Source organism: Ixodes scapularis, unplaced genomic scaffold (genome assembly GCF_016920785.2).
Source record: "Ixodes scapularis isolate PalLabHiFi unplaced genomic scaffold, ASM1692078v2 PGA_scaffold2__306_contigs__length_199485367, whole genome shotgun sequence".
NCBI classification, from domain to species: domain Eukaryota; kingdom Metazoa; phylum Arthropoda; class Arachnida; order Ixodida; family Ixodidae; genus Ixodes; species Ixodes scapularis.
Genome location: NW_024609857.1, coordinates 92,579,175 through 92,719,169, shown reverse-complemented (window position 1 = coordinate 92,719,169; position 139,995 = coordinate 92,579,175). Strand labels below are relative to the sequence as shown.

The 139,995-nt window shown below is 45.9% G+C and overlaps 1 protein-coding gene across 1 annotated transcript; it reads right to left on the bottom strand.

The window, feature by feature from the left end:
• Positions 1-31,038: 31,038 nt before the first annotated feature.
• On the bottom strand, positions 31,039-107,181 carry LOC121836550. The gene is made up of 4 exons (XM_042291478.1): positions 105,028-107,181; positions 102,988-104,385; positions 31,256-31,308; positions 31,039-31,171 (listed from the first exon to the last, which is right to left on the bottom strand). The coding sequence occupies exons 1-4, from the start codon at positions 107,179-107,181 to the stop codon at positions 31,039-31,041; spliced, it is 3,738 nt and encodes a 1,245-aa protein (XP_042147412.1).
• Positions 107,182-139,995: the final 32,814 nt, after the last annotated feature.

Genomic DNA, 139,995 nt, shown 5'->3' with positions numbered 1-139,995 from the left:
GTGCTTTGGCTGTGCGAGCACCGAGCGGTACAAAAGGTAGATAGCTCGCGCTCAAGTCAGATATTGAACTGATCGTCCTATATTGCAACAGACTATATTGCATGAGTGCTTAGTGAAAAAGCAGGTCGATAACATAATTAACAGTCTGCTGTATCACCAAGAACAGATGAAATGACAAGTTTACTGTTCGATGTTTGGTATTCGTACACCAACCTTTTCTAACTTCGAGACTGGAAACGTCTTTTATAATGACTAGAAAAGTTTCATATAATCGCGTAGATCACATAAAAAAGTGATATTGTCTCGGCCTGTTTTATTTAAAGAAATTATGCGCTTGAGAAATATTTTGATAGTTCAGCCTAGGCTGACTAGAAAATTTCTTTAACTAAGGTACCCATTAACACATTTTCAAAATATTGGCCTTATGAAATAAGCTTTTTGTTATATTGACATTTGCTGACGACGTTCTCAAGGTATGAGAATGGCGAGATAAATGAATGCCAGACTTCAACTAAGGTCTGATATTCATTTCCCGTAAAATTTGCCAAATGAAATTGAAGAGCGCAAAGGAAATGATCTCCGATAAGTTTGGCTGAAGTCGAACGCCAGGCGCCACCGAATGGACCTGTGTAGAAAGCTGTTCACTGATTTGAAACGATACGCTTTGCACATTTTGACGTCGCCAGCTACTGAAAGTAACTCCCTATTCGCCGTCAACAACCGGCTGCACTCGGGGGATTTTCATGCAGAAGTATTCTTTTCGGCGTCACATTTCGTCAATCATAGGCACTATCAAGCTGTCTGTGACAGTTTCTAACGCGGGGAGTCAAAATATTTGTGTTGAAATAAATTAATTGAAACTGCATGATTATATTAAAAATGACTTAAGCAACTGAAAGACTATGAACCTGAGACCAAGCACGATATACAATTCCGTGGAATTCATAAATAAACCGATAAAGCGAATGCTTATATCTCACACGCAATTAAGAACGTAAAACCGACATAGGTGTGATATTGCGAACAAACAAGTTGCCTAATGTTAAGGTACCATTATTTCTAGCATAAAAATAATTCAAAATAAACGTTTGTTCCCGCGTCTTGTCCACAAGTTCCCTAGTGTGATCAAAAGAAACTGTTTTCGATCTTTTGAAACTACAAAACAACATGTTTTCAGGAAAAACACGTGGGTAATTACGCTGAATGTTTTTGTTTCCTTCCTTGCCACCAATGCGCACTCATATATATAATAACATTGGGCTTCCTATTCCAAATGTTCCGCCCTTATTAGTAACCAAACCTCAGTTCGCATAAGTTATTGGTATTTGAACCCTCGAGGCTTTCTTCGAGTCATATATGTATTCACTGTGCGCAAGTGCTAACGCTGATTCCTGTTCCTATAAAGCCTTTTCACACGTATCCTGCACGCCGACGGTAAAAAATATTCAAAACGTACGTGTTACAAAATTAACTACAGAAGTTGGCCGCAAAATGGTGTAATGCAATTGCATGGTAGGTATAAGTATCGGACGACACTTTACGGAGTAAGGCAAGAGACGCGGTGAAACGCGACGAAAAACACGCATTCAACGCATCCGCCAAGGCGCGGACGGGAGAGCGGAGCAAAAAGTTGAAGCAACCTAATGGCGGCCGCATCACGTGATTCCAAGATGGCAGCGCCCATGCGGCGGAGGGTGAAAAGGTCCATACGACGGCGGCATCTCAGCGATTGGTCCCGAACCCGACGACACCGAGCGTGTACGTCGATACAGTAATGGAGAGCGAGTCCTGCAACCAAACGCTGACGCAATGCTCGAGTCCAAGCTGCACTGCCGATGTAGCGGCCGACGGTCGAGCGCGGGCTCTCATGAGCCGCTCTGGACTCTGTGGCCAAGCCGCCAAGCGGCCAGGCCCGCACCGCCGCACTTCGCCGGGAAAGGGCTTCTCGGGTGGCGGTTTTTGGAAACACGCCGCACGAGAGCCAATGGCGGCCTCGCTCCTTGATGACGCACACCAGCGAATGGGAGCATAATCCATCAGGTATTCACTCCTTCGCTCCTTTTGGAGAGGTGAATTTAGCTGACGTTTTGCGTGACTTTTTGCCTGGCTTCAAAGCTGGGATGCTTCAGATCGCGGCTTCACTTGGCTCCTTTGGAATAAGGGAATTTAGCTGCCGTTTGCGCGGCCGATGACGTCGGCTCACTCCATGGGGCAGGTAATGCTTTCGCATTAGAACGCACAAATTTTGACGAATCTACCAACAATCTATCTTAGATGCGTACATATTAATTCACTACATAAAGCGGGAAATTAGTCACGCTCCGCAAAGAGCCGGACCTTTTTTCTTTTCTTTTTCTTTTCTACCACGGCTTTTGAAGTGTAATTATTTGAAGGCTACATTATAGCCCCTACAGGTATAGGTATACGCTCAGAGTATAGCGACAGTCATCTTGTCTCCCAAAATCGTTAAAACGATATCTAAAATCGCAGGAAACGCGTTTTCGTTCGCCAGAAAAGTTCGTATAGAGTCCGCGACAGAGAAAACGATATAGCCTGATGTGTGTATACCGTAACTTGTCTAATGTAAGAAAACACTTTTTTTTTGCTTAACTGTTAAATACATTAGGGCCACATTTTAAAACATGCTCCACTGCTGCTGTATTTCTGTGGGGCTTGGGACCAGTCAAGCTGTTTGTAAACAGCCTTTTTTCTTTGGTGTTTGCTAAAAAACAAAGGAAATTATTATTATTATTATTAGTAGTATTGTTGTTATTATTCCTGGTATACACCGTATCCAAATCAGGAAGTCGGATTTTCTAATCTTCTATCATTAATTGCACCCGCTTTGCACTGCATGGCAACACAATAGCGGCGTCCACGAGACAATTGATAAATGAGCTCTGTCGATACTCCAAGCGTATACATGCCTTGCGCGTGACGTCATATGGCAGGGGTGGCCAGGCTGACCCGGCCTAAGAGCCGCAAACAAAAGCACGAAACTTTCAAAAGCCGCGGGGGGGGGGGGGGGGGGTGCACCCTTTTGTCCAGAGCAACAAACGAAACTCGAACTACTTTCAACCTATCCAAGTCAAAAGCAGTCCAACTGTACGTAAGGTAGGACAAGACTACAAAACCGCAACCCGTCTTTCGATTTAAAACGCGTTCCATTTCTCTTTTTGGGGAAGTGCTTGTGTGACCGGGAAGGAGGCGGGGGAGGGGGGGAGGGAGCCGCGAGCCGCACTTCAACACGCGAAGAGCCGCATGCGGCTCGCGAGCCGCAGCTTGGCCACCCCTGTCATACGGCATCGTAGCAGCGTACCAGCCGCCATTGCTGCGTACCACGCACATGTGCCTGTACCTTCTGCAGCATACATTTCGCACAATCGAAGCTGTTATTCTCGGCAAGTCTAGTAGAGAAGAACAAATTCGATGGTGCGAAATATAAGCTGCAGAATGTTCGGGTACAGGAGCATGGTACGGAGGAATGGCGACTGATGTAGCGTCAATGCAAGCCATGTATAGTTTCTTTGATATCTCTAGGCCAGACTGGAAAGCAAGTCACGCTCCTGTCGTACCTGCACGTTCCAAGCGTGCGCTTCAAAAGTGCAAATACGGCGGTTCAAGGGAACTATGGCCCGTGAGTGGTCCGCAGTCGATACCGGTATGGTGCCTGGAGTGTTCGACTGGTGTGTTTAGCGTCCTATCCCAGCCATACATCAAAAGTGGTCCCAAAGTGGCAACAAATGACGTCACAGAAGCCGGAGTGTCATGCTGTTGCCTGTCACGATCCTGGCGGTTGGCCGTAGAAATGCTGGCGAAAAGCACGAGCGAACGCAAGTGTCGCTGTCGTCACGGCGTCCCAGTTCCGGCTGCTTTAACTTCCATGGACTGTCACAGTGGAGAGCGACCTACAGCAGAAGAGGCATCTGCCATATACACCACAACTGTTGAGACGCCGCCAGGATCGCGATTGGCGACAGCATGACACTTCTATGACGTTATCAGGCGGAAATCGAGGGACCACTTTTTTGGAGGCGGTAAACACACCAGTCGGAGACGCGTTCCAGGCACCAAAATACCGGTAGGCCAAACTCCTTCCAAATGCACAGCCCTCACTGCCAGCAGTGTGACGTGACGACGCACATAAGGCCGTGGTGCTCGATCGTTCACGTCACCAATCGGAGGCCAGCGCGAGTCGCAGACTGGCCACGAGCGCTGCGTCATCGTTCGGCCGGGACCCGCAGCGTCTCCTCTGATTGGACACGAGTCCGAGCCGATCGCTGACGTAACCCTCGTGTCCAATCTGCACCCCGCGTCACTGGCCTCCGCTAGGTGACGTAGAAACTTCATGAGTCTTCCTGCCTTGTTGTTTGTCGTCCGAACCCAGCGAAGAGAGAGTAGAAAGGGAAGGTTGGCGGTGGGGCACATCACATTGCGGTGACGAGGCCAGGGCTCGTGACACCGTGACGTCAGGGAAGACAGGTTGGTCCTTAGGGAGGCTGCCCTTACGGCATCGTTCTCACTGCGCTCACGTGACCCTCAGCGCGGACGTCCTCCAGGCCCTTTGCGCCTACGAGGAATTTAGAGAAACGAGCCTCGTTTGAGTACGCGCGCTCCCCGGGTATACGTGCTCAAAAGTAACGCAGTAAAGATCGCATGCAGCTCAGATGGTTACATTAACTTCTAGTTGAAAAAGACTGGCGTACGGGTTTTGGGCTAAATTTACAGTCGGTGACGGGTTAAGATTGCTCCTCCCACAAAGCCCTTCGCTCCTTCCACTTTTGCACAGTGAACGCTAGAGAGGATGCGAGGAGGGACTTGCCTCCTCTCCAACCTTCACTCTGTTTCAGTGGAATGAGTGGAGGGCTTTCAGGGAGGAGGTTGTTCCGCACTCTTAACCCGTCATCGACTATAGTCACCTTTCAGCTACACTTCGACATAGCCGCGATGAAATATATTTTCTATTTTAATTGAGCTTTGTCTGGGCACTAATCTATGAGAAATTGTTCGTTGGTATTTCTTATTTCTTTTTGTAAGACGACTTACTGCTCTTACTGTGGCAGAACAATCATTACTGACTCGTAAGGCTTTGAACTGCTCCGAGGATGATGTTTGATCTAGGGCGACTAACCTAGATTTCAAAAAAATATATTTTAAATGATGAGAAATTAGCTGTTGGAAATGCCTGCACTGGTCCGCGTAAGATATATGCGAGAATCTCGCTAAGGACAAACCTGTCTTCGTATCTGACACACAACTTGGCATGCAAATAGAAAACTTGACAATTGAATGCAATCAAAGACAAAATAAGTAAGAAACATATTTACTTTGACATCTATAGAACCTTGATCCTACGCTTAATCGACATAAAACTCGGCACAACATCACATTACAAATAACAAAACAGTACTTTTTTTTTTTGTGACCACAAACATTAAACACTGGGTTTGCTAAAATGCCAGCCTCCTTCGTCGATGTAGTCGACACGAGGCCCTTGTTGTGGAAATAACAGTTGATGATGCTAAAGCAGGTAGGAACACAGGCAAAAGCGGAAATCTTGTATGGGACACAAAATCGGCAACAAAAGCATCACGCCAAAACCGACAGTGAGCAACTCATCCACCAGATCAAGGCATCCTTAATCAAACTATACGCCACAATCCCGTTGAAAGGTCTACAATTGTTTGCACTTCGAGATACAAAAAAATGCTTTCGTGCGTCTTAATTTGAAGAGTTCTGGTCCATCGGCACCCGCAAATCTGGTTTCGATTTTCCCTTCTTTAAAGGTGAAGTAAGACTTGTTTGCACGCGGACGTGCATGTAAACGGCGCGTTGGTCTGAAGACCGACGTGTTCTTTCCAAACAAACGGCGCGTTGGTCTCAAGACTGACGCGTTCTTTGCAGACAAGTCGGCCTTTTTCCACACCAGGTTTGGGGCGCTGTGCTTGAGCAGAAACCAGATTGGCGTGAAGTGAAGTCTGCTTTAGGCCAACAGCAGCGGCAGCGCAGTAATGTCACGTCACTACCGTGCGTTGGGAGAAACCGAAACAACATCTTTTGTGCCGCAAAACCGCAACCCAAACCCCATCATGCACCTTGTCTCGTACAAAATGCATGCGGGCTCCGCTACAAAATAAAACACCAACACCCAACACACTAAAAAAAAAAAAAAAAAATGTCTGCAAGTACATTTCTTGTTGAAACACGGGGACAACCAATCACAGCGAACAAAAGAGGGATCCCATCGAATTACACGAAGCTCAAAATACACTTAGATTTGAACAAAAAGAGAAAACGATGCTCGCAAGAATAATGAGTAAGTGAAACGTGATAATCAAATTTTCCACGCACATCAAGTTTTTTTTTTTTTTTAGCGTTTAAGCGTGTTTTGAGCCTTACGTACATTTAAGCACCAAAACCAAGGACAGAGTGAAGGACGACGGCAATACATGGCGAGTTGTATTGTCGTCAGTCATCAATCTTTCGTTGCTTTTTTTTCACTTAAGTGTACGCAATGAATGAACTAACCCAACTCAACATTTTGTTGTGTTCAGTGGACCTCTTTCTAGTGTTCAATGGACCTCTTTCCAGTAAGCTTCTGCGCATGCGTAAACCCCGTCCCCTGGCCTTGCTTCCCGCTGTCGCCATTTTCGCCGGGGCAAAGTTCCGGTCATCTAACATATCTTTGCCCGTATTTCGTCTTTTTTTGTCGATTGTTGTTTTGAGCGTACGCTAGTATGTGGCATAAAAGGCAACGAAGATCAATAGAGCAGCACGACGCCAATGTATTCTGACGAGCGGAGGCAAGTTGGGCTGCCCTTCATTTGTAGTTTGAAGACCATCGTCCGCATGCAGACGGCGCTCGTTACTGGAAAAAGGTCCATTGCCCATCGTTTTGTTCGCCGTGATCGGCTGCACTCGTGTTCCGCAGGTAAGTCAACTCGCAGACTTTTGTATACGGTATACCCATACTTCGTTTCGGTCTCAGTCGGACCCCAGCTGACGCTGTATACGATCCCCAAGTAACCAATCAGGCAGCGCCAAAAAGTGCGTCGTCACCCGCTCGTTGTTTTTGTGGGTTTGCTATGCGGTGCGCAAGATCGCCTGCTTCTTTTGCTTGGGGGGGGGGGGGGGGGGGGAAGGGGGGGTTCTGGTGACGTCAGAAAGACGCCGAGCTCTGATTGGTTCTTATTGAAGGATAGCGCGTAGACCTTGAGGCAGCTTGTTTTGAAGTCTACCGCACTATCTTTCGATCGGAGCCAATCGGAGCTTGGCGTCGTTCTGACGTCAGAACAACCCCTGCGAAAGAAGCAGACGAGCTTGCTCTTCGCATGCACCAACACAGTGTTTACAAACAAGCCCGCTACGCCCACACCAGGTGTGGGCACTGCGCGTGCGCAGAAACCAAATTCGGGAGGAGGGAAGCGTCTGCGCACGCGCAGTACCGACAGCAGCGCCACCGCAGTGGCGTGACGTCAGTGAGTCGACTTGGTCTATAGACCTTTGCAAAAATCACCTTCTGCGCGCTGCCATCTTTGTCCGCTGGGCTGTGGAGCGCTTTCTGAGCATGCGCTGTTGTGCAAGATATCAGACGCTGCGCATGCGGCCACAGCTCAGTGACTCAGCATTTTTTGCCCAGATGATAAACGATGCAACGGTCGATCTACAGGATCACCGAGTGTGTCAATCCCGCAAAATGAATGCACCGTGAGCCTGCGCATTTTCCCGCGCGTGATTAGTTTAGCAGGCGACGGCGAGCTCACGAAGACAACGATCGAGCGCCGTGACGATGCACTTTTTTGAACGCAGCCCGATTGGTTCCATGGGGTCGTCGTTTGCGATCGGATTTCGAGCGAAAGGGAGTACAAGAGAGCCACGCACCGGCGAGCCTTCCGAAGGGTGACGCTGCCTGGACTCCCTGGATGGACGAGAGGCCGGACTCGACGCCCACCCAGGGGGTCACCTCGCCGCCCATGTAGGCGTACGAGCCGAGGCCGTTGGCGCGTCCCAGGTACGCCGAGGGGGCCTCCCGGCACGACGCGGGACCCACGCTGGACACGCCGGAGGCACCCTGCAAACCGGTGTTCACACGGCGCCAAGCATATAAGCACCGAACCACCCTGCGCTAAGTGTGCCTCTCTTCTTTTTTTTTTTTATTTGTTTGATTTTTTTTTTGTTTAGAAAGGAAGCAATGCATTTACTGTTTCTATTTTATTAGGGTAAAGTGTGGATGTAAGACCGTTGCACGCTTTTTAATTTTCAAAATGAGATTGTTCAAGGATGAATTTTTTCTTCGGACACTGTTGCCTTTCATAATTTCTCAAATTGACCCCCTTTTTTTTGTTGCTAATTTGTGTTTGATAGCAAAAGGCCAGTCAAGGAAAAAGTCTGAATTGGCAGAAAGACGTATAAGGCGAGAAAACTTCAAGAAATGCAGAACTGAAGAGACAGTGCTGTGCGCTGTCGGTGTGGTTTACAACATTAAATTGTCCTGTGGCAATGTTTACATCCAACACAACGGCAAATGTGTGAACGAGAGGTTAAGAAAGCATGCACTATCGGTTAGATAGTGCATGCTCTCCGAGCAGGCAACTTGGCAGTACACTGTGATAGGTTCGGTTGCAAATACGTTCTTGGTAAAACCAGTATTTTAGGACGACACAGTCAAGAGATGACTAGTGAAATTTTATAATTTTTTTTTATAATTCGAAGCGAAAAAATAGGTGCGTCAGTTCGCCTTCTATCGCATTATTTGACAAAAAGTTGGCATTCTTGAGCAGGTTTGACACCAGCCGATGGGTGGTGACTTCATGTCTTTTATGATCGTGAGGCTTGTCGATTTGTGTGTTTTATTTCAATAAATCAGTTAAGAGTCAACTCTCTGTTTGCACACTTCGTCTTCTTGTCCTCCGCATTTTTTTTGCGCTGTTTTCCTTTTTTTAAACATCAATTAACGAAGCGAAGCAAGCCAAAGCGATGGCAGTCGAAGAAATCAAAGAAAAGCAAAACTTGAAGTGAGGCAAAAATTATTAAATAATTTAAGATGAAAACGCAGTCCTGGAGCTGCTATATCAACTTGATAAAATAAGACAAAGTTGGCAACGAGACGCTTATTAGGCAAAGCTCAATTCTGAGAGAGTTAATTCTGACATTAAGTGTATAGTCAAAGATTAGATTTTGAAAGGTGAACTTTAGTAAGACAAAACTGTAGAGCTGAAGCCAAACACGTATGTACAAGTTACTCAAAAAGTACTTAAGTTAAGTTACTGAGTATCGGCCTCAAAAGCCATTCCAGTAGAGCAGAAATTACTCAAATTGAGTAAACTACTATTCGCCTCGAGATCGAACCGTGTCGCCACCGTGCGGCCGAAATTGGAAACGCGCGAAGGCGGGGATACCGCCGTGCGTCGTCTGCTACGGGCGCACGCTCAGAAGCATGGATCTCGACGACGCAAGCCCGTTTTAGGCTGAGCTTGACATTCCTTATTTAATGTTTTATGTTTTTGTTGCCGTTGCTTCTTACTAAAGGTTGTGTTGTATCGTTTCCCATGCGTAGAAATTCAGCAAAGCAATTATTATTAAGTCGGAAGCTTCCATAATCTTAGTGTGTTGGTTTGTATACAATCGCTGGGCCCACGTACCTTTGTCCTCTCGCACAAACCGTGGCTTTCATAAAGCATTGATTGTTGAGTGGGTCTGTGGTTTGATTAAAAAATTAACCCGACTAATCGCTATCATTTAATAGATTAATCAATCAATAAATCCGTATGTTGATTTTTCGCCGGTAATATTGCGTGAAAGGCGTTAAAACTACACATTTTTTTTACTGGTTTTACTATGTCATAAATGGCGTATTGCATTCCCATTCTAAACTTCACGCTGTGAGTCCTACATAAGTATGAACACGGGAAGCCTTTTAAAATGAAGTTTTTTTTTTAAAGTTATTATTTAAACAGCATAATCACCCTCGGTGAAATGACAAGCACGCTGAAGTGGTTTACCGTGCAAACCTGTGTCACAAAAGAAATAAAGACGTCAAAAATATTAAAGCAGCCATTTCTTACTCCTTGCTGACTTTCTCCAGCACAAGACTCCAATTAACCGACAAAAACAAATTGCAATTAAAGCATTACTTGAATAATCTGAAAGTTAATCGATAAACTGCCCAGTCCCGATATGTGTTAGGTGAGGGCGGAGCGTGATTGGAAAGTCTCGTGAAGGTCGCTAGCCTTCATCAGTAAAAGAGTATCACTGCTGGCGATGCTGTTTGTGTCCTGGTGCGCGTCGTTTGTTGGGGTTGCAGAGTCTACTGTGTTTGAATACAAGATTATTTAGCCAGAAATTTATAGTATTAGCCTCTTGACATCCGCGGCCCCCACCAAGAAAATTGAAGCGGGTGAACCCACACTACCGAGAAAAGCAAATTATAACTGGAACATTGCTACGTTGCTCGGTTACACTCGTTTATTACAGTCACGGCAGATATATTAGAACCGTTTGTTTTACTTGTTTCAGTTGTCCTGCCAACCGTGCAGTTTGCAGGGGGGCTATATTCGACAAATGTTTCGTTTCTCCTGAAAAGAAACGGAAGTGACGATAGCGCGTCTGATTGGTTAGAACAGGGGTGGCCAGGCTGACCCAGCCTAAAAGCCATAAACAAAACCAATTTCCAAGAGCCGGGGGGGGGGGGGGGGGGGGGGGGCAAACTTTTGTCGAGAGCAATAAACAAAACTTTAACTACTTTCAAACTATCCCAAGTCAAAAGAAGTCCAACTGTACGTAAGGTAGCAGTAGCACAAGACTACCAAACCGCAACCTGGCATTCGATTTAAAACGCGTTCCATTTCTCTTTTTGGGGAAGCGCTCGTATGACCGGGAAAGGGGGGGGGGGGGGGGGGGGCTAGGGGAGAGACACGCGAGCCGCACTTTAACACGCGAAGAGCCGCAGCTTGGCCACCTCTGGGTTAGAAGCTCAAATGACGAAAGAGGGAACTTTTTTTCCCCCTTTTTTTCCTCTTTTCCTGTCTCAGTCTCGGGCTAAGAACAACATGGTTAACATCCACCAGCTCGCCTGCGCACTCACTACATTATCAGGGAACTTTTGTCATTTGAGCCTCTAACCAATCAGACGCGATATCGTCACTTCTGTCACTTCCGTCTCTTTTTAGGAGAAACGAAACATTTGTCGAACATAGCCCCCCAGATCTTAACTAGAAGAGACACACCCTCCTCATCGCAACGCAGTAAATTTGTTCAGACCCCAAAAGACTTGCCCACACTATGGCACAATAAAAGGGCAGAGAAACTCAATAGCATGGTAATTTCCAATACAGCGCTAACTTATCTTCATTCTAAATATTTATATTACTGCAAAAGCAAGAAGTTAAAAAAAAGCATGGAAGCTGCGATTTCACAGCCCACAGTACCAGTATTATGTTTTCTGGGCTCGAATTTTTTTTTTTTTTTTTTTAAATTCATACGTTGATGAACCGATACACCCATTTTAAAAGAAACAAATATTTAACATAAATATTCCAGTTCAGCCGGAGACAGGCATCAGTCGTGGTGATCCATGCTTTCCAAAGTCTGCCTAGAGCAGACGACGCACCCACAGTAGCGATTATATAAATTTAGGCCGCACGCTGGCTACACGATTCGATCCTCGAACAGTACCGCATCATTTTCCGCAAGTATTGTTTTACCACCGATAGTAGGCGACGATATAAACGCAACAATCTACGCCGTCTCGCGCGTGAACGTGGAGAGCCTATGGGGCGGCCGTTCTCCTATCCCCACTTTGATGATGATGATAGCGCGACCGTAGCGCCACCTCTAGGTCGATCTCGAGGCCAATAGTCCGTTGCAACTCAAGAAGGTAGGGCGAGGGTAAGACAGGCCGGGGAGGGGGAAGCAGACAAAACGCTAACGAGAAAAGGAGGTTTTTCCCACTCTTCTCCAGCGTTCCGTCTGCTTCCTCCTTCCCGGCCTGTCTTAGCCTCGCCCTACCTTCTTGAGCGTAAAAAAGTAGCAGATAACTCGAAGTTACTTTTTGCATTATTTTTTTTAGGATAACAAGAAAATACACAGGTTTTGATCCGTTAGCGAAATTCCGCTAGCGAAATATATAGCCATTTTCTGGCTTGTGTTTTCACGGCAAATGTTTTAACAGCTGGCTTTGCTACTGCGTGCCTAATTGCTTTGTAATTCTGTGTCTTTTGGTCAATGATGTACTGCGGATGTATCATTTCTACTTCGAGGTTTCGCACTGCCTGAGCTTGATATCGCAGACAGTGTTTGATTGTTTATTATTTCTTTTGTGTAAAAGCATTGGGGGAATTACTAAAGGTTTCTCGAACAATTTTCGGCTTTTGGAAGACCTGCATATTCTGAGCTTTGGGGGGAGAGGCAACGCAAGAAGGTCACCTTTGCGTTACCCTTTACATCGCGTTTCTACAAGTACAGCACAAACAACGGGAGCTCCATATGAGCTTCAGAGCGGGTGTTGCATTTTTTTTTGCCTCCTTTGGGTGAGCATGCCGTGTGTAAAGGCAGCAGCTCTTGTAATAGGCGAGAGTTCTACGTTGGGGATGAGCGGGGACAAGCCCTTTTTTCAAACGCGTGCGCGCATGTCAGCTCGAGTTAATGGCCACAAAGAAACATCAGTCTTTGGCACACACCCCGCAGATACTCGGCCTCACTTGAAAACACAATCAAAATACACCTTCGCGTTTCTTTTTTTTTTTACGATTTTGTTTGTTATTGAGGAAGACGGAGAAGCGTGCAGAGCCATGAAAATATAGCTTTTCTTTGGTTTGTTTTGACTTATACTCTTCCCCTTCCTTGGGAATATCAGCTGATCTTCCGAGATCTTCTCCTTTTGTGCACGAATGTTTGTGGATAAGCAAACGTACCACTAAATTTCAAAAGTAATTTGTAACTTGAGTAGAAGTTAGTCGAAAAGAAGTAACTTCTACTAGTAACTAACTAGTAAGTAAACCACTAATTACCAAAATAAAAATGTAAAAGTGAACTACTAATTACCGAAATAAAAATGCCAATAAAAGTTACTAAACTACACAAAAGAGTACTTAACAGTAACTTGAATAGAGTAGATGAACTACTACGAATGTGGCTGAAACCAGACTCGAAGTCATCGTTTCAAAAAGTAATTAGGAGTCGATCATTATGGGCCAGTATGGCTGCTTTATGTCTGCTGTCTTCTTGGCTGCTTTGTGTCACCACGCGCCTCCACCCGCACGTAGCATGTGTCTAAATTATAATTTATGATTTTATTATTTTGTCGGTTGCTAACTTTGAGCTTTAATGATGGGATTAATGCGGCAAACACCCACTAAGTCAGATACAAGTTACGAAAGACGACGCTAGGGTCAAAAGGACGGACACTATAGAAAAGCTGAAGCGGAGAGGAGCGACATCCTTTTCACAACGGCTCCTTTCGTAAGCACCTTTTCCCCCCTCGCATTGTCTTTCTTACGTTGTGTCTGATAATAGCACATGTAGGTCTTTCGTTAAAATAAATTAGTACACACAGCCAGCGGCGGCGTAGACTTTCCATTTTCCCGGGGGGGAGGGGGGTGGGGGGGGGGGGAGGTGCCAGAACTGGAGATTGAAGCTAACGGAAACACGCTGGGATTCCATTTCCCATGTATTTTGTCAATAAACGCAACGCGGGCGTTATTTTGTTTACATGCCTCTACTACATGGCACGTAAACAGCGTCTCGGTAAAGATCATGGCCCGGGCCCGGAGGGGCGGGGGGAGAAGGGGGGGGGGGAGGACTCTGCCCCCCCCTGATTTCATTAGGAGGGGGCACGAGCCCCGATGCCCCCCCCCCCGCCCCCCATAGTCTACGCATATATGTACACAGATCACAGTGACATGCTGGTGGGCTAGCTGCCTCGAGCTTCCCCTTTACCGTGTTAACATTACGCCGTAAAAGTAATATCTTTAATATAATAAAAAGAAAACATTAAGTAGGAATAATCTAGCGTGTTCGCCCACGGATGTTGTGGGCAGGCGCAGAAACCAGTTTTCAGAAGTTGCTGGGCATTCATCGTTCCACGGGCGGCCTTGGCTTGAAACATGAATCGATGTATCAACTATACTTGGCATCAAAACAGCGAGGCCCAAGCCAGTTAAAGTTAGTCTAAGCCGCGTCTGCGCGTAAACACACGGCCTGGCAAAATGCCGCTTTTGATCAGACAAGGTTGCGAGATTTAGAACTTGTTGTTCCGTCATGAATAAAACATGTTGATATGAAAAAAAAGTTTTTTTTAAATTAACATGCGTGCTATGTGACGGACGCTATTGTAATTCTCGATAATTTTACGGTTTTGGATAATAATGGACAGACAATCAATATATTGCAAAGTATATGTCAGGCCTACACTCTCAAAAAAAAAAAAAAAAAGGGTATATTCTTATACCCTTTGTGCCACATAAGACACCCCAAAACTTAAGCTTGACGTACGGCGCACTCACGTCGAACCGACGGACTAACTTTCACGAGTGGCTTGATAGGCGTGTGTAAAAAAATAAACTAATAAAAATATTTTAAAAATATTAATCTGGGTTTTCTTGGCCCTATTGCAAAATCTCACTGTTTTCTTTATGTAGGCTTTATTACGTTCTTTAGCTGTTTATTAAGTTATATCGCACCGTTATCAAACCCCTCCTAAAATTTGGGGACGTGGTTCGACGTCAATGCGCTGTACGTCGAACTGAAGTTTTGGAGTGCTTTATGTGGGACAAAAGAGTGTAAGACGACACTTTTTTTTGTGTGTGAATAAAAATTTACATGTTCCTGAGGTTTTAAATAGTATAAACCAATATTGTATAATTGCAAACTAAAACTCTTTCTGTCAGTGTAACGATGCCTGCAGTTATTCGGCTGAAATCAGTTTTTTTACAACGTTTTTGTTGAGAACGACCACTAGAGGGCGCAAGTGACGAATATCCCCCAGAGCCGTTTATACTGAGAGAGTTTGGCCGATGGGCGGAGCTTGTTGGCCGCTAGAACCAGCGGATTTCGCGATAACACAATATGGCGTTACTTCTTTGTCTTGTTCATTCCTGTGAAATCGCGTAGAGTTCCTATGAGGCAGATCCACAATATGGCGGACGGAAGTAGTCATCCCCCGGTTGTCAGACTACGCTGCTGTGGTTGTCAGACTGCCAAAATCTCCTTAAGAAGGCCAAACTCTCTCAGTATAAACGGCTCTGATATCCCCGATAGAGAGCCTGTATTACAGAAAAGTTCCCCACTGCCGATCGGAGTCACGTGGTTTATTATGGGCTGTGTTTGCAATACGAGCCACGAGGAGGTGCCGAGAGCGTTGATCGTCTGCGAACGGCTCCGCCTTTCTGGCTTCTTCCCTCCTCGCCACGCGAAAACACAGCGCATGCGCACTTGCCCACCAATCTCCGCATGGAGCCGTCGGCCGCCAAATTGCAAACGCTCTCCCCGGTTTGAGTTGGACCTTCTCTTCGATCTAGGTAGGCTCTCTAGTCCTAGATAAACCCAGAATTTTGGGGACATTGTTAGAAGAGAACCATGTGGATCATAATTTTTGTTTGTAACTTCCTCACGCTCTCCATTTGGAGTTTGAATCGTGTGGTTTTACGTGTCGAACACGAATGGTGTCGTTTCCTCACGTGTTCCCAAAAGGCCCAAGCACACGCACTCCACGCAACATTGTAAGGCATGGTTCCCACATTTCCGTTAGACTGTGATCGAGTGCATTGTGATCTCTTGTAACCGCTTAATACACTGGCGACATCTGTCTGGTAGACATGGAACACTTCTGAAACGTAAACAACGTTGTACAATTTTTTTTACGCTTTGTTTTTTGGTAGTGAGCTTGAAATAATTCTGAAAATGTTATAAGCGACTAGATCACATAAGTATAGTGAGTAGATTTGATCTCGCGAATACTGCACAATGTTCGGTCTATTTATTAATGGGTTGAAAATGTTCCAGGTGTTAAACCTGACAGAGGACTCCAGAGTGTTTCAAGCGGTTACAAGAGATCACACTCGGTCACAGTTGAAGGCAAAGGTGGGAACCATGGTTCACATTTTTGGAGACATCTCTCCAAGGTGTGAACCATGGTTCACACCTTGGAGACATCTCTCCAGGCTGCAGCCTGGAGAGAGATGTCTCCACGCTGAGCCACATTGACAAACAGACAAACATCTACAGACATCTACAGAGACATTAAAACAAAAATCCAAGCAGACCCAGGAAACATCCAGACAGGCATGCACGCAGACATTCAAACAGACATCCAGGCAGACATCCACACATACATTCACGCAAGCATCCATATATCCACGCAGTCATCCAGACAGACATCCACACATATATTCAAAGAGACATTCGGTCAGAAATCCAGGCAGACATCCACACATACATCTACACATATATTTAAATAGACATCCACACAGATATCCAGACATACCTCGCAGACATTCTACAGACATCCGAAAGACATTTGGGCAGACATTCGACCGGTATCTACACAGACATCCACACAAACATTGAGAGAGAGATTCAGAAAGCATCCAGACAGACATTTAGAAGACATCTGAACAGGCATTCAGACGACATCCAGAGGACACCCAGACATCATCCAAAACAGACATTTGGAAAGACATTCCAACAGACATCCAGACAGATATTCTACAGACATCTAGACACACGTTAAGACAGACATTCAGATGAGATCCAGACAGAAATTCTACAGACATCTAGACACACGTTAAGACAGACATTCAGATGAGATCCAGACAGACATAATACAGACATCCAGACAGACATGCATACAGAACAGACATCCACGCATCCTCCTCCGGCGAATGCGGGGCAGTAAGGCGCACCTGGAAGGCGAACCTGGCGTGGTGCGCCAGGTGTCCGTGGGCGGGGGCGGGGCTCGAATACTGCGCCGAGGGCTCCTGGGCCGTCCGGACGGCCTGGCCCCAGACACCGCCCAGGTGTCCGCTGTGGGGCTGGGCCCCCTGCTGCGGGTGCGGGTGGTGATGGTGGCCCCGGGGACCTCCCGAGGGTGCAGAGCCGCCGCCGTGGCAAGCCGACGGTGTGACCGCCGCCGACGGCATGGCCACCGCCATCGAGGTGGCTGACGCCGACGCGGACGACGACGACGGTGGCGCCGACGTGGTGGCCGAGCCCATCGGGGACACCTGTAGAGGCGAGAAGGAGCGAGTCGTTGTGTTCATGAAACAGGAGAAGCTTCGAGCCCCGGACGCACTGCTCGTTCGTCGTACAAAAGGCTCGCTGCATGCATCAGACCGACAGAAGTATCTGCGGACAAACCTCAAGCATCTAGGCATTTTCTTTAGCGACCGCGGCTTTAGTGTGAAAGTCCGACTGGCCACTGATCTATACGTAGATAATCGGCCACCATGTTTTATGGACGTAAATGTTCTACGGCATAGACGTCCTATGAAGATAGGGGGATCTTATCGCCTAAGCAGCATGGATTCGGGAAGGAAATGTCCACCGTCACGCAACTCGTTATGTCTGTTCATGAATTTCTCGCGATACTCGATGATTCAGGGCAATCGGATGTTCCTTTTTTAGACTTCTGTCAGGCCTTGGATAAGGTGCCGCATGCAAAACTGCTTTATAAGCTCGAACGCATAGGACTTCCCTCTTAGATTATTCTTTGGATAACTGTCTACTTAAGAAACAGATCCCAATTCGTTGATGTTAACGTCCATGTTTCAAATGTTTTATCTGTCACTTCCGGCGTGTCTCAAGGAAGTGTGTTGGAACCATTACTATTTATTATTTATATAAATGATCTAACCGAAGTGGTTACTCCGTCTGTTTCCATAAGATTGTTTGTGGATGATTGCATTGTTTTTAAAGACATCAACACTGCTAACGACCATCTTTGCTCTTCAAGAATCTATTATCGAAATAGAGCACTGGTGTGAAGCTTGGGATATGGATTTGAATATTGAAAAAAACTGTCATTTGAGTATCACCTTCACAACATTGCCATTCCTGAGGTCACTAGCTATAAATATTTAGGTGTTTGCATTCCTAATGGTTTAATTTGGTCTGCACACAACTCAAATATTTCCTCTAAAGCTTTCGCTGAACTGTATTTTTTAAGGCGGAAGCTCAAACACGTCCCCAGTATAGTGTTAAGCTCCTCGCATACAATACGTTCATCAGGTCAAAACTTGAATATGCAACAGTCATTTGAGATCCCCACAATAGAAAGATATCCATCAGGTTGAATTTGTACAAAGAAAGGCAGTTAGGTTTATATTGCCGCGCCCAGGGCTGAGAAAGCAACGCTCAGTCACGGACCTCCAGAAAGTTCTCGTTTATTCATGTACCGCATGTAACTTCTATCATTTATTCCTGCTTTTGTTTTCTAGAAAGTGCGTGTTCATTCTCGCCCGATCACGCGACGCTCGAGCCGCTTTCGCCGAATCTTCGAGATAGCGACGCACTCTAGATAAGAGGCCGCCCGCGACCTTGTCGAGTCAGTTTCGCCTCAGCGTTCGACCTTGCTGCTTCGCCGCCTTCGACGCCCGCGACGCTCTGTTGTTATTTTTCTATTTCCTTTTATTTTTGGCACAAGTTCGCCACATTAAACGTCTATTTCTTTCTGTGTATTTATTGTTTCTTTTGGTCACCACCCGTGACATTTTGGTGGAGGTGCGGGGTACCGCATGCCCCTGCCGCGTACCCCTCCGAGGGCCCGCAGTCCAAGTCCGACGCCTAGCCCACGAAGAACCAACGAAAGCACTTCCGAGATCCGGTTCAGTCGTCGCACCCAAGGCCTACACCCGGAATTCGGACCTCTGCCGCCCAAGACTAAGCAGCCAACGAGACCAACGATGGACAGCCAGTCGTCGCAGAACCCGTCCACCGCCAGCGTCGTCGTCCTGCCCGTCGCACCCCGGACTCCGACGCCTTTCCATGGGGAGATCCACGAAGACATCGAAGACTGGCTGCGACACTACGAACGTGTAGCCCGCCACAACGGATGGACGACTGAGCAGTGCCTCCACAACCTTTACTTTTCGCTTGAAGGCACTGCGAGGCACTGGTTTGAAAACCACGAAGCCTCCTTCCCCACATGGGAGTCCTGCGTCGCCGAACTCAAACGAACATTCATTAACCACCATCGTCGCCAGCGAGCAGAGGACCTGCTTCAAACAAGGGTGCAGGGCCCCAATGAAAGCCTGACCAGCTTTGTAGAGGATGTTCTGCGTCTAAGTGCCCGAGCAGACCCGGAGGCCGCTGAGGAAAAGAAACTTCGAATCCTCATGCGAGGCGTCAAGGCAGAAATTTTTGGAGGCCTGGTTCGCAATCCCCCGACGACCGTCGATGCATTTGTGAGTGAAGCCACGAACATCGAGCGCGCACTGACGGCCCGAGCAAGCCACTACCACCGACTCGCCGGCGCGCCTACTTCTCCAACCGTCGCAGCTACACTTCCGGACCTGAGCACCACCGGTGTCGACAGCCTTCGGGATATCGTCCGGGATATCGTCCGGGAAGAGCTCCGGAAGATTCTACCTGCTGCAGATCGCCCAGCCTCACTCTCACTCGCCGACGTCGTCCGAGAGGAAGTTCACCGAGCTTTCCATCCCGAGGTTGCCGTCACCGCAGCAGCACAGCAGGAGCCAGCCGTAAGCTACGCCGAAATGCTCCGCCGAGCACCATCAGCACCGCGTCCGTACATGGCGCCTCCCCGACGTGTGCTTCCAGAGCCGCAGCATTCCCGACGCCAGGAAGATCGGGCACACGTTCGTCCAGAACAAGTTGCGCCAAGGAAGACCGACGTGTGGAGGACGGCTGATCGACGCCCGTTGTGCTACCACTGCGGGGAAGCCGACCATATCTACCGACGATGCCCCTACCGCCAGCTCGGCCTACGAGGGTTCGCGCCCAACGACCCTCGACCACGTCTTGGAGAGCGACCTCGGGACATCGAGGACTACCTCCGCCGCTCTTCAACTCCTGAGTCGTCTCCCCGCCGAGTATTCCGTTCGCCATCTCCCCGACGCTCGCCATCGCCCTTCCGCCGGTCTCGCCGAGACAGCCTGTCACCCATTGCGTCCCGTCGGGAAAACTAGGCGCGGCAATGCCGGGAGGTGGTGTTGCCGAAGACGAACGATGCCAAGATCCTCCAAGATCGTCGGAGCTCTCCCACTCTAACGCCGCAACGCCCCGAAACGACGTTTCTGTAACAGTGTCGAATAACCTCAACGTTATCATCGACGGCCACGACGCGACAGCACTCGTCGACACCGGAGCGGATTACTCCGTTTTGAGTGGGAGACTCTCTCGTCGCCTTCGGAAAGTTACGACGTCGTGGGATGGACCACAGATACGAACCGCCGGCGGACACCTCATCACGCCTGTCGGCAGGTGCACTGCTCGCGTTGAGATCCACGGTGAAACCTGCCCTGTCAAGTTCGTCGTTCTGCAAGACTGTTCGAGAGACGTCATTCTCGGAATGGACTTTTTGTGTGAATACGGCGCCATCATCGACCTTGGGGAGAACAAGCTGACGCTTCGGAAACCTGTTCCCTCGGCGGAAGATCCCAAAGCGACGTTAGCTGCAGTGCGAGTCCTTACCAGCCACGTAAACCTGCCGCCGCTGTCCAGTGTCTTTGTCCCCGTCGGGACCGACGAAGCCACCTGCGGGATAGCACTGTTGGAAGGAAGCGTCCAACTTCTCCTTGGACGAGGGATTGGTATTGCAAGAGGCGTAACCGAGCTCCAGGACGGGCGTACCGTAGCCCTTGTCACCAACTTCCGGCAAGAGTCGCAGCACCTTACAAAGGGTACAGCTGTGGGCTACGTCGAGGAAATTCAGGACTCGGCCGCCATCGCCGTGATCTCAGAAGACGCCTCTCCGACGCACCACAAGGGAACCACGCCGTCAAAGCTCGACATCGACCCATCCCTCCCAGGCCCACAACGATGACAGCTGACTGACGTTCTCGCTGAGTTCAGTGAGTGCTTCGCCACATCGTCAAGGCTACGCCAAACAGCGGTTGCGAAGCATCGAATTGTTACTGACGATGACGTGCCCCCTATTCATCAGTCGCCGTACCGAGTTTCGGTGAAGGAGAGGGAAACCATCCAGAAACAAGTTCAAGAAATGCTTGACGACGATATTATTCAGCCTTCAAGCAGTCCGTGGGCCTCTCCAGTCGTGCTGGTGAAGAAGAAAGACGGAACCCTTAGGTTCTGCGTGGACTACAGGCGGCTGAACGCTGTTACAAAGAAAGATGTCTATCCGCTTCCCCGCATAGATGACACCCTCGACCGTTTACGCCACACCCGGTACTTTTCGTCGATGGACTTGAAGAGTGGCTACTGGCAGATTGAGGTCGATGAACGGGACCGCGAGAAGACTGCCTTTGTCACGCCCGATGGACTTTACGAGTTCAAGGTGATGCCCTTCGGACTCTGTACGGCGCCGGCGACTTTCCAGCGGGTCATGGATACTGTACTAACGGGACTGAAGTGGCAGAGCTGCCTCGTTTACCTGGATGACGTCGTCGTTTTTTCGCACGACTTCGACGAGCACTTGAAACGGCTTAGGGCCGTGCTCCAAGCCATCAAGACCGCAGGGCTCACACTCAAGCCAACGAAGTGCCGCTTCGCCTACGCCGAACTTAAGTTCCTTGGTCATGTCGTTAGTAGCGAAGGAGTACGCCCTGACCCCGCGAAGACATCCGCCGTAGCCGAATTCCCTCGACCATCGGACAAGAAGGCCATCCGCAGATTCCTGGGGCTGTGCGCGTACTACAGGCGCTTCGTTCAAGATTTCGCAAAAATTTCGGCGCCCCTCACACATCTTACGAAAGACGCCGTGAAGTTTCAATGGGCAGAAGAACAAGAACGGGCGTTCGACGAACTGAAACAAAGACTTCAGACACCTCCGATCCTCGGACATTTCGACCAGCACGCCGAAACCGAAATTCACACGGACGCAAGTAACTCCGGCCTTGGTGCGGTATTGGTACAGCTACAGGAAGGCACGGAGCGAGTTATTGCCTACGCAAGTCGGACACTGTCAAAAGCGGAGAAAAATTACTCCACGACGGAAAAAGAATGTCTCGCGGTTGTATGGGCGATCACAAAGTTTCGTCCGTACATATACGGGAACCCGTTCCGGGTGGTCACAGACCACCACTCGCTCTGTTGGCTTGCAAACCTCAAAGACCCTTCAGGACGCCTGGCTCGATGGAGTCTTCGACTGCAAGAATTTGAGATGACTGTAGTCTACAAGTCAGGACGGAAACATAGCGACGCCGACTGCTTATCCAGAGCCCCCGTCGAAACGCCAGACTGTACCGACGTGGAGGATGACGAGTGTTTCCTAGGTGCCGTGGACACCAACGACATGGCAGGACTTCAACGAGACGATCCGGAGCTCCGCGCCCTGATTGAGCATCTAGAAGGACGAGGAAGTACCGTTTCTCGTGTCTTTTCACGAGTCCTGCCGACCTTCGCTATTCGAAGAAGTGTACTTTATAAGAAAAATTTTGGAACCAGTAATTCGTCGTGGCTTCTGGTAGTCCCCACCAGCCTTCGAGAAGAGATTCTTCAAGCCTGCCACGACGACCCAACTTCAGGACACCTCGGTTACAGCCGAACACTAGCCCGAATACGTGAAAAATACTACTGGCCCAAGCTGCCGAAAACCGTCCATCTCTACACGCGATCGTGCCATGAGTGCCAGCGACGCAAGAAACCGCCGTCAAAGCCAGCAGGTCGCCTTCAGCCGATTCCCCCTCCAACCAAACCGTTCCAGCAAATTGGAATGGATTTGCTGGGCCCTTTTCCACCGTCGACCCTCGGAAACCGCTGGATAATCGTCGCCACAGATTATCTTACGCGTTACGCCGAGGCGAAAGCCCTTCCTTCGGGGACTGCTGTCGAAGTCGCGAAGTTCTTCATCGAGTCCATCGTCCTCCGGCATGGCGCCCCCGAAGTCCTGATCACAGACCGAGGGTCATCGTTCATGGCGCAGTTAACCCAGGAGATCCTTCGTCTAAGCCAGACGGACCACCGTCGGACAACTGCATACCATCCGCAGACAAACGGTTTGACGGAGCGGCTCAACAAGACCATCGCCGACATGATCTCCATGTACGTCGACGTGGAGCACAAGACATGGGACGAGGTATTGCCATACGTCACATTTGCCTACAATACGGCCGTACAAGAGACCACAAGAGTGACGCCCTTCCAGCTGGTGTATGGCCGGAAGGTGACGACTATGCTAGACTCTATGTTGCCGCACGATCCAGTCGACGACGGAAGCGATGACGCCCAGGTGGTTGCTCAACGGGCAGAAGAGGTCCGCCAACTGGCAAGACTACGAATTCAAGACCAGCAACATGTCGACGCCGGCCGATACAATCTTCGCCGGCGTGACGCCCACTATCAACCCGGAGACCGGGTATGGGTGTGGACACCAATACGGCGCCGCGGTCTTAGCGAGAAGCTTCTCAAGCGCTACTTTGGACCCTACAAGGTGCTTCGCCGTCTCGGGGACTTAAACTACGAAGTCCTTCCCGACGGAACCCGCCCATCTGCAAGACGTCAGCCGCGACCCGAGGTAGTGCACGTCGTCCGGCTGAAGCCGTATTACGAACGATAGGACTCTCCACTCTCGTCGACGAGTGAACTGTGGACTGTGAACTCCGGCTAGCAATTCTGCTGTCCTTTTGTTTTTTTGTTTTCCGTTTTTGTGCTCCATCGGGACGATGCACTTTTAAAGGGGGGGATAATGCCGCGCCCAGGGCTGAGAAAGCAACGCTCAGTCACGGACCTCCAGAAAGTTCTCGTTTATTCATGTACCGCATGTAACTTCTATCATTTGTTCCTGCTTTTGTTTTCTAGAAAGTGCGTGTTCATTCTCGCCCGATCACGCGACGCTCGAGCTGCTTTCGCCGAATCTTCGAGATAGCGGCGCACTCTAGATAAGAGGCCGCCCGCGACCTTGTCGAGTCAGTTTCGCCTCAGCGTTCGACCTTGCTGCTTCGCCGCCTTCGACGCCCGCGACGCTCTGTTGTTATTTTTCTATTTCCTTTTATTTTTGGCACAAGTTCGCCACATTAAACGTCTATTTCTTTCTGTGTATTTATTGTTTCTTTTGGTCACCACCCGTGACAATATTTAGTAAATACAATAGATTGGACTTGCCCACTGAACTTATGAGGGATAACCAAATAACACCTCTCGATACACGTCGAAAAATCAGTGGTATTTTATTTCTTTACAACATCCTAACATCCAAAGTAAGCTTAAACACACTCCCATATCTCAATCAATTAAGTTCGAGAAAAACACTACACACTAGGGATCACGCACTACAGCCCATCTTCGCAAAAACAAATGCCTTTAAGCACAGTTTTTTTTTCTCGCACTATTTCGGACTGGAACTTGCTACCAGAAACCATTATCCAGTCAGCCTATTTCATTCAGGCATTAGAACGGTACTTAATTCGAATATTCTTTCCGCAGCAGTGGTCTTGTCTTCTTTTGTATTATTGTTTTTGTAATTTTTTTCATACGCACCCATATGTTGTATTTTTTGCCCCTCCTGCTTGGGCCAGAGAACTGGCCAGCAGTATTGTAAAATAAATAAATAAGTGTGTGAGCATCTTCGTTGGACATCAGTGCCGACAGATGGCACATAAGTCCTATGAACGTCCGCAGGACCTCCTTCATAGAACATTAGGACATCTTGAATACGTTTGCAGAAACAATTGTGCTGCCAGGGTGCCTCCTGGAGTAGGCGTCTTTGTAGGAGCCTATAAAAAGGCTCGAATAAATCTTTCATTTAAAGAAAAAAAAACTTGCAATGTTTCTTTTTGTTTTTGTGAAAATAATTTTTGTTTCAATTGCCAACGCATCCTGCTCTTAATATTTGTTGTGGCCCGCCCGTTTCGTGCGGTACTTGTGACAGTGCGTTTAAGAATACCGAAGAGTTCAGAAAACCTATAAAAGAACATGTGACCCCGTCGTAACAACGGGAACTAATATTAACGGTCAACTGTATTGCTGCTGTTCATAATTACGGATGAGTAGGTAATTATAAAAAGATCTGAGCTAGGATGAGGCCATTAACTTTAAGGAATCCGTTTGAAATAGTAGTTCTAAAACACGAGTGCGGATTAACTGAAGCAAAAGAATACGAAAGACGGGGTGAGAATCTATAGCGATTTAACTTTTTCTTTCTGGCGACGTGTATCATGATGGAATGGGTTTATCTTAGAACCATCGCATATTTGCGTCAAGAACATGCGCGACTCTTGATGATTAGAAAAGTCAGCTTTCTATGTTGAGGCGAGCGGTGTCCCCTGGTCGCCTCTTTGAGGGCTTTCGGCCATCGGAAATTCACCACAGGGGGCCTTTTATTTTTCTGCGCACACAGGGTGTCACAAAAAAATATTCCACATTCTTTTTCAGCACAAGAATGAACTGGGCATCGCCAAACGCTCATTCTCCGCCCAAAGGTAGCGCTAGAGGTTACAACTAAATGTCAAAGTGTCAGCCCGATGCGATACCTTATTCAAAAGTTATAAGTGATTTTCTGAAAAGTTGAATGGGAAAATGGAGCCCATTTTCGCCCGTTTTCGGTTTCTTGTGCCATAGAGATGCATGTATTCGAAAACTCCGTCGGCAGCCGTTTTCCCACTGAAATTTTCAGAAAATCACTTATAACTTTTGAATAAGTCATCGGATCGGGCTGAAACTTTGGCATCTGGTTGTGACTTCTAGCTCTACCTTTGGGCAGAGAGCGAGCGTTCGGCGGTGCCTAGTTAATTTTTGCGATAAAAAAGAATGTGTAAATTTTTTTTTTTGTGACACCCTGTACAATGACTTCTATTTCGTCGTTTACCCTGAGACTGGGTTTTTTTTTTTTTGAAGAGCCTGTCTGTTTTTTCTGTTACTTCTGCTCTTCAAAAAAAAAAAAAAAACCCAGTCTCAGGGTAAACGACGAAATGGTTGACTTCCGCCAGCTAGCCTGTACTTTGACTCTTTTCTCGTTAATTGTACAATGACGCACGCATATTTGTCTCCTGGGGTTCGTCAAGTACAACGCGTTCCCTTCTTAGCCACTGTGAACTGTTCGGTCGTGCACGAAGGTCACGGGGAAGCCTGGGAAGTCACCTGCGGCGCCACGGGTCATAAAAGATGTAGATGAGTCTAGCCGAGTCGAAGCTTTTATCTGTGTCCTCTGCGAGTGGAGGACCCTAACATCGTCTCGGTGACCTCGGTGCAGTGAGGCTGCGTTTCTTGAGGCGACCACGTAACAGTGACGACGATCGAGTGAGTGAGGGCTTTCTCCTACTTTGTATACCCATAAAGCGTGGCAGCTCGACGACGGAGCCATAGAGTGTCCGTTCACAGATTTGGAGCGCGAGGATCTGGTAGCGTACAGAGCATCAAAGAACCATTTCTCGGGGAACCTGGATGTGAGCGCGCAGCTTTTGCAGCGGCGAGGATCCGAAACACACTTGTTCGCTCGGGGGAAGTGTGTTTCGGCGTCTTGCCGCAGCAAGGCGCCAGTCACGTGGCTCTCCTCTTACCCGTTGTCTGCCACTACACCTTTTCCATTTTGGCGGCCGCTTCTCGTGGCCATCTTCCAGGCTTTGTCAGTATATAGGAGGCTATGGTATACCTTTTCTTTTTTTATTATTAAAGCTTTCACAGGGGTCTCTATACTCAATCTATCATAACTTAAACTTACCGTCATTAAAAAAAAACACAAAAAAATGTGCGAGTTTTTTTTTTTTTTTTTTTTTTGATGAATTTTTATGCGTATTATACGAAATCCCTAATCTAGTAAAGAATATAAAAGGGGCACGTAAGGTGAATCTCTCGGGCGTTAATTTGTAACTTTTAGAAACTTAAAGGGATACTTCAGAGAAATTTGAAATACACCCGTCGTGTTCATAGATAGGCTGAATATGATCCACGATATTCGTAAATGACAATCGCACGTTTGTATTTTTAGCCTGATGGCTGTATTTTTCGTCATAAACAGCCCTCTCTGGCAAGCGCTCAGAGAGGAGCCAAAGGAGAGCACGTCACATCCGGCTTCATCCGGCAAGAATCACGGGAGATTGTTCTTCACGTCGCCTTAAATAAAAAAAAAAAAAAAATATGTACTTTGTTTTGACATGATTTTTTAGGTAGCTCAACAATGCCCAGTAAATACACGAAGGCAAAGCAAAAGCTGGATTCTAAGGACCCTTTTTCCGAGCGCCATATTTGAGTCGCCATAGCTGACGTTATGTTGCCTTACAAAGATGCCTAGACACTAAAATGGGCAACGCTAAATTAATGCACACAAAGCCTGCGTTGAGGAAAAGCACACTTTGGTGTCTAAAAGGTAAAGAACCGGTCACGCAACCAAGGTGACAAGATGAAGCGAACAGAATGACAGCAAACAAAAAGCGAGGGTCAGTTATGGCTGCGCCCATGCACAGCTGCGGGAGGGCGCCCACACATAAGAAATAGATTGTCTGGTGCCACAGGAGAATAATACATTTTCAGTTATCGGCAACTCACACGAATAAACGACATTAAAAAAAAAAAAAAAAGGGGCGGGGGGGGGGGGGGGGGGGGGGCTTGGCGCTTCGAGTCAGTTACGGGTTAAAAACGTTTTCGAGGGAAAGGGCGGCTGGGGAGGGGGAGGCAAACGGAATGCTCGAGAGGCGAGGAGGAAACCTCCTGCTCTCTCCAGGGTTCCGTCTGCTTCCTCCTCCCCCATCCTCCCTTTCCCTCGAAATCTTTTCTTAACCTGTAACCAAAGTTTCTGAACTACTCAGTTGAGAAACTGCCATAGATCTTGCTCTGAAAAAGTGGCACCGATCTGTACTCAAGGACCGAGCTAATGGCGATCGCAACGCCGCCATTTTTCCCGCAGCGGCCACTCGAGGAACTGCATAGAGTTCAATAGCGTCCGCTGTGACTTCTATTTTGGCTTTATTCGGCTATTTTGGCACCGAAGCATATACGGTGGAAGGGATTTCAAGAGTGCCACCCCCGTCTCCCAAACGGACGTGCCGCGGATCACTACCGAAGTTAAAATGCGCCCAGGTCGGGACGCGCTACTTGAAATCACCGCTGAGACATACTTGCATAGAACCAATATTAATTGTACCGCAAAACCTTGCACTCTAAATATCTTGTAAAACATCTCGCGCCAGTCATTTTATACTAAACTCCAATAAAAGTTACTACAAAAAAAAAGTATTTTTTTTTTTCGTTTGCTTTTTCGAAAAAACAGGCTTTCTGAAAGCTCAAGGGGACCACAGTAAAGAAAAAAGATTAAGAGTGGCGCTGTTGTCGTATTGAGCTCGGTCTCCGTGGACGCCAGTGGCGCAGGTTTTAAGGGTGAGTTTTCCAACTGAGTGTTCTAGTAACGTTGCCTGTAACATAGCAAACATGCGCTGCATTGAGGCAAACGCCCGGTAGCGGCGCGTGCTTCTCAAACAGAGACGAGAGTAGCAGAGATCATATATGACGACAAGCAGGAACGAATGTTGGAAAGGAAGCAGAAACTTCCCAAGGGAGACAACAGATTTAATAGTGGTCGAGAAATTCAACAAGTGAAGAGACCTTACACGTCAGGAGATTCAACGAGTCAAGGGATCCAACGCGTCAAGAGATCCAGGTACAACTATAGTTAAGTGATCTAATATGGGTCATAAGATCAGCGATTATTCGACTCAGGAGATCCAGCGACTCAAATACTCAAACAAGTCAGGAGATATATGACTGGTTAAAACTGAACTCCACGGCAGTTGCAATTTACCTGAGAAAAGTTGACTATCAGATATGTGGGATGGGTAAGAGATTTATTTCCACTCAAGTTTATTTCACTTAGGATACTGCCTTAACGTTTGCGGTAAGACGTGTTTCAACTTCCCAAAAGGGTGTCGAACCGGAACCGAACCGAACCGAAAACCGGAACCGAACCGGTATTTTTTCCGGAACTGAACCCGAACCGTTATATTGTTATCGCGATGAACCCGAACCGGAACTGAACCAGAAAAAAATAACGGTTACCGGCTCATGTCAAAACGGTTCGGCCACGCGCTGTTGACAATGAATGTGCTATCAATGCCATTTGTCTTTTAAGTGCCGTCAACTGACGCACACCTCGCTTACATATTTTTCTTCTCCACTCAGTCTTAGCAATATAAACGCTGCATCCATGAATCTTGACATAGGAACCAGTATTGCGCTGGTCGCGGCTTGCACGGAAGAAAGAAAATTGAAAGGCTGTGCAAAAAAAAAAAAGTCGCGTCACGGGATTTTTTTTTTCTACAATCTCGTAAATCCTAAATGCTGCTGTGTGCTCATTTCATAACACGTTTCTAGAACGCGCGAGTTCTTGAAGCTTGCTTCCATCGGAATGAGAAAAGAAAAGGCTGTGAAGTTTGATAATAATGCATCCGGTTTCGTATAGGCACTTAGAAGCTAACATATTTGTGAGTCAGCAAACTCTTCTATTTTAATATTTATCCTATTACGTCCTTCTGGCGTTGCGTTCGGTGAAGTGTTTTTCATATTCCGTATCTTGTTTAATGAAAACTTCTTTAAGGGTCTAATTTGAGTTACCGAAGGCTAGTTCAAATAAAGAAAGCTGTATTTTCTCTCCACTGTTCTTTCAATTGCTTACACGCCGAGGTGGCGGGATAGTTAGCGAGTTCTTCTTGTAAGGGGGTTTGTAAGGAGGTCGCGGATTTTACAGCTACTGCGTCGGACCCAATTCGATGAAGTCCGAATGCGTAAACGTCGGTGAGGTAACCTTTGAGTGCACATAAAGAAACCATTCCTGGTAGAAATCCCTGAGCCGTACACTACGATGTATCCCGTTTCGTATGTGCTGATTTCAGATGTTTTATTTGTAATTTATTTTGATGTTGCAATTTGTCATTTATAATTTCCGAACCGGTTCGCGAACCGGTTCGCGGATCGAATTAATCGAACCGGAACTGAACGGGAACAAAATTAATTTACCTGAACCTGAACCGTAACCGAACCCGTATTTTTTTCGGTTCGACACACTGCTTCCCAAACACTTTTTTTTTTACTACAGCTCAGGTAACCGTTTAATCGTTTAAAACATTTTTTTAGGACATTGCAGTTTGTCATATTTTACACGAGGTTTGAGACGTATCGGCATTGAAAGTGTTGCACGCGGTTCGTTGGGTTTCGAGCATTGCGCTGATGGATCCAGGAGCATTTTCGGGAAGTCAATAGAAGCTACTGCTTTGAAAGACGAACAAAAAACTTCAAGCCTTTCCACTCTGTTGAAGAACGAAGAGCAGCGGATCTGTAGTATGTGCCGCCATCTATGAGCGACGCCGGCAACCAGACAATCGGTAGGCCGGTTGTCTGGCTGCAGCCGTTGCTCATAGATGGCGGTAGCTGTCCAGTAGGTTGTGTCAAGATTTATTTGTCCACGGACACAAACTGGGGAAACTATAGCCCTTAACAGCTCCGCTGTAAAAATCTTGACAGGTTTTTTATCAAATTTCCTGACTTGTTGGACCTCTTGACTCGCTGGACATGAATCAAGAGTCACAATGTAGGCAGGGGGCCCAACGTGTCAAGAGATCTGCATCTTATGAATCAGCAGCACTACGGCATTGTTATCAGAAAATATTGCTCCTCCGCGGCGTGGCCGTTTCCAGCTTCCTCCTCACCTGGTGGTGGTGCATGTACTGGTGAGGCACCGGCAGCAGGGGCCTGGACCCGGGCACGTAGACGGGCGGACCCGGGTGCAAGAAGGCCGACGAGCCGGCTCCGGAGCCGTCCTGGTACGAGGGCAGGTGCATCGCCAGGTTCTGGAACATGGCTCCTACGGCTAGCACGGACCGCGCGGGGGCCTCGCGGCTGGGATCATGGCAGCGTCTAGGAGGCCTCAGTTCCTTTCTCTAGCTTGACGTCTGCTTGTCTTGGGGCCTTGCACGTGGCGCCCTCTCAGGCAGTTAGGAGGACATCCTCAGTCGCCGCTTGGTAGACGGCTTCCTCGCTGACGTTAGTGACGGCCTCCGTGTCGCCGTCCGAAAGGACTTCATTCTTTGCGCCAGGGAGGTTGTCAGCTTCGTTTTCCCTGCAAAGAGCAAGGCATCGTTTATTACGAGTTGAAATCGATAACCATTTCATGTACATCGATGCCCGAATGGGCTTGAATTACCATTTGAAGAGAACAGAGACAAGTTTCGTCATTGAGGATAGCGTACCCCTGCTCTGCCCAGGAATAATTATTTTTTTATCATGTCGTTACATGTTTGATACTATATAATTAATTTCTCACTCGCTAGCTAACATTTTCTAAGACATTAGCGGATAGAGGTTTTACCAGAATCTTGGAACTTCAGCAATAGAGGTGTGTTAGGGAAAACAAAAACAAAAACGAGACGACAAAAGATTTTAGTTGTCGCCATGGGAAACCTAAGTTTACTACAAAGTAAAGTTGTCACACCAATCTTTGCCTACAAGATTATGTATTTTTTTAAATACCAGATGCGGGCGCGTGCTCGGATGGAGTGCGTTTTTCGTGCGCGTGCACCTTGCTCAAATGGAGTGCTTTGCCGCAGTGCAGCAGGAGGCTGCGCTGTGGCAAAGTCAGATATGCAATATGGCGCGGTGTTTGCTCCTCGGTGTCCCTTCTCCGTCGTACATTTGTGCCAAGGGAGAAGCGCACTCAACGGAGCTAGCTAACCCGCTTCAACAGACCTCGAACACTGAAGAAAGTTTGTGAAATTTCACAGTACATTCAGTGTTCAAAAGGAAGGCTTAAGGGGGCATGTGGGGCTTTAGAGTGATTTTATTATTTATGAAAGAATACTTATCATATTATACACTGATACACATCTCGCACCTATTCCAAGTATGCAATCAGATATTGAATACCTTTACCGAAACCCGAGTTATGGGAGATCGGTCTAATATGATTAGGTCATTTGTTTCAGGTCGTTAAAAAATATTCGTAAATTATCAAAACATTTAATGCAACTGCATTCACAACGGTTTAATTTGTGCGGTGATGCAGTTTTAGATCTCAACTGGGAGAGTTATGTTACTAAAAAACGACTGTAATTTGAGCGTAAAAGACATGCTTTCTCGTTATTTAAAAAAATAATTAATTGAATAGAATTCAAGTTGGAAGACTATAAAAATAGCATCACCGCACAGCTTCATTCTTCTCAATTAAAATGGCACCAAACGTGTTAATATTGTCCAAGACAAACTTCAGAAAACGCCTGTAAGGCATCCGTACTTGTGAAAGAAGTGTGAAGAGAGAAAAAAAAAAAGAAGCACTTAAAAGTATGTATATTCCCACTGAATGTTTATAAAAAATTAAGACTTATTTTTTTATATTTGCAAATTAAATAAAGAAATATTATTTTGTAGAGAGCTGGGTGAGTACGTCTAAATATCAGAAAATACATTTTCTCAAAAATGACTTTTCCCCAACTTTTTCCCACTTTAAGACCAGCCTCCCCCGTTAAGCGAAGTACAATCAATCATTGAAAATATTTTTTTTAAGTCGCACAGTGTCTGTGTGCCGCGGCCCGTGTAATTAGTATCGATTTTGAGAAAGAGAAGGCACCTTCTTCGCAGCATTGACGCAAAATCATCACATTTTTGCAACAGGATCAGCAACTTGGAGCAATTGTTGACTATATGTTCCCTACTGCTACACCCCCCCCCCCCCCCCCCCCCCCCCCCGCCTTCTCGGTGCGTGCAAAATTTCAACATACTCAAGCCGTGAGATTGGCGAAAGTTTTAGCATATATACCTTTCTCGCGTCTCCCGACTGTTGTGTATGTGCTACAAACAAAATAAAAAAAAAAGTGTGATTTGGTGACGGGAATGGAATGAAGACTGGATATTTGCGACTCCAGCAGCCTATACGGGTCGCCCAATCTCGACAAATATGGCGGCCGAAAACAGGTCGTGCCGCGCCATGTGGCAACTCAACGCACGGCAATATGATTGAAGCGTGGTTAGCATTGGCTTCGACATGGTTTGCCTGAACGTTTATTCACCATGCTCAAAATCTCTGGCGCTCTGTTGACGTAATTGCGCTTTCAGAGGCTTAGCCTTTTTCTGGGAAGCGATTTAAGTAGGCCGTCGATTAAGAATGTTAGCCCGAGTAATCGACACCCTTTAATCGATTCATTAATCAGTCAATCGGACTCGTTCATTTCCACGCATATTATATATATGAAAAAAGTCAAAATTAATTTGAAAAAAATAACAATTTTGCTTTTGTTGAATATATAGTAAAAGGCGCAACATACCTTTTTGATTATGAATCGACCTCGAAGTGTAGTTGAGAACACGTTCAAAGGCATTCACACTCACCGATTATTACTTCAGCTGTCTGGGGAAAAAAAGGTTCGCTGACATTCTTTGGCAAGAACAACCTCCTTGGATTGTAGTTGAAATGGCAGGTCACGTGTAACGTATACCGCACATGCCAGGAGTTACTACTTTAGGCGAAAGTTTGACCGAAATCTTTCTCTTCATACAGGCGTACTCGTTTACATCTACTCGGAGAAAGCGCGTAATTTTCACTTTCTTTTGGTTCGTCAAAAGTTTACCTATTAACCGGTTAAAAAAATTAATCGCGATTAAAGCACTAATCAAATCATCGGCAGGTTAAGCGATCAGTTACCCAGTCATTAAATAAAAGGGGTATAGAGGATATATAAAACGAGAAAAAATTGCATCGAATCATGGTTATCTCGCCATAGTATCATCACCAACATCGCTAGTCGTACTCTCCCGTTTCGCGTCTGTGTGAGTGTCAAAATTCCTTCGCATTCTCTCGCATATTGCGCGTAGACACCCGCGTCATATCCATTCCGTGTCGTCATCATCGGGTTTATACCCAGTCTGACCAGTCTTTTTCCCGGCGTGAATATACAAAAAGTTCCCACGCACCTTCGTTTGTGCCTAATGAGTTTCGTGGGTCACAATTATTTCGTAATAGAAATAATTAGCGACATATCGAATTTAAAATAACATAAAATATGTATTCATCCACCTTACTTTTTTCATGTTTATCAAATTCATTATTAAATGCTTATTTAGGCTTTCCTATTTAGTATTTACTCGTTTTCTCGTTTATTTTACGGTTCTGGAGACTGCGACAGATCCGGCCCCTTAGCCGACGAAACATTCGGAGACACTAGTGGCTTGGTCGTCGGTATTATAGCAAACACACAAAGCCGATGAGCGCCATCGCATCGATGGTGTTTCAATTGGGGCCGCTCATTCGGCACCATCAGGTTGCCGAGTCGGCCATGTATGCAGCATAAAAGGGCCGTGGACGCAGAATGTTCCTCAGCTGCCACTGACGGGTTTTATTGCCACGCGAAGCGACGTCTCAAGTGAGAATAGCAAGCAGAAACACAACATGCACGAGGAGTTTAAAGAACGCTCCCACGAAGCGTTCGTTCCTACATGAGCATGTCTGCGGGAGGCGCGACCACGTAATGCGGGTTTAAAACGACGCTGTAGCGTTCGCTAGCGTCCGCAAGACGCGACCACCTCGTTCGAGTCACGCTTCTGTCAGCGCCTCATAACGCGTGCTAAGAGAGAACGCTAAAAATGAAGAAAATCAATTAAACCCGGGAGAATTTTTTTTTTTTTTTAACATTTCGTTTAAGTCTCGTTTTGTCGTAAGTTTGTATCGACCAGTGAGATTGTGCCAGCTCTTAGCATGCGTAAGTAACATGACCGAGAGAGCGATGACGCACGACGGGGGCGTCAACTATAAAAAAGCTACAATTTCATCGCCAGGTTTGCCCTCAAAAACGTGAAAGCTACGGGCATATAATTGAACTTTCGAGAGACACGGTCGACAGGAGACCGCTTCACATGGGACGATTTTGCTTGCAAGTTTCATATGCTTTAAACAAAATGTCGCTCGCGCGACAAAAAAAAAAAAAAAAAAAAATGTGGACTGCAGTTAAACTGTTGCTGTGTCCAAAGATTACTTTTTTTATTTTATTATGGCCGCGCGAGGTTTAAAATTGCGAAGCAAAATCACACCATGTGAAACGAGGTACGGACGTTTTATTGCTACAAAAAATTGCAGTCTGCTTTCTCCTTTAAACCAGCATAAATTCAGTTTTTTTTTTTTTTTTTGTGAGTCTGGAGCTTTGAACAGTGTTGTCAATAACATATTTAAGCTTTTACTGATATCGTGCGGTCAAAAACGTTACGCATCGAAGGGAGATAATTGCTACGAATGCAGAAGGACCTATACCACCCGGTTCAAGAGATGCGAATTTACTGGCAATTTTGCAATTGCGCCGTCGTTCCTGCGAAAGTAAAGCGAGTGGTGGAAACTGGAGGTGCTCGGACGTCGCTGTTCCGAAACGCGAAATCGCGAGCATCTGGATCAGGCTTAAGACGCCGCGTCCTTACGCAGAATATTGTCCGAACCTACGTAAAACCTCTCAACACCATAAAAGCAATACAAAAATTTTTTTCGCACGCGTTATTCTTGATGTGATTACTTTTTTAATCGTGTGACATCCGGTATTTTCGGATGTCAGACCACAAGATAGCTTTGACTGAGCGATAGTGCCCCTATACCTACAGTCACGTTAAAGAAGAAGTAGAAGGCGCTGCGAGGATTTATATCACTGACTTTAAAGAAAGAGATGATTTAGAGCCTGCCATTTGGAAAAACTCAATGTAAAAATTTGCGCCACGCAGGCCTCACCATCCTCGTGAAGGCGCCTTTCCCACAATATTAGTGTGCATGCAGAAAAGCCACCTTCACGGTGCTTGAGGCGTTTTAGGTTGAGATTTGGGCTTTCACTGAATTTGCCTCAAACTTCGAAACCCCCAAAAGAAACAAAACAAAACAAAAACCACACACTTTTTCCTTTTTAGTAGCGCGGAAAACGTTTTTTTTTTTTTTTTTTTTAATTTGCTGACAGCAAACTCACACTTTTTTTGCGCCCCGAAAAATGTTGACAACTCTAAAGCCCAGAGACAAATATAGCTGACGTCTCCGAGAAACGTTGAAAGTTAAAATGAATTGAGATGCTTAAGTTGCAAAAAAAAAAATGCACATAAAATTCGGCGAACCATGCATTTCAATGAAATGAGAGAACAATATACAAAGACTAATCGTTAGGCAAATTACATTTATATAATATATACAAAAAAAATCTTTTCAGTGACGATTTCTAAGGTTGTTTTGAGTGTAAAACAGGTTAATTCACTTACCCTATTTTCCGGGCTATAGTCCGCGGAATATACATGTTTAAAAGTTGAAATTTCTGGCTGTGCGGACTATCTACGCGTGCGGACTATACAGGAATTGTGTTTTTCAATATCGTTGATTATGACGAGACGGGACGGATTTTTGAATAAAAGAGTATGTTTTTGATAATTTATGTATATTATAGGCTTTTTTTTGTGAGCTAAGGAAACATACATATGTCAAGGTGTGCCGCGTATGAGAAGAATTTCGTGTCGACTAAGCACCAGGTTACGGACTATGCACTGGGTGCGGACTATGCAGCGGGTGCGGACTATCTAAGCAAAAACTTTCATTTTTGACCCCAAATTTGCCTCTGCGGACTATACACCGGGGGCGGACTATAGTCCGGAAATTACGGTACTCACTTTTGAAATGATTACCCTCTTCTTTCCTTTTTTTTTTTTTTCATGCCTGTATGAAGTAGACTATCACTGTGGGTAGTAGAGATGGACTCCAAGACACGGTTGAAACGTTTGAATTACAAAACTTTCAAACTACAATTTACTACGCGACTTTACAAATATTAATTTTAGATGGTACGTCCCGATTGGATCTTCGTAGTCCGTCCTCGAAATAGCCAGGCCATATTTTTTTGTTAGATATCAGCAAACTGCATTATGCTTCGCGGCACCTCTCCATGCAAATTATCGCGAAGAAATGGTTACTTGCGTGTACAAGAGCACCATTACATCAACATTTTTCGATCTAAATAAATTATAAAAAAAAAAAAAAAGATTGGCAGAGACCTTTGCTTTTAAAGTCCCACAATGCATGCAATGCATCATAGGGAATTGGTGTCACGTGCCGTATATTTCCTCGCTAAATTTAGCGGAGTAACTGGATGGTTGTGAAGGTCAAATGACGTCAGGTCATGTGACGTCGATTTTCCCGCTAAATTTAGCGGAAAAATTGAATCGATGTCCGGGTCAAAATACGCGAATTTTTACCGCTAAATTTGGCGGGTAACCGAATTGGTGTACTATAGGGCACGCGGCATCAATTTTCCGCTAAATATAGCGGGGAAACTGGATTGAAGTCTTGGCCACTAGACGTGAATGTTCCCGCTAGATTTCGAGCGGGGAAACTGAGTTGACGTATGGATGACGTGGCGTCAATTTCCCCAAGGTGTCTCGGTAGCTTGTCGCCACGTGAAGCTATACTTTCCCCGCCGAATTTAGCGAAAAGTGCACGGACAGACAAAATGTTGGGATTGGGAATAGCGATAAAAAGCATTTCACGCTTAAAAACAACCTGTCCCAACCAAACTGTTAATTTTTTTCTTCTTTTTGAGGTGATTTTTAATTTGCCAGTTTTAGTAAACCATGTCGGAGAATATATAGTCGGTGACAGGTCAAGAACGAAGTGGAAGCTCCTCCCACCCCTTTCCACTTCAGCGGAGCGAACGGTGGAGAGGAGGCGACCTCCTCTCCAGCGTTCGCACTACTAAACTGGAAAGAGGGGGAGGAACTTCCACTTCGTTCTTGACCTGTCACCGAGGGTGGTTCCCGTTTCGACCCATTCCCAATACAACCTTCCCATTTGTACCTTCCCGTTTCGACCCGGCTCAAAAAACCTTCTCGTTTCATCCTTTCCCGTTTCGCCCTTTCCCGAAACAACCCTCCCGCTTTGGCCATCCTTCGGTTCGTTTGTACCGTTCGTCAACAGTTGATTAGGTTCAAGTGTCCAGTGTCTGTTCTCCTTGGTCCCACATCCCTCCTCCCTCTCCCGAAACAACCCCTCAGAGACATGGCACCGTAACATAAACGCTGTGTCAGGGAGGGCTCACCCGAACATTTACAACTTCATCGACCTGCAAACGGGATGAGGCCTTGACAAGGATATCGCTGCAGCAGCTTGCAAATGGTGGTGCCGTGCGGGCCAGGTGACCGCCGCGAACAATTGGAGTGTCGCCTTTCTGATGGCGCGATTTTGCCGCTCGACTTCCTCAACCCAGGCGATAGCATTTAGTGGTTTATGATCTTTGCCTGTGTACGCGACGGTTCTGTGTTTGAACTTGTAAGAAAATGAAGTCGCCATCGTATGCCCGTCAGCCTGTCTGATTTATCACTTTTAAAAAAATATCCCGTTCACTATAAGGAAGTTTTAGAATAACGTACGCAAGTGCTTTGGGTAACCTAAAAATAGCGTCGCGATATAAAAAACTTAGGCAAGGCTATTTTTTGCTTGCTCAAAGTGCTTGCCTGCATTACTGTAAGACATTATTAGGGAGTTTTCGTAGATCGCGTTTCCCCTTTCGGTAAGTTCTCCGCAACGAAGAAGCCGCTACTGCGCCTGCGCGCCGATGGCCTTGACTGTAGAGTTCTGGGTATCGTAGCGGGTTGCGGAGCAGCGTCGCGTGACGTCGAAAACGGTCTACGAAAGCTCCCTATTATTGTACAGAGCGCGAACAGCGATTGTTGGTTTTAGCTGTTTGTGTAAAAAAAAAAAATGAGAAGAGTGCACTAACATTATTAAGCGCGAGACACATGTACGACGAAACCGTCCGATCCGACGTCCGACCGCGCAATACGACGGTCGGAGGCGAGGGTTTTCAACGCTCTCCGATGCTACGAAAACCCTCTCCCCCCAAGGTCATTCCGGCAGTCCGCACGTCGGATCGGAAGGTTTCGTCGTACATGTGTTTCCCGCTTTAGTGTGTTTGAAGGTGCTCATCTGAGCCACTAACCTAAGCGGTAAAATGTGGTACCTTCTAATACCATTTCGAAGTAAAATTCGAAAAATCGCCAACATCCTGTTCGTGGTAACGTTGTTGCGCAGTGTGCATAGTCCATTTCGTAGTTACACATTTTGGGGACCATCTTAGAAGAAACATTTTAAGAGGTCCAAGTAGAAATATATTTCGTTGAAGCTTGTCTGAAAGTAAAATTGCATATTTTAGGAAATTTACAAGCAAAACTATTTCACAACATAACTGAATTGCTCGCCTGCACCTTTGCATTAATTGCATTAACATGATTTCGGGACATATTCTTAAGCAGAAAAACTACGCAAACCAGGATTAGAACGATGAACACTTTTAGCGAAGAGGTTGAGATGTGCGGGGCTTTATACCAACGGGTTCAAACGGAACGAATTCAAACGTAAAATATGTCTTGGCTACGGGTTCAAATATGAAGGGCGTTTTGGAAACGGGTTGAAACGGGACAGGTTCAAACGGGAAGGTCGTTTCGGGAATGGGTCGAAACGGGAAGGTCGTTTCGGGGATGGGTCAAAACGGGACAAATTCAAACGGGAATGGGTTATTTCGGGCTACACCCGTCACCGACTGTAAGTTCGAAGCCTCCTTGGTAGGAAATTTGCGCAAAGTGCGCCATTAAAAAGGGGAAGAAAAAAATAGTAACAACGAGTAATTTTAGTACTCCACAAAGTAATAAGATTACTATTGCGATTACTTCTCAATAAAAGTAATCGAATTATTAACAAAATTACTTCAAAAAGTATCGAATATAAGTAGGGTTCCGCGTTTTCAGTTTTTATTTTTTTTTTTCAAAATTCGGCATACTTTTTTCGGTGTTTATTTTAAAATTCAATTACCGTTTTTTTTTTTCGGTGAATATGAAAGAAACACATTCGGACACCGGATCAGATGATCTTGCAGCTGTGATATTTGTGATCATTCAAGCGCTCTTGCCTGTTCACTTCCTCGTCCTTGTATTTTTAGCGCTTCTTTAGGGTCTTCGCTACAACTTCCGTCAGGACACACCTCAAAATCGCGGAATTCGCGGGCATAATCTTCAGCGCGCTTCTTTTTCCTCCCCGTTCTGGCGACGTGACCGTCTGGGGCGCCGGTAAAAAAGACCAGCGGAATGGCAAAAAAAAAAAAAAAAAAAAAAAAAAGTAATAAATAATAAAATAAAAAATACTCCATTGTAGTTATGTTCTCAACCACAGGGAAGTTTGAGAGAGGGTGTTAAGATCTTTTTTTTTTAGGGCCGGGAACTTGATCACGGAAAGGACACAGATGTCCCGCGAACGAAAATCCAAGACCTCTTTTGTTGCATGTTGAACTTTGGGAGAGGGCAATCACGAAGGCGTCACACAATGTCGAACCTTGCAAAGCCCCCCCCCCCCCTCTCTCTCCCCCCTCCACCACCCACCTCGAAAAGGCCACCCCCCCCCCAAAAAAAACACAAAAAAAAAAAAAAAAACAGACCTTTTTCGGTTAAATGCAAATTTTAGAAAACGGATTAGATGTACTTTTATCGGTTTTTATCGGTTTAAACCGAAAACGCCGATCCTACAAACTGACTTTTTTCGGTTAAAACCGAATTTCCGCAAATGGATTCGGCGTACTTTTATCGGTTTAAACTTTAAACCGAAAACTCCGAAACCTAAATATAAGTAATTTCATTACTTGTGTCAAGTACAGTACAAGTCTCTCCAAGTAAACCTTATCCACAAAGAATATCCACCATCAATTTACTTCAAACTTTCAAATCACTTCTGTCCTTTTAATATATGGAATTTGATTGGGGCTTGCTGGCGTTGTCTTCACCGGTGCCGGCTCCTCCGTACAAATTGTTAAAAATAATAATAATAATAAAAGAGCAAGTGTGAAAAAGAGAACAATGTATGCAACTTTATCACGAAACAGAACATTATCATTCGCTCGTTCTTTATAATTCTCCCTTGCGTTGAAAGTTCGCTGTGGCGAGAACAATCACCACTCGGAGACCAGTCTATTCGTGAATTAATTAGCATGTCATAGAGCCAAGAATTCAGCGTGTTGTTTGTAGCGCGTTCTTCTGACATTCCTTCCAAAGCGACGTATCGAGGTGCAAGTCTCGTTGACTTAATACAGTATTTTCTATCTTTTTTTTCGCTTTACGTTCGAGACATTATGAGCGAGAGCGAAAGAACCTTCATTGAGGATCGCCTTCGAATTCCGGAGAAATTTCACGTAAGGAATCGAGCCGCGTCGACGAGATAGCGTCGTAAACCTCGCGAGGGGCCCAATTCATTAATCAAACCGAACGAGAAAGACATCTTTCATCGAGATTGCGGCTCGGCGTCCCATCGAGGCCAATGAAAACGGTGCCCCGCTTTCGAGCACCGCCCTCCGGCGAGCGTCCAATGGAAAGCGAGAGAGGGGCGTCAGGGCGAACGCGTGGGGCGGAGCCTGCGCCACATACTAATGAGCTGGGCGTTCCCCGCGCGAGAGGTCGAGGCCTCGTCGACGCGGGGAACGGGAGAGGAATGCGCTAATCTCGCGGGATCTCGCTCGTTCGCGAGATGTTACGGACGACAGGATGCGAAAATTATGGGCAATTTGCATTCGAGGAATGCGGTGGCACGCATGACAAGGCGTCTTCGGGATAATGGATTAAACGCGTTGTGTTCTTTTTTTCGTTTTTCCTTTTTGAGTTGAACTTGTATGGGCGTGTTCGGGAGCGAGCTTTCTACTCTGCTTTCATTTTGAGAACGCTATATATATATATATATATATATATATATATATATATATATATATATATATATATATATATATATATATATATATATATATATATATATATATATATATATATAAACTAAAACCAGAACGTTTATTATTCAGCGCGCTCCGCTTCACACTAATACCCCTGTCAGACGGGCACCTCAAATGACATTCGACTTAAATGACATTCGAGCTCAACTGAGTTCTCCCAAACTCATTTACGGCTCGTAAATGTGTAGTCTCGTCAACAGCGGTCAGTACAAGTTCCGCGAATTGAAATAAAACATTATAAATAATATAAATACAATTGAAAACAATGTTTGTAGCAATTATTTTTAGAAAAAAATGCTTATAACGTGTATATCTCGCACACATTTTGCGATATATTTGTTTAATATACTCGCGGTCTCAGTTGCGCGTCAGGAACGCGATCCTAGGTTCCGACAGTTCCGGATCCATCGCACTACGATCATTGTCGTCAGCAGGCTCCATCGCTACATGGTCAGGGTCTTCGCTTGAATCAATCGCAGACGTAAACGTCAACGGGGTATACGAATCTGGCGAAGAACGAAAGAGCGCGAGGAACAACGGCGAGCAAGATGCACGGATTTCCGAAAGCAGACGAGCCAAGCGGCGGATCGGCTACGGCTACGGATTACTTGGCATTGCTGACGTCGTGTCGTTGCCACAAAACACCTTGTCTCCGTCAAAACGTGTACTTAGTTTTCATCTCCGCGTTTGAATTTTATGTTCTAAGAATTCATTACATTTTATTTACTTAGTAAACAATAAAATAAACACTAGTTTTCCGGGTTAACAACAGACCGCTATCGTGATAGACATCACCTAAATGACATTTGAGTTGCCCGTCTGACACGACACGACTTAAATGTCATTTGAAAATTCCAAAGGCCTTTAGCGTAAATGACATTCAAGGTGCCCGTCTGACAGGGGTATAAGTCCGCGTACAGCCGACACACGATCCCACGCAGCCAATCAAGCACCGTCAAAACTGCACAGTCACGACGGTCGTCGCCTTTCAGTGTTTTTTTTTTTTTTTTCGCAAGGCAGTTGTGATTATATTATTTCAAGCCCGCGGATACAGAATTGAACTAAAAAAAAAAAAAAAAAAAAAAAAAAAAAAAAAAACGCAAATATATATATACACTCGGGTTTGAAGCGTTCCTGGGCTAGCCGATAGATGGCGCCAGCGTGCCATAGCGCTTACGAGGGATCTCAACGGATTGGGCGCATTCTGCTCAAACGATGGATCTGTCGTTAACAAAATTACAAATAAACGGAGCAGCAAACGTTTTTTTAATACTTTCTATTTCTTTATTTTCATCCTTCATTAAAAAGCGCAAAAAAAAAAAAAAAAACTGCTTTTACGGCAGTGAGATTGTGTAATTAAAAATGAAAATAATAAAAGGACCAAGCAATCTTTTGTAAACAGCCAGTTTTTTTTTATTTATTTATACTACCGGCCGCCGTGGGGTGGCCAAGGTAGGAGGGATACATGGATCATGTTTTACGAAAAAGCAAGCACAGAGCGTGGCAACGCAGCAAAACAAAACAAAAAACAAATAAAAAACAAAAAAAACATTTTACATATATGATCACGAACACACAAAGAGCAGAAAAATATTCGTTTGAGGGGTATCAAGGCCTGAAACCTCAAAACTCTGGTAATTCGTTTATCAATGCTAGAAACAACGTTAGACAATTTGAAGAAACAATTTGTTCGGGTAACGCATTCCAGGCATGGATAGTACGAGGAAAATAAGAGTATTTGTAACAGTCGGTCCTGCACTTTATTTCAGTGTTTGATTTACTGTGTTTATTTCTTGCGAACCTAGATCTGTTGAAGTGAAAGTAATCTAGATAATCTAAGTTGTAGTACCCATTTATTAGATAAAAATAAATTTCAGTCGATTGATCTTTCTACGTTTTTCTAAAAGCGGAAGGCCGGCCTGTACATAAAGCTCCGAAATCGAGGTGTTTCTGCCATACTTGTTAAATATAAATCTTAATGCCTTCTTCTGAATTCTTTCTAATTTGTTAATATTACATTTTGTGTAAGGATCCCACACAACGTCGGCATACTCGAGTATAGATCTAACAATCGTTTTGTACGCCATTAGTTTCGTTTTGTTCGAGCAGTCCTTCAGTTTCCTTTTTTAATGCCCATAATTTATTCATTGCTTTTCAGGAGATATAGTCAATATGTGAGTTCCAACGCAGATCTGAAGTTATGATTAATCAAAGGTATTTGTATTCACGTATACAGTATTTAAAGCGGTTCCTTGAAGAGTATAATTAAAATTCAGTGGTTTTTTTTTCCTAGTAATCGTCATATGAGCACATTTTTGGTCATTTAGAGACATTTGCCAATCATCACACCATTCTGAGATCATTTCTAAACACTTGTTTAAGACTACTTGGTCATTTGAGCATTTGACTTGCTTATAAATTATACAATAATCGGCAAATAAGCGAATTTGAACAGATCTGTCCACTGTAATGTCATTTATAAAAATGAGAAAAAGTAGGGGTGCCAGAACTGATCCCTGAGGAACTCCAGATTCTACTTTTGATGTGAATGAGCGGAATTAGGCAGTTTACTTTGAGATTATTATTGGACTAATGTCCAAGATGTTTGTACTCGTCTATTCGGTTAACAAATAGTACATCTAAAACACATAAATTTTTTTTTTCACACGATATAGTTATTGCGGCTGATTTGTTGTAATTGATATCTATTTGTCGTTTTGTTTGGAGCCCTGGATGGCGGTGCGTGCCTCCTGTAGATTTATTAATGTCTTTGATATCATTCATATTATGATATATGGTACAGTTGCCTGCAAACCGTCTAAGCGAAGCATCAGTGTCAGCTGTTATGTAATTTATGTAAACCCAAAACAAATGGGGTCCATTGAGAGAGCACCCCATGTGACGGGAAGTAATCAACTTTGTTATAATGATCATGCCGTTGTCTGTGTTTTAAATAAGCAGTTATCCAATTAATTTTTTTTTCGATTATAGTGAGAAGTTTTGTTAACGGTTTTGGGTGATATGCCTCGTAATATGGCTTAACAAACCCTAAAATTATGACATCGGTTGGCCCTCTCTCCTTTTTCCAGTCAATTCGTATGTCAATTCAATGAACCGGTGGACATTGACGTTTTAATGGAGTGTATATTGAGTTACCTCTTTGGGTAACGTGTACGTGTGCGCTCAAGAGACACTCTAAAGAATTTGAGTACATAGTCCTCGCGCTCCGATAACGATATACAATACATGCGCAAATCATTACGAACCAGCGCAACTAGACAGTTATTCAAAATCCAAACACACAAAAAAATACACTCACACAGCGCTGAACTATCAACTGAATTGTATTTAAAACTTCCTCTTCTTCGATTCAGTTGATAGTTCAGCGCTGTGTGAGTGTATTTTTTTGTGTGTTTGGATTTTGATTAACTGTCTACTTGCGCTGGTTCGTAATGATGCCTTACCAACTCGCCCAATCTGCAGTATTAACATGCGCAAAGGCGCCAGCGGTCTACTATAAGACTCCCTAACATTCGGGTACCCATTCCGAAAGTTTTTAAATTCCCGGAGAAAGGGGGGGGGGGGGGGGCGCCGTTTAAAGGCCGACGAACAAGCAGAAAGCCCCAGGAAGTTTTTCCTCAATTCCTCTTTTCCATTCAGGAAAGAGGGAGACCCTCCTTTCTTTTTTGCGGGGAGTGGCTGGGGTAGCTCAGAGGCCCGCTCCCTTGGGGAGAGGAGGAGCAAAGGGTGAGAGGGGCAATGGAGAGTAGGAAACTGGGAACCGGTCTCCTTCCGGGCAGGAGACGATTCCCCATGTCGGGGCACTCTTACGCTAAACATTCCATTCCATACTATTTTTCGAAAAGGAACCACACACACGGGAATATAAACGGACATTCACGCTCAGATATTAGCCCCGAGAAGTTCGCGTGGCGCCCCCTTACGGCGAACCGGGGTGACGTCACGGCGAGGAGAGAATTTTTCCCCGACTCGCCCCGCTCGCCCTATGGAGGCTGTGACGACGCTAGCTGTCGGCGCGCTCGTTTCTATTGAATTTCTTTGGGCGTGTTTTTCGTAGGAAGCATAAATTTATATATGTGCCTTTATTGAGGTGTGGCCTGTAGCTACAGGCGAAACTTCAACCAACATTTTAAGCATGGTTGACCTCTTACAAAAACGGGTCTCAACATTCTTTTTAATTTTTTTAGACTTCTTATTGACTTTCCGCGATCCTACTGAATTCCTTTATAAACGCACTTTGTTTTGACTATTGTCAAAAAACTTTCAAAAGAAAGAATATTGAATTTTTTGTAGACTTATTTATTAAAAAATTAAAAAGAACTTGTAAAGACGTTTTTCTATAGAATATTTTCTAAAAAAATGCAAAAGGAAAAACAATAGATTTTGTTTTGTAGACTTATTTATAAAAAAATTAAAAAGAACTTGTAAAGACGTTTTTCTGTAGATTATTTTCTAAAAAAATTCAAAAGGAAAAACAATAGATTTTGTTTTGTAGACTTATTTATAAAAAAAATAAAAAGAAGTTGCAACAACGTTTTTTGTAGGTTATTTTCTAAAAAATAAATAGAAAACCCATTGACATTATTTCTTTATAATATTTTATAAAAAGAGACATTTTTTTATTATTTTATTTGGTCTGCGGTCGTGTGCGAAGTCCGATATGACGGATTTTTTTTTTTTTTTTTTACTTTTTATTGCAAATGTGTTGACTTCTTGTTCACTTTGATTACTTTATTTTGACTGACTTCCTGTTGACATGGTCAACAAAAAGTTTGTTGATTTTGTGTTGAAACTTTTTTATGATTTTCTTCTGCCTGAGTCAAAAGAAAAGCTATTGACTTTCTATTAACTCTACGTTGGATCTTTTTCTGTTGACTTCCTGTTGAAAGTGTTATCAGAAATACTGCAGACGTTCTATTTACTTCGTGTTTAAATTATTCACTTGACTTTCTGTAGCCAGTGTCAAAAGAAAAGCTACAGACTTTCTGTTGACTTTTTATTGAACATAATACATCTTGACTAAATGTCAAATGTCACTACGTTTCTCAATAGTCTCTGACAAGTTGAGAACCGTAGGGAGGAGCTTCCGTTCTCCTGCCTCCAGCGCGAGCCTTCTATTCTTGACAACTCTTCGACGTCTCGCGCTCCTCGAGCTCGACTGCGCAGTCAAAGCACGACGGAAGGCATGGGGCGTGTGCTGGAGGCCAGGCGTTCGAAAAACACGCCCTGCCGTTCTCACTTTGTAAATGACCATCGTTGCATTATTGACCCTATTCAACTAGTAAAGAAGAGCAAAATAACTATTTTAAAGTGGAGCAACCACCTTGACTGGCTTCGTCCCGAGTGGTGCTATGCAGAGAAGCGATAATATTTGTTCTGAGCTGTTTTTGTGGATGTTGTTTTAGCGACTACACGAAATTATTATTAGTTGTACCAATGCTTTTCAGTAAGAGATAGAGTCCACGAACTTCGAAACACTGTCTTCCATTTGACAGACTTTCGAGAAGGAGACCGGAGACTTGGAAACTTAGTAATTGCTGAGGGGGTCACCGGCCAAATGATTACCTTCAATATGTAGGCTATATAAGGCTCTGGTGCCGTCAACAGGACTGTGTTTCTCGTGTTGAGTGCTTGATGGTGTTTGTGTTTGTTTACATTGCTTATTTGTGGGATGTGTATGTATCAAAAAGACACTCTTTCCTAACGAAATTAAAAATATATTAAAAATATACTGTTTTTTTAACGTCAATCTGCGGTTTTGTCAAAACGAATTCAACAGAATTTATGTAAGAAGGAATTCAAAAGAATGTATGTAAGAAGGAATTCAAAAGAATGTATGTAAGAAGGAATTCTAAAAAATTTAAGTGGCCAATTTTTACTAGGAGTTAAATAAGTTGTCAAAACAAAGTCTAAAAAACATAAAAAAAGTTTAAAAAGAAATTCAATACGACTCCTGAAAATTTTCAACAAAAATTCAAAAGAATTTAACTACAAATTTTTGTAAGGGACAGGGCAGGCATGGCATGAATCGCTGCTGGTATTTGAAAATAAAGAAATGTGGCCACAATTGCAGGAGCATCTCTATAGATTTACATCTCACACAATAAATGCTGCTGATGGTCTGAATGAATTGGCAGGTTATGTATACTATATATATATTTTTTTTTGTATCTCCGTTTTTAAACAAGATCGCCGAAGCAGAAAAGCTGCATATGCTGCTTGAGCAACATGCTAAATACAGTCTGGGCCATGGGGAGAGAATCACAAGTGAGACAGCCCAAGTGCAGGGGGAAAGTAAAAAGCAAAGAGCATTTATTTATATACATTGCTCGCATTTGACCTTTGCTGGATTCAGATACTATTTCAATGGACAACACGGGTGGTATCTGTGGACTTGTTTATATCAACCCTTAAGTGATGTATAACAAACGTAACCGAAGGTGTCTAGCTCGTTATTAGTCCCTTAAGCCCTAAAATTGAGATTTTACTTAAATCGAATTGTCCTGAATCTAAAATACCAGAAGCTTTTCTCACGCAGACTGTCGCCCTTCACAGGTTCCACATTTTCTGCTACTAGTGCTGCATCTACCACTGGACAGACGTTCGAATGCTTGCTTTTACTCCTGTTTTCCTCTGTTGTCAGAGCCCAGCTGTAGGGAGTTTGGAGGCTCAGGAAATTTTTTGGAGACCTACAGCAGTGTCTCTTTTAATTGGAAATGACAATTCAGACTAAACGGTGTATTTTCCGAATACCCGAGGCTGGAATAAAAATGCCAGGAAAAAGTATAAACATTCCAAATTACGGCACTATTGCTGTGCATATTTTGGGCAGTTCAATACATATCATACAGGCAACTGGGGGCAATTCGGCCGTTTTTGCTGCTACCATACAAACTAATTTCCAGTAATTGTGCATCTTCTAAGAAATATGCCGGCATACGTATATAAACTATATATATAATTGATTCAGGAAGAAGCTACATTTATGTAAAACAACCCTGTTCCACGAGCACTTCCAGGATAATCAGACACAGGGCCTTTAAAACATCTGCGAACCAGCGCATGCAGAGTGGCAGCGCAAAGTCGGGCTCGCAAGCTAATTTGCCGACATACCCAAAGGCCCATGATATAAATGCCACTTCAAATGCCTTGAAAGCGGCATGTAATATCGTCCTAAATAATGAACATGCAGGGAACAGAATTCCAGCGTCTGAAACACTTGCGCCACCGCTTCACCGATCCCTCGCAAAATTGCCTTGTGTCGTGTGGACGGACGGAGAGGTTCATCGGCGGAATTGCCTCCTCCGATAGCTTTCGGGATTTGTAACTCAATTTTAAAGGTAACATGGACAAGCAGGCTTATAAAATGTACGGAAGCACGTCAATATCGGCCTAACTCAACGTCTTGCACACCGGGGTAAACGAAGTCCAGCTCCTCGAAGAGCTTGTGGCACACAACGCCAAACCAGGAAACCGGTGCTGGGAAGCGAGCCCATGCGAGATCGCGGAGCGGAGTCCTCCTCCTGACGTCACGGTACACCTCACCCAATCAGGGCGCGGCGACCGCAGCGACGCTTGTGTTCGCACTCGGGGCTAATACACATGCACCGTGCGCCTGAAACTCAGCAATTCAAATGGTGTATGTATATGCGTGCCCGTAATTTTATGGAGGCATTGTCTCGGGTTTAAAGTAAATAAGTTATTGTCCAAATACCCCGCCTTATTATTTTTTATCGTTAAGAAAACGGTATCACGATTATCCTTCTAATATTTCCCTGTAACTTTTTTTTTTTTTTTTTTTTTTAATTTAGAAGAGTGATTTTTGCGCGCTTCAGTTTCTGTTTTATTTTTGGTTCTTTGTTTTTTTTTTTAGTTTTTAGCCTTAGGCAACAGCACAACAAAGAAGGTCAGTGATTTTTTTTAAATATATATATATATATATATATATATATATATATATATATATATATATATATATATACTTTTTGTTTTTCAGGACTGCGACCGAGATTATCAGGAGAAAAAAGGCGACGAATGTCGCCAAGGACTGCGTCCGATGTAAGAATTGAAATGACCGAGACACCGTTCCGTATATTATGAGGCCTAAACGCAGAAACACCGCAATATTTACTTTTTCTGTATAGTTTATATTTTATTTCCCTCTGTTATACGCCTGCTCGCAACAAGAGCGTGATTACAAAACAATTTCTTAATCACGGGCGAGCGATCGCGCGCTGAAACGCCGCTTGACTCTGTCCCCCACTCGTTAGTCAGACGCCCCTCGGGAGAACTTTCTGATCGTGTCATGATGGCGTACAAATGAAAAACAAAACAAAAAATGCAACAAGACGCTTTTCGCTTCGCCTTAGGATAGCACGAAGCGGACGCTATAGTGGCCATCGGAGCCAGTCCACCACCGCCTTTGAGCGTCACGTGTCCCTTGGAAGGGACGCCCGCGAACGCATATCACCTGATCACGTGACATTTTCGCCGCGCTGGTTTGTTCGAAGTGGCTCGTAGCGTCCGAAGCCTTCTATCGTCAAGTAAAAAAAAATATATATATATATAATAATAAAAGAAAAAAAAAAGGCGATGGTGAGGTCGCGATACCGTTATTTGCAAGATCGTGTGACCTTGCTGACGTTTTTTTTTTTGTTTTTTTTAGTCTGCCAATTAGCAAGGTCATTTTGTTTTGTCTGACGGAGCACTTGAACCGCATGTTACGCCCGTTGAAAAAGCGAAATATAAAATAAGGAAGGACAGGCGCGAAAATTGGAGCGAGCGGATTTTTGATCCGGTTTGCAAAGCTATATACAAGGTTACTTTAGTCAGCGCGCGGTTCATTTATATGTAGCTTTTGACGGCGCAATTAACCAGAAGGTCTATAGCATTGTTCGCTACATATGGCGGCCAGAGAAACGAGGTTCGGCTCTCGGTCGTTAATCGGAAGGAATAATTAAAGAATTTTGTTGCTTATATAGCTGTCACCGAAGTGGAGGGGGCATTCGCAAACTCTTAAAAATTAGTAGTAGTTCCCTGGATTTCTCGCCAGTTAACTATACATCACTCGTTCTCTCAAACGACGCGTTTCGGCAACGCTAATAAGCGTTTCGTCGCTTATTCCGCTATCCACGACCCGCGTGCACTTGTCAGGGGTACGTGTTTTCGTCGATGAGAAATGGACCGAGAGGTCGACTCGATAGAAGTAATATGTATAGAGTTAATAAACGGGAGCGGTCGTGTGCCTGCCAATGAAAGCGCGTTTGATCGGAAGATCGATACTATACGCGCCCTTTTTCCGAATGTTTTAAACGATACGCGTCCACAGTGGCGTAATCAGAAAATATTTCCGGGGGGTGTTTCGAGGTGCTGGTGCAATCAAACACATAATCTCTCTCTCTCTCTCTCTCTCTCTCTATATATATATATATATATATATATATATATATATATATCAGTGTGTCGAACCGAAAAAATGCGGGTTCGGTTACGGTTCAGGTTCAGGTAAATTTATTTTGTTCCGGTTCAGTTCCGGTTTGATTAATTCGATCCGCGAACCGGTTCGCGAACCGGTTCGGAAATTATAAATGACAAATTGCAACATCAAAATAAGTTACAAATAAAACATCTGAAATCAGCACATACGAAACGGGATACATCGTAGTGTAAGGCTCAGGGATTTCTACCAGGAATGGTTTCTTTATGTGCACTCAAAGGTTACCTCACCGACGTTTACGCATTCGGACTTCATCTAATTTGGTCCGACGCAGTAGCTGTAAAATCCGCGACCTCCTTACAAACTCACTTACAAGTAGAACTCGCTAACTATCCCGCCACCTCGGCGTGTAAGCAATTGAAGGAACAGTGGGGAGAAAATACAGCTTTCTTTTTTTGAACTAGCCTTCGGTAACTCAAATTAGACCCTTAAAGAAGTTTTCATTACACAAGATACGGAATATGAAAAACACTTCACCGAACGCAACATCAGAAGGACGTAATAGGATAAATATTAAAATAGAAGAGTTCGCTGTCTCACAAATATGTTAGCTTCTAAGTGCCTATACGAAACCGGATGCATTATTATCAAACTCCACAGCCTTTTCTTTTCTCATTCCGATGGAAGCAAGCTACAAGAACTCGCGCGTTCTAGAAACGTGTTATGAAATGAGCACACAGCAGCATTTAGGATTTACGAGATTGTAGAAAAATGAAATCCCGTGACGCGATTTTTTCTTTTTTTGCACAGCCTTCCAATTCTCTTTCTTCCGTGCAAGCCGCGACCAGCGCAATACTGGTTCCTATGTCAAGATTCATGGATGCAGCGTTTATATTGCTAAGACTGAGTGGAGAAGAAAAATATGTAAGCGAGGTGTGTGTCAGTTGACGGCACTTAAAAAACAAATGGCATTGATAGCACATTCATTGTCAACAGCGCGTGGCCGAACCGTTTTGACATGAGCCGGTAACCGTTATTTTTTTTCCGGTTCAGTTCCGGTTCGGGTTCATCGCGATAACAATATAACGGTTCGGGTTCGGGTTCAGTTCCGGAAAAAATACCGGTTCGGTTCCGGTTTTCGGTTCGGTTCGGTTCCGGTTCGACACCCAGATATATATATATATATATATATATATATATATATATATATATATATATATATATATATATATATATATATATATATATATATATATATATATATATATATATATATATATATATATATATATATATATATATATATATAGGGGGAACGGTGGCCGAGTGGGCTTGCGCACACCAGCTCGGAGCACGTGGAGCGAAAGCTCGCGCTGCAGAACCCACGGATCCTGGGCTCAATCCCCACCCCTGCCCGTTTCGATCTGGATGAGCATCGTACCGGCGTGCGGTCGTGTATCACTACTGCGTGGTGCACGTTAAAGACCCCAGGCTAGCGGTTGTACTGCACTGGCTAAATTGCTCATCTACAGCTGGGAGACTCGTCGCCCCTGTGAGGCAGACCAAGTTCTAGGCTGTATAAACATACACACACACACCACCCCAATTTGCTTGGTCAATTTCTAAAACAATTTCAGCTTTTTTTGTGTAGTTTCGGCACGCTAATAACGTCGACTCATTAAATGCTTTAAAACACCAACGACGCCTCCAAGTGCAACTTCATTACTTCATATATATATATATATATATATAGTATATCTTAACAGTGGGCGCCATCCGGTATCGAAGAAATAAAACCACGTCAGAGGGGTCTCGTGTGTACAAATCACCAGAAATTCTTAGGGGCTCGAGAAAAATAACGCGTGACGACGGGGGAAGGCAAAGTTGGTGCGAAGTTTTTGGATTGGCCGCGCTGTCGTTAAAAGGCCGACGGTTCATCTTAATTAGTTCTCGCTTATCCCTATCGCGATCTTTACTTCTTCATATTGTTTTTAACGCGTGCGCTCGCTTCGGCGCCCATGCAAAAGAGGATACATTGTAGCCTCACGGGCACAAAAGACGAGGGCTGTTAAAGTTCCGATAACTGAAGCCGTGAAACAGATACGACACGGGCGTTGCTTCCGTTTATTATTATTATTATTTTTTTTTTAAAGCTTTCGTCCTTGTTTAGTTTGAAGAGAAAACGTTCTGCGTTGTTGCGCTGGGTCACGTTCTGCGCCCTGTGAGACAATTACCGTGCGAAGAGTCCGAGGCACAGTCAAGCCCATGCAGAGGTAGATAATATGCGGCTCTTATCGGTCTGACGCTCGACAGTTAGTTCGTTAGTTCAACGCCCGGTAGATGTCGCAAGCTATTACCTGATGCGGAGTCCACGCTCCTTTCTCGATGTGTTTACTCCTTGAGATTAGGATTTCTGCGCACATGCGTGTGTGTGTGTGTTTGTGGGAGAGGGGAAAAAGAGGGAGAGGTGCGCGCGCGTGTGTGTGTGCCTGTGCCATGTGTGTGTTCTGCAACTCCTTTCGGAAACTTTTTTTTTTTGTGCCGTTTAAAATTAGTTTTTGGAAGCATAGTTGATTGTGGTATTCAACGTATTCAATTATACTGAATATATTGCTAGTACGCGCGACAGACTTGATTTAATCGAGCAAAGAATTGAGACGTCTGCTTTATCCGCTGGGAAAATCTAACAATGCGAAGTCACAATTGAAAGCTTAAAATGTCAGGCGACCGTGTTAGTTCATAAGCTTGACAATTAAAAACACCGTAGCATAATGAGATAGTCCCATGAACCAATAAGTCTGTAATCATTGAATTTTCCCAATCAAAAATGAAAGTAAAGCTGACAATCCTTTGTTTGACCTTAAGCCGGGGTCACACTGCTTATTCGTGGCGAGAAGTCTGGGCATCGCCACCTGGTGGAATTTTTCAGCTCCCAGAGTGAGGATACTTCAACTTCCTGCTGGTGCAAACACGTGGAATGCCAAGCTTCTGTGCACTAGCTCTCAAGCAAGTAGCTCTCAAGTTTTGCAGTGCACCTGGCCTGCAGCCAAAGCGAATAATTTTAGGTCACGTTTTATTTGCGCGTCGTGACCCTCTCCCACCTTGCTCCCGAACGCTATGCAAAAAAATAACAAGGACATAAAAGCTGAAATGAGTGCATATTTCTTTTGTTGTTTTTTTTAGTCCTCTGGGTAGATTTTATCGCACATCGACAGACGATGACAGACACTTGTATTGGACCATCGCTCGCGCATGATGGAACGCTAAGACACCGCTTTCATTGTCGAGTCTTCATAGCGTTGTAAACGTTTTTTTTTTAGACGGGGGAGTAATAGCAGATGGACGAAGGCGGAAACGGACGCCGACGGGCAGCGTTCATCTCCGCTTCCTTTGGGCATGGCAGACGACAATAGACGGTGGTGAAATAGCAGGTTATGCCTGAGGCTGCCGCGCGTCTGCTCGCACAACTAGCAGGCGTTGCCAGTAGTAGTAGTAGTGCTTTATGAAGGAAAGGCAGAGATTTTAACCCGAACGTCAGTTCTAGTTTGCTACTCTGCACCGGGGATAGGGAGAGGGGGCAGGAAGACGCCAGACTAAACGCGCCGGATGTCGGGAAAGGGTGACACCAGGCTTGTTAGCGTATTCGGCCGAGCAGCAAGCAAATCCAGCAGTAATGGGCGGTGTAACTGATTTGTGGGCGGGGCTTAGAGCGGGCCGTGACCTCCACCTAAATTGCGTCAAACGACGTAAATATTGAGAGAATTTTTTTCCTTCTCGTGAAAAAAATTACGGTAAAAAAAAAGTATTCCATCTATGCTCTTAAAAAAAAAATCTTTTTTTTTATTGCAGTGCTAGTTAAAGTTGAAACGAAGTATAGTGTTGAACGCATAAACAGATAAGTTAGAAAAATTGTTCAGAAGTCACGTCCAGTCGTCGTTAAACAAAATACTGCAACTGATAAAAAGAGTCTGTCAAACTCAGTCTTTTTCATTTCTTTCCTGACGAAATCACAATTTTTTCATCAGGCAGATCTTGAGTTGCAAGAAGCGAAAGCATACAGGTGAGCTGGTTAGAATACATAATAATCTAAACCGTTGAGACATGGAGAAAAAAAAAAAAAAAACGAACAAGAAGTCGTCGTGTTTGTTATCTTATTACTCTGTGCTTCGGGGTTTTTAGATTTGATACCTTCAGTGAGGGCCAGTAACCTCCCTAAAAAAGGCACTTGAAAACAAATTTCGTTAAGAAACCGTAGGTGGCAGAACAGACAAATTAGTCGCTATTATAAATGTTTAGACGGCGTGCGACGAGTCCGAAACTGCAGAGTAAGTGGCGACACTGGTTTACGCTGTAGAATATATATTTTTCCAGTGCAATATACGTCCTCTAGCGCGCTATTTAACGTGCACCACGCAGAAGTGATACACAACCGCACAGTCGCAACTGGCAGGGGTGTGTGTGGAACCCAGGATTCCTGCAACTCCGCACCGGGAGCTTTCACTGCACGTATACTCCGACCACCGATTCTCCCCTCGTCAGAAATGCCGGATTAACAGAAATCAAAACATTACTTCGTTTTCCGAGTTTCTGGAACGAACTCGATAAAGAGAGGTATATACAAATGAAAGGTATGAAGACTAAAGCACCGGCTTTCATAACATCGTGATAGGTTCAAATTGGGAACTTTAAAAGGGAATAACTCAGATTGTTTGACAACAATTTGACAGTTTGAATTCTCTAAAATGTTACCGCGTTACAGCTGAAACGAATCATATCCAGAACGCTTGCCTGGCCTCTTTCTGGCTGATGCAATTATTGGAGTCGACGAATCGACCGACTGCGCATCAAAATAAATGACGTTCACTTATCAAGAGCGGTGCTCATTACTGTTCCATGAAGACTAAAAGGAAAACAGCAAAGCATGCAAGATGGACGCAATAATAAAAAAAATGATCAATGGCACCCGGAAACGGTTAATTGCACCTTAGTTTTTCAAAATAATCGCTGTATATGTTTTTTTCTTGTTCTAGCGTTTTTATTGCAAATATTTCATAAGCTGCCATCGAAATTCAAGGGACCGGTTTGCGTCTCGCCACGTGAACCTGCCACCGCGTTGACGACAGGCGTATACGCGATGATGAGTGTTGGGAGACAACGTCTGCGACGACCGACGGTTGCGTTGGACATGGAATGACTTAGACCGTCCTTGAGAAGGTCGTTAAAAAGCTTGGGCCATGTCATGGCAATTGCCTAGATATGCGTGGTAATTATGCTGGAAAGTAGGTACAGTATGTATATAAATGCTGCGTACATTATACCATTTTCGAGACTCTTGTTTCCGTTATCAAGTTCGTCGGAGATTGATAAAAAAAATGTATGGCAAATTGGTAGGCAATTTTGTTGGATACGCGAACCGTTCTAGCATAAGAAACGTCTAGCGATAACGTAAATTTGCCGCTAAATTTGGCGGGGAGGCTGAAACGTGTGTCAGGTCCCGTGACATCGGGTCACGTGACGTCGATTTCCTCGCTAAATTCAGCGGGGAAACTGAATTTGTACGTAGGATACGTGACACGAAGCGTGGCACGAAGCGACACGTGACATGTGACGTCATTTTTTCCGCTAAATTTACCGGGAAAACTGAATTGGTGTTCAGGTCAGGTGAAGTTCATTTCCCCGCTAAATCTAGCGGGTAAACTGAATGTGTCCATAGGTCACGTGACGTCATATCACATGACGTCAATTTGTCGACTAACTCTAGCGGATAAACTGGATTTGTGTATAGGTGACGTGAAATGACGTCCTGTGACATTATTTTCCTCTCTAAATTTAGCGGGGAAACTGAGTTGGCGTCGATGTCACGTGACGTCAATTTTCCCGCTAAATCTAGCGGGAAAGCATGATCCGGCTACACCAAATCCTAAACAACTAGTCAAAGAACGTTTCAGGTTAAAAAAATATTGCCCGCATATTTGCTCGAAAACGGATGAAAGGGCGTCTCACACGATGCAATAAGGCGTTGTTGGCAATGACCTCTTCTAATCAGTGGCTCGACGTAGCTGTGATATGCGCTGAAGGCTCGCGGAAACCAGTGCGTGAATAACGCAATAGGAACTCTAAGCGAGGTACGGTATACAGAACACGGTAACGATTTGCTAAGTCCCTATTATCAGATAGTTTCACCAAAGAGCCGTTAAAACCAAATATAATCCCATTTGGGCATTGAAAGAAAGAAACATTGCAAAAACAAATTTAAGTGTGCGACATGTTGACATTTTTTGTTTGAATCTAAAATCGGCGGAATCACTGACCCCAAAATAGTTTCCTACTTTTTTTTAATTTTTTTTTTTACCTAAACCGATTTGCCAATTCACCGATTGAAAAAAGAAAAAATAACCCAATGAAACCGACTTGGGTCATCTCAGCAAGGTTCTAAATGAATAGAAGGGCTGCAAGGAGGGGATAATCGGAGTGCTTTCTCTTATTCTTAGCGATGGCCTTTTCGTGCATTCGTGTGCTTCACCGCGCGTATAAGAGTTATAACACACACACACACCGAGACGCGCACAGACAAACGCACAGAAAAGGACGCAAAAAGCGTGGCGGCATTAATTCTGGTGGGCCCGTGTCGTGCTCGGACGTCGTTTGACACGCGGCAGCCGCCGGGATTACCGGGGTCGCCGACCCGCTTTTTAAAGCGCGCGAGCCCTTTCGAGAAAGGGCCCGGCTTCCAGTGGCTGCTCCATATACGCTCGCTGAAAAGCGATCAATTCGCCAAAAAAGGCTATACACTCCCAGAAATACAGCGTGCCCCCCCCCCCCCCTCCTCTCCCCCCCCTCCCCCCCCCGCTTTAAAAAAAAGAAAACTGAAAGAAAGAATTACATCTCGCTTAAAGGGACACTGACACCCCCCGAAAACGTTTTTTAATTTTTTTTTCAGGCGATTCATTATGGTGTCGGAATACTATTCAATTAATATTTTGCTACAGAGTCGCGTCTTCTTTTAATAAAGCAAAAAAAAAAAAAAAACGCAATTGCTCGAACCTGAAACCGAGACCCACACACCGCACGGAGAAGTGGAAAGGAGAGAATGAGTGGAGGAAGTCACGTGGCCACACCCGAGCGTGCGATTCTTTTTTTCTTCCGTGCGCAGCAGACGAAATGAGTGGCGGGATCCGTCGCCGTGCGATTCCTTTGCAGTTATGTTTGTTCCGCTCGCTGTTCTCTACTTCAAGATGAGTTGTTTTGTACATTTAAGTGTTGGCAATTAGTAGTGAGTGTCCGTGGGGAATTCTCGTGATCGGCTCCGAAAAGAATACTCCAAAGATGTTGCGCGAAGAGCTGCTTCACATGTGAAAGTGGCATTGTGCGACAGAGGTGTCAAAAATGGAACCCCATACCATTTAGTTCAGACACGTATCGTCCACAACATTTTTTTTTTCTGTGATAAAAAAAGAAGAAATGTAAACCCTTACAAAAAAAACGTTGCCCAGTCTATTGAAATCCTGGCGACTTCTTAACGATCCTTGCGACTTTCTTCCCTGCCCACTTTCTAACAACGTATTTGTATACATTTTGTGTACACCTTTTTCAGACACGGGTCTATACACTGCAGTGGTTAGAATGTTTATCGAAATTGGATTCATTATTACCGCCCGCTTTGTATATACTCTTTATCAATGGTATTGTTCAGACTTTGTATAGGTTTTGTTGAGGTAAAAGTCTGTACACTGCAGTTGTTACAATGTGTATCAAAATTGAATTGATTTTTATCGTCCGCTTTTTATATACATTTTATCAATTGTAGTCTTCAGACTTTGTATGGCCTTTGTTGATACGAAAGCCTATACACTGCAGTTGTTACAATATGTATTGAGATCGGATTAATTTTTATGATCCACTTTTTATATACTCTCATTCAATGGTAGTGTTGAGACTTTGTATAGCCTTTAATTGTTGAGACCAAAAGCCTATACACTGCACTTGTTCCTTTATGTGCCAAATTTAGATTAATGTTTTATTCCTCCTTCTTATATACTTTTTATCAACATCAGTGGTCTATGAAACTAAATAACTTGACAGATCAGTAAAGTATAAAGAAATGAGCCTCTTTCTCTTCTATGAACACGGAAGTTATAAATACACAGTGGGCAGAACTCTGCTCTTTTTAGCCTAATGAACTCACATTTTACAAGATTGAAGCTTACATTCAGACCATATAGAACCATTGTACTGTGTAAAGAGCAACGTCCAAAAGATGTGGACGGAAAGCCTGCTTTGGACAAGACCAGGGTCGACGCTGTTATTGAAGTTCAATCATTTTATTATTTTGGCCTTTATAAATTACTTTCTTTTTTTTTTTTAATTTTGAGATTTCTGTCTTTTCCGTGTTCCGAAATATCTGCCCCCGAATTTCCTACTTACTCTGATTTTTTTTTTTCTGCTCACCTCCTGCAAACCTTCGCTACATTAGTCGGATAAAAGTGCAAAATTCGGGGAGCAATGTCGCGGAACACACACTGGCTATTCGAATTACACAAAATGAAAGTCTTGGCATACGACCACCTCAAAGTTTGCAATAAAAATATATCCTAATTACAGTAATTAAAAAGTTAAATACCAAAGTTTAGTTGATTAGTCTGATAATAGCGATGGTTATATTCCCGTCTAGTGTCCGTCAAGCCATATAAACACGCATTGAAAACCGCATTCATTTTATTTTTCCCCCCTTTATTTAAAAATCTTCGCGCAGCTAAAAAAAACACTGTGTAGTAACGTTTAACAAAGAATCCCAGATTCGGGACGAACTCTCTCGTGGAGACAAGAGCGTTCTTTCCCCCGGTGACTTCTACTGCGCCGTACGTGACCCCCCGGATCGGAACCGGTTTGCAGGCACAAATGTCTGCATCTTCCCCCGTCGCCTGTGGCGGTTGGGGTCCTCCTCTCTTTCGAAGAGGGAGGCGAGGAAAAGAAGGACAATGAGGAGACGGCCAGAACGCGAACGCAAGCGAGTCTCTGCGCACGACATTTTGACTATTGAACGAAAGCTGTTCGCAGCGGAGTTAAAAAAAGTGTTGTTGTTGTTGTACTCAAGTAGCGCCTCATCTGCCAGCAAAAGAAAACAGCTGTAACAGAAAAATTTAGGCTGGAAACCCGGGATTACAGCACTGCGAACACTTCGAACGCCGAAAGAAAAGTGAGTGATTCTTCCTTCTATTAGGACGACAGCACGGAAGTTCACAAGAAAAAGCGCAAGGCGATTCGGTCACAAGTGACGCGGGTAGTGAACGACGTTGATGCGTTCCCAACACCGAGGACCTTGAGCTACTCATCGGACGACTGATCGCGGAGCAGGGTGAACTTAACACCGCCGACGCCACCATCGAACCACTCATTTCGGAGTAAGACGGAGACCTCGAATTCACCCACCTCCTCGAATATGCGGACAAGATGTGACCTACATGACAAAGCTGAAGAGCCAGCTAAGATGCAGTGCGGAACGCGACAATCCATCCAACTAGAGTAGCCTGATCGGAAGCACTAACAGATCACCAACGCCAGCGAAGTCGAGAATCAAACTCCTAAAACTTGAACATCTGAAATCCAACGGTCAACGGAAGAAATGGCAGCCGTTTTGGGAACAGTTCGAGACCGCCATCCATCTGAACTCGGACCTATCGCCGGCGGAGAGGTTCAACTACCTGCGATCAGCGCTGAGTGGCGATGGAGCAGCTGCCATTGCCGGCTTAACAGCCCACCACACAGTGCTACTCCGACGCCGTGGACCTCCTGCGGAAGACGTTCGGAAGCCAGGAAGCAGTCATCCAAGACCACATGGAGGGCCTGATGGATATTCCTCATGTGTCGTCGTCACGGAACACTAAAGTCCTCAGACGCTGTACGACAACGTACACGCTCGCGAGGACTCAAGGCGTTGGGAGTGAGCGAGGACTTCTTCTGTGCAATGCTCTGCCCGGTCCGACGTTGTGCTCTCCCAGATGACATGCTTCTGGAGTACCACATAAAGATGGCTGCGGTGGACACGGAGGACGACATCAGCCTTGGCCGGTTACTTTGGATACAAACTATATAGGCATACATATCTGAAATTTACAGAATAAAAGTCTACAGGAGTTCTAGCAAACCTTTTCTATTCACAATGTATCCACCTTTTTATCGCGTTTCTTGAGCTAATTGGCCGACCATTCGGGATCGAAAAGCTGTAGACTGAAGTGTCTGATCTTTAGATAGAAGATCTACAGACATTCTAGCAGTATTTGCTATCCACAATGTATCTTCATTTTTAACGACTTTCTTCAGTTAATTGGCACGTCAATTTGGATACAGAAGGTATACAATAAAATGTCTTAACATTGGATAGAAAGTCTACAGGCATTCCATCTGAATTTTAGACACTTTAGTCTACAGCTTTTCGAAACCCAGTGGTCGGCCAATTAGCTCAAGAAACGCGATAAAAAGTTGGATACACGTTCAATAAGTAATCTATTCACTGAATCCACAATTCAGTATACAAATTGGATACTCCCTCGCTCAATATTTTTGTAAGGGAATATCGCAAAATGTAAAAAAGAGAAAAAAAAGGTGCGTCCACATTAGCCATTGAACCCGTGCCCGCTGCGTGTGAAGCGGACATCTTTCCACTGAGGTACCGAAGATTTTTTTTTCTTTATTGCACACTGAGGTACTCAAGGTTTTTTTTTTATTTCTATATTCTCCGAGGTGCTGAAGGAACTCTTTCGCTCGTAGTAATGCATGCGGTCGACCGTATGTCGGAAAGTTTGCTGCCGATTTCTCTTCAGTACATGCACTCCCGGCTCGAAGTCGGGCAACACCACGCATTGGCCACATTCGCACCAACTAAAGAAACCGTACGCGTGCGTATTCAACTGGATGTACGCACTTCGTGCTTGACGTTTGAGCGAGCGATGTCTTCAGCCACGAGAAGGGACGACGGCTCGGCGACGTCTTCGTGCGATCGGCTTGTGGCCGGGCGTGTCGTACGGGATGAATATCAATTCTTTTGATAGGTCCGAAATTTTCGAAGGAAGACAGAATTCGCCGGTACCGTGAACAACAGTTCTGAAGTAGAGGTCCCACGCCCGTCGTCCGCTGCCACCCGCGAGTCCCACGAAACGCAAAACGACGCCATGTTGAGAACTATGCAGTGGACGCACGAATGCCTCCGGTTGTCTGTGTAACCTTTTTTTTTTTCTTTTTTTTTCAATCAACGTATTTGCAGCTTTTTGGAAGCCACAAAAGCTGGGTTTCATATTTTTGTTTTCTAATTTTAGTATTGACTGTGTGCCTTCAATGACCCACGAATTTGACTAAATTTGGTGGTCGCGTCGAAACTTTAGAAAACGGCCCGTGATCAAGGAAAAGAGAGTGAGCGCGACTCAAACCGGCCAGTTCTCGATCGGCGGTTTTCGGGCGGAGCGAAACCGAATTTCGAGCCCCAAATTCTGTTCCAGGTAGTTGGGCTCTCCTATGTCACGTACAACTAAAAACCTCGGCGAGCATAAATACCCTGTCAGTGTCTCTTTAACGCTTAATTTCCGCCCAGATGTAGCGCTTGCGGTGCGAACCAGGGGCCTAAGTTTCAGCATGAACATTTTCTTATTCAAACAAACGTTGTGGGTGATTTTCTGAAAATTTTAATGAGAAAATGGTGGCCATTTTTGCCCGTTTTCGATAACTGGCGTTATAGAGCTCCACGTAGTACACACTAAGAAAAAATGGAGGAAAAAAGTAGCAACGGCGCGTCTTCCTCCCTTCTACCGACGCGTCCCCAAGCGGACACGAGAAAAGGGGAGGAACGAAACGTTTTTCTCCTTTTCCAGGCAGACGGGAGAAAGCTTTCGCCCTCCCGACTCATCGTCTTTCGGTTTCGTTTTTCAAGCAGGTCGCGCACGTTGTTTAATAAATAGCTGTTGAGTTGATTGAGCTTCAGCAGCAGCGAAGGCCGCCTGTAATTCCGTCTTCTAGTTTAAACGTCCAGAACATTTCGGTTTCATTGACGTTTTTATCACTAATTTTATCAAACGAGCAAACGAAGCCGCTAGAAACAGCGAAGTTCCGGTGCAGTGCCAGCAGCGCCACGTACACTGGGGGATGGCCGTCTCCGGATTGCGGGACTCGCGCGGCACGGAACTACAGCCACTACAGTCACTACAGTAGCGAAACCACGCGGTACTGTGTCGATGCTTTCGACGTTATGGAAACCGCAGGAACTGCGTCCAAGACAGGCAGGTTTTGCTGCCGGCAGCCTGGGTGCCTTCCCCCCTGAGTTCGGTTCTGTTTTCCGATGCCGAGTGCAACCGGCGTTCAACGTGGTTCTGTGTTTGTGCGTGTCAGCAACATAGCTGCAACATCGTGATGGCAGTGTTGCGGGTTGTGAACAGAAGACTGTAATTATCGCCGATGTGACCATGTGTTCGCGTATCAGTGGTGTAACAAGAAGATGAGATCGTAAACTGTTGGGCATTGATGCCGCTGGTCGGGTTGTGATCGGAGGGGGCGGGGTGTCGCAGGTTGACACTCCGCTTTACATTAAAAAGTTTAATACCACTTGAGGGATTACGTGCAATCGATCAACGTGCGGATAGTCATGTTGGAACGCTGGTAGAAGTTTTCGGGCTCGCCACGGCGTAGCTCCGTACACTTAACACCTGCCGCAAGTCGCGGCTTTGACTGCATTCAAGTTGATCGAAAAGCGATTTCTCAGTCCGTGAAGCATCACTTCCAGCTGACTGAATATCCGCTCTACAGAGATTAATTCAAGACGGCAATTGCAGCTTTGCGCGAACAGCACAAATAGAAAAACAAATAGAAAGACAGGCTACGACGTGCCGTGTGGGGAAACAAACTCATGGCTTCGAGCCGCATTGGAGCGGCTTGATTTATTGGCTTTCAAATAATTATGGCATGATCGAGCGTTTACTTTTTAATAAGAGATTCAACCCCTGAGCCATTCAAAATACTCTCAGAGGTATGACATTGCTGGGAAAAAATCAACATGCTGGGAATATTTTTTATTGCTTAGGGTGTCACCGAAAAGTTCCGTGCGTTCAAAACGACCAGTATAAAAGACGGAAACGCAGAGCACGGGTGTAGTGTTCTGGTCAGTGTGGTGTTCCGTTGTATCGATATTTATGTGTGCAGTGCATGTGCTTAATGTATGTTCACCTGATGCTTGTAATAAGTGTTATGTTTGCTTAGTGGAGGAGAAAATTATTTTTTTGTAGAACATGAATTGGGCGGTACCTAGCGCCACCTAGCCTAGCTACTCGCAATTACTCTGCTTGACCCCGCCATCTGGTGGCTAGCGATTTAACCTTCTTTCACGCTACGTGATAAACAGCGGCTTCGAGTTTGTTCTTTCGAGAGCGGCTTTTGGTTTCGCGGAGTGAGTTTGCCCTTCTCCGTGATGTGCGGTTGACGAAGGAATTGTGACTCGAGGAACGCCAAAGGTAAGACGCAAAGTGCGCGAAGTGACTGGGTATCGGTTGTCGCCGTTTAACATCGCAGTGCTGTCGCCGAGAAGGCTGAGTAACTGCTTCCGAAACGCAGGTTTCTGTACCTTTTGGGGGAATCTGGCTTCGGAAATAAACACAGTTTGCGGAAAGCTCGTGTTACGCCTTCATTTGCTGCTGCTCCCGTCCCGTACAAGAGACGTAGCGTCCTCGTTAAGCCTTATTGGGCTCGAGTTGCTCGATTCGGGGCCGCCATATTGAGATGCAAGCGACGGAGGAACTTTGCTCCCCTGCTTCATGGACGAAGGTTTCTCCCTTTCTAAAGGAACATAGGTTACAAGACCGTTCCTCCCGTAAGGGAGGACTATCCATACCCTTTTTTCTAAGAGTGTATAGAGCTCTGTCGAGCGCCATTTTCCCATAGAAAGTTTCCGAAAATCCCTTATAATTTTTTAATACAATAACGATTAGAGCTGATTCTTTGGTATCTGGTTTGAACCGCTCGCGTTACTTTCGGAAGGAGAATAAGCGTTCGGCTGTACGTACTTATTTTTGCGATAAAAAAACAACAACAACAACAACAAAAAGAGTCTACTTATTCTTGGGACACCCCGTACATAGTATATAATAGGCAACAACCTCATTCCCTCCCTTTTTTTGGATTTGGAAGAAGGAAGCTTGTACGATCTGTTGTTCACCCCCTTGTTTATGTCCCCTGCTTGCCTCCACTGATCTCTATGTCTATTTGCTGGATCGCGTTTGACCAGATCCGCCTATGGACGGGAATGCGGCCACGGTCGGCCATCTTTTTGGTAGAGTTATGTCATCTAGTAATATGGCGGACAGCGCAATGGCGGCAAGCTGCCATAAAATAGCCGGGGATCTAGTACACTGTACCGTGGGTGATATTTCGTGCTTGATTGAAGTTGTTCGATGAAGCAGATTCTTGAAACCCGGCGTGAACGGTAGCCTCATCTTTGAGGACCCGGCGAAAGTTCTACGAAAACGCAGCACCGGGGGCTCGCATCGACAGCAGACGCCGTACCGGTATCTGCTTTCGATGCTTCTTTCGATGCGACTTTCGATGCATGCTGTGCTGCTTTTTCCCGGTGCTGCGATTTCGTGAAACTTTCACCGGGTCTTCAAAGATCGGGCTACTGTTCACGCCGGATTTCAACACTATGTTTCGTGGAACAATTTCAATCAAGAACAAAATATCACCCACGGCTATTTTTATGGCAGCCTGCCACCACAACTGCCACAACGCTGTCTGTCATGAATGGATGATAGTGGGTGCACTAGTTGTACAGTTTTACATTGGCTAGAAGTAATATAACTCTAGCAATAAGATGGCCGCCAGTAACCGCATTCACGGAGAGGGCAAGAAGCGATCCAGCAAATAGACATAGATATCAGTGCCTGCCTCCGAGCTGTTTCCAGTGTAATCGAGCGTATACGCTCATCAACCTCAGCGATCCTGAGACGGATCTAAAGCTGCATCATAGAGTCACTATACATAAGCGATGCTTAAGAGTAACGACAATTCAGGAAACTTGGCGCTCTAAACACCAAAATGGCGGCGCCCAGAAGAAAATCGGAGAACGAAGTGCCGAAGCTCTAGGCGTACATTTTCTTCAGCCCTAACTGCATCGACGCCGAAAGCTTTAATTCTTGATTAGCACCTCATTTTGAAGCGTAAACAGAGATAGATAACGTCCCGGTTCGTTGAAGTCCGGTTGAAGACCCAGGTATACGAGAAGGGGAGAGGTCGGTTTCTGGATAAAGAATGAGAAAGGGGGGGGGGGGGGGGGGTAATTGATTGCTAACGAGATTAATGGCGGGAGAGCTGCAAGGGTCATTTTGCGCCACGGGGGGAAGGGGGAGAGGTGGTATCGGATGATGTAATCTTTTTTTGTTTGTGCACGGTTTCATAAAGTGGCGATCTTCGAGAAACTGAACTATAGTTTAAATGGGGCTCGAATGCGCGTGTACAAAGAAAGTTAAGAAAATAAAAAATAAAGAAAAAAAGAAAACACGAAATGTTATTTAAAAACCAGCGTGGGCCTGCGGTTTAATTCCGATAGCGGTGGAACCGGAAAGAAACTCAGTGATGGCTTAAGATGTTAACGAAGGGTTGCCATAAGCTATAAGGATCGCGCATCGTCCATTGATGATGCGCGATCCAGCGCCACTTCTTACGACATGTAGAGACGATGGGGGAGGGACGATACACCCACAATGCCAATGCGTGTGTGTAAAGGTTGGAGTTAGCCATCTGGCTCAAAATTTTTTTTAAACCTTACCTTGCGAAAAAAGTGTTATCAGTATTATTTTATGAAACAAATTGTCTACGAACTCTTATAAATAATTAAAAAAACACGCTAACGCTATTCATTATTTTTGTGAGGGGGTTTGGGGGGAGGCGGAAAAGGGGGGGGGGGGGGGGGTACGCACGGAGCCATTAAATCTTAAAGACGTTGCCTCCCTCACTTGGTTGTCTGTTTCAAGGAGGATATATTTAAAACTGGCTGGAGTAAGAGTCCTTATGCATACCTTGGAATGTGGAGCGGGTGACTGAAATGTTGCCTGACTGCACTCTTTTTTGGTCCGGTTTCTGCATCTGTATGCGAGAACCACGCTGGCTAGGCTCGTGCGCAATCATCCTTCTTTCAGTATAGCTACATGCCGTCCCGATTAGTCAGACTCAGATATCATTTCGAACCGGACAAACCACGCACAATACACCGTCCTCCCCCGCCTGCGTCTGGCGTGCTTTTTGCACCTGGCAAGGTGATGGCGCGCCGGCGTCGCTTGAATGCTGGCAAGGCGATCCATGTGTAACTCGCTCGGCAGAAACATTGCGACCAAATTTGCTTTCTTGTTGAGTAAATTTTTAACTTCCCCTGTTCAACGCCCGCATCGTGGTCATTGACACGAGAGCATGAAGGCCAACTCCGGTCGAAAACGAACCAAAAGAAATGTCTGCTATCGCTTTAGTGGCACGAAATATGATCACAGTCGAAATATTACGTCAAAGTGACGCCGCGTATACTCCCCTGAAACCGATTTTAAACATGCGACCATCCGCGCTCTTTAGCGGGCAGTAGGCGGGTTAGCTTTTAGTCTAGGAACACTGGCGCAGCACCTTCCTGACGTGACTCGGTGGTGAAGCCAACGTTATTAGATTAGCTCAGTTAAGGAATAGCTAATAGATGCTGCTGGCGCAAGCACATACCCCCCCCCCCCCCCCCCCCCCCTCTCTTCCCACGGCTCGCCGCCCGTCGTTCAACGAGCTGCAGTGTATACTGCGGAATACGTACGTTTCGAAGCGCAGCGTCTAGATGGCGTTCTACCGTACTTCTATGAAAGTAACAGTTTTGAAACGAAAATCTAGACAGCGCTTCAAACGACGGGAGCAGTGCGGGGGATACCCCCCTCCGCGAGAGTACCACAACTGGGGGAATCTAGGAACTCCGGTTGATTGGTTGCACCGCGTACCGCAGCACCCTTACGACGTCAGGCATCGCGGCCGTACGGCTGACGATCAGTGTTTCCATCCCTGTAGCAGAAACTTTCGGTTTTGCCGCACAGACGCCCGAAACCAAACTTTGAGTTCGGGATATTTATAAAACTACACGCAATATCGAAAAAAATATATATTATACCTTGTAATTCGGGGTAACCGACAACAGTCGTAATCCCAAATAAAAAAAAAAATATATATTGATTATAGAGTTGCGGGGCGGGGCTTTTTGCGTAATTTGTACTTCGGCCTTCCTATCGAGTAATGCCGCAGTATGATTGGTTGTGGAGAGATGATGAGATGCTCAACACCCGGCACGCCCTGCGTTTCTTGAGCTGTCGATCACTACAGTGACCTTAACGGTGTACACGACCTCTGATCCTAACTCCAAAAGAAGGTGATGCCACCCATGCGGTAAAGACGTGAAGCGGAGAAGCCTCAGCTACTTATCCGAGTGTGCATGGGAAAACTGGTGGGGGGCCTGACGGACGAAATGTGAAACGCAGGGCAGGGGTTTACGTGCTGGAAGAGTTGCACGGGTGTGTCCTCTCCCCGACGTTCAAAGAGATTCGGAAGCAACAGGAGCAAATATACGAGCTCAAGCTGAAACATGCGATGGCTGGAAGAGATTTTACGAACCTCCTGGGACAGAGCACGGTGGATTTGGTGAGCTTCCTGGAGTAAATTCCGTCCTGGGAAAGGATTTTCGTAGTTTCCCCGGTACCGATATCCAGGAAAAGGGGAGCCCCCCAACCAGAAGGTTGGAAACAACACGCAATAAACACGAAGGAGCCAAGGTAGCACTGAGACATTGGAATGTAGCGGCTGTGGAATGGTCACGGATGGTGGTAACCAAAGGGTTCAGCGGCGGTCTCTAATCGGCAAACGCAAGGCCTACTCCCAAACCCCGCAGCTTTCGCTCGAAAACACCGATACGGGCGGGTCCGAATGTCAGCCGCACAACTCATCGCCTCTCTTAAAAGAAGGCGCACGTACCACAACGGGACTGGGTCCAGCGGTGTTTATTGAAACACCTAAAGACACACTGTCCCAAAACCCCCGCGCCGACAAGGTCAGATGAAAGGCTCACCCTGTCGACACCGTCCCGACAGCGCAGTCCAGAGAGAGCAAAGGAAGACCTTCGCGACACGTCCGATCTCTATCGCATCCTCGGGAGGAGTCCAGACTTGTGCTCGTTACTCGAAAATTGTAATGAATAACAATTACAAATTATCGAGCTTCAATTGTAATGGATTACCGTTACAAATTACTTTCGCTGAAAAGTAACGGATTACTTTACTCGTTACGTTACGAATTACTTTCCCGTTACTTTTTCTGTACACTTATCCAGAAAACAATACAACCAATTTTATATATTTTTTAAATGTTCTGCAATACTACTTTTCATTTCTCATACGAATGCATTATGGCAATCCTTCTAAAGATAACATATCGTATTTAAGAGAAAGAGTGTAGGTGCACTCCGTTCACCTGTAAGCTGACAAGGCACCGAAAGCTGCAGCCACACCCGCCATCCCGCTAGCTTACGGCCTCCGGAAATGATCCCTGGAATCGTGCGGACAAAGCTAGCGGTGCGCATGCTCAGTAGCATCGTCTACCTCCGCTACGAGATTCGGAGCTAATGGAGCGATCTCCGAAAGCTCCCTTTTGAGAATGTTTCACCTGCTATTCACAAAAAAAAAAAAAAAAATGCAGGTGTCCCAGCTTACCTTGATGTGTTTCCCTACATTAGAGTTTGTTGCTCTTGCTAATCAAAATCGGTGTTGTTTTATGTGTGTGTGTGCGGCAAGCAAGGTATGCACTGAAATTCTAGGTTTACGTTTCCCTTAATGCCCTGAATTTTGAAGATCTTATTAGAGATGGCCATGGAGACGACGGACACTCCATGACCGAAAACTCGACCACTCGGAGAAAAAGTGGCGGCTACGGGTGATCGATCGTTCATCGGTTCTCCCTTTCATGCCAATATTCGTGGAGGCCAGGGGAAGGGAGGGCATAGCGAGGGAGAGCAGCGGTGGCCATCGGTCTCACAAAACAATCGCGTTCTCTTTCTTTCTCTCTGTCAGTACTCCTTAGATGTCCTAACCCCCTCCCCCCCCCCCCCCCCTTTTTTATGTTGACAGTTGACTGTAAAGTGAGGAGTGCACTCGACCACCATGCCCAGACAAGTAAAGAAAAAGTAGTATCGTCCGTAACATCCAAGACGATGCTATTAGTCTCGCGCCGGGAGTTTTTCAGCCGTGCCTCAAGAGTGTGCTGAAATAAAGTAGCGCACATCAAAGAGAGAGAGAAATCGATTTTCTTGCGCGAGGCTACACCGTCTGTTACGCGAGTTGTGAACCTGCGAATCGAAGGGGTGCGGACCCGCGTTTGATCTCATTAAAGGTGGCGGGAGACGTCGAAGGAGTTGGAAAGGTTGAGACGGTGTAAAAGACAAAAACAAATAAGCACGAAGAGCTTTCTCCTGCCCAGGAGAAGAAGAAAAACACGATGGAAGGTAACGGAGAGCCTACTCAGCGTTGTCTTACTTGATCTTTGTCTTTCGTACATTTGTACATGACTTACCCGTTTTTCTAGTGATTCTAGTGACCGGTCATACCAAAAATCGTGTTTTATTTTCGGCTATTCTCCCCTTCCCGATGTTGTCTATTTTGTTGAACTTACTCTCTTTATGCTGCTCCATGTTCTGCTCTTATTGCTAGAGGTACTGTTTTATGCTCATATTTTTTTTTTAAAGTAACGAGTAATTAAAGTAATCTGTTACCAATATTTTGTAACAAAATGACATTACAAATTACTTTCGTAAAAAATTAACGTAACAATTACAAAATGACTTGAAAAAGTAAAGGATTACTTCCCAAGTCTGGAGGGGTCCCTGCGTTCCCGAAGTCGGGAACGCGCGTCGATCTCCTCCTCCCGCGGGCGTCCTCACCCAAAACAACCAGGTTCGCGGATGAGCGGGGGGACGGAAAAAGGTCCCCCCGGGAGAGAGTGAAGAAGAGAGCCCCCCAAGCCAGGCGGCTCTGCTACTTTCACGAACAGGTTGGAGCTCACGGCAACCAGGCCGAGCGTTCCGGACCATGGTCGTTATACCGGCCAACGGGGAAGGGCGACCAAAGGTCTCCACATGCTACAGCATGTGGAGACCTTTGGTCGCAGTGTCTATACACAGACGCTGCGATCAGTGACGGCAGAGCGGCCCTGGCCTTTCACCTGCGAGGCAAGGGGGCTTGGGCTTTCGCGACAGCAAACCGACTAACAGAAAGAAGCAGAGGCGCATACAGCGTTCGCAGTCATGAAACATGAATGTAATAGCAATCAGCGAACGAAGAAAAATAAATTAGTGCTGGTCTTCACGGACTCTCAGTGTAGTTCTCAGGGCGTGCAAGGAACACCGAGCTACCAGCCCCACCGTATAAAGAATTATGCTGACCGTCATCCTGGCTCTCGAGAGGCATGGCACCCGGTTCCAGCTATGCTGGTACCCGGGCCACGCCGGGTCAAGGGGAATGAGCCGGCCGACAGAGTTACGAGTCGTAGCTTCCTCATCAACGAAGTCACTCGGCTGCCTCCTTCAGTAACTGGGAGGTGGAGTATACAGCCCCAAAATTCCCTCGCTGCAAAGGAGAAGGGGAGACTCAAGAAATAGATGAGGGACAGGGTCCCGGAGAACCCCGCCAGACCCCGACCGTATAAAAGGTATACCGAACGGTGCTCTTGAGGCGGGTGAAGACGGGATGTGCAATAACACCGCACCTCCTCAAGAAATGAGATGATCCGAGAAGAAAGAAGAAGGATACCAACTTGGATCTTGGGCCCCCGGAATGCGAGGGACACAACCGCACCCAACCTCACCCACCTTATCTGGGAACACTTCGCGGCGGAACGGAGAGAAGCACTCGACGGGGAAAAAAGCCGCGATCCTCGAGAAGTGGATTAAGCCAGAGGGCGACGAAACTTTCAGATAAAAAGTGCGAAAGTCGATCTTGTCCCACTTCGATAGCACTGGCTTATGCCGAACCTTCTAGCCTCCTCCCCCCCCCCCTCCCATCCCCCCCTCCCCCCCTCGCAAAAGGTCCCTGCCGTAGTGCAGCCGCTGTTGCGTTTGGGAGGTGACGATCTCAGGTGCGGAACCAAAAGTCGGGACTGTAGCTCGCTGCTAGCATGGCCCCAAGGAAACAGGCCTGGAGTGGGGTTACTGAAGTAGAACTTTTATGTACAGTGAATATACAGGTAGCGTGGTCGACTGGTTAATCGGCAATCGGCGACTTCGGGCTCCCTGAGCCCATGTTATATAGCCCTCCGAGGGTGAGAAGGCCCTCTGAGAGAGAGGAGCCTTAATTTCGCCAGTGTACGAGTGTTCATGAGGTGTCGGAAGTGCGGGGGCGGCTGATGCAATTTCCGGGTGTTCTTTCAGCGAGGGGCATATGATGTAATCCCTCGACGTTCTTGCCGCGCTCCGGTGGCTGATGTAAGGAGTGGACGCTCTTGCCGAAACCCAACACCGACAGGCCCACAGACAAACAGGCACCCACACGGACGCCGGTGTTTCTGCGAGGGCCGGAGATCCCAGATGGTCTCGTGGCCTCCGGAAAACGTTCTTTTTGAGTTTAGAGCCCCCAGCGAAGGCCGTCGCAACACCGTCCGCCATGATCTCGTGGCTAAATAAACGTTTTCTCTCTCATCCACGTCATTGGAGTTGCCATGGGCTTAACCAGGACCGTTGATCTGGGAGGCAAGGGAGGTGTTGTTCTTTAGGCTTGTGTACTTTGTGTCTAATATTCTGGGTGGTGGTGGGAGATGTATAAATCATCGGTCGCCAAAGATGGTCAGTGTTGCCAGTTTAACGGTTTCCCGTTAAATTTGCCGGCTTCCTGATTTACCTAGCGGGATAAATTGATGTTGGCGAGATCTTTAGCGGCGTTAAAGTCATAATAACTTTTATTTTTTCCGGTGGATTGAAACGCTTTTTTTGTATTATATTTATTAATAGTAAATAGCTTAATTTCTGCTTTCTAGTCATGGGGCTGTTAATATTACTTACTCTCAACAAATTGTTGTAAGTGAAAATAAAGCTTGCAACGCCATTGATATATTACCTCGGCAAACATTAAAAAAAACTTTAAACTGACTTGGGTTTTAGTGAATGAATTCGTTGTCCAACCCTGCCAGGCGACATGGGCCCTGAAAACTATGCGAAACAATTCATTAAAAAGAATAGGAGCTATATTACTCCTAATCTTTGAGACTTGATACTAAAAGCTTTAAGCGACGTCAGACCAGTCAAATACAGCTTTGACCTGCCGCCAGGTTCTGCACAAAATATCTGAACTACATAAAGGTGCACGTCGGCAGAATGATTGGACAACACAGCCGATAACACCTGGTAACAGAAAGATATCCACTTGACATTGCTGTGTGCACGGAAGCACTGGAGTCAAAAAGAGGAGCTTCATTGTGAGCGTTAATTATTTAGTGCGGTCTTTTTAGACTGATTACATCAGTAAATATAATTAAAAATAATTCCTACCGCGCGCCTTACATTCAGCAGTTCTTAGCGGTTTTACGAAATTTCTTTAGCTTCTTTTTTAAATTCTTTCGAGATAGCAACAGTGGACATGGTTCGCTACTTCGCGGCGCTAATCGGACAGAAGCCCGCGTCCCGATTGACACGATACTAAATATATCGTGCTTTGAAACTGCGTTTTTATTGGAATCTTCACGCTGTCTGCAGGTTGCGACAAAATTGCGTCGCCCTGCTATCTCCGTTCCTCGTCTGAATGCAGCCCGGCCGCCAGCAAAACCTGCACAAAAACACCTTTCTGAAGACTCGATTGATTTAGGGCTCTGCGAGGCGCAAATTGCTCGACGCGGCATTTCCAGGTGCCCTCTCTTGTTTTGCTTTTCTTTCCGCATCAACTGCTCTTTTCTGACCTCACAAAAAAAAAAAAGAGGGGGGGGGGGGGGGGAGGGGATTTCCGTAGCATTATAGCACGCACCGTGGCAACGCGCGAAACCCCTTGAATCGCATGTTCTTTATCGCGGCCGAGAGGACTTTGGTGTTACTTCGCGCGGGTTCATTAATATGCCAGCAGCGCAATTACAGCACCACACGTTTTTCCAGTTTTATCGCACGCCGGTCGTTTTTAAAATCTCGGCTGTTTCATTTAGTCGTCTTATTCTTTTACACCTCGCTACATCTGGCTGGGTTGACTAACTATTCCAACCAAATCCGCTCGTTTTTCTCTTTCCTTTTTTTTTTTCTTTTTGCTCTTACATGTTATTTGTGCATCTTCTCCCGGTTGTTCGAAGTGGAGGCCGGAGATTAGAGGATATCTCTTTGACGTTCTCAGGACGACAAGACCTAACACCTCTTATAGACGGTTAAGTTCGCTATATTTACATGACAGTGGAGCAGTTAATTATGGGATTATTGTAGAGTAGTAAATTATATTTCCCGGCCTGTAGTCCGCACCCGGAATATATCAGCAGAAAAAAACAAAAACAACTTGGGTTGAAGAAAAAAATGGTTTTGCTTAGACAGTTTGCACCTGGTGCATATATCTGCACGTAAAACACGTCTCGTGCACAGCACACCCTGACAAATGCCATCTTTATTACCTCCCAAAGAAGCTCTCAACATACGTAAAACATCATTAAAATACTCCGTCATTTACTAGTTTAAATCTGTCACGTCTGTTCACAATGAACGATCTAGAAAAACAAATTATTAAGTATTATACTCCGTACTGTGTAAAGTTTGAATGTTCGAATATGTGTCGTCGCTCAAAAATAAGATATATGTAGGGCTACGTGTTTTCGGAGTTTATTTTTCGTGAAATTCGGTGGGTGTTTTCCGGAGTTTATTGTTTAGCGAAAATTTTGTGTTTATTTTAGTTTATTTTTCGTAAATCACCAATTCTCCGAAATTCGGAGATTAATTTCGCAGTGTTTTCTATTAAAAATATTAAATAATAAACGAATGCAAACGTATGCCACATAAAGAAATAAACGCGCTTGTATCGATTAAGATTTCTTCAGTTGAATTAGGCGTTGGTGTCATTGGCAATACTAATTTGTCCCACGACAAAAGTCGCACACAAGTGTGGCTTCGATAAAACTCGATACCTTAGAATCAATAAACTGCCGGAGGTAGCCGTAAGGAAGCTCGTAGTCATCCCATCAATTTATCCCGCGGCCGCGCGAGGTGGAGTGGTTAAGGATGTAATAGAGAAGTTTCAACTGCCCCTCTTCCCTATTTTATACAATCTCTAAGGTCCATATCTTTCACTGTTACCCCCAGGAACATACCCTCTCCTGTCTCCAAATCCCGAATCCCATGGCCCGAACTGGAAACCAAAAGAGTGGCTATTGTCGTGACACGAATGGTACGATGACCTGTTTCCCTGAACCAACCTTGACGAGACAAGCAGTAAGACCCCCTTTTGACAACGGTCCGAGGCTTGAAAGATAATTATGGTGTCATTTTCCCAGGACCATTGATCCTGCGCTGATCAAATTGTAAAAAAAAAAAAAAGTACTTTTGCTTTTGTTGTGGGGGATTGAGGGGGGGGGGGGGGGGGTGCATGGGCACATAACGATTTGGAGTTTATCGGATAAACTTGAATTGACAAAAATTTTACCGGCGGGAGTTTTTCGGAGTTTTTCGGATTTATCCTGGACCCTGGAGACAAAAAGAAAAAAAAAAAAGCTCGATGTGATCGTCACAAGAATCCAATCGGCGCGCACCGTAATCTTCGGTCCAAATTTTGTATTTGACGAATCGCCCCAGTTTCAGATCCGTCACACCTCACGACGCCACGGCATTCGTAACATGACGTCACGTTACGCGGTCTCAGGGTCGTTTACACCGAAGTATCGTGTTCGGTGTTTTGTGGCAAAAAAAAGCCAATTGCGCGAGTCACGTATCCTGGCGTCCCAATTTGCGGTGCTTCTCCACGCACGGCATGGGCCCACAGAATTCGCGCACTGTCGGGTATTTTTAGAGACTATATCGGTCGCAGCATAGCGAGGTGCTGCGACGTGCACGGAGCAATTCCAGATACGCTGGAGCACCATAGCGTACCGTATACGAACCACGTCAGACACAGCAAGCGCGCGCACTTTTCCAATCGGCTTAGACGAGGAGCGCCCTGTTGTAAAACCGGCTAAGACAAAAACAAAAAACAAAGAACAAAAAAGGCCCAAGCTGGGCACACTAGACCCGTCTGTGCTCCACGGCGTATAAAATGCGGCAATCGAAATGGACCTCTCGATGAAACCGGTGTGAGCCATCGATACGGGGAGGAGACACTGCTCTTCTTTAGATTCTCGAGACGCCGTTCCCCTCTGAGAATTGACGCTCGGTGACGATGCTTATCGGAGCGCGCGTAACATTGCAGTCGAGTCAAACGTGAAGGGTGCGTCGACCGCTCCGAGATCCCTGCAGGGCGCTTCCTCACTCAGACCGCTACACTGAGCACGGGGGATGGGGAACCTCTCCATTATTTGATTGGGTCGACTTGGTACAGCGTGGGCTAGCTCGCTCCAAAAGGGTCCGGTGGTTTTACGCCGGTCCGCTACATGGTTTCAGACTGGAATGAGGTTTGCGGAACGGGGATCGTAAAGTAAAAGGAAGTGATGTCTGGCTTGTGCCTTGGGCCGGCTGGCTTGTTCCGTATAGACCACCTGAGACGACGGATCATCTTCCTAGCATCAGAAAGTTGTGGCGTCGACGGTTTGAGTTTGATTTGTTGTTCCCTTTAAACTTCGAGCGCGAACAACAACAAACAAATTCAAAGAAAGCAAAAAAAAAAAAGAGTTTCCCCTTTCTTTGCCGTGTCCCTGAAATGATCTAGAGCGACAGCCAAGGCGTTGCACACACTGCAGCCGCAAACAGACGACAGAAGCACACTGCACACAGGTATTTTCCCATTAAACTTAGTTCAGTGAGTTTCCCGCTAAATTTAGCGGGAAGGAAAATTTCTTGGTGGCGTGATGTCACTGACCCTATGACGCCATGTTACACTGTGACTCCACGTGGCACTACACTGTGACGTCGCCACCATTATGTCCCGCGACACTGCGACGTCACCTCACACCGTGACGTCACGCGACACTGATATGTCATGTGCCGCTATGACATCAGGTTACACCACGATGTCACGTGACACTGTTGGTCAGTCGCGGATGATGTGAAAAAGCCCAGGCGAGCGCGTGACTTACAAGATCTACCGTGCTTTCTATCAGAAAAAAAAAGCTGTTGAATTTTTGTCGCTACTCCCCGCCTGACCACAGCTGTTGTTGAAATATTATGATTTCAAAGAATTGATAGTCGGGCAAGTTGGTGGGAATTCATCGTGGAAACAGCGCGTAAACACGAGGACGTAGAAGAAACACACGGAATGAGCGCTGACAATATTAACTGACAAATTTTATTCGGAAGGCACACGGAAATGACCCTTCATTCTATGGCAGTGCGATCCCGCGCAAGCGAATTACATGACTATTAATAAAAACAAACGTAATGGCAGGGGTTAAGAAAAGCTAGTGGAATTTCAAAAATGTAATCTCACTGTCTAGCAATGCCAACGACGGTCAGCTGACGCAAGAGGCTCTCATCGTTTTCTTTATTTTGTACGTCTCCACTATCTCTGTTGACGGCTTGCCTTTATGCTTAAAAATCAGTTCTGTGTCACTTAGCCTTGGCTCACACCCACATTCACGACAATGCATTGCAATAGGCAAGTAAACAGATCCTTTCAAACAACTCTGGTGCTCTCTAAAACGGATGTTAAAAAACCGCCCGTTCGACCGATATATATATACCTGCCCGCACATTAAATGTATTTTATACACTGCGCCAACGGTACACTACTGCAGCGCCAATATGGTTCAACTTGATTCTTTCGGAAAAAAACGACACCCACCTCATATGAGGTAAACTTAAGGGATGGTAACCAACTTATTTCTGTTTTCCACGTTTCTCTCCCCACAGTCTTTCCCTACTTGTCCCGGCTTGCAAGTCCTTACTTGATTTTCGGTCCGTCCATTCAAAGCTAATAAAACAAGGTATTGATGTGTCTTCTTTCGGTCTGCGTTATCAAAACCCTGCGAGATCAAAATGAAGGAAAGCATGTTTAATGGCGAAAACAAAGCAAAGCGTTTCAGCCCGAATAGCGAGGCTCCGAGATGCAGCATTCTCTGACTCGGTGTTTATCTCGGCCTGCGAAATGTAAAGTGTCAATTGGTAGATGCCGGCAGAGACTGCGGGGAGAGTGACGTCTAAAACAGAAAGAATGTGGATATGATCCCTTACGCTAAACGCATTTCGCACGTGAATGGAGTCGCCTCGAGATACGGAGTGAATATCGTTTTTTCGGTCAGAAACAATTCGAGCCAAATTTTCTCCGCCGTAGGAAAGCGCGCAAGAAAGAAGAACAAACCAAATAATCAGTGTTACACCGTGAAACATGGCACGAAGTTCGTATCGTGTTCCTTTCTCAAAGTGTATCGATAGCTTTCATGTGCGGGCAGATATATACATCAGTAAAACGGGGCGCGGTGTTTGAACGTAAATGTTTGAGAGAGTACCAGAGTTTGTTGAAGGGATTTGCTTACTCGCACCTTGCAATGCATTGTCATGATTGTGGGCGTGAGCCAAGATTAAGTGACACAGAAGTAATTTTCGAGCACAAAGACCAGCTGTCTAGAGAGAAAAAAATGGCAGCCTATACTGCGTGAGCCAACCGACATTTGCACTGCTAGACAATGAGATGAGACTTTGGGATTTCGACTAGCCTTTTCTTAACCCCTGTCATTTCGATTTTATCAGTAGTCATGTAATGCGCCTGCGCGAGATCGCACTGCCATAGATTGAAGAATCGTTTTCGTGTGCCTGCCTAATAAAATTCGCCACTTCATAATCATCGCTCGTCCCGTGTAGACACACTGTATATGGCAGCGTATACCTGCCAGAGTAGCGACACGAAGCAAAATTATCTAGATGCACGACGTCAAAAGCGCCGATAGTGATCTCCATTTGGGGCCTGGGAGGTTGCCATGGTAACCGTGCTGCTAGCGACGCCGGACGGCAACTTTTTTTCTAGTTGATATCTCTATTCGTTCGTTGAAAAGTGGTAAAAGACGCTTGGCATGGCGGTACGCGGCACGGGCCTCTGGAGGAACGGTGCCTGTTTCTTCTGCGATGTCAGACGATTTGCAGCCCGGGGACTGTCGGGCGGCGAGAGCTGCTAAGTATCGTAGGTGCACGGACAAGACGAGTGATTTTCCGCGCCGCCGGGATGGCGGCCGCTTCGAGGGACGTACGCACCGTCCTTGTACTTTCGGACTTCGCTCCTATGAAACAAAATCCGATTACGCCGGCCACGACAGGACGATTGCCTCGGGACATGACTGCTGCTCAACAGCCCCATCGTAAGTGAATGTATGTTTAGCATCTTTCCTCTTCATGACCCAATCATTCATTCATTATGAGATTATCTCACCGACTGGCGAGGAGCGACGTCGACGACGGTCTCACCCTTGTTTGGACGATGAACAGTCGACGGGGTTAGACCGAGAAGGACAGCATGGTGGTCTCCAGGGGGACTATGTTGCACGTTTTGGACTCCCAGGAGACTAGGGAGAAGGAAGTGACGCCAACAACGCTCTTTGGATGTCGATTGGTGGAGTCGCTGATGACGCGCTGCGTGGTGCTGCTAAGATACTTTCATTCACACCTACGTCACTTCCTTCTCCCTAGTCTCCTGGGAGTCCAAAACGTGCCACATCGCCTCCCAGAGGATTGTTAACGCCATCAAAAGAGACGGACGCCGGATATGAGGTGCTTTTGCCGACAGGCCAGGTGGTCGTCCGGAAGTTTACCGGCATGCAAAAAGTCAATATTTTTATCTGGTGTAGCCCACATATTCGTGTTAAAGGGGCCATGAAATAATTTTTAACTTCTTCTTTAGCTACAATCCTCAACTCAAAAGCGAACTGTGAAATCACGCGGTCGTGACATGATAGGTCACCGGTGCGATGGCCCCAAGCTTCCACCGTGCTTTTTAAGCACACCATAAAACTTGGCCTTCGCAAGTGATGTTAAGTTCCGTCAGTGCACTCATTGGCCACAATCGCGAATTCAAATATTAGTCGACGAATTGATCGATGAGAAGCGCATACGTCCCAGTGACGCAGTTTTCGCGTCCAGTGCGTGAGCTGGGGTCGGCGGAGGTCATTTTGGCCTTTTAGGCATTGCAAAGAGGATATTTAGAACGGGCCCAGCTGCAGAAAATAAATATTACACTCGTAAGAAATAACTGTCTGTAACTTGTTAATTACAAAGACGAACACATCTCTGAGCATTAAGTTTAATAGTATGTGCTGACGCATTGTTATATAGCAGGGCATTTCGTATACGTCATTTGAGCAAACGCCATCTGTCACCTGAGAAAACAAACAAAACACACTGGGATCAAATGCAAGCTATTGCAACGAAAGCACGTTATATCAAAATATTAAGAACTGACGATTCGTAAAATCGTCGATTAGTACAAAATTCTAAAGATCGCAGGCGCTTCCTCGCTAAAAGTTGCTGTAATTATTCGGTGACCCAGGGCTGAAGCAAATTCCTCTAGGCCCTACACGCGACGTATACCTTTCGTTTCGATTCCCAGAAATTCAAACTTTCAAAGGAAGCTAGAAAAATGTCAAGGTTGATTAGTACATAACGTAAAGATGGCAGGAGCTTCCTCGCTAAAAGTTTCTGTAATTATGCGGTTACCTCTTTCTCAAACAACTTCCCCAAGGCCCAACATGCGACGCATACATTTTGAAACGATTGTAAGACACTCCAACGTTGAAACAAAGCCAAGCGTATGCGAAAATTGCATGCTAAAATCTTTTCGGTCCTCGAACACATCCGGGAATCTGAGCACCACTACGGCGATATGACTGATGCTGTCGCACAGGCAGTGGCGTCACAAGGGGGGGGGGACGGACCGCCCCGGGTGCAGTGCTCAGGGGGGTGTCGCGGTGTGCCACGAGAGCGGGGGGGGGGGGGGGGGAGGAGAGTCGCGGCGGGCCATGCGAGATTAGGGGGGTGTCGCGGCGGGGTGCCGCCCCGGGTGCCACTGACCATCGTGACGCCACTGCGCACAGGTGCTAATATCCAGAGCGATCTTGCACAGAAAATGTATAAAGACTCATTCTTTCAGATCTTCACGTTGTATACCTGCGTCAGAGAGCAGGAAAAAGTCCGAAATCGTCGGCAAGCAGTGGCACATTACGACTACCGCGCATTGCACAAACTCGCATCCACCAGCTCTGGGCGCTGCCATCTTACCGGTGACATCACGGCTCTTGCGAGGTCACGTGACGAGTAGTCACTCGGTTGCTATGGGCACGGTGCCAGCTCGGCTCGTTGCTATGGTACCGCGTGCGACCAGTCGCGGTGAGGGGCGGCACAGGGGAAACGCGTCGCGCTACTCTGGCAGCTACGCTGCCACATAGAGTGGTGCTAGTCCCGTGTGTTTCTTCTACGTCCTCGTGTTTTCACGCTGTTTCCACGTTGATGATTTCGCCGAATATAGAGGCATTCCGCGACAAAGATCCAGATCAAGCGTGGTTGAACCCGCCGGCTCGGCGGGTTGAGCGATCATTTTTTAGGAGTTGAATAATAGTGAGTTCCCGTATCTGCGTTTACGAGTGAACGCACTGTGCGTCTGCGTTTACGTTGCGTGTTTCATAGTGCGCCTGCGCGGAGTCTAAACTTCGGTCTTGGATGGGCGCGTGGCGACAACGCGCATGCGCAGGGTGGAGCAAGCAACGCTAACGCAAACGTACAGCGCTTGCGTTTTTTCCCACACACAGTACTAAAACTCTCTAATAAGTTCGCAGTATAAATGACGATCATCGGTTTTATTTTATTTCACCGAGCACTAATGCTGCCGGTGTGGACTCAGCAATTAATTGTTCGCCGACCAAGTGGGGAGTACCGATCAAAAACGAACAGCCACTGGAAGGCCGCTCGTTCACACAATAGCCTCGATGATAAATCGGTATTCTTCCGTAGCACTTCATGGAGGTTTTCGTGGTCACACGCTCGCCTGGGCTTTTTCGTATCGTCCGCCCCTGTACCACATGAGACCACGATGTTACGTCACGTAACAGGATGACGTCACGTGACGCCGTTACGTCACGTGCAACAACGACGTGGAAACATTTGAGGATCCGCTGCAGTGCGAAACCTCGGCAAAATGGCTGTGGCTGTAAAAAAGCAAACATAAAAATGAATCCGTTTTTAAATATACAGCGCCGACTAGTGTGTACATATACGTCTTTCGTTTCAAGTTCGTTCTCAGACACGTGGTTTCCGTATCTGGTATGCGGGACGAAAAAATAATAAAGCGTTTCAGCCTGAAATACGCGAGAAAATATAGGACAGACAGAACAAGAGTATGTGTAACAACCACGCATTTTCCATGAACACCTTCCAGTGGCGTGGAGAGATCAAAACGATGTTCTAACGTATACCAGAAGCGACGACATTCAAGATGGCGGCGCCTTCGTGGAAAAAGTGTATACCGTTAAGGAAGTTGGCGAACGCTTCTGGGATGATGGTTACGAGATTGGGGTGTTTTAGTAGATCGTTTGCGCACTCGATCCCGATATCCGGTAGAGACACGGTAAAGTAGCGGGCGGCTATTCGGGATTCAGTTTATAGCCCATCGTAACGACGCCGATATAGAGTACACGCGGGACAGCACTTACCCATCGAGACATTTTAAACTTCCCGGTTCTGTCCGAATAAAATGAAATATTTTACAAAAGTTCAGTTATGTGATGGGAATTTTGATCGCTGTGGGAAAAAATATATCGTGCCGTAAATTTCTGCTGAAAAGCAGTTGTTAAAGAAGACGAACCGCGCGAGTCCAAACTAGACAGGTGCTAACTGCGGTCAGCCGAAGCCAAGGCAATCCTTAGTCTTCTACTACGAAACGATATATACTTCCTAGAAATAACGTCTGTTCGAAACATCCTACAACAAAGAGTTTTAACAGACTGTTTTCGCACTCCGATAACAATAAACGATACTGCGCACGTACAGCGGCGCACGTAGCGGTAATTGTGCATAAAGGTATTGATGATATCAGAATGCAAAAATAATCTACTAAAAGACGTAAAACCCGCGCACCTACCAATACCGCTCGTGAAAAACTCTGCGCTCTTTGCGTTTTAAATTTCAACTTGTCAATTCAAGCAACAACAAGAAAACAAGTTGTACATTTCTTTTTTCCTTATCCACGTAAATAACTCTTTTTGTTTGTTTTGTCATTTCGTGCTGCTTTATCACCGCAGTTTCATATAAATGTTCGCGCGTAACTAATATGTTAATTAAACCAAATTAGGCATAACAATCAAGTCGTATATCAGAATTCCGGCATTTTAGCTTCGTTATGCGTGCAAGTATGTGCAGCGTGCACGTGAACGTAGCTTTGGCCTTTGGCCAGCTTGTAATTGCACGCACTTGCCCGTACGAGCGGAGACATGGCGGTGGCCAGATGCCCTGCTTGCAATCGTCTATTAGCGGCGAGATGTTTTTGGTGGCCCCATCCTATTGTTTCCTCTCGTCATGTCATTACCTTGCGAACAACAAGTTTGATGGTGCTTGTATGAGCATGGTGGAAGCTTCAAGACTTAGCGCTCTGAAACCAGCACTGCCAACACAGTCAGAATGAAGTTCTTAAATTACCGTTATTTCCGTTAATCAGAAATCATTTGCTGAAGTCATAGCGAGCATTCGGCCAATCGTGGAAGGCCGATCACAGTGACGCTTTTGGTGGAGCACATCGGCAATTGTCTCCAGCTCATTCGCATGACCCTAATTGGAATGCTTTTTCTTTTTTTGCAACTTTTATAAGAAAACACTTACGAGTCACGGCTAACTTCTGTTCCTTTCAGTAAAACACCTAGAGATTGGGACGTTCTGAACTGCATTATATGATGAACTAAATAAAGTTATTTATAAATAAATAGTCATATTAAAGTCAAATTGTTGTGATTACGCGCATCAAATCAGACTTGTGTCCGTTACTTAGAAAGTGTAAAGGATTGCGATTACAAATTACCGAGCCTCCAATGTAATGGATTACCGTTACAAATTACTCACGCTGAAAAGTAACAGATTACTACTCGTTACAAATTAATTTCACGTTAATTTTCCGGTACGCTTATCAAGAAAACAATGAAAACAATTTTTGTGTTTTCAAAAATGTTTCGCAATACTACTTTCCATTCTTCATGCGCCCCCATTATGGTAATTAGTCCCTCTAAAAAATAAAATATCGTGTTTAAGAGAAAGAAGGTAGGTGCACTCCCTTCACCTGTAAGCTGACAAAGCAGCGAAAACTGCAACCACAGCCGCCATCCCGCTAGCTTAGGGCGATCAGAAATGATCCCTGGAATTCTGCAGACAAAGCTATAGTGGTGCGCATGCTCAGTAGCGCAGCGTCTACCTCCGCTAGGAGTATCGGGGGTAAGGAACCGATCTATGAAAGCTCCCTCTGGAAACGGGCTTTTCAAGCGTAAGCGCAACGTCTCCAAGCTGCGGTCTCGTGCCTACAGCTTGGACGCACGGTCTGCTTATGCAGGAACGGAGTATAGTTGCATGCAGCACTGAAAAATGCATGGGTGCGAGAGCTTGTTTGTGAGCTTTGGTCGAGTGGATGGTCGCACACTCATATTGCTCCAGTTTCTGCATCATTTTCTCTTTTTTTTAAGTAACGAGTAATTAAAGTAATCAATAAACAATATGTTGTAACGAAATTACATTACAAATTAGTACTGCAAAAAAGTAACGTGACAATTACAAAATTACTTGAAAAAGTAATTTTTCAACGTATTTCTTCCTAAGTCTGCTTCAAAGCATATATGCTTTAAAGCATTAACAGGAAGTCGAGTAGCGTAATTTTAACCCTCTTGTTCCCCTTCTCCAGGGATTATTTTCATCATTCTTGTCCAGCTCGCTTGCACCTTTACATTTAATTGCATCATCATCATAACCTTAAATTGCAAGCTTCACCCTTGTTGGTGTTAGACTGGTGGCGGCTGATAAAACCCGTTTGCTCTACTGACGTCTAACCCCTGGTTAGCTCAGTTGGTAGAGCGCTCCACCTGTAATGGAGAGGTCCCGACTCCCGGGTTCGATACCCGGACCAGGCGGATTTTTTCAGACGCTCACCAGTCACCTAGCTGTGTTTGGAGATTTATGTTTGTCCTTTGTCCCTCTTGTTCCCCTTCTCCAGGGATTATTTTCGTCACTCTTGTCCAGCTCGCTTGCACCTTTACGTTTAATTGCGTTATCGTCCGAAAATTAGTTTTCTCTTTTTATTCAGAGCCGAACTGCCGGTTATTTTTTTCCGCAAAGTGCACTTCATGAGTCTTCTACGATGGACCGCAGATGGCGCTACAAGACATCCCAACACCAATGGAATATCGTTTGTGAGAGTCGCATGACGCTCGGGAGGGACAGAGTGACGCGCTGGACGCGTAGTCACGTGATTCGTGGTACATCGTATAAGAATAGGCCGTAGATTCTCCGGTGCTTACTAATGAGGAAAGTCGGCGAATGTTTCCCGGTCTCCATTTATTTTTATGCTATCGTGTTTTGGTGATCCGATATGAACGGACGCTAACAAACGATGACTATCGCCAAAAAAAAAAAAAAAAAACTAATTAACACATTAAGAATTCTAGTCTGAGACCGGATGTTTTCGGGAGAGGGGGGACAGTCTTTTGTAATACAAAACGTGCGAGAAATCGGTGTTTTTCGCTTTAAACCGAGTTCGTAAAATTCACGCCAACGGATGTTTATGTTCATCGGTTAAGACCGGAAAGTCAACGTGCGTACAAGGTAAAACAAAGTGTAGACGACAACTGAAAAGAGCCCGATGCGAAACTACCAGATGTCAACTACCTTCGACACAAGTCACGCACACACACAAAAAAAAAAGTTACGTAAGCTGAAAGTTGCACGACCAAACACACCCCCTCGCTCAGACGTACAAAGCACAATAACAGAGGGAGACACACGAGCGAAATCATAACGGGGTGGGGGACCATCCGTCTTCATAAAGTATATAGACCTCTCCGCTGCGTGACAAGAATACCTCGCGTAGCTCTCTTTTCTCTTTCTTCCGCTTATCACATCGAGCGCTCAACTGACTCCCCTTATCGTGCATCCACTCCCGGTAATTACAGCGACGTGCTCATAGGACGCGACTCCGCGTGCCGACAACAGTCGCGTCGTATGCAGTGTGCGAGAGGAGAAACAGCGCCCTAACTATACACACCGCCTCGCCTTAAGATGGACCGCAGCAGACGCTACGAACTGTCCTGGCCAATCCAGCGCATCGAGGGTATCATCTCTGCTCCTCTCTGGAGTGCACGTGACACTAACACGGCTTTAGACTGGCTGCGGTGGCTTCTAGCGCCCGTCGAGGTCCACCCGCGCAGAGACTTTAATTTTCGCTAGCCCATGTGGCACGTGCGCCATTCTGAGAGGATTATACCTCGAGTCATTGCACCCGAGATTTTCTATTCGCTGTTGGGACGGGCAATTAGGGGGTTCTTTATGCCGCATTTGGCCGTAGAAGGTATCTCGGACCCGATTCAATTGTTCTAAAAGCCTCGTGTACGCGCAAAGGGTAGACACGCCGTATACGTATGCGCCGAAATAGTTAAGAAAAAAAAAGGTTTAGCGGTAATATAGTTTCCCCTAATTAGCGCTTAAATGCGATAAAAAAGATGGTAATAGGCTCTTCTTCGGAACGTTAAAGTTATCTAGGGGCGGTAACGAGAGCTTCGAAGTTTTGTTCTGTAATGGCGCGGTAACCCGGGTGAATCGCTCAATGCAGATAAACTGGTGTGTAACTTGCGCGACTAACCCAAAGACAAAAAAGAAAAGAAGCAAACAAAAGACGGCGAGAAACACGCAGATTGTAAAAATAGCCTAAATTATTTTGCTTCGTGCAGAGATTGCGTTCTTGAAGACTTTCGGACTTCTTGTGTGATTGCGCAATGTGATCGTCGGGTTCGGCTCAGGAGGTGTGGATATGGGAGCGAATTTTAAACGCGATGTGATTGTGAATAGACATGAAACGTTGTATGCGACGTGGGGAGAACCCCTTCGATATGGCAAATAAAGAAAGTTACTAAAAAGACTAAACCGGTGCGGGTTACACTAAAAAGAAAAATAAGAATCCGGCTCGGGGATTTAGTTAATGTAAGTGCAGATATTAAAGAAATGGAACCGCTACCTAATGAACATGAAAGTAGCTGTGCTTTGTCAGTAACGATGTTTGAATCAATCGAAGGGAGAAAGTGACGGCTGCGGAACCTCAAGCTTCCATTCCCGGCCCCGCTCTGCCGGCTTGAATATGGCGTGAAGTCGTGTGCTTAATCGGATGCTGAAAAATCTAGGCTTGCAGGCCTACTGCACTGGCTCAAGTGCTCTTCTATAGCCTTGATCCAGCATATATCTCGAAGGCGGATCGACATTTCACCGCGTGAACGTTCACACCACACGTTTATAGAGCTTTTTTGCAGGTGCGCCGCCATCTTCAATTGTCGTCACTTCCAGTATGGGCGAAAACATTGTTTTGCCTTTGCCACGCCGATAGAAGGCATTTAGGATGTAAGCGTAACCGTCACACTTTCTCGTTTTGCCTCCCCTCTATTTTTTTTACTGTTTGCAGGTTGAAACGTTGGATTATTTTTTTCGTCGCCCATACCGGATACGCCTATGAAGTGGCTGGGGACAAGGGTACACAGAAAAGGTCTATATTTTCTTAATAGGAGCTTAGTAATGCTGGGCGTCGATTAAAACTTTTGACACGATAAATCGACATCCCTTTATTGATGAATTAATCAACAAAATAGGTCGCTTTAATTTCCATGCATAATATCGCCGAAAAAGCAAAAATGCGGATTGCTTAAGCTTTTTTTGTTTATTTATTTATTTATTTTTTTTTTTTTTGTGAGTGTGATAGACTTTGCGATGGACATTTTCAGCTGTGGATAAGCATCTGCAGGATGTTTCCACGTCAGAAATTCCAATGATGGTCCGGGTCATATTTTTTTTATATATTTGCGTAAAAATATATGGTAAAGCCATGTTCTTGGAACGAGCATTCAGCTATATGCGAACGCTATAACTAATTTTCTTCCAGAGTTATGAAATTTTGGAGCTTGAGGCGGGAGAATTGCCAAGGTTTCGCCATGGGGCAGTACTTTGCACAGCCGTCGATTTCACACCTAAGCACGCAAGCAGTAATCATTTTCGATATTTATTTTATGAAAGGTTTACGGCATGTACACAGTATGATAGAAGTTACAATACAAATGTTTATGCAAAAACAAATTATAAAACACGCTTTAGAGACGCACTCACAAATTATTTACCAAAGAACTACTCCATATAAAACGACGAAAAGTACATCCACATTACCACTTTCATATGAATTTTACGAATATATAAGGGAAACATTCTTAGCCCTTATTGCACTTCTGTTATTAATGCAGAAATGCAGCTCATTTCTCTAAGTGTGGCGAAATTGCACGTATTTATTAAAAAAAAAAAATCTCCACTATTCATATTTTAAGCTCTCGTTTACAATGACTTGAACTAACCTGTAATGACAAAATGGCCTAATTAAAAAAAAAAAAAAAAAAGAAACGCGGCGAACTTTTATTTAATTTGAGCTCGTCTTCGTCATAAGGCTTTTCCCGCACGACGTCTGCTCCAAAGATACGTCTTCTATCGAACCGACAAAGGCTGTACATTTGCGCTGCTCTATCGTAAAATGCAAAGAGTTACGGTGTACCTATTGCGATATTAAAGAGCCTGGTTTAGCTTTATATTTTTGTTTCCTTGCGTTGCCTCCTGAGACCCCCTTTTTCAACCAAATTGAGTGCATTTTACGGTGCGCCGTAAAATGCCCTGCGCGCGCCTTATATTTCTATAATATGGGTGGATTTATCGTTTTTTCAATTATGCTTACCATGTTTTTTAATTATTTACTAAAAGTAATTATTAACCTAATTATATCAAACACTTTTTCTCCCTAAACTTCCCCATTAGCGGGAACCAATATTACATCAACCTTTTTTCTTTGCAATGCCTACTCTTCGCAAGAACGATTTTGTCCGCATTTCGTGAAACACCTTGCATGTAGAGCTGAGTGCTTCTCCCAATGCGAATATATTGTACAGAAATGTACAAAATATGACCCGGATCATCACTGTATCAACTGACATAAAATTATCGCGACAAACACTTAGCCTGAAGCTTTATCGGAATGCTCATGCACTTCAAGGAAATCCCGATTTGATCTCTTCTTTCTTTCTTTTTTTCTTGAATTCTGCCATTTTTAGTTGGCGCCGCTTTAATTAACACACAACACAAATTATATTAAAACAGCATGAGATTCATCTGCCGTAGTACGTCGACATCGTTTCACTCTGTAGACGAGGAATTATGGGAATGCATTACGCATTAGTTAAACGTGAATGCGCACCACTACGATATTCATCGAGCTTCACACGGTCGGGGGAGGGTATCGATTCAACAGTTACGAATTGCCAAAGTGCAGTGCCATTTTCTACTACTAAAGTAACAAGACAATGAACATATAAAAATATGGATGGCCAATTGTTAGGCGATTGTGTTGCATGAATGAAGCGTTCTATCAGCGCATACGTTTAGCGGCACTCTTTAGTTTCCAGACGGTAGACGCCTACGTTCACGGCGATCTTCATAAGATAGTTTAACGCGTACCGTGTCTACACTTGATAGTTGTTCTTAGGATAACGAAATGCTACACTCTCTAGAAAAAAATCATGAGCCATTCCGCATTGTGAAGGCGGTTACCAGCGAAGCTTTTTACCACACGACACAGACCCGCCCCGAGGAGCCAGAGGAAACTAGACACGCGCGACGGAACTCCCACTCCGGTATAGCGGGAGGAAAGGAAACGAGGCACGCAAGCGGGGGCTTGGAACGACGACAAAGAGAGGGCGGTGCGAGCGTAGACATGGCCAACGCGGGTCGCACAGCGGTGAATCTTTGAGAAACCTTTATTATCTACCTGAGAGGCTACTGATCTTGAAAACGGTGCCTAATGCTAAATTACTCAAGCATCAAGAATAATGCAGGGAATGGTGTTCCACGCGCCGTACGTGCCGGCGTCTGCAACAGTAATTCTAAAGCAAAAGCCAAAAACAAATGGCATTTTGAACGCTCGTTCGTCAACGCTTTATTTTGGTTATTTACTTCGAATATTTTATACCGGGAAGGCGTGCGCGTGCGGCGCGTGCGGCGGTGATAGCGTAGAGCTTTTAGTCACTGCAATAGCCTCCTCTATTGGCGACGTGCGCGATCAAAAGCCTCGCTCTGGTCGTTCTGCCACGATTGGCCGAATGCTGACTATTACGTCAGCAAAGGATTTCCCATCGACGGAAATAAGAGGAATGAGAGAACTTTAATCTTGACGGTGTTGGCGGTGTTGCTTTGAGAGCGGAATGGTTTCGAGCTTCCGCCATGCTAATTACAAACACCATCGAACTTGTTGTTCGCGAGGTAGTGACGTCACGAGGGGACACCATACGAGGGCGCCACCGAAACATCTCGTGGCTAATACTCACAAAGCCTGGCAGTTCGACGACAGAGCCACAAAATGCCCGGTCGCAGATTTGGAGTGCGAGGATCTGGTAGCACAGAGCATCAAAGTGCCATTTCTAGGGGGAGAACCTGGACGTCAAGCTTTTTAAATTGGGGTCAATGTCTCGCAAGTAGAGCATGTTTTGGGGACGCTTCTAACTCGAAATCTTTCACCCTAACCTAAATATTGCGATAATTATTTTTTTTTTTTTTATGGGGGATAAATTACTTTTTTTGCAGTTGCGTTTATCTTGTTAATGAAAAAAATGGTTAGTTTATGTCCCCCTAAAGCCGGGGGCACAATGTTCATACATTACACAAAAAGACAGTCTGCAAACACGAGTCACCGCGATATCCGCGGTTCGAATGCCGCGTGCCAAGCTTCCTACTTGAACTCGTTGCCATGCGGCATTCGAAGCACGGATCTCGCGGTGACTCGCCTTCGAATCTGTATGCAGGCTCTCTTTTGCATGATGTACAAGCGATGTGACCCCGGCTTAAGAAGTGCATTTTTATACCTGTGGAACACGCAGAAAAACATTGTCCGGTACATTTCCGTGTTTCCTAAAAAACGTTTGTCAAGTCACAGTGAGACTGATCGTACATCCTACGAAAGAAGCCGTCTGCAAACATAATGAAAGAATGGTATGCGGACGCACCTTCCAGCATGTTTCGAAACAGCTTCGTAGAAGTTCTTCGAACACGCCTATACAGGGAAGACCTCAGGCAGTGTTTGCTGCAGGCTGCCTTTTGTGATCACCAATGAAGGCGAAAAAAAATATATATATAAGAATACACCAACTCATGTTTACAAACAAACCGGAGCGCCCCTAGCGGACGCCACCTGCGCCGCGCATGCGCGATGGGGGTCTGGGCATGAAGCTCGGCGTCGCCCATAAACAAACCATTGAAATGCGATGTTGTCGGCGTCGGTGTGAGTCCCCCTGCCCTTTTTCGCGTTCGAATTGTTAATTCTACGTCTTCCTGGTGATGTCTGACTATCTTGAGCGACGTCAGCGAAGTTACAGAGGCTCGTTACACCACAAAACTTCGCGTGAATAATGTAACATGTAGCAATGCATTCCGCGTGGACGCCGCAGTAGGTACACTAAAGCCTGATTCGCATGATGAGATTTCGCTCGCAATTCTCAGTCGCGACGCCGCTCGGGCTGCAAAAGCGTGAACCGTAGCTGAGATGGTCGACGTCGATACTGAAAATCGCAAGCAGAATCGGACCAAGTGAATTAGGCATAACAAGTCGGTGATGGTCACTGAAAACAATGATCAAAATCTCCTTGTATCTACTGTTTACATCGAGCCTGCTTACCAGTTGCCCTGAAATTTAAGTTTTTTGAGGCCTGCACTCACTTCTTATCGCAAGTACCGGGCTTACATTTGATCAACAGGCCGGCGTCACAGCAGACGACAAGCAGAAATGTTTGAAAGAGCAGACGACAGTTCGAACGATCAGGCGGCCGTTTGAACTTGAAGACGCACTGAACGTAGTCCGCCGGCCACAGCCGCCATCCCGCTAGCTTAGGGCGATCGGAGATGATCCCTGGAATTCTGCAGACAAAGCTAGTGGTGCGCATGCTCAGTAGCGCAGCGTCTATCTCCGTTAGGAGATTCGGAGGTAGGGTTCCGATCTACGAAAGCTCCCTTTTGAAACGGGAATTTCGCGCGAACAGGATATAGTTGCATGCAGTACTGAAAAATGCATGGGCGCGAGCGCTCGTTTTTGAGCTTTGGTCGAGTGGATGGTCGCACACTCAGATCGATTCAGTTTCTGTATCATGTTCATATTTTTAAAAAGTAACAGGTGATTAGAGCAATTTGTTACCAACATTTCGTAACAAAATTACATTACAATTACAAATTACTGCTTCAAGAAAGTAACGTGGCAATTACAAAATTACTTGAAAGAGTGACGGATAACAGGTAATCCATTATTTGTAACGCTTAATGAGGCGTACTTGTGCCCAATATAAACGAATAAAAAACAAGAAGATAAATGAAGATAAGTATACACAGCGTCGCTGGCGTCGGGGTCGGTGGAAAGCAGAGTCGAGCGCTGGCGTGAAGTGCGTCGTCGTCGGGAGAGTCTCAGTAAGTCGGCAGAGCCGCGCTCGGATACTTATTACTACACTCGGTAACTCGAATATTGGACCTAAAATGTTCGGGAGTAATCTAGGGAAATGGCGACTAGTCAAGCTCATTCTGGCCCTCGCTTTTACACTTGGGGTAAGAGTAAATACGAATCTTCTGTAGATGAACGGAGAAGCGTTTCTTCTCTGTGATGTACGCGGCAGTATGATGCGTTAGCGATGTGATTAGAGTTAGCGAAGGAGTCTTGGCCAGAGCTCGCCTCATTGTCGACCAGCCCCATAAGTGAGATACAAATGTCAGCGTTACGTCATACATGTGCTTTGTATACATTCGCGCGTGCGGCGAAGTGACGCCAGCGCTCAAGGTCAAGTGGGAACTTGAGTTTTAAGGAGAGCTACCGAGCTGGTTAATGAAACATCATCATTTTAAACGCGAGGACAGGGGGAAACAAAACATAACAGACAAGACTACGTAAAATTTTAGTTATTTGTGAAGTCTTGTCCGTTATTTTATTTCTTCTTGTCTGAGGGTTCAGATTATGCTGAATTCTAGTTCACGTTGTTCACGACATTCACGGCTATAGATCTATCTTTTAAAGTAGGTTTCACGTTGTATCTAAATTAAGGTAGGTGTATCTACTTCCAGGTGTAACACGCCCATTAAATGTTACGCAGATGCATAAAATTAGGTCCTCGAAAACCACGAGTACACAATTTTATTTCCTGTGATAAGAAAAACGAAATTAAGCGGGGAAAAAAAACGCGTTTTGTGTTGGAGGGGGTATTTGGGAAACCATGCTCATTATCAATTAGCAGGTAACACGATTGCTTGAGAAAACATACCTGTGCCTTTTTTTTTCGCCATTTACGTAAATGACACTGATTTGCTATGCGTGCCTCCAGCCAAGCAAACAGCATCAGGCCGTCTATAACTTCAAAGTCGTCCAGGAGGATCTTGCGCTAATTCGCTAGTCTACGTCACGATATTGGACAACGTTGCCGATAAAAATAACGATAAAATGTCAAGTGAGAGCCTGGAAAACACGCAGGGAAACTAAAGGTAGTATTAACTGGACGGCATTTTTGAGCACTTAAGGCCCGTTCACATGATGCATTTTTCTCGCGCATCTAGTGTCGCGAAACGTAGTTTCGCGAAATGGTTGCGCCGTCTGAACGAGTACGAAAAGGACGCGCGTCCTTTTTGGACTCGTTCAGACGGAGCAACCATTTCGCGAAACTACTTTTCGCGACACTAGATGCGCGCGAAAAATGCATCGTGTGAACGGGCCTTTAGTGTGAAGCGCACGCTCAGAACTAACTCCCATTCATCGTTTGGCAGAAAGAAAACAAAACGAAAACTTTCAGCCTTTCCACTCTGGTGAAGAAGGAGAACCAGCGAAGCTGTACTATGGTGGGAATGAAGCAGACTTGTGCCTATCTCAAATACTCTACTCAAGATACTGTATTTCAAATAATTTTTCAAGTATCTTGGTATCTTACAAATACTTTTGATGAAGGGTATTTGATAGTGTATTTTAATTACATTGTACTCATTATCTCAAATACAATTTTTACATTCCGCCGTTTTCCGAGTTTTTCGGTATGAAGTGGCGTGGGCGTGGCACGAGCAAAGGTGAACATTCTTTCGAGCAACCAAATCATGTTGCTAGCTCATGCTACGGTGACTTAGATTGGGCTCGTGAAAACATCGCTTTTGTGCCGAATGTGAATCATATTTTACACCAAAGTTCGTGCAATGAAGTTCTTCCCCTAGCCTTCCCAAGGCGCCTTTTGTTTCCTAGAGTTTCCTGCAAAAATCATCAAACAAAATGTTGATTGTACGGAAGTAAAGATTGCCACACTGTGGCGGAACGCAGAACGGGAAATGACCCATGACAACAATCCAGACTTCAGTGTAAAAAAAAGAAAAAAATGTCGAAGAATATAAAAAATGAACACAAAAAGGAGACACTCCTTTTTCTTTTTTGCTTGTTATATATTTAATTCTGCTACTGCAAAATGTCGAGTATTTTTTTTTGTCGTCAGTCCAGCACCTATTGCTCTCACAAACACTGTCTGTAAGCGAACTCTGATAAGCAGAGAACAGGACAGGAAACGGACTACGAGCAAGATGATTTGTCGAAATGCCAACAAAGCATCCCCCAACATTGTGTACCTTTCTGAACGCAACCTGCCTGAAGAAGGTGCGACCAATGCCGTGGCCATTATGTGGGATCTTTGTTATCCATTCAATCATTTCCGTATTCCAAGTTCGTGTATAGTTAACTTTTTCAAATAGGAAATATAAATTGTAGTTAAACAATGCGTCTAAGGTGCGCCGCAGGACGTGATATTCAACGATGTCATTATAACTGAAGCGACCTCTTTTTTTTTTTTTTTTTGTCCCAGAAACGTTTTGTAACACGTATCAGTGAGATCCTGCTCCTTATAGTTGGTCTTCATAGAATAACTTTACGGTGTTTTTTTTGTGTGTGTTTTTTTTTCTGTTCTGTGCTTTTGCGTGCAAATGAACCATTCTGATAAACCAGATTTCCGCAACTGTATAATTGTGTTTGTCACTGACGTCGATACAAATTACGCAATCCGGAAGTATCTTCAAAAGTAATTGAATTACATTTCTAAGTATTTGTACTCCACTCAAATTACTTTGCAGTGAAGGTAACTTGAGTAGTATTTTAAATAATTTATGAAGCAGGTATTTAGTAACTTAACTTAAACACTTTAACCGAGTATTTTGTCCAACACTGGAATGAAGTAATGGCCGGCCGCAAGTTGGCAAGTCAGAGTGAAACGGCTGGAAAGGTTGCCGCCGTCGCCCATATAGATCGCGGTAGCTGTCCGGAGTGTTGTGTCTACGTTTATCTGCTGGCGGACGCGATCCTGGGGAAACTAGCCCTTAACAGCTCCGCTGTAAAAATTTTCTTCATGGCACTGATGGAAGCTATAGTTTCGGACATGCCTTTCGGATAAGGCGCTCAAACATGGCGCGTCCAGTGAATACCACCCGAGTGAATATGGTATACGCCCAACAGGCGGGTCGTATGCGCGTGCATGGGCCAACTGAATATCACTTTTCGTATCCTCTTTTTATTTTCTTCTTCACCTCATTACCATAATTACAAAGGACGTTCTTGCCTTTCTTGATACTCCAATTTCAACGCGATCCATGTAGTCTTTCTATATGTGAGCCATCACCTGTTTTGTTCGGCTCGGCGCTTCTCAACGAGCCAGGTCTAGAGCCTCAATACCTGTGGCTCCAGTCCGGGACACGTTGCGATCGTCTCTGCTGCATACCGGCGAAGCTTTGCGGTATACGGCAAAGTCATCGCCTCTTGATTCAACTGGCTTGGCATCAAAAGCCGTGGATCGTGTGACTTCATACTTTGCACCAGAGCGCTAGGCGTTTTCACGACAGCGGGGCTCGAGGAAGAGTCGCATGACGACGCACAACTATGCGGCACGCGAAGGCGGCGTCTCTCGGAAACCGACACCGTCGACAGACACAGGGCAGGGCGTCCGTTCTCTTTAGCGCCAGGCTATCAGATCAACCAGCCGGGCAGGGCCGGTCCAAATAAAAACTGGGCGCGCACAAGAGAGTACAAAGCGTCACGTTTTCGGGGCTCCGCACACACTTCCCTCAATGTTTGTGTGTGCGTGTGCGTTTCACGGCTGCTCCGCGCTGAAACGACGCCAAAACGCGAGCTCATTCTATGGGGCCGCGCTGACCTGAGCTTCCCGTTCTTTGTTGCCGGGCGTCGCGTGCGCGCGGGCGTGCTCGGCTTAAACGGCGTATAAGCGATCCTTACCGCCAGGATCGACGACGACGTCTTTAAGGGGTCCTTGTCCCTCCGCCCCGGACTGCTTCCCTATAGGTTCAATTTGCGGCGAAATTTGGGTCACACGCACGTTACGGGATCAGCTGGCCTGTGTTCTCCCGCGCACTATTTTTGTAGCGAGCTTACTAGCTGGGCGAACGGCCAAGACGCACGAAATCTCCACAGACCGTGTCACAATAGAGGGTTTTAGGACAGGACGCCCCAACGCCTGGGGTTCCTCGAGCAGCTTGGAGGAACCCAAAAGCGTTGCGGCTGCCCATTCTGAAACTCTCTAATGAGAAGACAGGAAGCCCTCCTGTAAGCGGGCTTCCTGGACGCGTTTTTCCATTGAGTTAAAATCTGGTCAGGCTCCTCGTATTTTTTTTTTTTCTTTCTCACATAAGACGCGCTTTGATGTTTTCCGCCGACACCTTTTCGGCGCTTATCATCCAGGCAAAATATGCCGAGTCACTGAGGCGTCTGATATTTTGTTGAAGAGAGCAACCGCGCATACGCGGAACGTGTTTTACGTTCCCCAATGCAAAGATGGCGGCGTTGAGAAGGTGATTATTGGAATGGTTTATACGCAACTGTCTAGAAATTTCCTAACACTTTTGCCTCCCAGCGGTTACCAATATTTTTCTGAACTATACAGAAGGTCGAAAGGCCAGAAAGGTCGGTATCTACACTCCATACCGAAAAAAGGTTCACATCGTTTGGATATTGAGTTGTTAGTTTTCAGCTTGTAAAGAAGCTCATCGCATATACTCAGCTGAATTGTCTGTGTTTATACAGGCTAATAGTTTTGTAGTAAATTCTGCAATTGACCTGCCAGTGCTGGTGGTTTGATCTCACACATGCTGTAAAACAAGCATTTGTAGATTTCCACGAGCAATATAAAAAAGTAGTGTCAACCGGCTTCAACTCCTGGATCGTTTCGAATGCTATATCATTTGTTTTTTTTCTGCAGAAAAGAGAGATAAACGAACGAAAGAACACACCTGCCGTTACTTTCAGTTTAGCAAGCGACACATTTACGCACCACATGCTGTTTGATGGCAGAGACCCTGCTAGGAGATGACTATTTTGTTTTTAATTTATTACGACTGTCGCAGCTTCATTTGTTAGCCATTTTATGTTAATAAAAACAGTTTATACCGCTATAATATAAAAAAGAAATCCCATAAAAATAATAGGACTATTTTGTTGTATGCCATTAAAAAAAAAAAAAAAAAAAAAAAAAAAAAAAACCGAAGCATGAAACACATGTGGAGAAAAATACACGCGTAAAAGGTTATGGAGGCCTGTCTCGATCCTTATCAGCCGTATTCACCAGTCGTGACTAACTAGCGCTGTTTTAAAGCTAGTATCGCGTCTAAGTAGTCGCGAACTAAGAGAAAAAAAATCAGCGACTAAGGATCGACTAGTTCTGCGGTATTCACGAGCGCGAAGCGAGCGCGTGACTATATAGTCAGAACTAACAAGCGGAAGTGACATAAAAAGATAGGTCACGCATGCTCGTACTTAAACGCCGCTGCGTATTTGGTACTTTATCGTATAAAACCTAATATTTCAATGTTTATCAGGACAAAAAGAATTACGCTGAAAGGCTAATTGTTTGAGACGAAGTTTTAGAAAGAAAAAAAAAAACGCAAGGGAGAAATACGGAAGCCGCATTGCCAGAGACATGAACAAATATGGAAGCGTCCATAAAAGCGTTCTTTCTCGTCGTCCCGCGCCCTGCTGAGATCTCTTTAGCAGTATCTCCGACCGTTGACCATGGCTATTTACGCAATATTTACTCCTTCAATACTTTCTAGATGTGTTCCCCAGCGTTCCAAGACAGTAAGTGCTTCGTTAGCACTGGCGGTAAGCGGTGATACGAGTCGGGCCATGGCGGTGAGTCATTAGTCGCCCGCTAAACACTGGCTAAACTAGTCCTACCCCATGACTAAGATTTGTTAGTCAGGCAGACTAGGCCCTACACACGACCGGTGAATACCAAGCGTCAACTAGCGGTGACCGTCGCCCACCACGTGATCATTTTAGTCGATGACGTCGCTAGTCAGTGGTCAAACGCACCTTATGATATACCGCAGGAAAGGCTACAAGCGCGAGCTCCTTGCTCTAGGGCCCATCTCGGCGGCACAAGCTCTCGTGCGTTAAGAGTAGCTCCCAACGCTATGAGCTCGCGCTTCTAGCCTTGTCGACGGTACAACATAAGGTGAAACGGAGTATACACCTTTGCAAGTGGGATCCCGGCTTAACCTAGAACCGCGCGCCAAGGTGAGGCGCACCTACTCTCCAGCCAGGACGTTCGCTGGTTGTCGTACAATGTTGCCAAGCGTCTCTCGCCGAAGCGTACACCACTGAGCGCAGAAAGAAATTAAAAAAAAAAATAATTATAAAACGTACACGTGTCGTCTTCGACAGCCAAATAGCAAAGACAATTAAATAAAATGCCTAAAGCGGTAACAAATCGAAAATTTTCAAAAAGATCGAAAGTCTCAAGGCGCTCTCTTCAGAATGCGCCAAAAGTCGCGTGGCCTTTGCATCAACGATGGCTGCGCTCGCGGCAGCTCTGGCTTCCACAACACGCAGGAACAGAGGCTGCGATCGTTATAAAGTCAGCTCCAACCCTGAAAGATGCCCCGTCTTACAATATGTGACGCTACGATTCTGTGTGGATACCTCCTCCTGCGTTCCGAGACAGTAAGTGTGCCGCTAACGTAAGCCATCGGCGATGCAGCAAACGGCACCATCTTGTCATCGCGCACCCCAATGACGTGCCCCTGGCGCACCCCAGCATGGCGGAAACGGTACGGGGCGCCAGCATCGCTCAAAATGGCAGCGCACAGGAGCCTTTCTTGCAAACGTGTATATTAGCGGCGAGATGTTTCGGTGGCGCCCTCGTTTGGTTACCTTTCGTGACGTCATTACCTAGTAAACAACAAGTTCGATGGTGTTTGTAATGGGCATGGTGGAAGCCTGAAATCATAGCGCTCTCAAATGAACACTGCCAACACCGTCAAAATTGAAGTTCTTATATTCCTCTTATTTCCGTCGATGAGAAATCCTTTGCTGACGTCATAGTCAGCATTCAGCCAATTGTGGTGGGTCGACCACAGCGACGCATTCGATCGCTCACATCGCCAATTAGCCCCGTGCGCGACCGAAAGCGTCGCTGTGGTCGGCCTTCCACGATTGGCCCAAAAGCTGACTATGACGTCGGAAAGGGTATACCATCGACGGAAATAAGAGGAATGAAAGAACTTTAATTTCGACGGTGTTGGCAGTGTTGCTTTGAGAGCGCAATGATTTCAGGCTTCCACCATGCTATTTACAAACACCATCGAACTTGTTGTTCGCAAGGTAATGACGTCACAAGGGGGAACCATAGGAGGGCGCCATCAAAACATCTCGCCGCTAATACTAGTGCCTGGTGAATACGGGTGTATATGTTTCTTCCGTTAAGGTGTATCCACACGACGGACCAAATCGCTGGTTTGGTCCGCGGGCTGCGCATCACGTGATCTTACGCCACCGGTTTTCGAGGTCCGCCGGTGGTCCGCGGCCCGCGCTTCTGAGAAATGCCAAGCGACTTTTCTCGCCCGGACCTTGGCAAAGCGCTAAGTCTGGCAAAAAGCTGACTTTTGTTGTTTGGATTGGAATCCAAATTCAAAGTCGTTTCCTTTTGGCGCCAACTGTTGGAGACGAAGAAGACGAACCTTTTGTTGTGCGACGATGCAACTTTTTACCTCATCGCGCTCGTGGAGCAATTCCCCGCTCTGTGGGACAATAGTCGCGACGACTACTCAAATAATCATCTAAAGATGTCCCCATGACCTTTTCGGTTCACTTAAGTCCTCCTCGTTCTCAAGAGTCAACGCCAGGACCACCGCGGCCAAACGTCACTTTCGTTCAACCTCCATCTTGGCTCCTTACAAATAGCCTCAAAGCAGCTCGCTGCATGGGTTTGGCCGAGCTGTGAGATCGAGGGTTAGACCGGCCCGTTCGCTCTGTCGTCTGCTCTTTTGGTCCGTCGTGTGGATGCTCATTGCAGCCGGGCGGCCCGCGGGCCGCGCATCACGTGATCATTCGGTCCGCGGCCCGGTCCGTCGTGTGGATACACCTTTACAGTAGGTATAGACTTCCGCCCTCGCTATGCACACAGAACGAAAAATTCATTATTGTTAAATGAAAAAATCAAGAAGAACTATAAAGAGAGATTGGTTAGATGATGTTAATAATAATAAATAACTGAAATTGAGAAAAACAAAACCGGAGATGAATTTGCAGCGTTGGGTTTTTGTTTGAACCGTTCTGTCTTCATAAATCCAGCTTGCTTTTTAAGATAATCGTTAATAGTTTGCTGGACAAATTAAAAAAAAGGATTGGTAAAATGCAATAATTGTATTTTAATTATGCCTTCATTATAGTCCTTTCCCCCAGATACTCAGAAATATTTTATAATCAATAATCGTATATCACCAACCAAAAAAAGAAAAAAAAAAAGAAAAGGAAAGCTGACGTTTATTGCTTTCATTTTTGCAACATTAATAGTGCCGCGCTTTCGTATACCGTTTTCACCGCGTGCCTCCACCTCGTCAAGGTTCCAGTGACCCATGTGTTGATATGAAGATCCAGGAACAGCGGCAGCTTCACAAAACTGAAGAGCTTTAATTCCGACGTGCGTTCGATGCGAAAAAAGAAATGGTAATAAAAAAAAAGTGAACGAGCTCCGCGCTCGCCGTCCACGAGCGCAGGCCCCGATCTCGTGTGTAGGCTTGCCATTGTGCTGCTCAACATTGCTTCGCTGGTACTCGACCAGTTTGATCTATTTTCAACACAATCCCGACCGCGAAATGAGTCACGCGCTGACCTCCAGGGGATAAAGGCGTTGAACTGGTCGGTCGGTAATCGATCCATTTTGCAGTTTTACCTGACAGGACCGTATGTTACCGTCTCTTCCTCTGTGGGTCTTCAGCACTCTTCCCATTTGCCACAATTGTCTCGGTGCATTACTATCGTGCACGAGAACAACGTCGTCTACACTTAGGGTTGACGCAGAAGCTGGTTGCATATGGTGCGCTGATCGAAGCTGCAACAAGTATTCGTGCTGCCAGCGTTTCCAAAAGTTGTCCGTTAGGCACCGTCGGTACTTGATCCTCTTGAGTAGGTCTGTTCTTTTGGATTGGTGCTCCGTCTCCGTTGTTGGGTCGGGCAAGCACGCCAATCTTTTCCCAAGCAATATATCTCCTGGGGTTATCGGCCTGGGCTCCGTGGCGTCTGTGCTGTCCATTGTTAGAGGTCGGGAGTTGACTATTCCTTCGACCTCGGTCAAAACAGTGGATAATTCTTCAGAGGTTAGGCATGCCCTCCCTAGCACTTTCCGTAGGGTGGCCTTTACCGTTCGCACGAGCCTCTCCCACCAGCCTCCCCACCATGGGGCACTGGGAACAATGAACTTCCATGTTACTCGGTTCTTGGCAAGATGAAACGTAAAATCTTCTTCTTGCATCGCTCTAAACAACGCATATAGGTCCTTTGATGCCTTCTTGAATGTTGGTGCGTTGTCAGAATAGATCGTTGTTGGTAACCCTCTCCGTGCCGTGAAACGTCGAAAGGCCATTAGAAAAGCTTCTGTAGACATTGCAGAAACAAGTTCGAGATGAACGGCGCGAGACACTGCACAAGTGAAAAGTGCAACGTAGGACTTCACACTGCCGCTTGCTGTCTTGACATACAAAGGACCTGCAAAATCTACGCCTACAACATCAAAGGGCGCGCCTTGCTTCAGTCGGTCAAGGGGAAGTGGAGCCGTTGGGGCAGTGTCAGCCGTGAGGCGGAACCTCTTGCATAAACAGCAGCTGAAGATCACTTTCTTCACCAATCTTCTCCCTCCTATAATCCAAAATCGTTCTCGGAGTTGCGCCAACGTGTCTCGTGCTCCTCCGTGAAGTACCTTGCAGTGGGCGTTCTGTACGACCAGGGTGGTGAAGTAGTGCTCACTCGGCAATATGATTGGGTGTTTCACATTGTCCGATGCTGGCAGCATCTGAAGCCGGCCTCCAACCCGGATGATATTGTCTTCATCCAAAAATGGACTCATCTCTGCTAGAGACGATTGTTTGTGAACATTTTCTTTCTTCGAGAGACATTTTATCTCGTCTGAGTAAGTACTGTTCTGAACGTTGTTGATCCAGTATAGTTCGGCCGCAGTGGTTTCCTCGGCACTCAGTGGTCCATGTGACGGTTTGCCATTTCGGCAGTTCCTCAGAAATCGAAGGCACCACGCCGTCACTCTTAAAGCCCGATGGAGTTCGCTGTACTTTGTCAAATCCAACAGCGGTTCAGGTGGTGTTGTTTGCAATATCACATGAACTGCTTTTCTCTCTTCTTTCAACAAGTCAGTCTCTGCTTCGTTACTCGACCTCAAATCAGGCCATTCATTTTCGTTTTCAGTCAACCATTTTGGTCCTGACCACCATAAATCACTCGACACCAGTCGAGAACCTGTGATGCCACGGGTAAGCAAATCCGCTGGATTGTCATTTCCCGGACAGTACCTCCAATGAGAAGGATCGGTGTCCCTTTGTATTTCTGCAACTCGGTTGGACACGAAAGTCTTCCACTTGCTGGGGTCGCTCTTGATCCATGCAAGTGTGATGAGAGAATCCGTCCACAACGTATAGTCATACGGAATGCATGGGATGGTCTTCTCAAGATATTTGTGGAGTCTCGATGCGATGACGGCTCCCATAAGTTCCAGGCGAGGAAGAGTTTGTTTCTTGATTGGAGCAACCCGTGCTTTTGCCAATAAAAGTGTAGGTTGTTCAGGTGGCGAGGACTTCGTTGTTACGTACACTGTAGCTCCATAGGCAGTCGGGCTTGCGTCGCAGAAAATATGAATCTGGGTGTCCTTGCCTTGTCCTGCTTGGAATACGAATCTGGGGATGACGAGTGCATCCATCTTTGGCAGGTCACCACACCATTCGTGCCATTCGTTGTTCAGATCCTCGGGTAGAGCACTGTCCCAAGTGATTCCTCTCGCCCATAGTTTCTGAAACAGTGTCTTCACACGGATTGTGAAGGGCGACAAGACTCCCAGGGGATCGAAAATCCTAGACGCTGCTTGTAGAACAAATCGCTTAGTGCCATCATGCAGCTCTAGGAAGTTTTGTAAAATTGGCAACGCAAACTTCAAAACATCCTTCTCTGGATCCCAGACAATTCCCAGAACCTTCATTGTTCTTTGTTCAAGGATAGGCGTAGTGTTTTCTGGATTTGCCTCTTCTTGAAGTAGCACATCTCTCAGCGCTTGTGAATTCGTCGTCCACTTTCGGAGAGTCATTCCTGCGTTCTGCATAATAGATTTGGCGTCATGGTACAACTTGATGGCTTCCTCCTCGGTAGCTGTGCCAGTAACCAAGTCGTCCACGTAGAAGGAGTTACGAAGTACGTCAGCCACTTCCTCCTTTTCAGTCGGCAGATTTTTCAGGTGTTGGAGGATCGTAGCCGTCAGAAGAAATGGACTACAGGTTGCACCAAAAGGAACCCTCTTCATCCTCCATGTCTGTACCTCTTCATCTTTAAAGGTCGAAGATGGTAGATCTTGAAACCAGAGAAAACGGAATGCATCTCTGTCCTTTTCTGCTACAGATATTTGCAGAAATGCCTTCTGGATGTCGGAGGTTATGGCGAAGCGGCTCACCCGAAATCGCAGCAATATTCCAAGAAGGTCTTGATACAGGTTGTCTCCTTTCTCTAAACATTCGTTTAGAGACTTGCACCCAGCTGCGTGCGAGGATGCATCGAAAACAACTCGAAGTCGTGTCGTCAGCGCATTTTCTCGGATGACTTCGCGATGTGGCATGTAAAATAGTCTGCCTTCTTCACCAGTTGTCTCGTTCAGTACCACTTCAGCGTGACCCGCTATCAGATACTCTCTGATTGCTTCGTCGTAATGAAGTACTAGAGAGTCAGTTCTGTAGAGTCGACCTACTAGTTTCCTCAGTCTCGTCATCGCTACTTGCTTGTTGTCCTTAAGGACACCTATATTGTCCTTCCACGGTAGTGCCACTTCGTACTGTGTGCCAGACCGGCGAATGTTCTGCTCGAAATGGCGCATCACTTGGCTTGTTTCGGACATCTGGTCTTCTGAATCTGTGATTCCCAGGCTTTCTAACTCCCAGAATGATCGGAGAGCGCCTTCAACCTGTTCTGTACCGGTGATCTGCAGGACACAGACGACCAAGTTCGAGTGTTTTTTTTGTGACTTCAGGATGGATGTCCGTCCTTGGAAGGTCCAACCAAGCTTGGTGTTTAATGCAACAAGGGTGCTGCAGGTCTTACTCCGAGTGACTTCACCAGTCATAAAGCCCCACATTTGGTCAGAGCCAATCAAAATACTGATGCCTGGTTGTGCGGCAACCGCTGGAAACATGAGGCGATCGGCAATAAACTTTCCATTTTTCTCCATGTCAGCTACGAAGACTGAATCTGTCGTTAAGGTAGCTATGTCTTGACATATCACTGGGATTTCGATCGCTTCGATCTTGCATCCGTCCATGTTGAATTGACTTCTAAGTTCAAGCTCCACTACACGACGCTTCTTGCACTGTTGAGTTGAAGCACAAGCAAATGTGTTGAGCGCCATCTTGGTGTAGCCAACGCACTTAAGCTGAAGGTGTCTTGACAGATCCTCGGTGACGAACGTCTGTTGGCTGCCTCCGTCGATAACACCTCTAACATACCTACATGAGGTACCGCTGACAGCCCATGCCCGGAAGGTTTGCAGAAGCACCGCTCCGGACTCTCTGAATTCTCGGTGAATTGATGTAGTACAAACCGTCATGCTGTTTTGTGTGTCCGATTTACCTTCTTTAGCTTTGATCCGCGTCGGGTCACACATGGACTTAGCGTGTCTTCCACCGCATGTGGCACAGCTGATCTTTCGTCTGCAGTCTCTTGCTCGATGGCCACTGAGAGTGCATCTGAAGCATCTCATCTCTTTTGTCAAACGCTGTTTCTTCTGGTCCAGGGGAAGAGAGGAAGAACAGCCTGCAGAACTATGGCTTGTTCCGTTGCAGAAACAGCATCTCGTTTTATGTGGTGAGGGTCTGTTGTAGAGCACCGATGAGGTCGGTCTAGACGATTCACGTCGAGCTATGTTGTCCTCATATCTTGTGGTCTTTGTGTTCTTCGTTTCTGTGATCTTAAACTCGCTTTTCTCCCGACTTTCGACTTCGATAGCTAGAAAATCAAGTAGTCGATCCAGTTCTGAGCGGTCAGGCTGGCTGCTTGGGCCAGGCATGGCAGTTGCCGCAGACAAATGAGCGGTTCTGTGGTAGTTCACGACGATGTCACGTGGAAGAGCTCGCATCAAAATATCGCAGAGCATCGACGAAAAACTTGACTTATTCACACCCAATGTCTGGAGGCCTCGTATATTGATTTGCACCTGGTCGAACATCGTTCGTAGACCTGAGGTATCGTTGGCTGACTTGACAGGTGAAATCAGCCTCAGACTGGAGAAATATTCCTGCTCCAATCGTTTCTTGTCTCCAAAACGGCGATTGAGGATCTCAATTGCATCCGCGTAGCAAGTCTCTGTCCTTGGTAATCCAGCCACAGCTGCTTCCGCTTCTCCGCCCAAATACATTCGAAGGTAGCCGAACTTTTCGCTGGTGGACAGACTGGCGTTCTTGTGAATTGTTTCATCGAACTGTTCCCAGAACGCTGACCACTTTGATATTTCACCCTTGAATGGCGTAATGGTGAGCTTCGGTAACCTAGTTCCAGCTTGTCTGCTGCCTTGGGTGTCGTTTGGGTGACGACTAGGTTCCCTAGGGGCCCCTCGAGACGATATCTGATCTAGGAGATCTTTTCTGCATTGGAGGGCACTGATGGTGGCAGTCGCTTCATCTTCGTATTGGACGACTGCCTGAAATTCGGTTTCGAACGAACCATCTGGTATGTGTCCCTCAAACTCTTCGTTCAACCTCCTGAGCTCATCGTTATTGGCGCGCAATCTTTCGGCCACAGTGGTAATCTGGCTAATCGTTGAATCTTGATTTTGTAAGAGAGCACTTGCCTCGTTGATGAGTCTTGTGTTTTGCGCGCGTCGGGTCGTTCTTTTAGTCTTCAGCCTTTCCATGGGGATCCACTGCGCTGCTGAGTCTTCTCGTGTGATGTCCCGGACCTTGACTCCCGGGTTTCGGCACCAAATTGTTGATATGAAGATCCAGGAACAGCGGCAGCTTCACAAAACTGAAGAGCTTTAATTCCGACGTGCGTTCGATGCGAAAAAAGAAATGGTAATAAAAAAAAAGTGAACGAGCTCCGCGCTCGCCGTCCACGAGCGCAGGCCCCGATCTCGTGTGTAGGCTTGCCATTGTGCTGCTCAACATTGCTTCGCTGGTACTCGACCAGTTTGATCTATTTTCAACACATGTATGCGAGGAAACCGCTCTACGTCGCACATAACGTGCCTTAAACACGCCCGCTCGAACGCCTTCCCTATCACGCACACGCGTACCATACACAGCCCAGCCGCCGCGATTCTATCAACCTTCTCGCGCGCTCTCTAATCAGGAACATAAACGACGCGGCTGTCATCGCTTCCAATTTCCGCACCTCCTCCGCACTACACGCGACAAGAACGTCGAGTCACGCAAGGCGACACCGCGGAAGATCGCTTTTCAGAAAACCAAATCCGACCAGCGGAAACTATACGCCCCGACGTTTCACAAACGGAATATCACCGAACTCGGCGACGACGGTATGAGAGAAGGCGTCGCGCAGTGGCCGCATCAGTGGCGAGCCTTTATGTATGGCCAGCCGGCTTATCGGCGCTTCTTTCACGCTCGTCCGCGCACGGCTCCCCGGTTCGCTTGGCGCTCCCTGCACGCGTGCATCGGGCGCGGGAGAGCGGGTGAGGCGTGCACGCGCAATTGCCTCCAGCTTCCGGTGTCGCGCCCGCTGCAACGACGACGACGACTCGCTCGCCGTTTGTTCGCGTCGCTTCTCGGCCAGGTGTTTGCCTCCCTCTCCGACAAAAAAAAAAAAAAAACCGCCGCGGGTTTTGGTCGCCCCTAAGCCTACCCGGTTGCATTAATGAGGTTGTTGCTATTTGAAACGTAAATAATGCATCTGGTCCTAAAAAAAGTAATTGTGTTGTGCGTTTTTCTACACGGCGAGAAGTCAGCCCATTGAGCGTCTGGTGTCTCGGCTGGAGACGAGAAATTTAGTCGGAGCAGCACGACCGCTAGCCTGGGGTTTTTAACGTGCATCGCGTAATAGCAGACTTGGAAGTAATGTTACAAGTAACGGGATCACTTGTATTTAATTACTTTTCTTTTAATTTAGTAATTAATCAGTTACTTTTTTGAAAATGTATTCTGTAAGGTAATATCATTAATTTTCAATAACGAATTACTGAAATTACTCGTTACAATTCTTCCGTCACATCGAAGGGAGAAATAGAGCTGAAGAAGGGCGATGCAACGGCCTTTGCACTTTTAGCGTGGTAACACAAGACGGGGGTTCGCTCTTGAAGAGAGCGCTGGTGAGGGAAAGGAACTCACGGAAAGGGGCCCGACAGCCCAACCAGAGCCCGTTTCTCGACTGGTTCGTACGGTCAGCCAGGCTGGGAGGATTCGATTGTCTACAGAAAGGCAACAGGTTTCGACTTCTTGGAAAACGAAGGGACTGTTTCGAGCGTACAAAAGATCAGAAAGCTAATGGACCATAAACCGTCGCGTGGGGTTCGTGTCGAGTGAGACCGATGAAAACAGTAACCGTGGTGCATATGTTGGCTGGCTTCCCTCCCTCCTCAACCCTGCTTCTTCCCTCCGCACCACTCCGCACCTTGTCCCTCCAAAACAAATCTTTATTATTATTTTCTCACACGAAACCATCCTTTGCTTGTCAATGTAGCTGCCTACATACGCTCACCCCGCAACCGTGCCCCGCAAACAGAGAGGAAGCTCTAATGAGACCTTGACCCTGCTCATACTTGACAGCGCTGTAAAAGCTGAATAGTGGCTGGAACAACGAGCTATGTGGCTTCTGTCACTTGACTTGACACTAGCGGATGTGTAGGGCAAAAACATGAGGGGTGCGATGGCAACAGTTTATTGGAACAGAAAAACATGTAACATCAATTCTGCTGTCAGTTTAAACAGTAACTTTCCACAACAGCTGCAATAAGCTGGCCGGGGAGCAAAACAAAACGTCTTGGAACATCCAAGCTGAACCGGTATTCTTAGGAACGAGAATGCTAGGGTTCTCATCAGCGTATTACGCCTGCGAGCATTTAGAAAGATATTTTAGGGAAAGGAAACACAGCCCGAGTTTTCTCAAAATAAACGGTGACTTACTCGGACACAAGAGTTGAGAAGCCGCCTGTAAACGGGCATGGAAGACATGGAACCGTGGTGTTCACTGAAAATCGTGCTTTTTTTTTCAATAATTTCTAAACAGCAAAATCAGTTCAGCTGAGAGATTGTGCATTAATCTGTCGAGTGACGTCTTGGTTCTGATAAGCTTGGTGATCAAGAAAGAAGATCAAGCGGGTCATTCGGTCGGATAACGACCTTCATCAAGCGGGAGTCTTTGAAATGTACCCACACGCAAGTACCGCACCTTGGTCTCACAGCCAGCCAGTTTTAGTAAGTAAACCAGCCCCTATTTATGCAACGTGCAGCAAACATAGAAAAATCCCATATTCAGGGGAATCTTGTTTTGAAGCTCGCCGATGACACACTCGGACTAATTCGAATGGTGTGCGAGCCTCCACCGCCCAAGACTTTATAGATTCGTTCTCCTAAAATTATTAAGCTAAAATGATGCGTAGATAGTACTGAATGTGTTGTATTTTTGTTTTAATTTTGATGGGGCCCAAAATTTCCCTTTTCAAACACGCAGTAGACAATGGAGAGTTTTAGTGGATCGTATTTTCAGGTCACGCTCTTCGTAGCGGGAGCTTGCGCTGTCACTTCGATGCCTGCTCTGAAGCGCGCGCCCGTAGCGGGAGCAGGCCTTCGAAAACGATCTACTAAAACTCCCTAATGTCTTTTTCGTGTTTCTTTGGAGTAACGCAAAAGTAACCAAGTAAAGTAACGAAGTAATTATTCGATTACTTTTTACGGGGAGTAATTTGTAACGGTAATCCATTGCTTTTTAGGCCAAGTGATTGTAACTGCAATTAATTACTTTTTTCAAGTAACGGGCGCAAGTCCTCGTAATAGTGATACACGACCGCATGCCGGTACGACGCTCATCCAGGTCGAAAAGGGTAGTTTTGGGGATTGAGTCCAACATCGCTGCAGGTCCTGCAGCGCGAGCTTTCGCTCTACGTGCTCCGAGCTGCGGTGCGCCAACACACTCGGCCAGCGACCCCCTTCGTAACTAATACAAGTTGGAGCCACCTTTTACCCCCCTTCAGAGTCCTAAATGCATGAAATGCATTATAGGTAGGGTTCCGTGTTTTCGGATAAATCTTAAAAACTAAAATAAACACCCGTTGGTAGAATTTTCGTAAATTCAGACCTATCTGATAAACACCAAATTAAAAAAAAAATGCCCCCCCCCCTCCCCCCCCCCCCCCCCCCCCCGAAAAAAAAGAAGGTATTTACGATAACTTTGGTCAGCGAGAGGGTTAATGGTTCTAAGAAAATTCCACCCCAGTTTTTTTTCATCGGACAGAAGGGCTTTCCGCTTATGATGATGATGCAATTAATGCGAAGGTACAAGCGAGCCGGACACGAATAGGAGAGGGGGAACAAGAGGGACATAGGACAAACACAGATTTCCAAATAGAGGTGCGCGACTGAAAAGATCCGCCTGCGGGCAAACTCAGTCGACGTATCAATTTCTCCAAGGTCACGTGACGTCAGGTGACGTCACGTGACGACACTTTCCCGCTAAATTTAGTAAGGAAACTGAATCCGTCTGTATGTCCCTTTACATCAGGTCACGTGATATCAGTTTTCCCGCTAAATTTAGCTGAGCAACTGAATTCGTGTATAGGTCTCGTGATATCAATTTCCCCGCTAAATTTAGTGGGAAATGGGCGGACGGACGAACGGACAATATTTTGGGATTGGGGGTAGCGTTAATAAGCATTTCATGCTTTAAACATAAAATGACGTTGTATGATGCCGGTATGATGCTCATCCAGATCGAAACGGTTAGGGCGGGTAGGAATTGAGCCCATGATCCTTGGGTTCTGCAGCGCGAGCTTTCGTTCTTCGTGCTCCTGGCTGAGGTGCGATCCTCCGAAGTGGGGCGCTTTCTAGCTCTGTGTGCTTGATCTCCACCGCACCGGAGAAAACAGCATAGAACGTCTTGTTGCGCAAGTAATTCAGAGCACCGCAAAAGGAGCGTCCTAACTTAGCGCCGAAACTATACGGCGTGTAAGTTCGTCTGCTCCTTGCGCACTTCATGCGTTTGTTCAGCACCTCCCCTCCCCCCCCTCCCTAACGCGCCCAGGTGCTTTTTGTCCCGCCCCCCCCCCCCCCCCCCCCCCCTTCCCGACCTAAAGCAAGGGATTGTTTTAGTGGAACGTACACTAAAGCTTTGCGTTCGCAAAGGAATTAAGGGTCATTAGTGCGCATGCGCAGAACTCAACAGAAGGGCCAACGTATTGCGTACACACGCAACGCTGGGGGTTAAGCGTCGCGAGCTAGCGGGCTTTGCGGGAACGTCTCGAGATCTCGTACACACCGAGAGCCCCAGTTTCAAGATGGCGGAAACTTCAACTGGCGCAGCAAGAGCGGCGTGGAGTTCGCGAAGTTTAGTGTTACGTGAAATTGCGAGGTGTTCGGCTCGGCTATTCCGTCTGTGACCTACCGCGGTCGAGTCAGGTCGCCGTGCAGCTGACGGAGTGCATAGGGAAAATGTCCACCGCTCGCAATATGCGTGAACACTGCGACCTGCTCGACGCTAAGCCTCTTCGACCAGTTGATTGCCGACTGACGAACAACTCTGAAAAAATCGCCGAAGTTGTTGTTGAGCACTGGACATCAGTAAGTCATAGATTTCTACCCGCGATAGCATTGATAGAAGGTGCCGTTTGCAGGACGATTGACGGAGTATCCGTGATCGAATTCGGCTACGCACTCGTGCTCGTAGCCTCCATACCCCGCGAAAAAGCCCGCTTGACCAGGCAGCTTCGGCTTGGTTTTATTTGAAATAAAATGATTAGAAACATTTTCGTTTTTAAGATGTCTTTTGAGAAGCATGGTGGCGCTATAAGCACGCGGAATTCAGCTGGAAAATTTAACCAAGATCATGCGAGGTGTTCACTCGGAAACTTAACGCACAACTAAAATCGGTCCGAGCAGGTCGTTCTTGGCGTACGCTATATTATTGCGTATTTCGTATACGTAAGAGGCAGCAACGCTATACTAAAACTGTGTAAAGACGGAGCGAGTTTGGCTGCCTCGATTATCATTGCGCGTTCTCTACACGTTCTTTATCTTGCCGTTTGATCGGCGTGCTCCTTCCGTTCCGATGCTCCGAAGACGCATTTAGGAAGACTCGTTCGCCGTACAGCCACCGACAGCTTAAAAAACGCGGGGCGTGACTCATTAGCTTCAAACTTCTTACTTCGTGATTGGCTCTTCGGCGTCCTTGTCGGCTTATGCCACAGTTTTATTGGTTACGGGGCGACCGTTTCCTATGCGGAGTGCAAGTTCGTCTGCTTCTTGCTTAGCGGCATCGTTATTAGATTTGCTCAGCTACGTAACTACTCATAGACGCTGCATACACGAGCAGTACCCCCCCTCACTCACCACGACTCGCCTCCCGTCGTTCGACGCGCCGGACGGCTGCTATGCTAACTGCAGTGTATTCTGTGGGATACGTATGTTTCGAAGCGCGGCGTCTAGATGGCGTTCCACCGTACCCTATGAAACACGCAGTTCGTTAACGAAAATCTAGATGGCGCTTCGAACGACGGGAGGCGGACTAAGTGAGCGAGAGGGGGTACCCCTTCCGCGGGAGTTCCACAACTGAGGTAATTTAGTGACGTTGCTTAGAGGTTCCCTTGACGTCAGAACGCGGAGCTCTGATTGGCTCTGATGGAGAGATAGTGGGTATACCACAATGCTAGCTGCCTTGAGGTCTACCCACTATCCTTCCAATCGGAGCCAATCAGAGCTCGGCTTTCTGACGGGAATGATTGCTGCGCCAGAAGCAGACGAACTTCCATTCCGCATACGTTCTCAATGATAATGGTGTATCATCAGCAATAAATACGGATATATTTGTTGTTCGCGGTCAACCCAGGGTTCCATCGTGGTATCTGTCCCTTCGTCGAATCTTCTGACTGCGTTTGCTCGAATCGCCGAGATCGTGCTGAATCTGCAGATGTGTGATCTCCGAGACGACACTGCCGCCGCGCTTAGCAGTCTGGAACTGGTAAAATGGCGGCTCGACGGCTTTCATTGACTGCGCTGAGCCGTGCATAAATGAATATATTTATTCAAACAGTTCCCATTGTTGTTGCGACGATTAAATACTGAAATATATTTCTATTTTGTTAATTTTCGTAACTTAATAAGAAATATTTTAATAACTTTACTAAATATCGTTTTATTAAGATAATGCTCAAAATAATAGCGACGCGGTGGTCTCTTCGTCGTCCGTTCTCCTTCCGTTGCGCATAGAACGCGCGTGCAAGCACGTCACAGTTTCTTGCGCCCACGTGATCACCACCATCATCGTGCTTCCTGGTCCGTGACGTCAGCTAGGCTTCCAGCAGTCAAAACCGAAAACAGCGACACGATCATAAAACATTTAACGGCGTTGTGGCCTGTACTTCGTTGCGTTTATGATTGGTGACACACGTCATACGCAGCGTTTAAAGTTAAATAAACACTTGAAAAAAAAAGAACACCGGTAATATGATGGCTCTGTTCATTCAGGAGAAATATCGTTTTCATTACGTCGTGGGGTCGCGAGCAACTGGACGAGTTGTTTGAGTGTTATAGGTGAGGGTAACGAATTAATTATTTGTATAAATAAATAAAACGGCTGACAAAGGACCCGAACCAGTGTCATTTCTCTATCCCCCCCCCCCTCCTCCCCTCTTGCAGGACAGCTTTCTATTGGAGAGAAAAAAAAAATATCTCAATCCTTTCGAACGTTTACCGAGCGCGTTCATTAGAGATGCTGATGACCAGATAAAAGAAATGTGTACACATTTCTGCAGAGCAAGACGTATACTTGGCTTGTCTTCTCAATATACATTCAGAATCCAAGTCGCGACCTCCGGAAGCCGCTAAAAAGTAGAACGTTGCTCGAAGCGGGAATGGTAGCTCAAAAAAAATCGAAGGCAAAGAAAAAAAATTCAGAACTTTTAGCAACTTAATGAAGCTCGAAAGCAGACCGCATGCACACTTGTCCTTTGACGGCAGATGGTCCCGTTATCGCATAGTAATCACATATGTCACGCGCGTCAAGCGACGGACACCTGCCATCGATAGCGCCGCAGAGCCACCGTTTCTTAATCAACCTCATTCACTCTCATCGCGGTAAAACATTAACGCCCTTCCAGCTGCTAATGCGATGCTAATTACGATAAGACGAAAATGTGTCATTAAACCCGAACGCGGAGTTAATTTATTTCCCAGGTAAAACCAAGAAAAATCCAAATAGCGCGACTCGTTTTAACGGGAACCGCTGTATATTGCTTAGAAACCTTTTTTTTTTTTTTTTTCGTACAAAATTGATAAAGAAAGAACCCTTTTTTTCTCTGTTTCCGGTGCGATCACCTGCACGCAACACACTAACAAATGTATTTCTTTTTCTTTTTCAAGAAACGGTTAAATTTAAGCGGAAACTGAAACACACAAACAAAAGTTGAGTACGGTTCCTCCTGATTTTTGTTTGTTTGCTTCTTTTGTTTGGACAGCTTCCCACGGTACTCCTGTTTCGTGACTGGCTTTTTAAGTACGGCGCCCGAAGACCTTTCGGCTGTCTCCGAGTGCACGTTGTGTGCTCGGAATACGCATGGTTCCCCAACCGCCGTGCGCGGATCTCAGGACTTCCTCGCAGTTGGCACGTGACGCAGAAAGGCACTCTCAACAGACAAACGACACTTTAATCAACTAAACTAAAGATCCACTATTTCGCTTACCAAACTCCACGTGACTGACGAAAAAAAAAAGAAAAAAAAAAAGGAATCGAAGAAACGATTGTGCGACGAAAATGTAAATTCTAATTATAATTGTTATGATTATAATGCAATTAAATGCAAAGGTGCTAGTGAGCTGGACAAGAATGATGAAAATAATCCCTGGAGGGACAATGGGACAAAGGACAAACACCAACAAGGGTAAAGCTTGCAATTTAAGTTTATGATCATAATGCAATTGAATGCAACCTGTAATGGAGAGGTCCCGGGTTCGATACCCGGACCAGGCGGATTTTTTCGGTCGCGCACCAGTCACCTAGCGGTGTTTGGAGATTTGTGTTTGTCCTTTGTCCCTCTTGTTCCCCTTCTCCAGGGATTATTTTCATTATTCTTGTCTAGCTCGCTTACACCTTTGCATTTAATTGCATTATAATCATAACCTTAAATTGCAAGCTTCACCCTTGTTGGTGTTAGACTGGTGGCAGTTGATAAAACCCGTTTGCTCTACTGACGTCTAACCCCTGGTTAGCTCAGTTGGTAGAGCGCTCCACCTGTAATGGAGAGGTCCCGGGTTCGATACCCGGACCAGGCGGATTTTTTCGGTGGCGCACCAGTCAACTAGCTGTGTTTGGAGTTTTGTGTTAGTCCTTTGTCCCTCTTCTCCCCCTTCTCCATGGATTATTTTCATCATTATATTTGTTGTGTTTTTGAATCAGGTGTCGGTGTGCTTGGGAGTGAAGGTAAATTGTCATATTTGAACGTTGATTTAGAAACATATTGGAACATAGGACCCGACCTGCTCATGTTATGTTGCTGCGGGTGTTTTTGGTTCTTTCTTTGTACGGATGCAAATATTTAATCGTATAATTTCCAACTCGTTTTTAAATGCGCGTCTAAAATCGATCATCTTTTATCTCCAGGCGCCGATAACATTTGGGAGGCGTGAACGAACAAACTTATGCACTCTCATGTCTGTCGGTAAATGACCAAACTAGAGTTTTTTTTGTTTTGTTTTTATCTGCGTATTGAGCTATATTTTATTAATTACTGATATCAATCTTTCGCGCAATACATATCTTTTGATGAGTATCATCTATAAACAGTTCCTTTGCGCAGTATTCGGAGTTAAACTGAATCGTGAATGACATATGGGTATAGACACTCGCGCATTTCGTAAAACAGGAAAATCAAGCGACACATTATAAACGATAAATATGGTTGTGCTATCAATCACCCACGGAAGAGGACAAAATTCTAAAACAACAACAGTAATTAAGAAAAAAAAAAAGGTATTAGAATGAAGAAAACAACGAAGAAAACCTACAGAAAAGCGTAAGCAGAAAAACGAAGCAACCAAGTTGAGAACTCTCCGTAAATAACGGCTTTATTGAAACTATCCCCCCCCCCCCCCCCCTTTTTTTTTCCTCTCCTCTCCATGAGCAGTCTGTTTCAAAACAGATTAGGAACATTTTTTATTTCCAAACCCTCAGAGCGAAACAGAGACCGACCGAGAGAGAGAGAGAGAGAAGAGAAAGAACCCGGTGTTTTCTTCCTGTCTCGGGGACGTAGTCGCAATCAACAAGAATTAAACGTGTAAAAATCCACTCCAGGGATTATACGGAGTAGAGTCGGTCGCGGGTGATCCCGTGCGATTCCCGCGTGAGCCGGGAGGCGGCCTCGCTGAATAATTCAAAGTGTATACATCGCACCGTGCTGCTCTTGTTCATGCTTCTTTCCCCCTCCCCTACACTTCGGTTTTACTATACCTTACGATAGAGCGGAGCGGACGCCACGAACTGTTCAAACTAATTCCAGCGCCGAGAACATATCACGTGACGAGGCATCCAGCGCGTTGCCGCTTTTTTCTCGAGGGTCACGTGACATATGCGAGGCATTGGATTGGCTTGGATAGGTTGAGGCGTCCTCCGCCGTCCTCGCGTTTATTTTTGTTCTTACGCGCAATTATTATTATTATTTTTTTGAACAGGCTGCGGATGGGTCTTGAGCCTTTCTATTTTGTGTGTGTGTTTGGTTTCTTCTTTCTCCGGTCTCGTTCTGACAGGCGTGGAGGATTAAACGGAGGACGCTGCGGGTGGCACGGCGCCATATTTTTCACGAGTAGAGCCGCGCTGAAGTTTTATGGACGGAGAGCACGGAAGAGGACAGTGTGTCTTGCCGGTCAATTCTCTAACGAGGTCCGTGAGAGATGGGAACAACAGCTGCTTTTAGGGGGAGGGGGGGGGGGGAGGGGGGGGGGGGGGGGAGGCATCCGCGCGACGGTCGCGCGCGCGTGCTGTGCAAGGTCACAAACTTACGGTCGCCTCGGGTGTCTCTGAAGTATATACGATTGATCCTCGGTGCAGCCCGTTTGAACTGAGACGATGTCAATCTCGCACGGGCTAAAGATTGCGGAAAATTGAGAACCTACTGCCTGCAACAAGAGATTTTTTTTTATATTCAATATCAGGATGTGATATTGAATGAAGTACATGGTACGTGCTATAGAGGCGGAGCTTCTTCTGCTCATTCTTAAACTGTCGCAGGCTATGGTAATTGGGTCGTATTTTCGATTTATTTTATTTTGGAAAGATTTTTTTTTTTTTGTTGAGAAGCAGAAACAGGGAAATTCAGCCAAAAGCTGATAAAACCAGCAATTAGTCATATAACATTATCTACACAAATTTTGATTAAAAAAAAACAAACACTGGCAGGCAGTGTTGCAAGTGCACGACTGAATTTGAAGATAATTCGAATGACGTTCGCCAGTACCTCTATCTAAAATGTACTTCGAACTTTCTAGATCTTAAAGCAAATGTTATTAGGGATTTACCGATGAATTTATATTCAGCGATTGGATTATTGAAATTTTACTGACAATGAAAACGCAATAATGGGAATCATAAATTCAAAACGTGCACTGAGGCTCTCGCGTCACCCAAAACAATCAAACGGTAGTTTAATAATTTGGTGCTCACTAAAAAAGGAAAAAAAGCCTTAGTCAGTTCGATTAGATCCCCACTCCTGCAGAATCTGCTACTCATTTGCGCATGCGAGCCATTTTGCTTTTTTTTTTTTTATTATATATATATGCAGTCTCACAATCGAGACACCTCCTCATATTGGGACAGAAACATGTGCCAGAAACCCCAAGAGTTACTAGAAGTTGTAACCCCATTCCATGTCCACCCCGAGACTCGCTGTGTAACATTAACCGCGGGTCAAAATGCAGGAGCGGCTGGATACACGTTGCGAGCGGTACTTTGATGTTATCGTGACGGCATAGTGGGAACCGGCCCAAGATCCGGTGTCGAGCCATGGGAAAAAGAATTTTCAGGCGGATGTACCTTTCCACTAGGAACGTACGTGCCCAAGCCAGTCAGCTCTGTTGGCGATTTTCAGCCCGCATTTTCGAGCTGACTTTCGCAACTTCGTCTTCTGACTCCCCAGACACTGTTAATATTTATTTCTCTCCGACAATCTGGCGGGCGAACCTGCCGCGACAGCTTTGGGTTCCAGCCACTAGGTGTCATCGAATTCGCCGAAGTCGCCACGCCAATGTATACAAGCGCCCGATGCGTGAAGAGTAGCCAGAATTGGCGACGGTGGGGAACAAGCGACTGATACAATTAAGAACAAGCAAAAATATTACAAAGGTGATATTTTTGCTTTTTTTGTTTTTCATTCAACGCCTCTTTTCTTCCCCAAACCTTAATAGATTGGAACCGCCCTTCCATGCTCGTAGCCCCAATAACTGATGCTGCTGATTTTAAAATTGCGATTACAAATTTCCTTGTTGTTCCTTAGCCATTTTCCTATTTTTTGCCTTGTTTATTGTTATACACATATATTTTTTGTGTTTGTGAAAATTCACTACTTTCTGTGATGCCCTCGGGCCTTGAGTGAAAATAAGTGAAGTGAAATTAAATCTGTGTGTACTTGTAAGTTGTACACCATCATAAGGACCTTGCGCTTCGTGGGCATGCACATTCAGTCCGTGAGTTAATCAATTGACAATAATTATTAACAAAAGAGTATTTCAATTGTTCCTAAAGGGTCTGCGGTCGTCAACTCTGTGCTCACGGCTTACATGGCTGGCTTAACCTAACTTGTCAGATCTGGTTTTTAGTGGAAGATTCGGTTGATGGACGCGTCTTGATATTGGAATTTAGTGCTGGCTTGCGACATGAACAGTGCCGGATTAAGGTACGGGCTAAGAGATCTGCAGCCCAGGGTCCCCGGCCCTCGAAAAATCCTATGCTGTATGTCGTCAAAAAAATTAAACAAACTATTTTAACCAAAAATAATGAAAAAGAAAAGAACATTTTTATAAGCATACTAAACCAAATAGTTAGGAAAATATTTCCACAACATTCAAAAAGAGAGCCACGTCCAACATAATCGTACCGAAGTGATTGGAAACCGAACAACACTCTGCGCGCAAGCTTTTTTTGGTTCGTGTTCAGAAATGCCTGAAGAATTTGAAGTGTGACCTGCCCCACACGCTACTTCTTTGCGTTCTTTTCAAAACGGCTTTGAGCAAAAGAACACGCTGAGGGGCCCCCAGCCTTCTGGGGTTTTTCGTCCCTCATTGGAGAAAGAAAAGGGAAATTGAACTTGAGGAAGAAAACGAGAAGAGAGGGGCAAACACACCAACTGTCAACATTTATTGACACCAAGAGTGAGTAAATGTATTCTCCCTCTGTCCTACTCAAGCTCGTGTACTATTATAGTACTTCAAAACTCATATTCTTCGAAGCGCGCCTTCCGATGGTCCCCCGCGACGGTGACAGAGCTGTCGTCTCAACGGCGGTCTCAGCAAAACGTTTTCTAATAAAAGGCCCCAAAAAATCTAAACCTTTTTTTCAATGGAGCTTTTTTTTACGTTTGTTTTAGGAACAATAGTGGGCCTTTAGTCAAATACGTAATTACGCCACAAGCTTCACATATGGTTTTACTTGCGTGTTTTTTGTGTATGTTCATACAGCCTGAAGTTAGTCCGTCACAACGGATGACTTGTGTCTCAGCTGTAGATGAGCAATTTAGCCAGAGCAGTGTACAACCACTAGCCTGGGGTCTTTAGCGTGCACCACGCAGTAGTGATACGCGACCGCATGCCGGTTCGATGCTCATCCAGATCGAAACGGGCAGGGGTAAGGATTGAACCCAGGATCCCTGATTTCTGCAGCGCGAGCATTCGCTCCACGTGCTCCGAGCTGGGGTTTGCGATGAGGTGCGTTATCCCACTTTGCCACCAATTCCTCTCATGACTTTACTTCTCGGTCAGTTCACTGTTTTCATATTGAACCTTTTAGCAAATCGGGGGTCTCTGAGAAAAGTAGAGAACGTTCTCTCTAAATCAATGAGTTTAAAATGTTTCCTCCTATTACGAAACAGAAAAAAAAAACTCCGGCTTTCAAAAAAATAAATAAATAAAAGTAAGGTACAAAAGCATTCCTTGGAATTAACGAGAACAAAAACGGGGAGAAGTTACCAACAACAAATGAATGACATTCTTAGTTACTGGGTTTCGTGTTTCTGGCTCTCAGTGTCTCATTTTGTTGAACTATAAGCGAAAGAAATAAGGTAGGCAAAAATATAACCTCATTCGTCTGCACCAGTTCTATCCTAATGCTTTGGTTCGAGTCACAAAAACTGGCGATGTAACCAGGTCTTGTTCTTCCGGTTCTGCAGTTCTTTTTAATTTACAGTCCAAATGTCAGAGTACAAGCCACTGATGGGACAGTCTGAGGGGAAAGCAGACCTTAAAAAAAAAAAAAAAAGGTGAGAAACGCTACCAACGTTGTCCAAGTAAGTGACCAGTTGTTCTAAGACATTCATTAAAAACTGTGTCATCCGGATAAAACAAAAAAGTCTAGACGCTGATTACCGAGTGCAATACATTGATTGATAATGCCAAAGAGACTGGTAAAAAATGCTGGTCCGTCCTCTTTGTCCTTCCAGCTTGGCTAAATTGCTCATCTACAGCGTGTGACTCGTCACAACTTTGAAATGGAGGACCAACTACACGCTGTGTAAATATCCACACAACCCCAATTATTATTTTGTCCTTCCAGCTCACTACTACATGTGAGCGTCTGCCACAGGACACACTAGCAATCCGCCATCATAGCCACAGGCAACCGAGTACGGCTGTGTACGCTGATCTATACAAGCAAAGGGTTGCTCGGCACTTATAACCGTAGAGCGCTTACTGGAAAGCGAGTTGTGGCAATCATTTGATTGCCGCGTTTCGTTGGCTTATAAATAGTAATTTTCTTAAAGTGATCCCAGAATTCGATCTCTTTTTGAGCGAGCATTGTTCAAGGAAATACACATGTAAACATTTTTAAAGCCGGGGTACACCTGCTCATACATCGCACAGAAGACAGTCTGTAAACACGAGTCACCGCAATATACGTGCTTCGAATGCCGCGTGGCGAGTTTCTCCTCAAACGCATTGCCATGCGGCATTCGAAGCACGGATCTCGCGGTGACTCGCGTTCGAATCTGGATCCAGACTGTCTTTTGTGTGATGTATAGACGCTTTACACACGCGCCAGATTGAGCCGCCATAGCCGCCCTTCTCTTGTTTTACCGAGATGCCGAGCCACTGAAGCGGGCGTTGACGGGTCTTCACAAGGGCCTATGCTGGGCACAAGAACACAGTAGCATCTAAAATGGCAATAACCTGTCCTGCTGTGGTAATGATGAAGTGAAGCGAACGGAATAAGGGGGAACAAAAACTGAAGGTCAGTTATGGCGGCGCCCATGCACAGCTGCTGTAAAGCGTCTATAAAGAGCGCGACCTTGGCTTTAAGCTTCGCAAAATAGATTGTGTTAACCAGTCATATCATCATCATCATCGTTGTCAGCATCATCATCATCAAGATGGCCTCACAAGCCACCTTAGCTCAGGGCCCCGAAATTTCTTAATCCGGTACTAGATATTAATGATATGTAAGAAAGTTAAGTTAGTCAGGATCATAATCTGGCTATCATCTCATTTGCCTCGGTGTCACACCTAACATTCAATTACCGACAAAAGCATTAAACAAACACCGAAGTTTTTCAAAATTTGTTATTGAATGAACGAGGTACACCATAAAACATACTTTACTCTAACCATGTTTTTAACCTGTTTCCTCCAAGAAAATTATAAAACTATATTAATTCTTAAGGTGATTAATTAACCAATACGGTAGATGCTATACCTTCCGGTCAGTAGACAAAGTGGGATTTTAAAATGGAAATATTCAACACAACTGACCAACCGCCGACAGTGCCTTTGAGATAGAGATATGATTCAAGTTCATTTCCTCCTCCGAGACAACAATTCACATATTGGTTCTATTTAATGCTGTTTTCTTTTTGCGTTAGTGTTTTTTTACATTGCCACGCCTTTTAACGCGATGAAGTGACAATTGGCTACACGCTGTACCAGATGCATTGCTTTTACTTGCATTATTTTCTTCGACGTAATATGCTCTATCGGCCGGGTAGTTTGTAATCGTTGTTTCAAATAACTTTATTCAGAGACATCGGAAGGCAGGCGTTCATTTAATTATTGATCTCGTTCTTTTCACAGAAGAAGTTCGTTGACAAATCAGCGAACGCTTTAATTTTCCTTCTCTCTTGCGGAAGGCATACAAGTCGGGAAAGCTTGGCTGGGTTCTTCCTCTGACATTCCTTCGTTTCTAATGTTAGACGTCAGGCCAAATCTAATCACGCGCAAACTTTTTTTTCTTTCTTTCAGATCTCTGAATTGAAAGAAAAAATAAAAGGCGCAGGTTTAATCGGTCGTAATGTTGCCCATCCCACAAAGCCGAAGAACAGCAAAAAATCGATTGCCTCCTCCCCCCCGGTTTTTATCACGTCTCAAAAATATTTAAGGAAAAAAAAAAAAAAAAAGACGGTACAAGCCGTCAACTCACATCCCTGATGTGTCGAGGAAATGGGCGTCAAAATCACCACAAAGAAGCAAATCTATGTACCAAACAAAAAGCACAAGTAACCAGACCGCGATCAAACAGCAGTATACCTGGCGTGTACGATAGCGTGTGCGAGCGGAGCCCAAGAAAAAAAAACAAAAAAAACACGCCGACTCCAATGAGACACTAATCGACAGCTCCAAAAAGTGCAGCAGCTACAGCGATAACGAAGAGCGGCAGGCACCGCTCACCGTATATATACGAGCGGAAGCTTACGCAAGTGCATGCTTGTGCAGCGGGTCGAACGATTTTCGCGGCACATTCCGCCTGGATGACTCCGCCGAAGAGAGATCGCCAGCTCTCGATACCGACCGGCGTTTGTACGTACTACGTCCGCTCGTCCGTCCGACGCGTCGGGAAGACCGAATTGCCACACACCGATAAAAATAAACCGAGTTCGAGAAGAAGAAAACGAAAAGCTGTAGATATAGGGAAAAATAAAACGAGCTTCCAGTTGCTAGCGCTGCCGCACCCTTTCAAAGGGCCCCCGCGCGGACAGGCCTGCGAGGCGACAGGAGCAGAGAGTCGACATCGAAACGGGAATCGGTAAGAAAAGAAAGAAAAAAAAAAAAGGGGGGGGGGGGGGGGGGGATACCAGTCTACGACTGCGACGACGCTCCGGTGCAGAAACCTGGATTTTCCGGGACGACTGACCGCTTTTATTTCATCGACCATTTTGTTTCTTACAATGAGACGCATGTGACGCCTTTCGAGGAAAACCAGGAGGACCTGTGTATCTTCTACTAAACGAAAAGAAAACATGTAGATTAGGTTTAAAAAAGAATCACAAATATTTTTTTTTTCGTTTTCTTAGTTTATGGATAAATCTAAGCGCCTAAAAAAATGAATGAGACACCAGGACACAGACCCGGACGCTCCCGTACACCTAACCGAAGAAAGAGCGACGCCGTCTACGTCGCAACGACCCGCCGCTTCGTTCGAAATTAGTTTGTAGCGGACAAGTTCTACTTATTGCGCCCGTTTCTGTTTCTTCGTGCCTGTTATTGTAAGTGGTTGCTCCAGATCTCTGCGGGTAATCTGGGAAGCCTGTAGGAAACAACGCCATTAACACTGAACGGCTGTAAGTGGTCGCTAAAAAGCGGGTAGATATGTTAGCACCTTGTCCCTTTTTTTTTTTGCCTTCTTTTATTGTGGGCGTTTTGACTCAAATCGAGATCATTAAAATGCCTGCCCTTAGGGAAGGTCATATGTGTAAGATGACAAGCTTGCGCTGGCCCGTAATTTCTTTTTAAGAGTAATTTATGAGCGAGGAATGTTATCAGGAACGGAAATTAAACCGAAATAAGGGCAATTTATACAATTACATTTTAGCTGTCACAACCAGAAAAAGAGAACCGAAACAGAAAAAAAAAGGATTATAGTCCGCAGAAACCAAGCGCAGTATAATAAAAATTCAATTAAAAAAAAAATGTCGGGGCATTTTTCAAAATTCTGAATATTTCCATCGGGTGCATCGGGCACCATTCAAAGGAATCCCGGACAAAAGCTCACCGGACGGAAGCTCACCGGACAAAAGCTCACCCATTTTTTCACCGACCCGGACAAAAGCTCGCCAGGCGAAAATTTAATGTTGGTCTTAACACGAGAGCGAACAACTTATTCGCTCTGGGTGCCGCCGCAGAAGGAGCAGAAGCATAACGGAAGGGGCCATTGACATACGTGCAATTAAAGTAGTCCAGCAGGTCTTCGATGTCACCGGTAGACTTTTCCCTGATGTAGGTTAGTCCTTCGGACACAAGCTATGGTGGAAGGAACGCCAGCCTAACCAAAATCCCGCACAGCTTTCTAAATTGGTGATCTGTCTTGTACTTCTCCAGAAGGTCCAACTCCCTTTAATTCAAAATAATTTTTGAAAAAACCTCAGCGGTTTTGTATATTAGTTTTGCTTCAGTTTTTCCTTCACATCACCCTGAGAAGTCTTTATTTCAAATTCATCTACGACGCTCAATGACGGAAAAATTTAATTTTCCTTGCCATTCACTTTAAATATGACCGAACCCTAAGAAAACTAATGCATTAGTAATGAAGAGACATTGTGCCTAACCTTTATGTGCGCTTTTAGCGTGACATAAGCACAATGAAAAATCGAGGTCACCGAGGGTGACTTCGCTTCTTCGGTCACTCTTCGGGGTCAAAAACTTCGGTTCACTAAGTTTCAGGGGCGTGGCACAAGGGTGCTCCGGCATACCTTGAGTCAAGCAAGCTTGATCTTATCAGCTCCGCTCAGTTTCAGTGACGTAAATTTTGGTCCCAAATCGTCACTTCTCTGCCTGTCATGGCTTATATCTCTCCCCACCTTTCCATGGGGTGGGATGCCAGTTCTTCTAAAATATGTTGCAATGCCCATCGCGTCTTATCCCCAAGCTTGTGTTTCGCCCGGGTAGTAGAAGAAAACAAAAAGAGGTGAGCTTTTGTCCGGGTTTGTGAAAAAACGGGTGAGCTTTTGTTCGGTGAGCTTTTGTCCGGTGAGCGTTTGTCCGGTGAGCTTTTGTCCAGTGAGCTTTTGTCCGGTTACCATTCAAAGCGCCGTCGAAGGTTGTAAAATTGCACTAGATATACACCCTTGTAATGTTTACAAATCAACAGCTCAGCTTACTACCTCCCGAGTGTAGCTCCCTTCGGAAAGCGAGCAAAGCACGGGCCAAGCTCAGAATGTGCACCAACTGTAGCCCTTTATTAAAGGGACAATGAAAGGATTTTTTAACGTCTTCCACCTTAGCTTTCTTCCTCAACTCGAGAGCGAAATGAAAAATCCCGTGGCGTAGTATCTCAACAAATGCGTTGACTCCAAGCTTCCACCGTGTTTTTTTAAGCACGCCATAAAACTGGTCCTTCGCGAGTGATGATAAGTGGCGTTGTGGCACTCATTGGCCAAGAACGCGAATCGAGATATCCGTCGACTGATTGATTGTTGACGAGCGCGTACCTCCGATTGACGCAGTGCTTTGGGCATCGGCGTATCGCGGATGCAACATAATGAAATGGCGGAGAGCTCTCGAAGGAAAGGAGACACGAAATAGTCCGCCATATTTTAGAAGTTTTGTGCATGAATGCGGGTTTTTACCTTCCTAGCCCCTTTCCTTTTACACACTAAAACATACGCGATTAGTAAAATCCCAAGTTAAAATAATTTATCCCAGCCCAAAATTCGTTTCATAGCCCCCTTAAATAATCAACAGGGGCTTCTTTTTTTCTTTATCTTTTGGCGAGCATGTTAAACAAACTCGAAAGTGATAAAAACTGTTTTCATGTACACAAAACTTCAAAAAATACACTACAGCTACTCCGTCGGGTAATCGCCGCGCAGATTTAGGCACCAATGGGACACAATCTCTTGCGTGCCGTCCTCAAAAAAAAAAAAAAAAAAAAAAAAAGTTGCCGCTTGATTTTTAGTCATTTTACCGCGCGTTCAACAAGATTGTCAGCTGCTACAGACCTTCCTTCTTGAGCCCATCGTCATGCTCGTTGCTCGATCTACGGGCACCTCCTGCACCGGTGCATTAAAGTGTAAAGCAGCGTACTTCCGGTGCGTGTATTGAGATACGACCGGTATCGTATACACCGCCCTACATCTTTCTGCGCCGGTGCAGGACGTGCAGGTAAATCGAACAACGAGCCTATCGGAAAACATCGACTTGTGCTTCCCGATACTTTATATACGCGTTTGTGGAAGCTGGCTGTCTCGCTGACGCGTGATGAAACGACTGAGTGAGAACTAAGGCGGCAACCTTTCTTTTCTTAATTAAAGGAGGCACCCAAGAACTCGTATCACGTCGTGATAGGTGCCTCAATCTGCGTGGCCACTACGTGTAAAAGTGGTATAGTCGGTGACCGCTTATAAGAGACGCAGGACGTGTGCTTTGATATGAGGCTTCTTGCTTTATGCTTCGTGGGCGTTTTTATAAACTCAGGCCGCATAATCTCTGCGGAACGATGATAGCTCGGGACGCCGAGTCTCCCAACTTGTTTCCTGACTGTGGAATCTACACCTGGTGTATATATAAAACAATTTCCATCACTCTCGTTGATTTATCCAATTCATCGGAGGTTGACAAAAAATAAATGGCAAATTGCTAGGCAATCGTGTGGGATATGTGAAACGTTCTAGCAGACAAACATTTAGCGATGCTCTCACGCCGCTCTTCATCGGATGTTTTAGTGCGTACAACGTGTCCACTTGGTAGGTATTACTATAATGAAACGATATACTACCGCTAATCGGGCTGATAAACCTCGTGAGCTTGCAGAGCCTTCCATACTCTCGAGCTCCTCTCCCTCAGTGCGCACAGGTGGTCGACCTCCTCCTCGCCTACCCCTCTCGTCCCGTGCCCTCCCCGTTAGCCCGACCAGTATCGCGCTCCGCGGCCACGCTTATCAGGCTTCACTTATCAAGCTTCACGAAATGCTAAACAACTTGCCAAAGAACGTTTCACGTTAAAAAGCAAAACAACTTCATAGAAGAGAAGCAAAAAAAAAAAAAAAAAACACGTTTTGACGTTTATTTTTTGGCTACCTCGAATGTGATACCACCGTAAACGGTCGAATGCAACGTAGTAGCCAGCTCCAAGTTGTCACAGAAGAAGTGATCTAGTTTCTTCGAAATAACGACTCTTATCGCTTGTCTAATCTTCCGTATAAACATTAAGTAAGGCATTCGTAAAAACTCGAGCAGCCACCCTCCGAATGAAAGCTATCAGCCGAGAACGAAGATAAGTCATCCGTGCGCGCGGAGTTGGCCTCGCCTTTGCGAAGAGCCTTGGGCAATTCAAACGGCGCCCGCCATTAACAAAAGGAAAACAACAAAAAAACATAAAGATAAAAGTTAAGATATAACAATATACTGTAAACGACTTAATTTTCGCGGGCTCAAATTTTCGCGAATCGGGCCAAAGCTGAAAATTTGAAATTAATCGCGGGTTCTAATTTTCGTGAATCGAGTGCAGCTTTCGTTGCGTTCACATATTGACCGAATTCTTCGCGGGACGTATTTTTAGCGAATTGTAGGCGATTCGCGAAATTCGCGAAAATTAGGTCCTCGCAAAAATTTAGTCGTTTACAGTATTTAATAGGACTTCACGGGTAACTCCGGTACATTTTTATTCAATTTTAGGGTTAGGACTGTTTAGTGAAGGAAGTGTCCCTGAATTACGATGTGTAATTTCTTTTCGATGCCTCCTGAAGTTTTGTAGATATTTTATCTCCAAGTTTTGTTTCGAGGGTCTACGGCGAAACCGAAACTAACGGCTCGAGCATGACAACCCTTGTGATTAGCTCTATGGCCATCGCGTTAAGGCCCCTATGGGTAACCTGCCTCCGCTAGGAGCCGCTACCGATCACCTAGCAGACAGCGCCGCGCGCAACCACTTTTGAGTGAGCGTAGGGGGAGCGCTAGAGCTCCGCCGGCGCTCCCGCTGCTCCCGCGCTTCCGCCAATATTGTAGCCCAAGCAGACATGTCGACCTTGCAACACCCACCGGTGTACCTCTATACAGTCGAGCTGCGACTGCCGAGGTCGCTTCCCGATGAGTATGCGTGACGCCGCCGCGAGAGGCGCGCGTATCGGCACTGAGTTAGATCTGTAGGATGCCCTTACGCACATTTTCGTTTGAGAGCGTTTGAGTGTGTTCGACTGCGGTTCGTCGGGAAACGAAAGTGAGTCTCCGCACCGGCACATCTGTGCTTCGTATAAAGCGTGGAATCCAATTGAAGGAACAGCTTGGCACGCGACGTAATTAAGAAGCAGGGATGTCTTGGTTTCCCGCAGTCGCAACGCAGTCAAACCAATACCACGACAAGGCCTGCGCGTTTCCCCCTCTAAACGTCATCACTATAGTCGGTTACAAGTCAAGAAGGTAGGAGAAGCTCCTCCCACAAGTGTGATGCGCCCGTTTCAAATCTCTCCGCAGTCGAAAGAAGAGTTCACTGGAAACGCTCCTTGTTCCGCTTCAATGGATTCCCACTTGTCTCCGAACCCACTTTTGAAGAAAGCGACCTTTGTATTCATCGGAGAGGGAACCGAGCCACTGAAAGCAGCCTTTGTATCCATCGGGGGGGAAGCTAATCCCTGAAAGTCGTATTTGTTTCCGTCGGTGGGGGAGGACTCTAATCTCCCTCTCGTGGCTTCCACAATGCTAAGTCAAAGTCGAAAGATAAAGCAAATATGTACAGAAAGGCAAGACCCTCCTCGCGCGTTGGCCGCGACGTCACGGAAACGGTGGGACGCTATTGGATGCGGACGTGGCGGAGGGATATCTGATTTCCTTTGAGGGGCATCTGCCGCTACCTTCTTAACCTGTAACTGACTATAGTAGATCCCCTCAACGCCCCCTAGTTATTGGAGACGTGAGCGATCGAAAGCGTCGTTGTGGTCGGCCTACCACAATTGGCCGAATGCTGACTATGACGTCAGCAAAGGATGTCTCATCGTCGGAAATAAGATGAAAGTAAGAACTTCGATTTTGACGGTGTTGGCAGTGTTCATTTGAGAGCGCTATGATTTCAGGCTTTCATCCTGCACATTCTAACACCATCAAACTTGTTGTTCACAGGATAATGACGTCACGAAAGGTAACCGAACGAGGGCGCCACCGAAACATCTCGCCGCTAATAGCCTAGATGAGCTCCATCATCTGCTACATTGTCTGCGACATCGTCTTCTCCATCGCCTGCTTCAATGGTCTGTATAGCAGATAATGAAACAGATGCTCACGCCGAATGTCTGTATATATAGCATACGATGAAGTTAGACGTTCACGCGGATCGTCAAATGCAGGAGTGAAAATGCCTTACTGCTGTGCGTAGGGCTGCAAAGCCCTTCGCTGGACGCTGGCACTGGACGCCATTTTTGAGGGCGCTGTTTTTACTCCGTTCACTCATAATCAGAGAATGCAGCCAATCCCAGAAGCACGAGAGCTCGAGGTCGCTGCTTTGAAGCGTTCTTCCACAGAATGAGCGCTCTCGCTAGAAATGTACGTCTCAAAGCGCCAAAGCTAGGAGCGCGTGCTAGCTCGCGATTGTATAGCATTGGATGCAGTCACTGATCTCTATTGTAGGCTGGATCGGGGACCGCGGCCTCGGAAGCTGGGGCCAAGTGTTGCCACCGGCGCCATTGATTGACACCACCAAATGCATGGGAATCTATGGGGAAAACGAGAACAAGTGCCGTTTCCCCCGTTTCTAAGCTGTTGTAGGCACTGAAACTTTCTGGCTGCTTTTCGGGAAGCCTGTCAAATAGCATGTGTACAAACATTAAAACTGAAAGCCCTCACAGTTCTTATAAATAAATGTTTTGTGATCGAGAGTGACTCCGCTGGGCGAGAAATGTAGTGCAGAGAAATCAGAGTTACCTATAGAGTTACCGCAGAATTGGTGGCGGTTTCGACAAGTTAGGTTTAGCAGACGACAAGTTCAAGGGCTTTGCTACGCGGAATTTGCTCACTCACGGAAAGCCGCTGTTAACATGGAACTCTTTCGACCTTCATCAACTTCTGGGCTTCTCCGAGGACGGTCTTATTGACGGCAAGTTCCTTTGTTTACTTCACTACGGGAGCAAGTTTGCCAGCTCAGCCGCAGGTGCTCCGGCAGGTTGGATTCTTTTAATTGGCATTCGAACGCTTGACAAACACCGATTCGACCTACAAACACCCGATATAATGATCGCATCACATCATAATATACTCGCCTTCAAGCACAGCATACAAGCTTCAATTTTCCTACATTTGTGTGTTTCTCCCATAGACTTGCGTGCATTGCCTGGTGTCGAGCAATGGCCGCCGGTGGTGCCACCGGTGGGCTCGCGATCCGGGATCCACCCTATACACCAACTCAACTCTCCTACGTCACGCCGCGGTGGTGGCGCGCCGGACGCACTTCCGGTCTGGGGCGGTGGGCAGAAGTCGCCGTGCCAGACATGCATTCCTGTGTTCCTTTGGAAGAAACGAGACAAAAAACCTGCCTTCTCGTGAAAATGCTGCGATGGGGGCTTTACCAAGACAGTCTGGAAAGGTTTGAAGATCAGTTTTCATGTGTTTCTGCCCCCTCCGTTCGTCCGAGAACGTGTATAGTAGCCGTGAAAAGGGCAAACCAGACGCTGTCGAACTACGATTGCGTGTGCGGGCCACAATTTGTGGTCGCCAGATGTATTTGCTTTGTTCTAACATGAACGAGAGAAAACCCTCAAGTTGTCCGGACCACCGACGGGTTCAGTGCGTCTTCAAATTCACACGGCCGCCTGATCGTTCGAACTTCCGTCTGCTCTTTCAAAGTTGTCTGCTTTTTGTCGTCTGCTCGTTTAAACAAAGCGGCCCGTAGACCAAACTTTGACCCGGTGATTGCAATAAGAAGTAATTGCAGGCCTCAAAGGCTTAAGTAGGCTCGGTGTAAACAGTAGATACAAGATCTTAATTACTGGTACCGGTGGCCATCACCTACTTGTTACGCTTGGTCTGTTCCCGCTTCCGATTTTCAGTATCGACGTCGATCATCGCCGCTAACTTTTACACTTTTGCAGCACGAGCGACGTCGCGACCGAAAATAGCTACAAGAATCTCTTCATGGTTTTGGCGTCCATTTCTACAGCGTTCATGCGAATGAATCGCCGCACGTCAAATTATTTACGGAAAGTTTAGCGGCGTAACGAGCCTTGATAATTTCGCTCAGGCGATTCAAGTGGTAAGACATTGCGATGAGGATGTAGAATCGACAACTCCAACGCGAAAAAGAGTATGCAGACTCACACAGACGCCTACAACGTGACATTCGAATGGTTTGTTGACGCGGGTCGCGGTGCTTCTTGCCCGTACTCCATTGTGCGTGCGTTCGAACTGTCGTCTGCTCTTTCAAACTTGGCTGCTTTTTGTCGTCAGTTCGTTCAAACGACAGCGGCCCGTAAACCAAACGTTGACCCGGCAATTGCGATAAGAACTAAGTGCAGGCCTCAAAACACATTTGAAGGTTGGTTGGGGTAAGTCGGCTAAGTGTAAACAGGTACAAGAAGTTGTTGATCATTGTTACCAGTGGCCATCACCGACTTGTAATGCCCGATTCTACTTGCGGTTTTCAGTGTAGATGTCCTCCATCTCAGCTACGGTCCACGCTTTTGCAGTCCGAGCGACGTCGCGACTGAAAATAGCGAGCAGAATTTCATCGTGGGAGTCAGGCTTTATCGCCCATTCTGCGGCGTCCACGTGAAATGAATCGCCGCACGTCACATTATTCACGCAAAGTTTTGCCTCGATAGTTTTGCTGAAGCCGCTCAAGTAGTCAGACATTGTTAGGAGGACGTAGAATCAACAATTCCAACACGAAAAAGAGCACGGGGACTCCCACCGACGCCGACAACAACGCAATTCAATGGTTTGTTTATGGGCGACGGCGGGCTTCTTGCCCACCATCCACCGCGCATGCGCAACGCCGGTGGCGTCCGCTAGGGGCGCTCCGGTTTGTTTGTAAACATGAGTTGGTGTATACTACAATAGAAATAAGTGGCTGCAGTCTCAACTTAAGGGTGAACGGAGTATAGAGCGCATGCTCAGAACAAGCTCACATTAATAGGCTGCTAGGATCGGTAATTCCGATGGGGTCGCATGCAGGTTGCAAATGAACTGGAAGCTCGCTATCAGCTCGCGTTTAGCAGTCGCGCACACAGCTGTGGCCGCCAGTGAATATGACGTAGTTGTGACGCGGCCCATACTCTCGTCAAGCGTCAGCCTGTTCGCTGCTTGGGGCGGGTCGGGGATCTACTATCCAAACGTCACGCGTAGGCCTCGTCTTCTAGACGGTATTGGTCAGACGCTCTCAACTGTGCGTAGGGGCCTCGACGCAAAGTTCGTACCGCGGTACCGCAAAATGTATACAACTGGCCTAGTCCCAAGAGCAGTTCCGTTCAGTCAGGTGAGAGTGTTTGAGTGGGTTTGACTACTTTCCTTCGTAGATATCAGACATCTGTAGCAATAGTACACATTATAGAGTTTTAGAATAGCGTAAAGACCCTTGCGTCAGCACTGCGTACAACGCACGCTAGTTGTCGACATAACGTTACGGAGCGCGTTGAGCGCGCACTTTAAATATAGCGGAAGGCAAACGCATACGTAACGATACGTAAAGACTTGCAGCGCCATTTAGATGTGCTCCTGCGAACTGCTTCAAACAATTAAAAGGTGGGTATTCGGTCAAGCCAATTTAACACCGCGAATCTCCTCGCTTTGGTATGAAGTGCGTGAATATCTTTCCAGTTGCGGGTTGTGAACGTGTTTTGTCTTTTTTTTTTTTTTTTTTTTTAGGGCTGTTCGACCAGCAGTTCGATCTATGGTTCGCTCCAGTGTGTTGTGCCGGATCCCTACTATCTTATGTTGGCCTCGTCATTTGCATAGAAGTATACAAGCAATAGGTCGCGCCGCTCGCGTGCCGACCGCACGGTAAACACCTTTTTGGCTTCGACGGCGTTGCCAACGTTCTTGGCTATCGACACCTATCTTTGTGTACGCTCGAAAGGGTCCGTCGCGTTGATTTCTTTGAGGAGATTGTGGGTCGCCTGTCAATACCGCCCGATCAGGCCGAGTTGCACTCACTCTGAGGAAGCCACACGGGGAAGCGCTACTATTGGGAAAAGGTTTAATCTGTACTTAAGTTCAGAGTCCGATGAAGAGGAGGGCCAAGGCTGTCTCTAGTGGTCCGGGTCTTTAGTTGGAGGCCTTGCTCGGCACCGGCTCTTTCGTCTCTCTCCAACTCCGAACTCCGCGTTCCTCGCCCGCCACGAGCCTCGCCCTTTTTCCCTTCTTCTTTCCCTTTCTTCCACAAGGTTGAGGTCGTCTTCAATGGTAAGGCGAACCCGTACAACGCGCGTAGCACTTCCCCTGGTTTGCCTCACCGCAGCCATTTTCCAAACTAGAGTAGCCTCGCGCTTTCCCGTGCGCGACGAGAGCAACGAGAATGGCACGCAAGGGACCGCTACGTACGCTCGCAAAAATCGATAGCGAGCGTACGTACGCATAGTTCGCTGCAGTACGTATGGCTCGTGCGCAGTGTGGAGGACGCAGCGTTAACGCTAACGTAGGGGGCTTGCATTTGCTCGCATACGCAATACTAAAACTCTCTATTAATAAAGTTGCCGGCCGAAAAGCGAGTTCGCCACGATGAACGCAGGCTCAGCGCAGGCTCAGAATAAGCCCCCTCTTATCTTCTGACAAGAACTACAATTTAGGTGGCGTGCAATGCACGTTGCAGAAGCGTTGTGGAGGCTAATCGTGAGCTCGCGCTAAGCAGGAAACTAAACTACATGGCGGGCACTGAATGCCACCTTCGGCACCAAGACGCGCTTGAGGGAGTCAATAATCTTAGTGCGGGATCGGAGTACCTACAAACTACGGCCTCTAAAACATAACAAGAAGAAATTGTGCGCTGGGACGGCTGAAAACGTTGCAGAAAAACACGGCGAAAGAAGTGGCAGTTCAAAAGTAACCTTTTTAATTGAAAACAAAAAGTATGAACATGACATCACGGCACAAGGTTTCTTGACAAACAGCCAGACTGCTGAATGCCCACAGAAGCTGATGGCAGCAATTTTAACATCGGTTTTAGAGTGAATCGCGATTTCCCATTACTGTAATATTTTGGCAGTGCTTGTGTTTACTCTTCGTAAATCGTTATTAGCAGTTTGTTTTGGTCCGAATTTTGACCGAAGTTACCCTTTCATGAAAGATGCATAGGATTGGGCCTTACTTTAGGTAATCGTTCAGCACTGTCTCAGGTTCTAGAACCGAAAAAAGAAAGCAGCATTGGTAACTTAAGAGCCCGTATTTTTAAGACAAAATGGGTTAGTGGAAAGAGTTGCTGTTTGGGCTTGGAGCTCCACCTTCAGCGCGAGCTCGCTGGCTTCCGCAGTGCTTTGGAGGCCTGTGCCTGCGCGTTCACACTTGCGTTAGCAAGGACAGAAAGCTCGAGCTGAAGGTCGAGCTGCTAGTCTGAGCTTGAGAGCATAAACGGAGTATAGTTGGTTGGTCATTTAATAAAACTTGCGCTTGAGCGCAGCAAAGGCGAGGACGAAGAGAGGACAGGACATGTTCCGGTACTTGTAGTCAACCCTCGTAACAAAACACAACAGGATAACACGTGAAATTGTCGAAGTTGAACGCATTGTCTACTTAGGCGATACGTGTGTCGCTATGCCTTCGATAGTATCTGAAAATGAACTTGCTTTCCTGAATCATAATGCACGCAAATGTATGCACGACTTGTTCCGTGCTTCCCGGTTTATCAAACAAATAAAAACAAGAGTTTTTTTTTTTAAGACAGATTAATACCTTTTAAATAATTATGTTCACCTTTCTAGATCCAAGCCAGCTAAAATGCATTCCGTACGAAAAAAAAAAAAAATAGTGTGGGTGCCTTAAGCCCCACACCACATCATACAAGTTTGAACGCGAGTGATCCCGAGATCCGTGTTCCGAATGCCGCAAGGCAATGAGTACAAGGAGGAAACATGGCAGACGGCATTCGAACCACGGATATTGCGGTAACTCGTGTTTGCAGGCTGTCTTTTGTACGCAGAATGAGCAGTGTGACCCCGGCTTTAAGGGTCTTTGTTGTTTTAAAAGCAGCTCGGCACCTCTCTTTTTTTTTACTTTTTTTTTTATTTGAGATGTCTAGATCCAAGATATCTGAAAGGCAAGGCTATTTCATTGGTGTGATCTAGAGAATGGCGCTTATTAATTCCGTTGCCATGGCGAAGCCTGCGCGATGCATCGTCCCCAAAGATCGCGGATCGAAATGGCGCGACCGAGACAAGCGCGCATCTCTGTCCGTTCGTGACCGCCGAAAGGGTGAACGGCTCTTCCAGCTCACAACTTCATTTAGCGGAGACAGCGCGCGCGGACCGGCGGCGGCAGCGGGTGAAGCCCCATGGCGCAGCTGCGGCGACAGCGACAACCGGCAGCCCTTATCGACGGTCGGATTGGGAGGTCGCCTCGGGGCTACCCGGTTCAGTCGCCGCAGTCGTGTCGCCACTACGTCGACGACCACGGCAGGCAGTCGGCCCTGCCCGCCTCTGCCTCGCGGAAAGCTCGGATGGGCTCCGTCCACCTCCGACGGGCTCGTCGGACCAGTCGCACTCGCACCTTTCGGCCCGTGATCACGCTGTCACCCGTGCTTACGTGCAGAGAGCAAGGTCGGGTGGCGGGAGGTATAGGCGGTTGATTGGACCGGCGAGCGTGCGTAGCCCACTCCGTGCTGTCAGCTTAGAGTTGGGCGAGGTATACGGCTGGCTCGGCGCGCGAGGGGAGCGACTGCCCAAACCACGTTCGAAAGAGACAATAATAAAAGAAAATCACTAAGAAACAAATGGAGGTTGAAGTTTTTGGCTGAAACTCGGGCCGCTCACCCGGCGATGCGTTTGGGACGGAGGAACGAAGGACGCTAACGTTTCTGCGTTCTCGCGTGCCGTTTGTTTGTCGGCGTCGAATGCCAAACACTTCTACAACCAGCGTGCGGCAGGTCACGTGGCATTAACTAAAGGTTATGTTTAAGCCAGCATCCTAGAGACGAAGAAAGCCCGCGAGGGCAAATCGCTGTGATCAGCAAGAGGTTTCCATCAATCATAAAGTAAACGTTGTAGCGCAAGGATGCAATGTGCACTCGCCACCCTCTTAGGAGGACGCCTTACTCGCACGTTTTTGAATATATATTTATTTAGTTATAAATACAACGAGTTTAGAACGCTCGTAGAATGTTAGAGAGTTTTAAAAATCGTATATTAGTTAAGGGGACAGGGTAAAAACTGTCACTTGCCCTGAACAAGTTACTCAAAGTATAAGGTGTACAAGATGACATAAGGATGACATTTGTCGCCCCGTATCGCTCGCTACGACGTTTTAATAAATATTTTACGTCACGGCTAGACCATGAGGAGGTTTGAGCGTCGGTTCTCCAACTGCACCATGTCCGAAAACCTGAACCGTTGAGAATGGATAGCGAAATCATTCGAGTTAAGTACCTGACTAATAAACCATAACAACCATATACATGGCCCCATAGCTGGAAGAACCTTAACGCAAAATACATAAAAGGGGGAAAAAATTAACCGAAACGAAAGTAATAGCTTGTTAAAAAAATAATTTCCTATAGAGGCGCGCCCACGCAACGTCGCGTTCTAGAAACCTGCCCTAGACACGCGGAGAGCTGAAGTTTAATCGCAAGATCAGCAGACTTACATAATTTTTTAGGCTGGCTCTTGGCTTACAGCTTTTTAAATTTATGCGAGGTGGCGATAGCCACCGAAGATATTTTGATGAAAGGCGAGTTATACAGGTGGAATTTGAACGACGAACGGATAAAGTTCGAACGACGAACGACGGCGTTTGGTGATCGCGTTTGAACGCATTCGAACAGTGAGTAGAGAGAGACAAAGGAAACAGTGGGGTACGTGTCTCTTCACTATATTCCAGGGTTGTGCGAATAGTGATTCGAATCGGATAGTGCAGCGTCATCCCTAGCTTCTGCACTGTTGAAAGAACCGGCCGTCTTGGCTTTCCCTAGCACTGTCAAGGCTATGAATGTTGCAGCGCTACTCGATTCGAACCACTATTAGCACAACCCTACTATATTCATTCCAATCCAGAGCTGGGCGTTCTCACGTCCCTGCGCTCTCGCCTCCTCCTCTCCGTCAGTTTCTGCCCTCATAAGCCCCTCAAAAGCTTATCCAAGCAAAAAAAAAAAAAAAAGCCGAGTCATTGGGGTGTGAAGCATGCACGGCAAGGTAAAAAAAATAAAAAAAAATTCTCGATAAAATAAAGTTTGACTCATTTTATTTAAATCAGATTAATTTCATTCAAATCACTGAATCTAGTAAATTGTGATTCTTTAACACTATGCGGACCGCAAGTTCGTCTGCTTCTTTTGCAAGGGCTGTGGTGACGTCAGAACGTCGAGTTCTGGTTGGTTCTGATTGAAAGATAGTGGGCAGACTTCAAAGCAGCTTGCCCTGAGGTCTACCCACTATCCTTCAATCAGAGCCAATCAGAGATCGGTGTTACTGACGTCGCCGCAGCTCTTGGGCAGGAAGAAGACGACGACTTGCTGTCCGCATACGTACTTCTGGAGGTGGCAGACTGATTGGTCGATTCATACAATCATGGATAACAACGAGGAAGAAAGAATTATTGTAAAGTACAGTTTAATTAATCCCTTTTTCTCGATGTATAAGCCCCGCCATACAAAAACAGCCGGATTCTTTGAGTGAGTTAAAAAGTTTTATTGCTTTTTCTTTCGCGTTTTGACTTGATATCAATGGGACATTCCTTTTCAAGCTTTCGTTTCTTTTGCGTTCTGATTTTGTTGACGTAGGACTTTAGCTGACGAACAAAGTGCGAAGTAGAAATCGAGCTCAACGCTCCGATCTCTTCGTTTGCTCGCTTTAAGCCTTATTTAAATCTTTCTTGTTCGTTGATTATTTGATTTAAATACGGACGCATCGAACAACTGACAAACGGTAAATAATAAATATTTTCGGGATTATTTTTGCGGGGCTGGTTTTATTTTATTGAGCATAGTAAAACTGGTCTGGTTTAAATCACGACGATTGAGTCACAATTTAAGTCACGATTTAAATCATATTGATATTTATTCTCCACCCAGACGTGCCGTGTCTGATATTTCGTAGAAGAGGGCTACTGCGCACACACTGAACGCGAGCCCAGAAGACAAAGCAGGCAGCGCGCAGGAGGTGATGATTGGAACGGTCAATATATGGCGTCAAACATTTAGTCATTTGTGGAAGTTTGGGTAAAGTTCGGAACACGCGTGAGAAAAAAAAAACATAAAAACAATATGATTAAGTTTTTAAGATTTTGGGACACGCAAAAACTGTTTCCAGTTATGTTCGATGAACCATGGGTAGTTACTGCACCATGACGGACAATATTTGGTTTCGTTAAAATAAGATTTAATATTTCTGCGCGTTAAATAGCACCCCCCGTGGTTCGTTTGCTTAAATGGTGGTGTTCAAGTATTATACCATGTTCTAAAATTCGTGGGATTTGGGCATGGGTTTTCGCACGTGCATAATCTCGCCTTCAGCCGAGGAATAAATAAAAAGAAAAGAAAACCGAAATGCCTTTATTTCGCCAAATCAATGAAGTGATGACTAATGCGTGAATCAATCTGCCGAGACCTCGTCACCGAGGCAACTCGATCGCTCTTAATGTAAATCTCCTCCCCTTTTTCAAAACTACTCATACTCTTCTCCGCTTCGTTTTTATTTCCACCGCACTAATAGAGTGGATCGTGCGTATAGAGCGAGGCCAGGTGAGATGTATCGTTCATTCACTTGTCGCGCAACTCCATCATGGCGCCTTTACCTTGACAAGATACGCTTCGACTGGCTTAAACAAACATAATTTGGATGACCGATCGAGTCACGACCAACGAAGCAGAGCATAATGGATTCTAAAGAAAAATATACAACACAAATATTGTTCTATTATCGTGATAAACCCGCGGCTGGGGTGGGGTCATTATATTCTGTAATTATAGCTCGGAGCTGTCGGCGCGTCTATTACAAATGAATGGATTATACTTGGAGATAGCTTGGACAAAATATAAACAGGAATCTCTCGGCAGTGCCACAGGATGCAGCTGTCTCGCAAAGAGTTTTGTTCAAAACCAAAGTTTTAAGATCGACGATCTTATTTCGATGGCACCTTGGCGTTCACTTCACCATTAGCCCACATATGTGTATGCTCAGGGTTACAGCCAAGTAGCCGCAAGGCCGCTTGTCAGGTTAGCGCTGACCGAAGTCGCGACTACGAATCGTTGTTATAATCGCTCTA

Coding starts and splice junctions, on each gene's coding strand:
- LOC121836550 (XM_042291478.1), bottom strand. CDS start 107,181: ATGGAAAGGCTGAAGACTAAAAGAACGACCCGACGCGCGCAAAACACA. Junction 104,386..105,027: donor TGACGAGACTGAGGAAACTA/GTAGGTCGACTC, acceptor TCTATTATGCAG/AACGCAGGAATGACTCTCCG. Junction 31,172..31,255: donor GTCTCTGTTCTCTTCAAATG/GTAATTCAAGCC, acceptor TGCTCTTTGCAG/GGAAAACGAAGCTGACAACC.